The sequence below is a fragment of the Hyperolius riggenbachi genome, chromosome 7 (assembly GCF_040937935.1).
Source record: "Hyperolius riggenbachi isolate aHypRig1 chromosome 7, aHypRig1.pri, whole genome shotgun sequence".
Lineage (NCBI taxonomy): Eukaryota > Metazoa > Chordata > Amphibia > Anura > Hyperoliidae > Hyperolius > Hyperolius riggenbachi.
The window spans coordinates 91557715-91679610 of record NC_090652.1 but is presented as its reverse complement, the minus strand read 5'-3'; the positions used below and the strand labels follow the sequence as shown (position 1 = coordinate 91679610).

The following is a 121896-nucleotide window of genomic DNA, read 5'->3' as shown; positions in this document are numbered from 1 at the left end:
GCATGCCGGGGGAGCGATCGCGTCATTGATGAGGCGCGCTTCCCCCGGCAACTGGCTCCGCCCACCCGCCGTAACATCCCGCCGGCCATACGGAAGCGCCGGCGGGATGTTAACCCCGCGATCGCCGCATACAAAGTGTATAATACACTTTGTAATGCATACAAAGTGTATTATACAGGCTGCCTCCTGCCCTGGTGGTCCCAGTGTCCGAGGGACCACCAGGGCAGGCTGCAGCCACCCTAGTCTGCACCCAAACACACTGATCTGCCCCCCCCTGCCCACTGATCGCCCACAGCACCCCTCAGACCCCCCCCTGCCCACCCCCCAGACCCCTGTTTGCACCCAGTCACCCCCCTAATAACCCATCAATCACTCCCTGTCACTATCTGTCAACGCTATTTTTTTTTTATATCCCCCCCCTGCCCCCTGCCCCCTCCTGATCCCCCCCCCACCCCTCAGATTCTCCCCAGACCCCCCCCCCCCCAGACCCCCCCCCCCTGTGTACTGTATGCATCTATCTTCCCTGATAACCTGTCAATCACCCGTCAATCACCCATCAATCACCCATCAATCACCCATCAATCACCCCCTGTCACTGCCACCCAACAATCAGCCCCTAACCTGCCCCTTGCGGGCAATCTGATCACCCACCCACACCAATAGATCGCCCGCAGATCCGACATCAGATCACCTCCCAAATCCATTGTTTACATCTATTCTCTCCTCTAAACACCCACTAATTACCCATCAATCACCCATCAATCACCCCCTATCACCACCTGTCACTTTTACCTATCAGATCAGACCATAATCTGCCCCTTGCGGGCACCCAATCACCCGCCAACACGCTCAGATTGCCCTCTGACCCCCCCTTATCAATTCGCCAGTGCATTAATTACATCTGTTCTTCCCTGTAATAACCCACTGATCACCTGTCAATCACCTGCCAATCACCTATCACCCATCAATCACCCCCTGTCACTGCCACCCATCAATCAGCCCCTAACCTGCCCCTTGCGGGCAATCTGATCTCCCACCCACACCATTAGATCGCCCGCAAACCCGCCGTCAGATTACCTCCCAAATGTATTGTTTACATCTGTTATCTTCTCTAAACACCCACTAATTACCCATCAATCACCCATCAATCACCCCCTATCACCACCTGTCACTGTTACCTATCAGATCAGACCCTAAGCTGCCCCTTGCGGGCACCCAATCACCCGCCCACACGCTCAGATTGCCCTCAGACCCCCCCCCCCTTATCAATTCACCAGTGCATTAATTACATCTGTCCTTCCATGTAATAACCCACTGATCACCCATCAATCACCCCCTGTCACTGCCACCCAACAATCAGCCCCTAACCTGCCCCTTGCGGGCAAACTGATCACCCACCCACACCAATAGATCGCCCGCAGATCCGACATCAGATCACCACCCAAGCGCAGTGTTTCCATCTATTCTCTCCTCTAAACACTCACTAATTACCCATCAATCACCCATCAATCACCCCCTATCACCACCTGTCACTGTTACCCATCAGATCAGACCCTAATCTGCCCCTTGCGGGCACCCAATCACCCGCCTACACGCTCAGATTGCCCTCAGACCCCCCCTTATCAATTCGCCAGGGCATTATTTACATCTGTCCTTCCCTGTAATAACCCACTGATCACCTGTCAATCACCCATCAATCACCCCCTGTCACTGCCACCCATCAATCACCCCCTGTCACTGCCACACATCAATCAGCCCCTAACCTGCCCCTTGCGGGCAAACTGATCACCCACCCACACCAATAGATCGCCCGCAGATCCGACATCAGATCACCACCCAAGCGCAGTGTTTCCATCTATTCTCTCCTCTAAACACCCACTAATTACCCATCAATCACCCCCTATCACCACCTGTCACTGTTACCCATCAGATCAGACTCTAATCTGCCCCTTGCGGGCACCCAATCACCCGCCTACATGCTCATATTGCCCTCAGACCCCCCCTTATCAATTCGCCAGTGCAATATTTACATCTGTTCTCCCCTGTAATAACCCACTGATTACCTGTCAATCACCTGTCAATCACCTATCAATCACCCATCAATCACCCCCTGTCACTGCCACCCATCAATCACCCCCTGTCACTGCCACCCATCAATCACCCGCTGTCACTGCCACCCATCAATCAGCCCCTAACCTGCCCCTTGCGGGCAATCTGATCACCCACCCACACCAATAGATCGCCCGCAGATCCGACGTCCGATCACCTCCCAAGTGCAGTGTTCACATCTGTTCTCTACCCTAAACACCCACTAATTACCCATCAATCACCCCCTGTCACTGCTACCTATCAGATTAGACCCCTATCTGCCCCTAGGGCACTCAATCACCCGCCCACACCCTCAGAATGCCCTCAGACCCCAGCCCTGATCACCTCGCCAGTGCATTGCTTGCTTCTATTCCCCCCTCTAATCACACCTTGAGACACCCATCAATCACCTCCTGTCACCCCCTAGCACACCTACCCATCAGATCAGGCCCTAATTTGCCCCGTGTGGGCTCCTGATCACTCGGCCAAACCCTCAGATCCCCCTCAGACCCCCTTCCGATCACCTCCCCAGTGCATTGATTGCATCTATTTTCCCCTCTAACCACCCCCTGAGACACCCATCAATCACCTCCTGTCACCCCCCTAGCACTCCTATCCATCAGATCAGGCCCAATACAACCTGTCATCTAAAAGGCCACCCTGCTTATGACCGGTTCCACAAAATTCGCCCCCTCATAGACCACCTGTCATCAAAATTTGCAGATGCTTATACCCCTGAACAGTAATTTTGAGACATTTGGTTTCCAGACTACTCACGGTTTTGGGCCCGTAAAATGCCAGGGCGGTATAGGAACCCCACAAGTGACCCCATTTTAGAAAAAAAGACACCCCAAGGTATTCTGTTAGGTGTATGACGAGTTCATAGAAGATTTTATTTTTTGTCAAAAGTTAGCGGAAATTGATTTTTTTTGGTTTTTTTTCACAAAGTGTCATTTTTCACTAACTTGTGACAAAAAATAAAATCTTCTATGAACTCGCCATACACCTAACGGAATACCTTGGGGTGTCTTCTTTCTAAAATGGGGTCACTTGTGGGGTTCCTATACTGCCCTGGCATTTTAGGAGCCCTAAACCGCGAGGAGTAGTCTAGAAAACAAATGCCTCAAAATGACCCGTGAATAGGACGTTGGGCCCCTTAGCGCACCTAGGCTGCAAAAAAGTGTCACACATGTGGTACCGCCGTACTCAGGAAAAGTAGTATAATGTGTTTTGGGGTGTATTTTTACACATACCCATGCTGGGTGGGAGAAATTGCTATGTAAATGGTCAATTGTGTGTAAAACAAATCAAACAATTGTCATTTACAGAGATATTTCTCCCACTTAGCATGGGTATGTGTAAAAATACACCCCAAAACACATTATACTACTTCTCCTGAGTACGGCGGTACCACATGTGTGGCACTTTTTTACACCCTAAGTACGCTAAGGGGCCCAAAGTCCAATGAGTACCTTTAGGATTTCACAGGTCATTTGGGACATTTGGTTTCAAGACTACTCCTCACGGTTTAGGGCCCCTAAAATGCCAGGGCAGTATAGTAACCCCACAAATGACCCCATTCTAGAAAGAAGACACCCAAAGGTATTCCGTTAGGAGTATGGTGAGTTCATAGAAGATTTTATTTTTTGTCAAAAGTTAGCGGAAAATTGATTTTTATTGTTTTTTTCACAAAGTGTCATTTTCCACTAACTTGTGACAAAAAATAAAATCTTCTATGAACTCACCATACTCCTAACGGAATACCTTGGGGTGTCTTCTTTCTAAAATGGGGTCATTTGTGGGGTTCCTATACTGAACTGGCATTTTAGGGGCCCTAAACCGTGAGGAGTAGTCTGGAAATCAAATTTCGCAAAATGACCTGTGAAATCCTAAAGGTACTCATTGGACTTTGGGCCCTTTAGCGCAGTTAGGGTGCAAAAAAGTGCCACACATGTGGTATTGCCATACTCGGGAGAAGTAGTACAATGTGTTTTGGGGTGCATTTTTACACATACCCATGCTGGGTGGGAGAAATACCTCTGTAAATGACAATCTTTTGATTTTTTTACACACAATTGTCCATTTACAGAGTTATTTCTCCCACCCAGCATGGGTATGTGTAAAAATACACCCCAAAACACATTGTACTACTTCTCCCGAGTACGGCGATACCACATGTGTGGCACTTTTTTGCACCCTAACTGCGCTAAAGGGCCCAAAGTCCAATGAGTACCTTTAGGATTTCACAGGTCATTTTGCGGAATTTGATTTCCAGACTACTCCTCACGGTTTAGGGCCCCTAAAATGCCAGGGCAGTATAGGAACCCCACAAATGACCCCATTTTAGAAAGAAGACACCTCAAGGTATTCCGTTAGGAGTATGGTGAGTTCATAGAAGATTTTATTTTTTGTCACAAGTTAGTGGAAAATGACACTTTGTGAAAAAAACAATAAAAATCAATTTTCCGCTAACTTTTGACAAAAAATAAAATCTTCTATGAACTCACCATACCCCTAACGGAATACCTTGGGGTGTCTTCTTTCTAAAATGGGGTCATTTGTGGGGTTCCTATACTGCCCTGGCATTTTAGGGGCCCTAAACCGTGAGGAGTAGTCTGGAAATCAAATTCCGCAAAATGACTTGTGAAATCCTAAAGGTACTCATTGGACTTTGGGCCCTTTAGCGCAGTTAGGGTGCAAAAAAGTGCCACACATGTGGTATCGCCGTACTCGGGAGAAGTAGTACAATGTGTTTTGGGGTGTATTTTTACACATACCCATGCTGGGTGGGAGAAATAACTCTGTAAATGGACAATTGTGTGTAAAAAAAATGAAAAAATTGTCATTTACAGAGATATTTCTCCCACCCAGCATGGGTATGTGTAAAAATACACCCCAAAACACATTCTACTACTTCTCTTGAGTACGGCAATACCACATGTGTGGCACTTTTTTGCAGCCTAACTGCGCTAAGGGGCCCAAAGTCCAATGAGCACTTTTAGGCTTTACAGGGGTGCTTACAAATTAGCACCCCCCAAAATGCGAGGACAGTAAACACACCCCACAAATGACCCCATTTTGGAAAGTAGACACTTCAAGGTATTCAGAGAGGGGCATGGTGAGTCCGTGGCAGATTTCATTTTTTTTGTCGCAAGTTAGAAGAAATGGATTCTTTTTTTTTTTCTTTTTTTTTGTCACAAAGTGTCATTTTCCGCTTACTTGTGACAAAAAATAATATCTTCTATGAACTCACTATGCCTCTCAGTGAATACTTTGGGATGTCTTCTTTCCAAAATGGGGTCATTTGGGGGGTATTTATACTATCCTGGAATTCTAGCCCCTCATGAAACATGACAGGGGGTCAGAAAAGTCAGAGATGCTTGAAAATGGGAAAATTCACTTTTTGCACCATAGTTTGTAAACGCTATAACTTTTACCCAAACCAATAAATATACACTGAATGGGTTTTTTTTAATCAAAAACATGTTTGTCCACATTTTTCGCGCTGCATGTATACAGAAATTTTACTTTATTTGAAAATTGTCAGCACAGAAAGTTAAAAAAATCATTTTTTTGCCAAAATTCATGTCTTTTTTGATGAATATAATAAAAAGTAAAAATCGCAGGAGCAATCAAATAGCACCAAAAGAAAGCTTTATTAGTGACAAGAAAAGGAGCCAAAATTCATTTAGGTGGTAGGTTGTATGAGCGAGCAATAAACCGTGAAAGCTGCAGTGGTCTGAGTGGAAAAAAAGTGCCTGGTCCTTAAGGGTTAGAAAGACTGTAGTCCTCAAGTGGTTAATACTGTGAGAATTACTGCGGTTTAGATTTTTCCATTGAAGTCAATAGGGAAAATCTGATTGGTTGTTTGTGGCTCCGCCCACTTTTTTGGTTCCCCAAAATGTGACAGAATGTTTCAGCTTCACCCCATGATGAAGTGACCCAAGTTTGGTGAGTGTAACTTCGAAACTGTACGAGTGGCAAAAGTTCCAAATTTTCCAATGAAAGTCTATGGGAAAAAGGGGGTCTTCGGGGGGGTCCGCCACAGGGGCATGGAGAGTGGGATTGCTTAACAAAGCACAAGCAACCTATTCGGGTATGAGCCGAACAAGTGTGCAAAGTTTCAGAATTGTACGCCTAAAACTCTGGGAGGAGTAGCTGTAATGATCAGTGATGTATCTGATGATCAGTACTAGCTCTATCAGCAAAATAGTCAGTATTTTATTCAAAGTGTGATCACACGTGATTGAGTGCACAGTAATATTCAGGAACACAAGAGAGTGACAGCCCTTAGTGGCAGGGGCTATCACTAATAAGAGAGTTGTTGTACAGGCAGAGTCGGTAACAGATCGGTCATGCAGAGGTACAGAATCATTAGACAAAGTCGGAGTGAGTATTCAGGCAGAAGTCGGTAACAGATCAGATTGGCAGAGGTACAGAATCGTTAGGCAGAGAGTAGTCGGAGGTACAGGCAAAAGGTCAAACACAATAATAATCAATAACAGTAATAATATAATTCCCATAAGCTAGTGCAAATCCCCGGGGTCCTGCCGGTTCAAGCACACACGGATCTGACTAATGTCTGAGAGCTTTCACTGCGAAGTTTCAGCAACAACAGACAATGAGCCACTGACATCCCCAAGCTTAAATACAGGCAGGCAATTCCAAACAACCCGCCCAGAACAGCCTGACCAATCAGCAACGAGACCCAGCAGCCTGATGTCAACTGACCAGCAGATCAGCTGACCCGTCTCCTAAGCCCATAAAGGTCCTGCCGCTCCGTGCCCAATCTAAGCTGATGTGCTACTGAGAGACCTGTCCTGCCAGGGGCTGCGCGAGATGTCTGGGAGGACGCGGCAGCCGCCGCGGTGACGTCAGACGCGGAAGCGGCGGCCGCACCGCTCTCCGCCGCTGAGGTAATACTGCTATACCTGACAGTATCGTATAGAAAATTGCTAAATTTGTATTGGCCGTTGGTGGCTCCGCCCACTTTGGGGTGACCCCCCAAAATACATATTTTTATTTGAGGTGATACCAACAATATGTGGTCCGAGTTTGGGGAGTGTGTAGCTTCAAAACTATACGAGCGGCAGCAATTTAAATTTTTTCCCTGTCAAAGTCAATACGAAAAATGGGGTCTTCCGCGGTCTGCCGCAGGGGCGTGGAGGGTGGGGTCGCTTATTAAAGCACAAGCAACGGACTTCGCTATAAGACGAATAAGTGTGGAAAGTTTGGCGCTTGTACCCCTAAAACTGTAGGAGCGGTAGCGTATAGAAAATGAAGCGCCGATAATAATAATAACTAGATGGTGTCGTTTCTGAAGAAACTACAGGATGTTGGGTATGAAATGCAAGAGGTGTTGTGGTAAGTCGCCCCTGGTGCATAGAGAGTACACAAAGTCGGTGAAACCTGGTTTAAAACTGTGAAAATTGAAGCAGAACAAAATGCACCATTAAAAGCAATCAAAAAACCCGATTGGCGTTTTTTGGCCCCGCCCACTTTTAAAATTTGAGTCCCAGTCACCCAGTGACCGACTGTGCCAAGTTTGAAGTCGCTGCCATTAACAGTAAAAGAATGGCAGCAACGTATATATTGACGTTAATTAGCAATAGGTAACATTTGATTGGCTGTTTTAAGCTCCGCCGATTTTTCTAAATTTTAACATTAACCACCATGTCATGGTCTGTGCCAAGTTTTGGACCTCTGGCTGTGAGAGTGGCAGTATTTGAAAAGTTTTACATTGAAGTGCATAGGTGAAATTTGATTGGATGTTAGTGACTCCGCCCACTTTTCCTATTTTTTAACCGCAGTCACCCAGTGAGTAATTGAGCCAAGTTTGGGACACCTGGCATTTAAACTGTGATTATAGCAGCAGTTTATCATTTTTCATTAAGGTCAATGGCTGAAATCTGATTGGCTGTTGTTGCCCCGCCCCCCTTTTTTCCTAATTGTGAACCACAGTCACTCAGTCACTAACACTCCAAAGTTTGTGAATGCTGGCATTTAACGTGTAAAAATGGCAGCAGTTTTATTTTTTTTCTATTGAAAATCAATGAATGAAATTTGATTGGTTCTTGGTGGCTCCGCCCACATTTTCTAAACTTGAAGTGGAAATCCCCAGCGACCACATTTGCGATATTCGAGGTCCATGACATCAATAATGTGAGAATGGCAGCCTTTTTAATCTTTCCCATTCAAATCATTTAAAGAAATCTGATTGGTTGGTTTTGGCCCCGCCCACTTTTCTGAATTTTATTCCCAGTCCCTTGGTGACCAACTGTACCAAGTTTGGGGACCCTGCTATTAACCGTCTAAGAGCGGCAGCAGTTTTAAATGTTCCCATTTAAGAGTGGTAGTCTTTAAGGGGTTTAATAATTGTGTCAATGAAGTAATCACACAAAAAAACATTTAATACTATATTACAAAAACAATTAATGTGATTTTAGTTGCATTTGGTTCTTCAAAAAGTCCTTGTAAGATTTCATTCTGAACACAATTACAAATGTACACTAAATTCTCTAAAACCCTTTACAGTATTGGGGGTTGAATAATTTTGAAAACAACTGTACCTTTATGCAACCTACGTTTCCAGTCCGTGGAAACGTATCCCCAGCCCTGGCCTTGGGTGGGGGGGCTGCCATGCTGGAATGATGTAGCAGCCAGGATGGGGGTTTTGCAGCAGACGGCAGGGAGAGAGGGGTCGCCCCCCCTCACCTGGGTCCCCCCTTACCCGCTCCCCCTCTAGCTAGTTTCTGCTTACAATACTTTAAAAATCAATGTTATAACGCAAGCCGCGAGCGGGGAACTTACTTCCTTGCATTCCACCGCTCGCCGCGTCGCTTCCTGTAATGCCGCCCTCTGTACTTCATTGGGTGGCATACTGGAAGTGACGCGGCGAGCGGTGGAGCGCAAGGAAGCGAGTAAGTTCCCCGCTTGCTTTATAACATTGATCTTAAGTATTTTAAGCAGAAACTAGCTGGAGGGGGTGCGGGGAAGGGAGGACCCAGGTGAGGGGGGCGACCCTCTCTCCCCGCCGTCTGCTGCAAAATCCCCACCATCCCCTGCAACTCCTGTCTTGGCTGCTACCACACCCCAGTATGACGTTTCTGTGTCCAAAATGGCCTGTGTAGAGGGGGATCCGTTTTCCTATTGCACTTCACTACCCCTGCGTGTATCAGGATCCATATGCGGTCTGTGAAAATGCAGCAAATCCGGACCTTCCGTTCAGGTTTTGAAATCGGGTCCCCCTAAACGCATACGGATCCGGTTTTGTTTAGGTAAAGACGGCTGCTATTTTTAACATTGCTATCCGTGGCTCCGGTTTTCATCAGGTTTTAAAAACAGAGCCACGGATACGTTCTCGGACTTAGTGTGAACCTACTCTTAGTTTATATCTTTTTCAGGTCTCACTAGCAATAAAAGGCAGGGGACACACTTAACTGACTGTGCACGTTTCCTGCACAGAAAACTGATTTAAACTGAGAACTCATGTTGATCAATGGGCTAGGTCACACTTCATGCATTTTTCGTGCAGAAGATAATATGACATCCTGCATTGTAATTCTGCACATTTTGTCAGATTTTTCTATCAATTACATTAGCTACTGTGAAAAACACACGCAGAAAACTGAAAGACAAGTGTGTTCCCTGCCTAGAAACCCCTACACCCACTCTTCCTCCTCACCCAAAAAAGCTGATTCGCTGATTCAGTGCCATCAGTGAATGAGAGAGAGATTTTAAAACAACTTTTATAACATGAAAGGAAGAGATAATCAGGGAATGATTTACAGCAGTACAGTAGTAGACAAGTTATTCCCATCCCAGTCTAAAAAAAAACCATGTTTATTGATAATGTTTCATAGCAGCCCAGATTAGGAGGATAACGTCAAGCTCTATGGGCAGGACAGCTCCCGACTGGTTTGGCATTACTGTGTCTTCTAAACTAAGAAAAGATCTGGCACAGTCAGAGCTGTGTGAGAAGATTGCAGCCTCCACATTTAGACTCGTTTGTCCCAAAAAGTAGTTTATGAATGTGCTTCTGATGAGGTTCTTTAAAAGTGATTTGTTTATCATGAACTAATCAAGGAACTTGATCAAAACAAGCTCTGCCACAGAATCTTCACACAAGACTAGGAAAACATCCATGCCTGATTGTTAGTCTTTATAAATCACTTGCCCCTTCCATATAATCTCCATTACCCGCAATCAGGCATAAAAATCCTCATCTGTGGATTCTGGCCACTGTCCATCTGTGGACTTTTCTTTTAAAGTGAAACACAGATTAATACACCCTGTTTGTGTTTAGAGACGACAGCCTAATAACAGTCTAATTCCCCCTCAGCTGCAAGTAATCACAATTGTAATTTGATCTCTCAGCTGTGTCAGCAAATGAATCTCGGCTGTCCTCGGCAGACACAGCTAATATGTAAATACAGGATGTTAACCCTTTGTCTGCTTCCATGAAAGCAGGAAGTAGACACACTGAAGATATATTGCAGGAGTTCTGTGGGCTGTAAAAAAGAAATGTTTTTCTTTAAAGGTTATTATGCTGTTGCTTATCTCTTAGAGCTGAGAGGAAGTTCTGTGTTCAGGTCTGCTTTAACTAATCTGCTTTTTTTTCCCCATATATACAGTAGAGTCTTTATTTTTTCCACGAAAAAAAGAACATTTTTCCTTCAAGTTAAAATACATACATAATACTTTCACCTGGACTGTGGAGTCGGTACAAAAATCCTCAGTTTATGAAATCACTGACTTCGACTTCAGGTACCCAAAATTGTTCTGAAGGCCCGTTTCCACTACAGAGAATCTGCATGTGTTATCTGCATGCAGATTCACATAGCCAACGATAGTAAATGGGCCTGTTTCCACTTGTCAGGAAATCTGTGCGGTTTGCTGTGCAGAAAAAAATCTGCACAGTAGAACCATCAGAATTTGCTCACCGCACACATGCACGCAATTTGCCGGTAATGTATTTAATAGGAAATTCACATGCATTTTCGCCAAGCGAATGTTCATGTGAATTCGCATACGTTTCTGAGTAAAAATCAATGTAAAAGCATACTGGCACTGACATGGTTAAAATCGCATACTTACAAAAATAAAATTTGCGTATGAATTCGCATCCTTATGCGAATTCGTTAACACATCTTCCGCAATGGAATCGAAACTGCACTATTCCTCGACTCCAACCTAACAGCCCTGATTTTCCACACATACAAGATTTTCTTCTTACAATGATAACAAGCAACGAGGGTTATTTGTTTATAGTGTAATTTCACTCATGATACCTTGGCTGCAATTTTCGGTATCATACTACAGACAGGCCCACACTTATAAACAACTTGTGCTTTTTATACATGCAAGCAGAATTGTCTCCATGTACAAAATTTACATTACTGGCTTTTTTTTTGCTGCTTATTTTTGTTGTTACATGCAAGAATTGAACTTCATCCCAATCAGTAGCTGATACCCTCTTTCCCATGAGAAATCTTTTCCTTTTCTCAAACGATCATCAGGGGTGTCTGTATGGCTAATATTGTGGTGAAACTCCTCCCACAGTGTGATGTCAGGACCATGGTCCTGACAGTTTCCTGTCTGTGAACCTCATTGCATTGTGGGAATTAACAGCTGTTTACAGCTGTTTCCAACTGCCAAAAAAGCAAGCAGCATCTCCTTCCACTGACATCACCTGCCAGCAGTAAAAGTGTCACCATGTGATAAATGTCAGAATGTAAATCAGGGAGAGGAAAGATTTTACAATGGGCAAACCCTGACTAAATCATTTATACACAATTATTGTAAAAAAGAAGCACTTTTTTCACTGGAGTTCCTCTTTAAGGCAGGGTTTACACTTATTATTGTAGAAAACTGAACGCAGTTGTATGCAGGTTCTCAGAACAGCTAGTAAAAGCAGACGCGTATCTGGAAGGGTGCAGGCATGGCACGTGCCCCAGGTGACCTCTCTCTTCAAACAACAGGGGGGGGCAGTGCTGCTGACAGCATTCCTGAGTCTAAGGGAGTAACAATCATCCAGCAGCCTGGCCGTCTCAGCCTTTGTCATACAGTATATCTGCATTAGAAGCTTTTGAGAGGTGAGCTCCAAACTTTTCCCTCACTCCCTACCACAGATCATGTCTCAGTCCCCTGAGATAGCAGCAGGTGCTTTTGGTCTGGAGGTTACAGGATCTCCTATTCATTCTCCTCTCTGTCATTCACACATTCCTCAGCCTTATTTCAATGTTCTGTTTACTTACTTTTATTTATGACACTCTCTGCACTTTAACCATTATCCTGCTGGCATCTCTGTGGCCGGTTTTAACAACTTCTCTTTTGTACAGTGTACCTCAATAGTTAAAGTGCATTATATTTCTAGCTCAGTACTATCTACTGATATTTAATAGGTTGTCAGGCTTTTATTATGTTATAATCGTCACTGCAAATGTTTCATTGCATTCATTCATATGAGAGTGGTGGCTGCCATATTTATTTCCTTTTAAACAATACCAGTTGCCTGGAAGTCCTGCTGATCTCTCTGGTCACTAGGGTCTAAATCACACACCTGAAACAAACATGCAGTTAATCTTGTCAGATGTGTCAGACATTTGATCTTCATGCTTGTTCACGGTCTATGGCTTAGGCAGGGATCACACTTGTCTTTCAGTTTTGAGCTCGTGTTTTTCTGCGTACATTTTCTGCACACCAAGTTTCTACGCAGAAAAACATGTGCGTTTTTTTCACAACAGCTAATGTAATTGATACAGAAAACTGACAAAATGAGCAGAATTATCATGCAGAATGTCAGTTTTTTTTTCTTTGCAAGAAAAACACATTAAGTGTGAACTAGCCCTTTGATTAACAGGAGTTCTTTTGTGCAGAAAACGCGTATGAAAACAGTCAAGTATGATTCCTGCATTAAAGTATTAGAGGCAGAGGATCAGAAGGATAGCCTAATTCATAGTGACTGTTACATTCTGGTATTTGTGTGTGCGTTCTGAATGCATGAAGGGGTTACCCTGTCCAAAAGGTTAGACAGGATGCTGTTGATTGTAGGTGTGTGTGTGTATCTGTCTGTGTGTCTGTGTGTGTGTGCGGGGGGGGGGGGGGAGGGCAAATTTAGTATTTGCCATGGGCGCTGTCTTAGGATACTGAGTAAAAGTCAATGGTAAATTACATGCGATGTACAAACCTATGCTGCATTGATTTTCACTAGATGTGAATTCTAATAATGTGTAAACCCTCCCTAAAACAAATTGAAAACTACCCAAAAACAAAAACATTGTTTACACTACTGTATATGTCCAAATCCAGAGTTTATAGTGTAATTTCACTGAATGTAAATAATTTATCCACGTTTCGTCATGTTTAACACGGGACTCAACTTACATACACTCCCAGATCGTAGCCTGTTTGTAATTAGAGGACTGCCTGTATGCAGAAAGACCCCCAAAATCTCCACCCATTAAAATAGAAAGAAAAGATTATTGACCTACAGTATCTAGGTATCACTCTCTTTATCCAAGCCGATCGGCATCATCACTTAAACATAAAGTCTCACACCATAATCGGGTTGCATATTTACTATATTGCAGCAAAGTCCCCGGTATACAGCACCGGCGGGGATCGCCTGATGCCGGATACATGTGCTTGCTGGTTGCTTGAGCAACTGGCTGAAATAGTGCCAAACTCTCCCCTGAAAAACTTACCGAGGCTCCAGAGATCTCTGGCAGTTTCCCTCTATCTCACTGCAGGCTCGGAGCGGCTTTCCGGCTTCCCCAGTGCATGAAAGCTGGAGTGTCAGCTGACCCGCATCAGGTCATGTGACACTCCGGCTTCTGTACACAGATGCTGGAAACCGCTAGGAGCCCTCGAGGAGGTTCAGGGAAACTGCTAGCCATCGCTGGAAGGCTCGGTAAGTATTTAAAGTGTAACTGTCGGGCATAAAATTAAAAGTCAATTCTTAATTTTTATCTGGTAAACAAGTAATAAGGATGCTAACCAGGCAATCCAAAAGTTAAAAATCACTATTACTTTTCTTGTGTATAAATGATAATTCCCGGTTTACCTGACTCTAATTTGGTACATTGCCGCACAAAAGAAGTTGCAGGGCATGCTGGGTTGTCTTTTTTTTGCTTCTTTACTTTAACCTCAGACTTAACTAATGCAGCCTGATTGGCTGAAGCCTCTTTCCCTCCTGTTTTCCCCTCCCACGCCTGTTTCTCTCTGATTGGCCAATATTTATCTTGCTGAGACAATGCACTTTCTATTGCAGAGCTGGGTGGGAGTGTCTGAAGACTGGGAGGAGAGCGGGCAATGCGTACACAATCAGGCAGAGGAGAGTAAGGGAGGAAATGACATCAGGATTGGCTTTAAGCTAGACACAGTTAAAATGGAGAATCCTAAGAAAGATTTTCTCCTTTTTTACTATAGAAAAATCACCAAAATCAAAACATGGACAGTGCAATACATATGTTCTATAAGTAGAGCATGTATTTATCTACTTATATATGTGTTTTTTCTGAGATACTATGGCTGACAGCTCCTCTTTAAAAACCTGCCAGCACCCACAGAAAGCTCCTAAAAAAAAAAGAGGTCCCCCTCCCCATTATCCCTCATGCATGCCGTTTAGTTGAGACTTCCGGTTGCCTGAATTCTGGATAAAGGGGACTTTGCTGTATTATCAAATACAAGGAAATGACTGCTAGAATAAAATAAAAAAGATGTAAGAAAAAGAAAGACAAAGACAGAAGAAAAAGAGAGAAGAAGATAAAATCAAAGAAACAAGAAGAGCTCCTCGGTGAGAAGGAAACTGCTGATATTTTTAATTGTTTACTTTTGTGTTTTTTTTTTAATCATAGCCCCATCCATCTCCCACTTATGGCCGTTATCATTGAATTCTGTAATTCTTGGAGCCAATCACAGTGGCTGCAGAGAGTCGGTGACAGGTGCTTCGTTCGATACGGAGAAAAAATATGTTTACTTTGTTACGGGAGGTTATATTGTTCTTTCAGAAACAATAAAAGGCAGGAAGTGGAGTCAGCAGCGTTTATGTACAATTATGCCCAGACAAAAGGCCAGCCTGTGAAGAAAATGGCTGATGAGGAGGTGTTAGCCGCATGTTCCAGCTTCCCGTTCCGCAACTCTTGTTTCACTGACGGCGTCTGATTGTATTATCTGAATAGAAAGGCTCTTGATTACAGGCACAGATTGCAGTCATTGCCGCTCGTTCCCGGTAAGTGCTGTGACATTTTCGCTTTGGTGACATTGTGTGTCCCCAGCTACTGTAGTCTGTGCATCAGCCTCCAGGGGGCAGAGGGGGTGGAGAATAATAATGCTTCTTTTTTTTGTTTTAATTTTTGTTTCTTTCCTCTGCTGTTTCCCTGCATGTATTTGGTGCTTGCTTGAGAACAGCAGACAAAAGAATAGTACTTATGTGAGAAAAATAATCTTTTAATCTGGTAGATTGGGGCAAGGGACTCTGCCTATACACAGGAGATTACAGCTGAGAGTTTTCTGGGTGACAGTGATCTTTCTGTAGATAACTTTGACTTGCCTTATTCACGGGGGCGTAACGATAGCACCTGCAACCCTCGCCATCGCAGGGGGGGCCTGAGGGATAAGGGGCCCAGTGTGAGCAAATGCAGAGCGGCAGCAGAGGAGCGTAGAAATGACCTGCTCCCAGCGGCAGGGCAGGTCTTCCTCTCCAGTTCAGTGAGCCGCATGGTGATTGACTGCCAAGCATGTGGCTACACTGAGCTGAAGAGGAGAGAGAATGACTTGTCCAGCCACAGGTAGCAACTACATGGCAGAAAGCTGTGGTACCAAAGGTTTTAGGGAGGACTCTGGGAATGGTGAAATTATTAAATCAGGGTTGTGGAGTCAGAGTCAATGAGTTGGAGCAATTTTTGGGTACTTGGGGTAGGAGGTTTCATAAACTGAGGAGTTGGAGTGGGATGATTTGTACTGATTCCACAGCCCTGTTTTAAATACTGCGTAGTGCAGTGCAGTTGCAACAGTTAATTCAGATACTCAGGGGCAGGGCCTAAAACTGTGTAAAACTTTGATTGTCGGTGGGTGTACAGCTGACCATTCATGTAGTTCTCACTCTGAGCTGCAGCGGGACATCTCCTGCTAGTCCTCTCTTCTACCATCTCCTCAGAACAAAATGGGCTGTTAAAGCGGCTTTGAACCCACAATAAAATCATTCTTCAGTTACAACTGTTAGCGTTTTTATTTTTTCAACTTACCACAAGGTGGTGCTGGTTACTCACAAGTTAGTGTTGGTTTATTTTCCTCGGCTCTGAAGAAAATTGTAACAGAATGTAGTTAGATATTTTGATCAGTGAGAAATAAAAGGTGCAGGGCAAAGTTGTACAATGGATTTTATAAAGGTAAAAATACATTTTTACATGTAAACATTGCGCATTAACTGTGCATAACTGTGCTTATCTCTACACTGGCCAGGAAAAAAATGTCACCCAAAGCAATCGGATAAGATTGTAGTTGACATTGATCCCCAGGGTGTACATAGCTCAAAGAGAACCTGAGGTGTCAAAAAGCAAATACTTACCTAAGTAGATGTAAGACCAGAGGCTTCCCACGCTGTGCTTCAGTCCTCTGCCCAGGGCCCTACTGCACAACGTGACCACGCCCCTCTTCTTGCGGCCATGCCATGGAGCCGCTCATACACAAGCAGCTACGGCATATTGCTTCTGACCTCTCTCTCGTTTACTGTCTCTGTACTTCTACCCATCTGATCCCGTTGCTGACTTTGCCTGTATAACCACCTTCCTATTGCTTTCTGATTCTGTACTGTCACTACCTGTCTGTTGCCGACCTTGCCTGTCTGACCTCGCCTCCCCACCAGAGAGCCCTGATCTGTACTGATAGTACCCACCAGCTCCTCTGGTGAGGTATAGCTAATCTATCAAGTACTACTGTTGCACCAAGCACTATACTTGTATACCTTCTGTGTGTTGCTATACTTGTATTATTGGTGATTCTGCAGATCACTACATAATCAGGTATAGTGTCTGGATTATTAGTGATACTGCAGATCACTCAATAATCAGACATCTGTTTGCTGATACCAATCGCTACAGTACCGAACAGTAGGTGAAAAAAGTACTATGAAAAATGTTTCGAGTATTTTCTTGCTTTCTGGTGGCTTAAAAGGCATTTTATTGAAAAGTGTAAAATTATCACCTAGTAGAAAACTCAGGTGAAAAAGCGAATTGCATATGGCCCCTGGATTCTTTGACTATGGAATGATGCTGTCGTAATAGGTGCAGAATGTGTTTTGGCATTGTCGTATTAAAGAATCAAGACCTTCCCTGATGAAGACGTCATGTGGCTGGCAGCATATCTTGCTCTAACACTTGTAATTATTGTTCCCAGATGTGTAAAAACTCTGGAGAAAACGTTTATTGCATATGGACCATGGTGGTCCATATGCAATAAACTTTTTCTCCAGAGTTTTTTCCTAGGTGGTATTTTTAAACTTGTCAATAAAATACCTTTTAAGCCACCAGAAAACAAGAAAATACTCAAAATAATTTTGATTGTACTTTATCATTTACTTTTTGGTACTTTTTTTGTTGAAAAGTACTGGAAACTTCTTTTAAATAGAAGATGAAAATATATCTCCTAGGAGAAAACTCAGGAGAAAAAGTCAATTGCATATGGCCCCATGTGTGCCAGTGCACCCCTACACCATCACAAATGCTGGCTGAACTTTGTACTGGTAATGCAGCTAATCCTTATATTTAGCCTAAATGATATGAAAGTCTCCAAGAATTTGGTCAAATATTACCGTAATTTGTCTCTTCACCTCATTCCACTTTTAGGGTTCAAACCTACTAGAAGCTTTTTCTAAGTGCTAGTGATTTGAAAAAGTTCTTGCTAATGCAATGCTATGGGGGATTTTTATAAAATCACATCCCTCAAGTGGGATCACACCCATAGCATTACATTAGCCAGAGCTTTTCAAATCACAAAGTGCTCAGAACGCCGAGGACGGGTTTGTCAGCCGCACATAGGGTTGCATTGTCGCGTGCGCACAGACAGGACCTTTATGCAGGGAGGAGGCGCGTCAGCTGACGGAGACGCTCGCCGCTCCTCATTGGCTGAGAGGAGTAGGCGTGCCGGAGGGGTCTCCTCTGCTTCATAAGCCAAGCTGAATCACTCGCAACTTGTCTGCTGTTGCTAATACTTCGTGTTAATTACCCAAATAAAATGTTTGCATAAAAAAAAAGACAAAAAAAACCCAAAACATTAATAGTTACCTTAGGGACTGAACTTTTTTTTTTAAATATGTATGTCTAGAGGGTATATTACTGTTATTTTTTAAATCAGGGGCTTGTAAATATTGACGGACGCAAAACTGAAAAAATGTACCTTTATTTCCAAATAAAATATTGGCACCATACATTGCACTGGTGAAATATTGTAAATGTTGCAATAACCAGGACAAATTAGCAAATAAAATGTGTAGGTTTTAATTGGGAAATAATGATTTTTTTTCCCATTTTTTTCTTATTTTTCCCATTAAAATGCATTTAGAATAAAATTATTCTTAGCAAAATGTACCACCCAAAGAAAGCCTAATTGGTGGTTAAACAATACAAGGTATAGATCGTTTCGTTGTGATTAGTAGTAATAAAGTTAAAGGCGAATGAACGGAAGGAGCGCTGAAAGTTGAAAATTTTCTCTGTACAGAAGGGAAAAAAACCATCAGTAGTAAAGGGGTTAAACAGTTTCAATTGAGCTGATACTGTAAGTAAAATCTAGTGGCTACTTTGCCCTTTTCCCATCATTTCTTCTGCTTATTGGCTACTTCCCCTTCCTATATGTGTTTAAGTTTGTCTAGAATTACAGTATTTCCAATCAGTAGTGCCCAATATAGTTGGTATACCACCTTATATAAAAATTACTTTGTACATGTTATTTTTACTTTGTACATGTTATCTTTACATGTTATTTTAGTAGAAGAAATCAGAACTGGTGATTTATAAATAATTGTGTCTGTAAATTGAAGCAAAGCTGCAGGTATCAGAAGAATATGAAGTTTGGAAACTCACATCGTACTTTTAATGTTTTGCTATTTTAATCTAATTAAATGTAGTAATGTCCTACACATTATTAGACTATGATCCACCTATACTTTTCATTCTGGGACAGTCAAGAAATCCTTTACCATGGGGTTGTGCCAGAAAGGTGTATAGGGGGCGTACGTCGAAAAAGGGTGTCCAGAAATCCTGATAGTAAAATAACTGTATTAAATACCAATATTTTACTATAGTTAAACCTAAGCCTAGATTCACACTGAACCCTCCCCACTGCTGATGCCTAACCGTAACCCCAGTGCTGCCCAACTCCCCCCCCCCCCCCAAGCGCCTAACTTTAACCATTCTTACCTCACGCCTAACCCTATTTATTGTCCATACAGAGAAAGTATTGCCTGAATAGGGACTTAGTATATCTCGAATAAGCCAGCAATACTATGAGGTAATGAAATATAATGTAATCTTTATTGAAACATTCTCTACACAATTAAATCAATAAAAACTCCTCAGAAGCAGTTGGTCTAGCTGTGAGCCCCTTAGGCTGACTCTCCGTCTCCCGCCTGGTACTGGTCTTCCTCTTTCCGGTAATCAGTCCTCCTCTATACCTTGTCACATAAGTATTGCACTTTATTAGTTCGCCATATATTACTTAGAGCAGGGGTGCCCACACTTTTTCGGCTCGCGAGCTACTTTAAAAATTTGCCGAGGCCAGGATATCTACCAATGTCCCAAATGCTAAGCACCCCCCCGCAGGTTAGCCAGGTATATGTGCCTGCAGCATAGGTTACGTGCCCTCAGTATAGGTTTGCCAGGTATATGGGCCCCCAGTGTAGGCTAGCCAGGCATATGGGCCCCCAGTGTAGGTTAGCCAGGTATATGGGCCCTCAGTATAGGTTAGCCAGGCATATGGGCCCCCAGTGTAGGTTAGCCAGGCATATGGGCCCCCAGTGTAGGTTAGCCAGGCATATGGGCCCCCAGTGTAGGTTAGCCAGGCATATGGGCCCCCAGTGTAGGTTAGCCAGGCATATGGGCCCTCAGTGTAGGCATATGGGCCCCCAGTGTAGGTTAACCAGGCATATGGGCCCCCAGTGTAGGTTAGCCAGGCATATGGGCCCCCAGTGTAGGTTAGCCAGGCATATGGGCCCCCAGTGTAGGTTAGCCAGGCATATGGGCCCCCAGTGTATGTTAGCCAGGCATATGGGCCCCCAGTGTATGTTAGCCAGGCATATGGGCCCCCAGTGTATGTTAGCCAGGCATATGGGCCCCCAGTGTATGTTAGCCAGGCATATGGGCCCCCAGTGTATGTTAGCCAGGCATATGGGCCCCCAGTGTATGTTAGCCAGGCATATGGGCCCTCAGTGTAGGCATATGGGCCCCCAGTGTAGGTTAGCCAGGCATATGGGCCCCCAGTGTAGGTTAGCCAGGCATATGGGCCCCCAGTGTAGGTTAGCCAGGTATAGGGGCCCCCAGTGTAGGTTAGCCTGGCATATGGGCCCCCAGTGTAGGTTAGCCTGGCATATGGGCCCCCAGTGTAGGTTAGCCAGGTATAGGGGCCCCCAGTGTAGGTTAGCCAGGTATAGGGGCCCCCAGTGTAGGTTAGCCTGGCATATGGGCCCCCAGTGTAGGTTAGCCTGGCATATGGGCCCCCAGTGTAGGTTAGCCTGGCATATGGGCCCCCAGTGTAGGTTAGCCAGGTATAGGGGCCCCCAGTGTAGCTTAGCCAGGTATAGGGGCCCTCAGTGTAGCTTAGCCAGGTATATGTACCTGCAGCGTAGGTTAGCCAGGGTCCTCTGGACTCCTGGAACCTCCGGCAGGCAGGCCGCTGGCCAATAAGAATGTCGGGGAGAAGACGGCAAGACGCGGCGAGGAGAGAGGGAGGAGAGAGGCGGCGCAGCCGCTACATCATGGCTGGGGGCGGCGCCAGGCATGTTACCAGCACGTACGTTGCAGGCTGCCCGGCGCCGCCCCCAGCCATGACGTAGCGGCCGCGCCGCCTCTCTCCTCCCTCTCTGCTCGCCGCGTCTTCTCCCCTGCATTCTTATTGGCCGGCAGCTAAACATGCTGCTGGCCACAAAATTTAATGAGACGCGGCCAAGAGGCCGCGATCTACCGAGAAGGCGGTCGCGATCTACCGGTAGATCGCGATCGACCTATTGGGCAGCCCTGACTTAGAGGTTGTTTAGGGCACAGTTTCCCGCTTGGAGTCTATGGTCCACTGATATACAATGATTGTGTGATTGCATCTGTCACTTTTGAAGATTTAAATTGTTTATTGTTTACAGTATTTTTCACATTGTTTACTGTTATTTTGCATAATTTGTATCTGTTTATATTGTTGTATATTCACATAATTTTATCACATTGAGCATTTTCTCCAAGCACCATTATGGATGTTCTGATTACAATCAGAGCCAGGAGAGTTTTTAATTGTTTTTATTGTTTTAATTGTCTAGAGAATGTTTCAATAAAGATTACATTATATTTCATTACCCCATAGTGTTGTTGGCTTATTCGAGATATACTAAGTCCCTATTCAGGCAATACTTTCTTTGTATGGATACTAGTATTATCATTGCCCTAAGGAGATGTATTTTTGAGATTATCTTGCTCTGATTCTGTTGTGAAGATAACCCTATTTATTGGGCGCAGCGGGCGCCCAAATGTTCCCTGCATGCTGATTTTTACAACGGGCCCCTATTGTGGCGCCCAGTCTTCCGCCATTAGCGGGCGCCCACATTTCCCACTTCCACATAGAGGAACCATTGGACAATCATTCCCATGTATTATTTGAATAATCAAGAAAAGGAGAGAGGGCTACTACAACTCACCGGTATCACATTAGATGGTAGCAGGAAATCAAGTGCTGAATCGTAGATGGTAGTTGAAAAGAATGTTCTGCTATTTTAATGATGTTGCAAATCTTATTTATAATCATATTCTTATTGATAATTAGTCTTTACGTATTATAAAAAAAAGATACCCTCCCTCCAAAGTGATACCAGCTAAAGTGCTTGGAGATCTTATTATAGCGGCTTCAAATCTTTCTGCTGGTTGTGTAACAGATTGCTAATAGCACCAGCGTGCATTTACCAAAACTGTTCTCCTCAGTTTATTCCTTTAAAGTGGGGCTATAAACATATTGCGGTCTTCAGTTTGGAGTTACAGAACAGTCAGCAGCACCTATCATTCCAGAATAAAGAAGTGGTTACTTTGGGGTTTTTTCACCCTGTAAATAGTAGCAAAAAAGTTTCTGTACCGTGTTAGCCAAACAAATTATATAGGTAGAAAAAAAACAACGTTTTGTAAGAAATAATACCTTTTAATGGCTAACTAATAGAGTTAAATGATGCAAGCTTTCTGGGATCTAGTCCCCTTCTTCAGGCATATTTCCAGATGTAAGCTGAAGTAAAACACTGATGCAGATAAATGGTAAACACGAAGATGACAGTTGTGTTGGTTACTGTTTATCCGTTAGGTGTCAGGTGATCAGCAGGCTGGAGCCAGTGAGTTAGTGCAACCATACATGAAATCACCCTGTAAAGAGAGTCTTGGTGGCAGAGCAACGGAAGTGTCTCTGAACCCATATAAAAATGTTAGCATGATATTAATTTTCTTTATAAGTGCTCTGTCTACTATCCTCAGAGGTAACAAACCAAGGAGTAGAAAGAATCCAGGCACCAACTCCAGCAGAGGCAATCACCGTGACCTTCATATACATCCCAATACACTTGACATCAAATACAGTATGAATGGCCTGACAGCCTTTTCGCAAGTCAAAGACCTGCTTCTTCAGAGGCAAAATTCCATACGGGATTCTTTCTACTCCTTGGTCTGTTACTATTGTCTATGTGGTCTGGAGGCACGACCACTACACTGTAAATCCCCATTGCCACCGTGCAATCTAGTGCCGATCTCAATACATTTATCTATTGCCTCTATCCTCAGAGGTATGATTCTACCCCCTCCTTCAAATTCTCTAGGATTAGGCTGAATTTAAGCTCATAGTGTTGTGAGGTACCCAGTAATATTTATACTTTACTCACCCAGTGCAGTATATAATCCAGTATAGGGGCCTGAGCACACTGCTGCATTGCTGATCGGATTTCAGGGTATTAATATTTCATGAAATTCTCACATATGTATAGCACTTTTTTCCTGTTCGACTCGCGTTTGAGAGCTGTGGCCACAAAGTGGAGCTGAACTCTTGCACAGGACAGAAGGAAAAGAGAGAGAAATGCTCCCTGTATGTATTTAGATAGTTTAGCATGCCTAATTCCCCCCCCCCCAACTGTGACTAATCAACACTGTAATTTGATCTCTCAGCTATTTAAGCACAGCAATCTCGGCAGCCTCAGCAGAGCAGCTTATTTGTAAACACAGGATGTTAACACTATGTTTGCTTCCATGAAAGGAGGAAGTAGACACACTGCAGATTTATTGCAGGATTTCTATCAGCTGTAATAAAATGGTTTTTTTAAGTTTATTATGCTGTTTATCTTTTAAAGCAGAGAGGAAGATTTGAGTTCAGGTCCGCTTTAATGCACATTAAGTAGGACATCTTTGAGTGTTAGGAAGTCTCTCCCATAAACTAATTACTGGTTAGGTACCGGTTCCAGATAGGATTCAAATCCTGCTCTCCTACACAAACAATGGTGCCCTTAACCAGTACAATGTCCAACCTTACAGTGCTTAACAAAGACAGTCAGTGAGATATAAAACCAGTGAGATAGGATTACTTAGTTGGCAATCAAAATAGGGCCTTAACCACTTAACGACCAGCCAACGCCGATAGGCGGCGGCTGGTCGCAGTGGTATCTCCATGGAAACGTTCCATGTCAGTTCATGGAGGGAGTCTCCGTGAACAGCCTGCAAGCCTTCGATCGCGGCTCGCAGGCTAAATGTAAACACCCGGGGAAGAAATCCCCGGTGTTTACAGCATACGGCGCTGCTGTAACAGCAGCGCCGTAAAGGAGATCAGCGATCCCCGGCCTCTTATTGGCCGGGGATCGCTGGCATCTGATAGGCTGAAGCCTATCAGAGGCGTTACAGGACGGATCGCCGTCCTGTGCCGCCCCTAGTAAGGAGTAGAGGGAGGGGGGAATAGCGCTGCGGAGGGGGGCTTTGAGGAGCCCCCCCCGCTAACCACACAAAGCCTGTGGCGATCAGACCCCCCAGCAGGACATCCCCCTAGTGGGGAAAAAGAGGGGAAGTCTGATCGCCCTGCCTGCCACGCGATCTGTGCTGGGGGCTAAAGAGCCCACCCAGCACAGATCATACAATACTCCTGCGGTCCTTAAGTGGTGAACCCGAGGTGAGATATTTGTTTCCTTTTAACCAATACCAGTTGCCTGGCAGCCCTGCTGATCTATTTGACTGCAGCAGTGTCTGAAGTACACCAGAAACAAGCATGCAACTAATCTTGTCAGATCTGACAATGCCAGGAACACCTGCTATGCTGCATTCTTGTTCAGGCTCTATGGTTGAAAGTATTTGAGGCCAGGCAACTGGTATTGCTTAAAAAGGAAATAAATATGGCCGCATCCATAAAACTCTCACCTTGGGTTTTTTGTAGGCTAGGCCAGTTGCATAATGCACACATTATGAGTGTGAACTGCAATGGAGGCTGGACATAGACTTTAATACAAAGCCTGCATGCAGCGAGAGTTAGAATAACGCGATCATTTACAACGCGGTACTGTGACCAGACCCATAGAATTGTATGGGCAATGATTTGACATGAAGAAGTCTTCTGCAACACAACTGAGCACTGTGAACTAGCCCTAAAGCGGGATTCAACTCTGACATAACTATAATAACATCTCGAGCTCACTCCAACCTGAATTATCGCAAATTCTTTCTGTTTTAGGAAAGCAAATTTTTGTTTTTCTTAACATCTTAGTAAGGGGGCTTTTAGGACCATTGTAGTCCCTTACACACTCCAATGAGTTCTGGGTCACCATGAGCTTGCTGGTTAGTCTGTACCTCTCGGTTTACAAGCCCTACTCCATAGAGCCAAATTAATCCATGTCATGCACTGATGAGGATCAAACAATCCGAAACAGTCTGTATGCATGTTGGATTATTATGGCTCTGTACAATTTAACAAGCTGACACATCATTGCAATCCAGCGGTTCTGGAGGTGTGTTTAGCTTCTAAGGGTACAATGGTTAATTTGCATATATTCAGCAGTGGTGCTCTGGGAGACTTCTTGAGCTCACTCCAACCTGAATTATCGCAAATTCTTTCTGTTTTAGGAAAGCAAATTTTTGTTTTTCATAACTATAATAAAAAGGTGTTTTCCTACTTTTTATTACCTATACAGTTATCATATTTGGTGCACAAGTAATTGTCTGTTTACAAGTTACAAGTTCCCAAAATACAGTTTATCTGCTTTGAAAGCTGATGTTGTAATTTATTGCATAGCTGCTATATTTATATATACAGTATTTATGTTTAGCTACCAATTGATTTTCTGGTGGTTGGTATTATACCATTAGAGCAAAGAAGAAATGTGTTGTACCACTTTAAGCAAAAATGTATAATATGAGCCTAAATCCGCTTTAAACTGACACCCCCCTTTGTTTATGCTGTTATATAAATTACCACTATGTTTTCTTTGCTATTAAAGCCTACTGTGTATGTCTTGAAGGCTTTTACTGTCTACAAGAGCAATCAATGAACAAACAAACCCAAGAATGTTTCTGTAAAGATCATTTATTTAATCAATGCAGTATTTAGAGGTTAAAAAAACAACAACATCCAGAGAAGCAGAAACAAGCCTTTCCGATGCAGTTTATGTATTACAGCTGTACTGCAGACCTAGTATTAAGTCCTCACGTGGCTATAGTCTTTGAACTTCTAAATCTCCCAGACCAGGTTTGTCACCTGACCCTCTGTGCTGTCACCTGGGTGCCCCCGACATTCAGCAGGCTCAGCAGTCAACTACAGAAACAGGGAAGCAGTAAAAAAAAAGGCGCATATGGCTAGTGGACAAAAAGCTTGCCGCCATAGACTGCAATGCAAAATATCGGCTATTGGGCGCCCGACAGGAAATTTGGGCGCCTGAGAAACAGCGGTTGCAGGGATCGTGTTAACAAAAGTTTTCGTTTACAGAACAAGGTTTATTACAAATATCGTTTACAAGTTCGTTTTAACTTTGTGGTTTACTTATTTTGTTCATTTGGAAATTTCGCTTATAGTAGCTTTTACTTATTTTTCCGTTTTTAAATTTCGCTTTCAGGGCTGTAACAAGTAAATTTTCGTTTACACTTATTTTATCATTTAAAATTTGTTTTTATACGTATAATGCTTAAATATCGTTTTCAACCTTGTTCTATTAGAAATACATCGCTTTTGGTATTAACTTTGTTTCTTTACACTTGTAATGCGTAGATTATAGTTTTATTAACTTACTAATATATCGTTTTTAACATTACCGTTATTTTAAGATTTTTTAATGCGTTCGTGATTGTAAGGCTATCTATTCTATTATATAGATATACCTTTTTCTATTTATAATATTATTAATGTGTACGTGATTTTAAGGCTATTTATTCTATTACAAATATATAAATTATTCTATTCCTGTTCTTTATAGTGAAGTATTTTAAGGATTAAATATATTATTGTTTATATGTGTGTAAGGGTGTTTGTGCAGTGGGGATGGTTAGGGTTAGGCACCACCAGGGGGATGGTTAGGGTTAGGCACCACCAGGGGAGATTTAGGGTTAGGCACCCCCAGGGGGTGGAAAGGGTTAGGCACCTCCAGGGGGGTTTTAGAGTTAGCCACCACCAGGGGGGTCTTAGGGTTAGGCAGCACCAGGGGGTGGTTAGAATTAGGCACCACCAGGGGGGTCTTAGGGTTAGGCACCACCAGGAGGGTCTTAGGGTTAGGCACCACCAGGGAGGTGGTTAGGGTTAGGCACCACCAGGGGAGTCTTAGGATTAGGCACCACCAGGGGGGTCTTAGGGTTAGGCACCACCAGGGGGGGGGGGTCTAGGGGTTAGGGATAGGTACAGGGAGGGTTCTGTATGAGAGTAGGGTTAGGTATAGTTACAGTACAATATACACCACCAGGGGGGTGGTTAGGGTTAGGCACCACCAGGGGGATCTAGGGGTTAGGGATAGGTACAGGGAGGGTTCTGTGTGAGAGTAGGGTTAGGTATAGTTACAGCACAATATATGTAATATTATATACACATTATTAAATTATGTATATTTACACAAAGGCGGGGTCTAGGGGTTAGGGATAGGGAGAGATCTGTGTGAGCCTAGAGTTAGGTATAATTTCAGTAAAATACTTGTAAAATCTACCATTGTATTACTATGCTCAATACAAGTGTAAATATCGTTTTTTGTTGTAGACGCTATTTGAGGTTTCATTTCAGAATTCGTTTGTTGTTATAGACGGTATTTTGCCATTTAATTTCCATTTATTCAACCTATTTAGCACTACATTTTCCTTTACAAGCTATAAACGAAAAATATTGTTTTACATTACAACTTACACGCCAGAAACAGACATAATCAATAGAAGCAGCTGTCTAGCAGTCTGAATCCTGCACAGCTTAGCTCAGCAGGGTAAGTAAGGTCATCCATGGGAGCCTTTGCCTTAGGCTATGTTCAGATGAACGTTAGAAAGGAAAGGGAAATTGTAATTTAAAGTAGATCCGAGATAAGCTTTTACTCATTGCATAATTGTGTTTCTTCCATATACTTTAAAGGGCATTCCTCAAGCCAAATACTTTTTTTGCTTTGTTTTAATACTCTAATTCCCTATAAACTAAACAAGCCTCGCCCACAGGTTCTCCAGAGTGCCTTGGCACTCTGAGCCTTAGTGGCAAGGTCTTATGGAAGCTCAGTCTGGGCAGGAGAAGGAGGAAGTTACTAGCCAGAGATTTCAAAGGCAGAGGGAGGAGGAGAGGAGAGTGAAATTTTCACAGGCTGAGGACTGGAGATGCAGATCAGCTTGCCTGTGTGTAATGTGACAAACAGAACATGGCTGCTCTCATTGTATCACAGGAATAAATAATCATAAACTGTTGAAGCTGTTTGCAGCTAGATTTGCTATGTAAAACTATCTAAACTTTAGATAAGATATATAGACAAGTTACTTGTTATAGTTAGTTTTTATCTCGGATCCGCTTTGAAGGATAACCGCAGTTATGTAACACTCTCTGCCACTACCCCACCAAGACCCTGGATTCACCTTTGTTTTCCCATACCCTCAGGTACCGGGGGTTTCATACACTGAAAAGCTGACACTTTCGTTTATATCCATTCAACACTGCTGCTTAGTGGCTAGTAAAAAACTGTGATGCTAGTGATAGAGAAACATAAGCATATAGGCATTTCTATTTATTTCACACAAGACATATAATATTTACGTCACACTTTTCTCCCGGAAGACTCAAAGCGCTTCAGAGCTGCAGCCACTCTCAGGGTGCTCTACACAGGCAGTCAAGAGCATTTACCACAAAAAGATCAGAATGAGTAGCAATAGGTGACCGCAGCTAAGAGAGAACAGCATCCAAAGTTCAGAAATTCGGTAAATGAGTCAGCGCAGATCAAAGAAAGTACCGTATATTCCGGCGTATAAGACGACTGGGCGTATAAGACGACCCCCCAACTTTTCCAGTTAAAATATAGAGTTGGGGATATACTCGCTGTATAAGACTACCACTCTTCAAAACATGCCGCCTCCATCCTCCTGGCCCACCCCTGTATACATCCTCTGCACCTCACATCAAAATGAAAATAAGAACATAGTACTGGCATTACTGGTGGGTGCTGCAATTATCCAGGGGAGGGAAAAGAAATCGGGCTGTGCTTTTTAAGAACTGGCAAAGCTTGCTATGCCTATAGTACATTGTGCCAGGCAGAGCTCTACATTACATACCGGGTGCTGCAGTCAGGGGAAAGATCCATCTGGGTCGCACTGGGTGTCAGGCGCCGAGTGTACGTTCTTGTGCCAGGCAGAGCTTTAAATGACGTACCGGGTATGCAGCCATGGCGGAAAGGTCAGTTTGCAAAATCTGTTTCAATTCAAAGTTTACTGCAATCCCGGATAACATCTTGCCAACAGCCGCTCGTGTGGATAGCAGGGCAGCTTCCTGGTTCGGGGGTCACCTGACTGACGTATGCGCTCCACTACTCAGTGTGTTCCACCTCCGGCAATCTCTTTCAGCGTGAGCGCACACGTCACAGTCAGGTGACCCCCGAACCAGGAAGCTGCCCTGCTATCCACACGAGCGGCTGTTGGCAAGATGTTATCCGGGATTGCAGTAAACTTTGAATTGAAACAGATTTTACAAACAGACCTTTCCGCCCTGGCTGCATACCCGGTACGTCATTTAAAGCTCTGCCTGGCACAAGAACGTACACTCGGCGCCTGACACCCGGCGTATAAGACGACCCCCCACTTTTCAGAAGATTTTCAGGGGTTAAAAAGTCGTCTTATACGCCCGAATATACGGTAAACATTGTCACCATGCCAAACTATCACAGTTTTGAACACTTAGATGTGCATCCCGACATTAAACAAAGGAATAAGGCTTGCCAGCCTCATACAGCCCACGTTATAAGGTTGTAGGAAAGGCATGTTATCCCCAGGTGGTCAGGTTGATCCTCCAAGCTCAAGAATATGATGTCCTCCTCCATTCGAAATATGGTATGGAAGGTATATTATAAACGACAACAAGCAGCAATACTAAAGAATCTCTCTTTCTATTCAGTAAGCCTACAACTATTTCTGTAGGAGTTCTTGGGCAAGACTCCCTAACACTGCCACTGCCTACTAAGTGCGCTCTAGTGGCTGCCTTGCAAGTGCTTTGAGTCTGACAGGAGAAAGGCGCTATACAAATACTGGAATTATTACTATTCTAAAAAGTATCAAACCAAATAATACATAAATAGAGCACTTACATACGGGGCCCAGAACATAGGTACCCTGAAATCAAAATGCACGCGTGTGCTGGCCAACATCAAGGTTAAAAGTATAAAAGGTGTCGCCTGTCTCCTTCCCAGCCAAGAGCATTACTCAAAGACTCCTTACTACGTTACCTACTGGCTTGAACCAGGATTCAAACACTGCAGGGGCATAACAATAGACCCTGCAAGGGACGCAGCCGCAGGGGGGCCCAGAAGCTGCAGGGGGCCCCGTGCGGAGAGAAGTTTCTTTTCCCTGTCCTGAGAGACTGACAATTAAGGTCAGGGAGAGGAAACATTTTCTGCTCTCTGCACAATTGTTTTAATGACTGCATCTGCTTAGCCACTGATAAAGAATCATTCAAAGTTTTGCTGATAGTCCCTATTCAGTGTGCAGTAGGGTCTTGTGTACAACACCCAGCCCCCAACCTCTCTATTCCTCCCCAAATGCTGTGTACTGTAGTGATGCTGAAGAAGTCTGCAGAGCCAGTCCTGCTCCATCAGAGATGGACAGAGTGAGTGTAATAAGCAGAGGCTGGAAGCACACTCGTCTGTCAGTTTTCTGCACACCATCTGTTTCTGTATGTGTGAGAGCATGCATATTTTATCACAGAAGCTAATGTAATTGACAGAGACAATGCATGCAGTGCTTTACTGCTGTCTGTTTTTATCTGCATGGGGAAAACACATTGAAGTGTGCACTAGCCAAATGAATAACATTGGGTTTCAGTTTACCTGCGCAGAAAGTGAGGGGGAAGGGGGGGGGGGGCATCCAAAGTTTTGCAGGGGGGCCCAGTGATTTCTAGTTACGCTCCTGAAACACACGTCAAAGGCTCAAACCTTACATCACAGGCCACAGTCTTTCCAGTATGCTATCTAGCTGCTCCTCTCTGCTGCAAGTTAGGTCCAGTGTTACACCCAGCAGTGGACATGGTGGCAGCAGATATGTTAAAGAGGAACTCCAGTGAAAATAATGTAGTAAAAAAAGTGCTTCATTTTTTACCATAATTATGTATAAATGATTTAGTCAGTGTTTGCCCATTGTAAAATATTTCCTCTCCCCGATTTACATTCTGACATTTATTACATGGTGACATTTTTACTGTGGGCAGGTTATGTAGCTGCTCCTAGCTGTTTTGGCTGTTAGAGACAGCTGTAAACAGGTGTCTCTGTAAACAGCTAATTCCTGTCTGTGCACATTGTTACATTGTGGCAGTTTGCCCAGAGTACCGCGGTACTCAGAGCTTCTTGTGGGAGGGCTTTCAGCACAAAATCAGTCATACAGCGCCCCCTGATGGTCTGTTTGTGAAGAACATTATATTTCTCATGTAAAAGGGGGTATCAGCTACTGATTGGGATAAAGTTCAATTCTAGGTTGGAGTTTCTCTTTAAAGAGACTCTGTAACAAAAATTGCATCCTGTTTTTTATCATCCTACAAGTTCCAAAAGCTATTTTAATGTGTTCTGGCTTACTGCAGCACGTTCTACTATCACCATCTCTGTAATAAATCAACTTATCTCTCTCTTGTCAGACTTGTCAGCCTGTGTCTGGAAGGCTGCCAAGTTCTTCAGTGTTGTGGTTCTGTGATGCATTTCCCTCCTCCAGGCCCCTCTATGCACACTGCCTGTGTATTATTTAGATTAGGGCAGCTTTTCTCTTCTCTCTTATCTTTTACAAGCTGGATAAATCCTCCTCTGAGCTGGCTGGGCTTTCACATACTGAGGAATTACATACAGGCACAGCTGTCTGCACTCTGCAGGAAGAAACAGCCTGACACTTCAGTGGAAGATAGCTGCAGGGGGAAAGAAACACACAAATGATCTCTTGAGATTCAAAAGGAAGGGTGTATACAGCCTGCTTGTGTATGAATGTATTTTCTATGTGTGGACATACTGTACATCAACCTACTTCCTGTTTTGGTGGCCATTTTGTGTGTTTATAAACAAACTTTTTAAAACTGTTTTTAACCAATTTTAATGCGGCGAGGAGCGGCGAAATTGTGACAGAGGGTAATAGGAGATGTCCCCTAACGCACTGGTATGTTTACTTTTGTGCGATTTTAACAATACAGATTCTCTTTAACAAAACAGTTTGATTACATAGCCCCCGGTGCCTGCTGAGAAAGGGGTAAAGAGACAAAGGAGTTGCATTTGCCTGTGACCTAGGAAGAAAGTGGGTAAGGTGGGGGGGGGGATTTTGGGTACTGTGCTCTCTGTTTGTGCTTAGTATTTAAAGTTGTGTGGTAACTAGATTACTAGATGCTCTCCTGTGTCATTAACAAAAATCTGCTGGGATGAAGTGGTACAAAGCGACAGACCAGTCACTACGCCTCAATCGATTTCTAATCATTGAGTGATTGAATGATTGTTGGATATGGGCCTATTTAAGCTTATTTATGACTAACTGAATCTGTTCACAGTATTTCTTTAAAGCGGTATAAAACCCTGACATAATACTCAATAAAAACATGTTTTCCTACTTTTTATGTGCCATACGGTTATTCTATTTGCTTTTGTGCATAAGTATTAGTATTCATTTAGAAATGATACGTACACTTGTTTTGCTCTGAAAGCTGACTTTGCATTTTATGTATAACTGCTTTATTCATGTTCTAACAAGCAGAAATGCTTTCTAAATTGTGTGACTTTGTTCAGGGGACCCGGCAGTGTAGGAGAAGAGTTTATTTACATTCCTCACTTGATACAATTAACCACTTAGCAACTTCTGCCACGCTTTTCTACGTCCTTGTTTACAAACACCTTTAAACACATGTAAATATTTGGTTCTGTTTTCTATTTTTAGAAAACTGAGTACGTATAGCACCATCTTGTGGCCAAAAAGTAAAACTACTTTCAAATACACCATTATTCACTTACCATAGATAAATTAAATACATTTTCATTATTTTTGAAACTCCTTCACCCCTAACCCAAAATTAAATATTATCGCCATACTTTGTACTAGGGACACAATTTAAACATTGTAATAACCGGGACAAATGGGCAAATAAAATGTGTCTGTTTTATCTACAATAGCACATTTTATTTTTAAACTACAATGGCTGAAAGCTGAGAAGTTGTGATTTTTTCTCATTTTTTTCTTCTTCTTCCCTGTCAAATGCATATAAAATAAAATAATTCTTAGCATAAAGTACTGCCCAAAGAAAGCCTAGTTTTTCCCGCAAAAAAATAATGTATAGATCATTTCAGTGTGATAATTAGTGATAAAGTTATTACCGAATGAATGGGAAGAGCTTTTGAAGGGGAAAAAACCTGTGGTAGAGAAGTGGTTAAACACAAGATAACATTATCTACAACTTCGGATGCGTCCAGATTTCTCTGCACTTAACTTTAAGTCCTGTGTATAACCCTTTGAACGCTGTTCTAGTAAGAAAAAATTCTGGTTGTATATAATATGCTGTAAATAATCTATTAGAGCAAAGAAGAAATGCTGGGTTTCATTCCGCTTTAAAATAGCTGTGCATGTTGTTGTTGCGTCCTCTGCTTCTGGGTTATGACTCACATCTGCCACCACTGACCTTGCTAAGCGGTTGTTTCAGAGGCTTGGTTCTGGATCCTCTGGCTGTGACTATTAGTATGCTTCTTGACTGAGGTTTCATTTCTTCCCTCGGCTGGGTGGCTGGCCTGAACCCTCACAAGTTTAAAGAGGAACTTTAGCGAAAAGGGGAAAAAAATAGATCAATACATTGCAAAGTGAGAATTGAAAAAATAGAACAGAAATCAAGAAATTATTGCTATTTGCCATGTACAGTGCTGCCCATAATTATTCATACCCCTGGCAAATGTTGACTTAGTTACTTTTATTCAACCAGCAAGTAATTTTTAATGGGAAATGACATGTCTCCCAAAAGATAAGTGTCAGGCGTTTTTATACGATGCGGTCATATAAACTATAACCGGATGTATAAAATCAAACACTAAGGCCTCCTACAAAAATAATATTACTATATTAAACGCCCAACCTTAAGTCCTTATAGCAAGTTTCTCAAGCTACTGGTACAAAGAGTGAAAAGTCAGGACAACTGACTTATTTTTAAAATAATTTATTAAATACACAAGTTGTCATAATATTTATAAATCAAATAATAGGAATCAAACAATAACCACCAAATATTAATAACCACAAAGTACTTCTCTAGATAAGCTGATTATAAACTTCAGAGCAAAGCTGACCACAGATATTAACCAATAAAATCAATCACAATAGGCTGTGCAACCATAAGATGGCATACATTTTATCTTACTTGCAAGGCTTAGTGATAATGCACAATCTAACAAGGGAAAAATATGGAAGCAGATCTAGCTAATCTATAAATATCTTAATATGTAAACAAGAATAGTATCTATTTTACTTTGCTGTAAACTCTTATTTTATAAAATATCTAATTTTAAAGGAAAGGAAAAGATATGAAATTATGACCTGATCTGTAAATGAAACTTTTATATCAACTAATCTCTATCTCCCTATCAAGTTACAAGCTTGGAAAAAAAAGAATACATTAATAAAAAATGTAGAGAAAAATGAACCCAAATCAAACACAGATATTCCTAGTTGCAATTCCAGTAAGGTCACATGTTCAGGGTATTCTATACAAGGCAAAGAATCACTAAACATCCAAGCCCCTAACTTAATTGGCTTTGATATAATTAAAATGTATAATTACCAATAATATGACTTTTTAGGTGGGAGTTGCCTCAAGACTTGTAGGGCGTGAGAGTCTGGAATCCCTTCTTTCCATTCAGAGGATGAGAGTGTATTTTCCTTAGAGAGAGTGTCTTTAGAGAGTGTGTGTAGAGTGTCTCATGCACTCTTAATTTATACCCCTCTAACCAGGGGCGTAACTAGGCCCCACCGGGCCCCCCTGCAGATTTTCTGAGCGGGAAGTGACGTCAGCCGCTAGAGGGAGAAGTCTCCGATGGAACGCACGGAAGCAGGTATGTATCTGCCCGCCGCTCGCTGCCCACCACAGCCCCACAGACACTTACGAGCTGGAGGGGAGCGCAGAGGGGAGAGCCCCGAGGTGAGGGAGAGGGGGGAACTACCCCTCTCCCCGCCGACTGTGGGCAAGGCTTTCCCCTCATGCTGCCACCCCTCCAGCACCCACAAAACGGCCCCAAGCGGGCCCCAGGGGGGGGCCGGGCCCCCCCGCGGGCGCAGGGGCTGCAGGGCCTATTCCTACGCCCCTGCCTCTAACTAATAAAGATAGCCATACACTCGTTAGATTAGCAGCAGATAGATTTTCTGATCTATCTGATGTGTTTAGGAACATTTTTTACTAGGAACAGATTTCCAATAGATTTCAGTATGAAATCTATTGAAAATTGATCTGATGGCATTTTTTTGCCATCAGATTTCCATTAGGTCCAATGCAAAATGATAAGCCATCTGAAGAGATAAGCCTAATTTTTCCAACATGTCAGATCGATTAAAATCGATCGAAATCGGCCGCAAATCGATAGATTTTGATCGATCGGCTGAAAATCGGCTAAGTGTATGGGCCCCTTAACTTATAACTCAGCCCCCAGGTCAACTGGACCCAATCAAGAACTGAAAGGTGTGACTACAAGTTTAAAATTAACTAGCCCATTTGAATATCAATTTGAAGATCATTTTGATACCAACATTTTTTTTATTTCTGGATGTATAGTTTTTCACCAGGGGGCACTTTCATCTTACGTTCTGGGAGCATATAAAGACATTAAAACTTTGAACTCTTCCTAATCTAAAGAGCTTATTATTTGTTAGCATTTCATTAGATTGGAAGAATGGTCCATTTCTTCAGTAAATAAAAAAGGGCCTTTATCATATACAACCAGATGAAACTGGCCACTTCATAAGCCTTTACAAACTTAGCTGGAATTTCCCCAATGTTTGGTCAACTCATAAATTATGGTTCTTGGGTGTCTGGCCTAGGAGTTAAACATTAAAACTAAAACATCGCAGCTCTGTAGCAAATCTCAGAATGATCTGCTACATTTGGTATTGAGTAGATTTTCTTAATACTATGCATTTAACTAAATAAAATATGAAATAATGCTTATTACTATATATGGCATGCTATACATAATGACATACATATATAGAATCCCTAATAAGATTATATGAAATTCTATCTCAGTCCACCTTCTAACTCCAAGCTGTCTCTGGCCAGCTTGCTGCCCCTTGGACTGTAAACAAAGACTCTGGGATTTCAATATTGTCCAAGGCAGAGTAAACTTTTAAGATTTACCTAAAGTTTCAGATTATTACTCCAGTAAACATTCTTCAGACAGAGGAAAATCTTTCTGATTCAACAGTCTGTCACTAAACCATGTTCTCGGAATTTCACTACTCAGCTTTAAATTGGCTATACAACTTTAAATTTTATAAAATTATAATATAAAAGATCTATTTCTTGTAAGCCATATGATTAATCAAACATGCATGAATATATAATATAAATCAGGATACACTTGCTAATATCTATAATAAACCATACAATCATATAAGGTTATATTTTTTAAGGGACATTATGTTTTTAATCAACTTATAAATTTTTATTAATTCTTAATATCTGAAACCCTGACATAAGAGAATGTACAGGAGGCATTATTGTGGGGAAAAAAAACATTTCTCATGTTTTATTTACATTTGAGCACAATGTGTCCAGTCCATATTTATTCATACCCTTCACAAACTGTCACAGTCTGTGGGAAAATCCAAAGTTCTATACCATTCCAAGTAGTCCAAGCTGTTCTAAAGCATCCTAATTACCCTGACTAATTGAGAACAGCTGTTTTAATCAATTCAACAGATGAAAAGCAGCAGCTCTCTGCAGTTGGTTTGTGGACAGTCGTGACTAAGACAAAGGAGCTCAGTGAGGACATGCGGCTGCGCATTGTGGCTGCTCACAAGTCAGGAAAGGGCTACAAGGCCATTTCTAAATGTTTTCCAGTTTCAGTGGCCACAGTGCAAAATCTTATTAAAAAAATACAAAATGTTTTGCACTGTGAAAAAACTCAGAGGACGTGGTCGGAAGCCAAAAGTGACACCTGTGCTGGTCAGGAGGATAGTGAGAGAGGTGATAAAGAATACAAGGATCACCACCAAGGCCACCCTGGTGAATTTGGGCTCTGCTGGTGGCAATGTCTCAAGGCAGACAATCCAACAGACACTGCACACTGCTGGGTTCCACTGACGTAGAACAAGGAGGACACCACTTCTCCAGGTAAGGCACACAAAAGCTCGCTTGGCCTTTGTAAATGGACATCTGGACAAAGAAGAAGACTGCTGGTCTTCTGAGAAACAAAAATTTAATTGTTTGGTCACAATGATGTTTCCTTCATTTGGCGTAAAAAAGGAGAAGCCTTCAACCCAAAGAACACCATCCCCACTGTCAAACATGGTGGTAGGAACCTAATGCTTCAGGGTTGTTTTTTCAGCCAATGGACCAGGGAACCTAATCACAGTAGACAGCACCATGAAAACAGAGTTATACATGAGGATTCTCAACGACAACATCAGGTAGTCTGCAAAGAAACTAGGCCTTGGCCACCAAAGGACATTGGTGACTATGACCCAAAACACACAGCAAAAGTGGTGAAGAAATGGTTAGCAGACAACAACATTAAGTTTTGGAGTGGCCCAGCCAGAGTCCTCACTTGAATCCAATTGAGAATCGGTGGAGGGAGCTAAAGATCAGAGTGATGGCAAGAAGACCCTCCAACCTGAAAGATTTGAAGCTCATTGCTAAAGATGAATGGGAAAAAATATACGTGGAGATATGCAATTATAGGAAGCGTTTGATTGCTGTAATAGTTAATAAAGGCATTTCTATTGATTATTGAGAAGGGTATGAGTAATTTTGGACTGAACACTTTTTGCTCAAATGTAAATAAAAGCTGTTATAATTCCTCTTGTACATCGTCTTATTATCTTTTGGTAGACACCTGTGTCATTTCCTGTCAAAAAATTACTTGCTGGTTGAATAAAAGTAACTGAGTTAAAATTTACCAGGGGTATGGATAATTTTTTTATAGATATACATATGCAGAGAGGAAGACACTGGTTGCTTGGCAGTTGGAAATAGCTGTTATTTCCCACACTGACACAAGGTTTACAGATAGGAAACTGTCAGGTCCTGACATCACACAGTGGGAGGGGCTTCATCACAATATCAGCCATACAGACCCCCTTGATGATCTATTCGAGAAAAGGTAAAGATTTCTCATGGGAAAGGGGGTATCAGCTACTGATTGGGATGAAGTTCAGTCCTTGGTTACAGTTCCTCTTTAATGCTGCTTGATCCACCCAATCACCATTTATGATGGGAAAGGTGGACCTTTTTTGCCTCAGGGCGGCACATTGCCTGCCGGTGCCACACTAATACGGAGTGTAGGAGCCGCTTGTCATTACCATGGCTGACCCAAAAGCTCAAGAGTAGAAAGCTCATTGCTGAAGTTCTGAAGAGACATACCGTCAGGGGCCTGGTTTACAAAGCTGAAGGATTGCAATGTGTGATCCTTTGGCTTAGTATACATGTTGTGGCTCAGTTGCCAGGCTGGATGTGATGCCCAGGTTGCAGTCAGCTCAGATATGCAGAGACTCAACACTCCTACAGCTTCTGCACTTAAGAAGATGCAACAGGCTTCATTGGAAAGCACAGGGAAAAGTGAGCGTGCATGCATGTTTATCCATTCATCTCTGAGCATTGCATTGCGTGGTGAGAAGGTCACTTGCACTATTAAGTTTGCTGTGGCTCTGCAGTGAGATGCCTGGAGATCATTCTTTCAGAGAACTGTGCATGCAGTATGAGCAGTGCGTGAAAAGTAGGACTTACTTTTAAGTAAATGAACATTGTAGTCTCTGCTACATGCCTATGAACCACACTGCAGCTGGGTGGCCAGGAAGGGGGAGCCAGTGAGCGTGGGGGTGTCTGTCCTCTGTCCAGTAGTAGCCCACACAACCTAACACGATGGAAAGGTGTGTAGTACTTTGCAAAGGGGTCACAAATTCCTACCTCCCACCGCACCCTCCCCTTCCCTCTTTTTTGTCCAATTGCCCCCCCCCCCCCCCCCACACACACACACACACACACTTTAGATATACTTACACACAATGTGGCAGAGTTTCCCACAAAATACATATAATGTTGCAGCATTCCCCCACAAAATACACATAATGTGGCAGCGTTTCCTCACAAGATACACACAAGGTGGCAGCGTTCCTCACAAAATGCACATAATGCTGGCAGCTTTCCTCACAAAATACACACAATATAGCAGCGTTTCTTCACAAAATACACATAATGCATCAGGGTTTCCTCACAAAATATAAATAATGCTGCAGTGTTTCCTCACAAAATACACATAATTGACAGCATTTCCCCAAAAATACATATAAAAGCATGGTAGGCAATGTTTCCCCCATAAAATATAACAGGCAAAGTCCCCCATTAATGTTTTCTGCTCTCTCTCTCCCCCTCCCCCCCCCCCCCCAGTTAGTGCCCCCTAATTTCCTGGTGTCTGTAGTGGCACCTAAAGAGAGGTGGAGAGAAACCATAAGTATAAATACACTTATACTTCAAATATTCTTGTTACTATGACTTTTCAATACTCTCGAGAGACTGTTTTAGTTTTATTTATTTTTTTGGTGTTTGGTTTCTTATTTCAAAAATCTTTTTGTTAGTTTTTATAAGCAGTAAAAATGTACAGTAGTTTAGGCAAGATAACAGTACAGCCCGAGGCCTCATATAACAAACAAGAAACAGAAGCATTATCATTTTCAAATATACAGCATGTATTCAGCCTTTTTTTTTACTTCATTTCAGCTTTAAGAGAATAACCTCCCCAGCATTCATCAAAAGCAAAATACCAGGTTATGCTACTTTAAGGATTGCTTCTTTACGTGAACCTGTAGATACAGCCCATGTGTCATTCTGGTTTAACAAAATGCTCCTTCATAGTAGGTAAAGCATTTTATAACAAGGAAAGCCTATTATGCTGTAATGACAGTGAGTGAATTATACGAGGAAGTACAAAGGCTTATCCAGGAGGATGCTGGGTAAATGCACACTGATTAGGCCTTGCTGATGGCTCCTGAGATGGCCCTTGGGCACAGTCTGTTAGCAGCTTCCCCTCCTGCCTTGATAATATCCAGCCCTAAAGGCACATAACTAAAAATAACTCATCTACCTGCTGCTGGGACCCTCTCCTTGTGGTGCTTTGTCAGCAGCTACTTGTATGGACGTCTCAGCATTTATAACCTATGCTTGCAGTCTCTGTGTCTGCGTTCAACATGTTTCAGCCTTTTTCTGTGGCCCACTCACATTTCTGAAAATATCGGGGATAGTACATTTTAATAACTTGATGTAAAAATATGGTAAAGTATACAGTAACTTTCACTGAGAATAAAAAATCCTCCCCATGTGAATTGTATACATTGCAGCGATTTTAGTGCAAGGTCTTCCTATACTACTGTATAGTTGCTGGTAAAAGCCATTGCAGTAACTTGAAACAGACTAGATGCAAAGCAATAAGCCCTGCAACAGTCCTCACCCTGCACACTATTCACTAGTACAGGATAGACCAGGGACGGGCAAACTTTTTGACTCTAGGGCCAAAAAGCGAACTTAAAATTTGACTGAGGGGTCAGACCAGTGTAGGTAGCTGACACGCTCTCCCCCCTTCCCCCCCTCACGGAAGCCAAATGTGCCCCTGGTCTTAGTTTGACCCCCAGTTCAGGTAGTCAATGAGCTTCCCCCCACTGTAGGTGGGCAGGTGTGCCCCCAGTATTAGGCAGCCCCCACTCCAGTTTAGATGTACAGGTGTGCTCCAGTATTAGTTGACTCAGATATACACATACGTAGGCAGCAGTTTCCTCTAAAATACACATAATGTAGCAGTGTTTGCCCACAAAATATACATAACGTGGCAGTATTTTCCCACAAAATACACACAATGTGGCAGCGTATTCCCCAAAATATACATAATGTGGCAGCGTATTCTCCATGAAATACAAATAAGGTGGTAGCTTTCTCCCCACAAAATACAGATAATATTGCCGCATTTCCTCACAAAATACACAAAATGCAGGAATTGTTCCCCACAAAATACACACAAGGGGCTTGATTCACTAAAGCGTGCTAACACAGTTAGCACGCCTAAAGGCTTTGCATGTGCAAACTAGGGTGCTAAGTAGTTTGCACGGGCAAAGCGGTTACTGATCGCGCGCTATTTGGTGCGCGCGAAACATTGCACCGATACGCGCATTCCTCATATAACTTGTATTCTGAAGCAGCCATATTTCATTTATGCTCATTGTGCAGAGAGAGAGAAATGATCACCTTGATGCAAGTTGACTCAGGTTGCCTTTGAAGTGTTATGAGACGTAAGACATGCAGAAATCTGTGAGCTGCCCAGGGCAAGGGAGGAAAGAGTTTACAAAAAGACCAGAAAACCAGGACATTAGCAATTTGCAATGCTGAGGTGAAAGCAGCAATTTGTAGGGGATGTGCCCACAATTCTTACATTAGAACATTAGAAAGGTAACAGTTTAAAAACATTTCACTTTACAAAACTGAGTGGGCGATGTGGATTATAAACCGTTATACTGTCATTTCTCATTTGATGTCTGCTTATATAACAGCTCTTCTTTTAACCCTTTTTGATGAATCTTCCTCTTCCAGTTTATTAAATCATTTCATTTCAGAAAAGTCTAGCTTTGTGATATACTGATAAGTGTTCTGTCACAGAGTGTAAAGGCCCGTATGCATGTTGGCCAATGGAAAGTTGTACAGATACTTAGCCTGCAGGCTAACATGTTCTATTGCAGTGTGGGGAGTGGGGTGGAGCAAAGTAGGTGGCTGAGCACCCAGCGCCGAAACTAGGCGCCACCATAGCAGTAATGTTATACTGGGCGGGGGCGCATAAGGGTAATTCGGGGTTTCGGCGATCATCCTCAAATTACTCCTCCCTCCAAATTGTAAAAAGTGAATTCCCCATGATGTCGGTAGAGTCGAATATCTTTATTGAATCAAACACATGACAAGCTAAAATCTGTCACCACATGCTGACATGTTTCGGACGTTACACGCCCTTAATCATAGCATAGGTGCAAGTGAACAAGGGTGGCCCATATATAGAATGGAGCCACACCCAGTGACACATGCTCAAAAACCCCACCCACAAAGAGGTGTGTACATAAAAGACTGAGGAAATCCTCGATCAGTGTAATCAATACATACAAACATAGTACAAAAGTAGAAATGTAAATACATATGATTAAATACGGCACAATAATACGCAGCAGTAGATATAACAATCTTCATGAAATGTAAAAAGTTAAATATGTAATTATTTGAAACATAAAACAAAGCAGGGACAGTATACCCATATTAGGTGACTGAGTTAAGGTCCCATCTAGCGTTAAGTCCTCTTGGGGAGCGTGTACCTAATTGGAAAATCCAATACGCCTCCCGAGTAAGGAGCAGTTTGTAAACGTCCTCTCCTCTCGTAGGCCTCAGGACACGCTCAATGCCCTGGAATGAAAAAGAGGACATATCGCCCGAGTGGACCGATCTAAAGTGCTTGGCCACATTAGATACTTCCATAGTTAACCACCCCGCGCCCCTATAGTGCTCCCCTATGCGTTGTCTAAGGTGTCGGGTGGTACACCCCACATATTGCACATGACATGAGGAACATGAGATCAGGTAAACCACGGACTTGGTGTCACAATTAATATACTGTTTCATGGGAAAAGTTTTCCCATTAGAAAAAGAAATGACAGAACAAGTAGATTTGTGGACAACACAATAATTGCAAGTTGAAAAGTTGCATCTATATGAGCCAAGGGTGGTCAGCCAACAGGGCCGTTGAGTATTGGTAGAGAACAAACTGGGGGACAAAATGCTCCCCAGTGTAGGGGCCTTTCTGCTGACAAATCTAACTCCCTGTTTGAGAATTGCATTGAGAGTATCGTCGGCCTGTAACACAGGCAGACATCTCCTCACGATCTGTGTGATATGTCTATATTCCTAACTGTAAGTAGTCACAAAAACTGTGTCACTATTCGGCCGTGACGGCATTCCATGAGAGCCGGCGGTTAAGAGTTCCTCACGGGTCCTCATCAGAGCCCGCCTCCTCCCCCTCTCTATCATCCACCTTGGATACCCACGCTCCGCAAGACGAGAACCCACAATGCCCAGCTCCACCTCCAGGGCCAAGGATTTGCTACGACTCTGAGGGGAAATAGTATTTAACATGACACGCCCCACACTTGTTGAAAACGCATCTACCATGATCCCAGGTCTTGGCAAGACAGTGGGAAGGAGAGCGTCCAGGCAGGCCGCCTCATACATTCTGATTTTATTTAAGTGCATATATGTTGTGCAAATTTTCAAATAAAGATGTTACTCTACTATAGGAAAGCTTTGTCTCCTCTCTACCTTTCTGCAAGAGTTAAACATCAGATATGCAAGTGACATTGTAATTCCTGGCAGATCTCCTGCTTTCTTTTCAGCTGCTATGCCCCAATCTATCACCACCTTCTTCACCCTATGTGGTGCGTCCACGCTTGAACAGGAGGTGATGAAGCACCAATGGTTGCTTAGGACAACCACAGTCCTGAGCTTCTGACTGAGTAACAAGACAGTCAGTAAAGAGACAGACGGAATGCTTGCCAATCTAATCGCTGCCCCAGTGATAGCAAGCATCCACACTGACTTGGACAAGACAAACAAGTAAGAACGTAACTAATAGCAACCGCAGCCTATAGTTACATCACAGGAACAGGATAAGCAGGAACAGACAGACAGAAGGATTGTTTGCCTAGCAATAGCAAACATCCAGACTGATACAGACAAGACAAACAGGTAGGAGCGTAAATAATAGCAACCACTGCTATAGTCACATCCACAGGAACAAGCAAGCAGGATAACTACCAGTCACCAACGTGGTGAAGGCAGTCTCTTACTAGCTTGATGGTAAGACTTCACTGACCCCCGCGGGTGCAGTACTCGTCCAGGCAGGCAAGGTAATGCAAAGCATTACAAAATACAATATCACAGCATGGACCCAGCAACCACTCAGATAAGCTGTATGCTATGTCGGGCGAGGTCTGGAATGAGAGGCAGGCTTTTATATGATCAGCCAATGGGAACAGACATGCAAATTCCCACACAGCTGAATGGTAATCATGCAATCTTGTGTTACACTAATTGAAGGCTGTAAGCTGTGTATGAATGGAAGGGATCTTCATTACAAATGCATGCCAGATTATGCAACCACATGCATGTAAGAAATCAACAGCTGTTTGTCTGCAGTTTAACTGCAGTAAGCCATAGGTGGACTCATGACAACATCCTGGGCTACTCTGAACTGCAGTTTGATTGCAAATACCAAAGACTCTCATGGCAATTGCAAACAAAACCAAGCAACCAAATGCAGGTAGAGAAATCAAAACTGCTCAGCTGTAGCTCCGCTGCAACTGGCAGGAGGGATCCTTACAGACAGTTTCTGTCTGGGTCGGGACTGGGCAGGACTATAGAGTAACCCTCACTGATAAGGAATTACAGCCATAAAACACTTTCCTGGCAGAAACTGACTTATGAGAGCAGGAAAGAGATAAAAAGGTTCAATAGGTCATAGTTTTTACCTTTGGCATACTTCTATGTCATTAACCATTTATGTTGCACGGACGTGAGCCTCACGTCCGCAACGGCAGCTGCTACAGCCGCAGGGATGCGCTAGTCACATCAATGCAGTTTGAGATGCTTTGCGGGCAATCGTGCGGGCAAATGCCCGCGATCGCGATGTTGCTGGTATCAGGGGGAATTGGCTACGGGGGACAAAAAGTCCCCTGTGCCAATCCGTACATGTCCACCGAGAATAAACACTGTTTTTGTTCAAAAACAGTGTTTAATCTTAAATAGAGTTGCCACGCTTCCTTTCGCCGCTGCTTTCCGCCGCCGATTGTTAGATTTATGAATGGGAACAAAGTTCCCATTCATTAATCTCCCCGCAGGCCACCCGTGGAGGCAGGCTTCCATTGAAGCCTGCATCACTTCCCTAGTTACAAAGTAGCAACACATTGTTTCCTATGTAGCGTACTTATATGCTAATAGGATTTGTTCAGCAGGGACATGTTGTGGCCAAATAGTAAAATTACACCTACTGACTTAAGGGAATAAAAAAAAAATAATATGTATGTCAAGAGGGCATATTATTACAAATGTATGGGCTAAAAATTAGCGATAAATGTAAAATTGAAAAAAAAAATTACCTTTATTTCCAAATAATATATTGTCACCATACATTATACTAGGGATATAATTTTAATGGTGCAATAACCGGGACAAATGGGCAAATAAAATGTGTGGATTTTAACCACTTCACAACTGAGGGGTTTTACCCCTTGAGCACCAGAGCAATTTTCATCTTTCAGCACTCCTTCCATTCATTTGTCTATAACTTTATCATTATTTATCGCAATAAAATTAACTATATCTTGTTTTTTTTTACCACCAATTATACATGAAAAAAATGTCTTTAGGTAGGACACTATGCCAAGAATAATTTTATTCTAAATGTGTTTTAATGGGAAAATAGGAAAATATTTGGGAAAAAACACTATTTTTCAGTTTTCGGCCATTATAGTTTTAAAATACTGCATGCTACTGTAATTAAAATCCATGAAATTTATTTGCCCATTTGTCCCGGTTATTACACCGTTTAAATTATGTCCCTATCACAATGTTTGGCGCCAATAGTTTCTTTGGAAATAAGGTGCATTTTTTTCAGTTTTGCATCCATCCCTACAAGCCAACGTAACAGTGTTATACCCTCATGACATAAATATTTAAAGAGTTCAGTCCCTAAGGTAACTATTTATGTATTTTTTTTTTATTGTAATTTTTTTTATTACAAAAAAAAATAAATTGGGGAGTGTGGGAGGTAATGAGTTAATGTATAATGTAAAACTACCGTATGTATTTATATATGAAAAAAAAATTGAATGTAGTTTTACTATTTGGCCACAAGATGGCCACAGTAATTTTTTGTGAATGTGTCCTGTAAGCGTAGGAAGTACGCTTACAGGAAGTGTAATGGGGCTGGGAAACTTTTTTTTTCACAATGATCGAGCAGCTTCTCATGGAAGCATGCTTATCATTGCTGCGGGGAGTTAGATCAATGAACGGGAACAGTTCTCCCGTTCATTGATCTCCAGGCGAGCGGACTGCGGCATGCACGAGCGCGGGAGCACGCGTACCAGTGAGCGGGAGCCTGGTCAGCGGCGGTAGCGACGGGGGTGCGTATATCTACGCCCCTGGTGGGGAAATGAAGTTAAAATGGGCGTAGATATACGCTACCTTGGTGGTAGCATGTGGTAGTTTTCAACTATAATGTCCAAAAACTGAGAAATAATGTTTTGTTTTTTATTTATTCTTAATTATTCTCATTAAAATGCATTTAAAATAAAATAATTCTTAACATAAAGTAGCACCCAAAGAAAGCCTAATTGGTGGCAGAAAAAAACAAGGTATAGATCACTTCTTTTTGATAAGTAGTAATAAAGTTATTGGGGAATTAAAGGGAGGAGCGCTGAAATGGGACAATTCCTCTCATCCATAAGGTGAAAAATACCCGAGGGCTGAAATGGTTAACCACCCTGGCGTTCTATTAAGATCGCCAGGGAGGCTGCGGGAGGGTTTGTTTTTAATTAAAAAAACACTATTTCATGCAGCCAACTGAAAGTTGGCTGCATGGAAGCCCACTAGAGGGCGCTCCGGAGGCGATCTTCTGATCGCCTCCGGCGGCCAGAAATAACACGGAAGGCCGCAATGAGCGGCCTTCCGTGTTTCGCTTACCTCGTCGCCATGGCGACGAGCGGAGTGACGTCATGGACGTCAGCCGCCTCCGATCCAGCCCTTAGCGCTGGCCGGAAGTTTTTTTTCCGGCTACGCTGGGCTCAGGCGGCTGGGGGACCCTCTTTCGCCGCTGCATGCGGCGGATCGCCGCACTCTAGCGGCGATCAGGCAGCACACGCGGCTGGCAAAGTGCCGGCTGCGTGTGCTGCTTTTTATTTGAGCCAAATCGGCCCAGCAGGGCCTGAGCGGCAGGCTCCGGCGGTACTGGACGAGCTGAGCTCGTCCAGACCGCTCAGCTGGTTAAAGGACATCTGAGGTGAAAATAAACTGATGAGTAAAACAACCTATCTTCCTTCTCCTGAAAATAACTTTTTTGATATCCCACAGTTTTATTTTATATTTAAAATATTCATTGTCTCTGCTTAATGACACCTTCATTGAAGTATGCCAGAGCTCAAATCTATGAATTATTGACCTTTTTATCTCTTTCCTGCTCTCAGAAGCAATTTACTGACAGAAAAGTTTTATGGCTGTAATTTCTTATTAGTGAGGGTTATGCTATATATAGTGTGACCCAGTCCGACCTGGTCCCGACCCAGTAAGAAACTGTCACTTGCATACATGATGTTTAACTCTTTCAGGAAGAGAAAGAAAAAAAAGGAACACAGCCTAGTTATTTGTGTGCTTGGCACTGTACATTCACATGTCTATCTCATCAGGTCACATGTCACCTCGGTTGTCCTTTAACCACTTAACGACCGCCCCCAGCCGATGGGCGGCGGCAAAGACCGGGCCCAAACGACCGCAATACGCCCATCGGCGGGGGCGGCTGCGGGAGTGGCTGTGCGGCGATCGCGTCATTCGTGACGCGATCAGCCGCCGGGGACTGGCTCCGCCCACCGTTCGTTGTAACCCGCCGGCCGTTCGGAAGCGCCGGCGGGTTACTAGCACCCGGATCGCCGCATGTAACAAGTATAATAGGCTTTGTAATGTATACAAAGCCTATTATACTGGCTGCCTCCTGCCCTGGTGGTCCCAGTGTCCGAGGGACCACCAGGGCAGGCTGCAGCCACCCTAGTCTGCACCCAAGCACACTGATTTCCCCCTCCCCTGCCCCCTGATCGCCCACAGCACCCCTCAGACCCCCCCCTGCCCACCCCCCAGACCACTGTTTGCACCCAGTCACCCCCCTAATCACCCATCAATCACTCCCTGTCACTATCTGTCAACGCTATTTTATTTTTAAGTCCCTAATCTGCCCCCTACTCCCTCCTGATCACCCCCCCACCCCTCAGATTCTCCCCAGACCCCCCCCCAGACCCCCCCCCCCCCGTGTACTGTATGCATCTATCCCCCCTGATCACCTGTCAATCACCTGTCAATCACCCGTCAATCACCCGTCAATCACCCGTCCATCACCCGTCAATCACCCGTCAATCACCCCCTGTCACTGCCACCCATCAATCAGCCCCTAACCTGCCCCTTGCGGGCAATCTGATCACCCACCCACACCAATAGATCGCCCGCAGATCCAACATCAGATCACCTCCCAAATCCATTGTTTACATCTCTTATCTCCTCTAAACACCCACTAATTACCCATCAATCACCCCCTATCACCACCTGTCACTGTTACCCATCAGATTAGACCCTAATCTGCCCCTTGCGGGCACCCAATCACCCGCCCACACGCTCAGATTGCCCTCAGACCCCCCCTTATCAATTCGCCCGTGCAATATTTACATCTGTTATTCCCTGTAATAACCCACTGATCACCTGTCAATCACCCATCAATCACCCCCTGTCACTGCCACCCATCAATCACCCCCTGTCACTGCCACCCATCAAACAGCCCCTAACCTGCCCCTTGCGGGCAATCTGATCACCCACCCACACCAATAGATCGCCCGCAGATCCGACATCAGATCACCTCCCAAATCCATTGTTTACATCTCTTATCTCCTCTAAACACCCACTAATTACCCATCAATCACCCCCTATCACCACCTGTCACTGTTACCCATCAGATTAGACCCTAATCTGCCCCTTGCGGGCACCCAATCACCCGCCCACACGCTCAGATTGCCCTCAGACCCCCCCTTATCAATTCGCCCGTGCAATATTTACATCTGTTATTCCCTGTAATAACCCACTGATCACCTGTCAATCACCCATCAATCACCCCCTGTCACTGCCACCCATCAATCACCCCCTGTCACTGCCACCCATCAAACAGCCCCTAACCTGCCCCTTGCGGGCAATCTGATCACCCACCCACACCAATAGATCGCCCGCAGATCCGACATCAGATCACCTCCCAAATCCATTGTTTACATCTCTTATCTCCTCTAAACACCCACTAATTACCCATCAATCACCCCCTATCACCACCTGTCACTGTTACCCATCAGATTAGACCCTAATCTGCCCCTTGCGGGCACCCAATCACCCGCCCACACGCTCAGATTGCCCTCAGACCCCCCCTTATCAATTCGCCCGTGCAATATTTACATCTGTTATTCCCTGTAATAACCCACTGATCACCTGTCAATCACCCATCAATCACCCCCTGTCACTGCCACCCATCAATCACCCCCTGTCACTGCCACCCATCAAACAGCCCCTAACCTGCCCCTTGCGGGCAATCTGATCACCCACCCACACCAATAGATCGCCCGCAGATCCGACATCAGATCACCTCCCAAATCCATTGTTTACATCTCTTATCTCCTGTAAACACCCACTAATTACCCATCAATCACCCCCTATCACCACCTGTCACTGTTACCCATCAGATTAGACCCTAATCTGCCCCTTGCGGGCACCCAATCACCCGCCCACACGCTCAGATTGCCCTCAGACCCCCCCCTTATCAATTCGCCCGTGCAATATTTACATCTGTTATTCCCTGTAATAACCCACTGATCACCTGTCAATCACCCATCAATCACCCCCTGTCACTGCCACCCATCAATCACCCCCTGTCACTGCCACCCATCAAACAGCCCCTAACCTGCCCCTTGCGGGCAATCTGATCACCCACCCACACCAATAGATCGCCCGCAGATCTTCTCTCCTCTAAACACCCACTAATTACCCATCAATCACCCCCTATCACCACCTGTCACTGTTACCCATCAGATTAGACCCTAATCTGCCCCTTGCGGGCACCCAATCACCCGCCCACACCTCAGAACGCCCTCAGACCCCAGCCCTGATCACCTCGCCAGTGCATTGCTTGCATCTATTTCCCCCCTCTAATCACACCTTGAGACACCCATCAATCACCTCCTGTCACCCCCTAGCACACCTACCCATCAGATCAGGCCCTAATTTGCCCCGTGTGGGCTCCTGATCACTCGGCCAAACCCTCAGATCCCCCTCAGACCCCCTTCCGATCACGTCCCCAGTGCATTTATTGCATCTATTTTCCCCTCTAACCGCCCCCTGAGACACCCATCAATCACCTCCTGTCACCCCCTAGCACTCCTATCCATCAGATCAGGCCCAATACATCCTGTCATCTAAGAGGCCACCCTGCTTATGACCGCTTCCACAAAATTTGCCCCCTCATAGACCACCTGTCATCAAAATTTGCAGATGCTTATACCCCTGAACAGTCATTTTGAGAAATTTGGTTTCCAGACTACTCACAGTTTTGGGCCCGTAAAATGCCAGGGCAGTATAGGAACCCCACAAGTGACCCCATTTTAGAAAGAAGACACCCCAAGGTATTCTGTTAGGTGTATGATGAGTTCATAGAATATTTTATTTTTTGTCAAAAGTTAGAGGAAATTGGATTTTTATTGTTTTTTTCACAAAGTGTCATTTTTCACTAACTTGTGACAAAAAATAAAATCTTCTATGAACTCACCATACCCCTAACGGAATACCTTGGGGTGTCTTCTTTCTAAAATGGGGTCACTTGTGGGGTTCCTATACTGCCCTGGCATTTTAGGGGCCCTAAACCGTGAGGAGTAGTCTAGAATCCAAATGCCTCAAAATGACCTGTGAATAGGACGTTAGGCCCCTTAGCGCACCTAGGTTGCAAAAAAGTGTCACACATGTGGTATCGCCATACTCAGAAGAAGTAGTATAATGTGTTTTGCGGTGTATTTTTATACATACCCATGCTGGGTGGGAGAAATCTCTCTGTAAATGGACAATTGTGTGTAAAAAAAAATCAAAAAATTGTCATTTACAGAGATATTTCTCCCACCCAGCATCTGTATGTGTAAAAATACACCCCAAAACACATTATACTACTTCTCCTGAGTACGGCGGTACCACATGTGTGGCACTTTTTTGCACCCTAAGTGCGCTAAGGGGCCCAAAGTCCAATGAGTACCTTTAGGATTTCACAGGTCATTTTGCGACATTTGGTTTCAAGACTACTCCTCACGGTTTAGGGCCCCTAAAATGCCAGGGCAGTATAGGAACCCCACAAATGACCCCATTTTAGAAAGAAGACACCCCAAGGTATTCCGTTAGGAGTATGGTGAGTTCATAGAAGATTTTATTTTTTGTCACAAGTTAGCGGAAAATGACACTTTGTGAAAAAAAACAATTAACATCAATTTCCGCTAACTTGTGACAAAAAAAAAAATCTTCTATGAACTTACCATACTCCTAATGGAATACCTTGGGGTGTCTTCTTTCTAAAATGGGGTAATTTGTGGGGTTCCTATACTGTCCTGGCATTTTAGGGGCCCTAAACCGTGAGGAGTAGTCTTGAAACGAAATTTCTCAAAATGACCTGTGAAATCCTAAAGGTACTCATTGGACTTTGGGCCCCTTAGCGCAGTTAGGGTGCAAAAAAGTGCCACACATGTGGTATCGCCGTACTCAGGAGAAGTAGTATAATGTGTTTTGGGGTGTATTTTTCCACATACCCATGCTGAGTGGGAGAAATATCTCTATAAATAGACAATTGTGTGTAAAAAAAATAAAAAAATTGTCATTTACGGAGATATTTCTCTCACCCAGCATGGGTATGTGTAAAAATACACCCCAAAACACATTATACTACTTTTCCTGAGTACGGCAATACCACATGTGTGGCACTTTTTTGCAGCCTAACTGCGCTAAGGGGCCCAAAGTCCAATGAGCATCTTTAGGCTTTACAGGGGTGCTTACAATTAGGCACCCCCCAAAATGCCAGGACAGTGAACACACCCCACAAATGACCCCATTTTGGAAAGTAGACACTTCAAGGTATTCAGAGAGGAGCATAGTGAGTCCGTGGCAGATTTCATTTTTTTTTTTGTCGCAAGTTAGAAGAAATGGAAACTTTTTTTTTTTGTTGTTGTTGTCACAAAGTGTCATTTTCCGCTAACTTGTGACAAAAAATAAAATCTTCTATGAACTCACCATGCCTCTCACTGAATACTTTGGGATGTCTTCTTTCCAAAATGGGGTCATTTGGGGGGTATTTGTACTATCCTGGAATTTTAGCCCCTCATGAAACCTGACAGGTGCGCAGAAAAGTCAGAGATGCTTGAAAATGGGAAAATTCACTTTTGGCACCATAGTTTGTAAACGCTATAACTTTTACCCAATCCAATAAATATACACTGAATGGTTTTTTTTTATCAAAGACATGTAGCAGAATAACTTTCGCGCTCAAATGTATAGGAAATTTTACTTTATTTGAAAAATGTCAGCACAGAAAGTTAAAAAAGTCATTTTTTTGACAAAATTCATGTCTTTTTTGATGAATATAATAAAAAGTAAAACTCGCAGCAGCAATCAAATAGCATCAAAAGAAAGCTGTATTAGTGACAAGAAAAGGAGGTAAAATTCATTTAGGTGGTAGGTTGTATGACCGAGCATTAAACCGTGAAAGCTGCAGTGGTCTGAATGGAGAAAAAGGCTCTGGTCCTTAAGGGGCGAAAAGACTGTGGTCCTGAAGTGGTTAAGCAGCAGCAATGAAACTACAAATTCACAAAGTAGAATTTAACATAAAATAAAACTGTGGGATATCTAAAAAAACAAGGTCATTATCATCCTGATTCAAAACTTCTTGCTTTTAGGAGAAGGAGGATAGATGCAATGGTTTATCTCATCAGCTTATTTTCACTTCAGTTGTACATCTCATGCGCTTCACATACAAATCAAAAAATCTATTAACCCCTCGCACTCACGCATGCAAATGTTCAAACAAATGCACTTACAGATTCACTCATCCGGGCACCACTGTTATCCCTACAGCTAAGTTAAAAGCCAGGGTTTTAGTTCACAGAAGAATGCATTCTTATGCTAAGTCATCTATACTGTGCAGAAGTACCCAGGTAAACATAGGTGTCCTAACTCTGGCCCTGTAACATGCATAGTGCAGACATGCAAACACATTAATTGCATCAAACCTATCAATGGATTAGTAGCACACATCCTGACGTCCTCTCCTGGGACATATAGTGCATCTTACCAATCACACAAGGGAGCTAATGTAATGTATTCATGTGCACCAACATACCAATCACACCAGTTGTTTTTGAACTGAAATATCTCTTATACAGAAGCTGTAGTTCTGCAGATTGTAGTCCAGCAGCACTCCCAGGGCCACAGGTTGCTTATGTTCTCTGTAAATACTGGTTGTGTGTACTTACGCTGGGAAAGTTACAGCTGGTGCATTATAATCTATATGCGTGTCTCTGGAGCTGGTGTGTGTCTGCATATGAATGAAGGTTATTACACAGCCTCCTCTGGGATGAACACAATCTGCTGTTACAACTCATGTTTCTCTCCGGTAGCGGGAGTCACATGACTTCCACCCGGGCGATCTGGGGGATCCTGCAGGCCCTGTATAGCGCTGCAGATTGTCTCATAGCAGTAATTACTTCCACTGAGAGAAGCCAGTATGTGTATGGCGGAATAATGGAAGAGATGATTGTGCCTCCGGCTTGTGGCAGGAGAGATGTGCTCCGTAACCAACAATATGAGGGCAGGAGAGGACACCAACTGATCTGTGTTGTCTGCCGCTATCTACGACCTGCTGTTCTCATGCTTCATGGGGGAATGGAGAGCTTATCTCATAAAACTTTCAGGGATTTGATGTATTGTATTGGAAAGTAGCTGCCTGCCATCCTTAAAGGATAACTGAACCTTTGCAGAAAATCACATCATGGAAGCTGTAACTAGAATTACAGTAACACTGTCCATCACATTACCAATGAAACCTGCACACTTACAGTACATTGTTATTTTACTGTGTTTTTGGGGTGGTGAATTGTAATCCTTCACACACCCCACAGTGTTTTGCCAGCATTTTGTGTCTGCTAGACCTTCTAAAGGTGGCCAAACACTTAATTTTTTTCCACTCATCTAACCTGCTAAAAATTCATGCTGAAAACAATTCATGATTGACCAATTGGGAGCATTCCGCTAGCAGTAAAGCTACTCGCACTTGTTCGCGGTGCAGTTCCAGTCTCTTCTTTTCCTGCTGGCTGCTCCATTCTCTCTCTTCACTCCCGAGTCCCGGGGCACCTGTGTGACGTAACAAATGCTGGAGGCCAAATACTAGAGGCATCCACTGGTCACGTAAGGCAGGTACCATGGCGCCCCTGGTGTACACAATCGCCCCTGGACACAGGAGTGAAGAGACAAGAAGGAGCATTTGGCGGGGAGATAGAACATGGGAACCGCGCTGTGGACAGGTGAGAACAAGCTTCCCCTACACAGCATGGCCTGGGGGGTGGGGGAGCAGATAGAGAGGTGCACACAGATTTTCAGTAAATTTCATGCTAAAATCTATTGAAAATCTGTGTCTAGTGTGTGCAGGGATTTGATCACATAGATCCCTTTCTGATCAGATAATGATCTGAGAGTAATCTATCTGATGGCCACATCGACCAGCGTATGGCCACCTTAACCTCCTTGATGATCTGATTAGTACTGGATTTTTAGGGTCTAAAAGCGCAGTAGTCTTTTTCCTCTTTTAGACTCTAAAATTCAAAACTAATCACTCTAAAGAACCCTCCCCATTTTAGACAGCCAACCTGCTACTGGACCACGGTAATTGAAATCTACACCCTGCTTGGGACCTGTTATCCCTGCCAGGGCATGGATTTCGATTACCCAGCCTTATGGACCCGCTGCTACCGCCGATCATGTCGCTCTCTCGCCGCTGCAACCAACTCACTCTGCCGTCACTATGACAGTAGAGCTCCGTGAGCTGGCCAGGAGCTGATTTCATTGGCTCCTGACCCTGTGATCACTGTGAGCCACTGTGAAATCGGCTCCTGACTGGCTCACAAAGTGCAGCTGTCATAGCGACAACAGAGCGAGTGGGCTTCAGAGACAATAGAGTGGCACAAACTGCTAAAGCGACAGATCTGTGTGGCGTGATGTCTGTGAGCCCCGTTTTTAGTACTAGCAGACTCTGGCCCTTAAAGGAAACCAGAGACGATAAAATATTATTAAATTTATTTTTTATATAATTTATTATATAATATTATTATTATTAGAGGGAAACGTTACTTGGAACTGATCCTATTTTGTATATATGCTGTGTGACAGGCAAATATAGTTATTTATATAAAATCAAATACTGATTGTTCTGATTCATTTCAAGGTATACCTTCAATCTATAATTACTGTTATAGAGGGTTCAGACACTTACTATGCTAAATTTTATGGTGGCAACGTGTTAAAGTTTACCTGAAGTGAGAGTGACGTGGAGGCTGCCATATTTATTTCCTTTTAAACAATACCAGTTGCCTGGCTATCCTACTAAACCTCTGCCTCTAATACTTTTAGCCATAGACCCTGAACAAGCATGCAGCAGATCAGATCAGGTGTTTAATTAGCGTCAGATCTGACAAGATTATTTGTTGATGCTAGTTTCTGGTGTAATTTGAAGATGCTTGTTTCTGGTGTAATTCAGACACTACTGAAGCCAAATAGACCAGCAGGACTGTCAGGCAACTGGTATTGTTTAAAAGGAAATAAAAATGGCAGCCTCCATATATCCTCACCTCGGGTTCACTTTAAAGGCTGATCATGCAAAAAGGCAAGAACCATGCTTGACAGTTGGCTCGTTACTTATGTGGCCTGCTGTGTGCCACTCCTTGTGCGCTGCTCTGTCAGCCCCCCCCCCCCCAAAGCAGCAGAACACATCACTAGCCTGTAAGCTAGAGAAGCATCTATACAGTGCTAGCCCTGCACTGCACTGCCCTGCGTTCTGATGTGTGCATGCGTGTGTGTGTATGAGGCTTTTGCAGACAATGGCTCCTCCTCAGTCCCGATTGTTTATCATGTACATTAGGATGGAGGATAGATAAAGCACACTGACATTTGTGAAGGGGAGGCACACAATGTCAAGCAGGCAACCAGACACCCTTTAACCTCCTGATCTGCAAAGAGAAGTGACATTTACATTTTGTGCAGATCAATAGAGCAAGCTGGCTGGATATAATTAATCATTCATAGGAGTCTGTGTCACGTGTTGCCTGTGTGTGTCTCAGAAAATCCTGCTTATGGAACATCAGAGCAGATGAGGAAACGCCACAGCAACAGGCCTCGAGCATAAAAGGCCGTGACAAAGAAAGTCTGTGGCAACTGTTCAGAGGCTTCCTGCCAAAAAGTGACAGATTACATCTTATTGGCTGCTCTAGTTCTAGAAATAGTAAACATGCATAATGGTATGATCCCTGTTTTTTCTACCTGTGTCATCCCTTCCCCCTTCACCAGTCAGTTAAAGGGAATGGGGAGGGAGAGAACAATTATACATATCTGGGTGCTTCCTCCAGCCCCCTCCAGGCTGATCGCTCCCTCACTGCTGTCCTCCTCCGCCGCCTGGATCGCCTGGAATTTGACCCGAAAGTACTCTGGTCTGGGGCATTCTGCGCATGCTCAGCCGGCCACAGGCACGCGCATAGCGCTCCCAAACACTCCCAGCAATGGGAGCTTAACGGGGAACGCACACGGCCGGACTGCACATGTGCCAACTGGCCCAGACTGAAGGATTTTCAGGGCCGAATTCCAGACGATCGAGGCGGAGGATAAGGACAACAAGGGAGTGATCAGCCTGGAGGGGGCTGGGGGAGGCCCCAGATATCTCTAATTCTCTCCCTCCCCTTCTCAGGTACACTTTAAATTCAAAATGTCAGTGAATTCAGCTCTTTCCTATTCTCCTTTCCTTACCAACATGCCTGCAGTTTATTGCATGTTGTAACCGTGACTAGAGGTGTGGAAGGGGTGTGGCTCAGGCATGTCTTTAAAGGGGGACTTCAGCCTAAACAAACATGCTGTCATTAAGTTACATTAGTTATGTTAATTAGAATAGATAATATAATTTTTTAACCACCCGGTTTTAAAAGAACAGGCAAATGTTTGTGATTCATGGGGGCTGCCATCTTTGTCATGGGGGCAGCCATCTTTTTGGTTGAAAGGAGGTGACAAGGAAGGAGCATAAGACACAGTTCCAACTGTCCTGTGTGCTGATAACCCCTCCCAGCTGCATGCGCTAGGCTTCAAATGTCAAATTCAAAATGTAAAAAAAAAAAAAAAAATTGCACCAAAACAGCAGAACGAGAACAACATCATCATAAATCCCATCATGCTTTGCACAGCATCAGGGGAAAACTGCCCGGGCAGTTTTCTTCTGTGCAGCTAAAAATGAGGCTTGTATAAGAGAAACAAAGTTATGATGCTGTGAAACTGTGAAAGAAACACCAGGCCTTTTCAGTGCTGCTGAGTCGATTTTTAGTCTGGAGGTTCACTCTAAGGACACCTGAAGTGAGAGGGAAATGGAGGCTTCCATTTATTTTCTTTTAAACGACACCAGTTGCCTGGCAGTCCTGCTGATCTCTCTGGCTTCAGTAGTGTCTTAATCGCGCACCTGAAACAAGCATGCAGCTAATCCAGTCAAGCATCTGATCTGCATGCTTGTTTGGGGTCTATGGCTAAAAGGATCAGAGGCAGAGGATCAGCTGGACAGACAGGCAATTTGCATTGTTTAAAAGGAAATAAATATGGAAGTTTAAAAAGAAACAAATATGGAAAACAGATCTAAGAATGTACCGGTAGTTAAAGGCCGCTCAGTACGTTCCAGACCATGTGGAGGTGATTGACAGCAGCGCAGGCACAGTAGAGGACGACCTGGAGGTCGTCCTGCGCACCGTCTGGTAATGGGGGCCAGTGGAGCTGCGGCAAGGGACATAGTGGCTGCCAGGGGCTGGAGGAAGCCCCAGGTAAGTAATACTATGGGTAGCAGGTGACTCCTTTAAAAGTTTGCAAACCATGTGTGAGTGTGTGGCTGAGTAATTGTATGTATGTATGTTTTCTTTTTTATTATATAGAAACTTTATTATACAGCCACTGTGAATAGGCTGCAGGAGAACTCTGCCAAGGCAGCTCCACAGATAGTAAACACTGAGACTTAACCCTTTCAGTGCCTTCTAAAAAAAATGAAATCACCTAAAATATCAGGGTTTTTTTTTTAGGATTTCCATAAATTGTAATGAAGATTTTTTTTTTCCCATAAAGGTTATCAAGCTGTGACTCATGTTTTAGAGCAGAGAGGAAGTTCTGAGTTTAGTTCTACTTTAAAATAGGCCTGGGGTGATTGAATAAGGCTGATGTCTGCTAAAAAAAAAAAAAATTAAAGGTATTTTTTGCTGGCTCATTGATCATTGCTGAAGCAAATTATTAACAGGTTACTGAAAGGAAAGTAAGCTCAGAGGATTTGTGTAATTTTCACCTGAGGAGCTGGAGATGTGACATTACCCCAGTAAATAGCAGTAATAGCAGGCCATGTGTCACAGCGCCTCCACTTGCAGTTATAGCTACCTAATAAACCTAATGCTTGTGTGAAAACCGCAAATACATTTCTCTCTGCTCTATAAAACTTGAAGGACCCATAAACCCGTTTTGAATTTGGAAGCATAACAGTTATTGTAGCCTCTTTTCCTTCGCCGGGTTTGTAAAGTGTATTTCAGCGAAATGACTGCGCCGGAACCTTGTGTGTAACATTCCTGCTTTATACCGTTATGAGCAGCACATCCAGGGAACGGTAAAAACATTCCTAATTCTTTATTTCTCTCAGGTGGCTCTAATATCAGGCCTAGTTGTTTATTAAAGGAAATTTGTATTGCCTGTTGCTGTCTGACTTTCCCATTTAATAATTAGGCTTCCTGCTGTGTAGGGCCAGCTCCTACTCCTATAAACGTTTATATTGAAGCCCATCTAAAAAGCACCATCTAATAGCTTAGTAATCATGTCTCTCAAATGTTACCATCCTGCAGTTAAGGCAGTACTGAAGCATAGGCGGCCTTAGAGTACGCAGGCCTGGTGTGAGTGTCATATGCGAGGCCTAAAGCTGTAATTGTAGGCCATATACTGTACCACCACACTCACAGGCAGGGGTGATCTCTGAGCTTAATCACGAGTGATTACGCCTGATTCAAATGATGTGTAATGACAGCAGGTGTGCAGCAGGGATAGAAGGGGTATTTACCCATAATTCCGGCTTGAAGGAGGAAGTGATGGCAGCGAGGCTTGGAACACGAGCCGTCTAACAGCACGGACTCTCAGGACGCAGGGCGGACGGTGGAATTATGGGTAAATAACCCTTTCATTCCCCGCCGCACACCTGCTGTAATTACACCTCATTTGAATCACAAGTAATCACTCATGATTACTCGTGACTAAGCTCGGAGATCACCCCTGCTCACAGGCTTGTCTGCCTCTAATGCAGTACGCCTTCTCATCTGAAATTATTTTGTATTGCCAGGTATGCATAGAATACCCCCCCTTTCCACGAATGCTGGGACATGTAGTTCTCCAGCACTGCTGTACCTGAGCATCCAGAACTCTTATCTGACCAAACACAGAGCTCAGGATGGAGTGCAGCTGCTCCTCCACAAATAGAGTTTCCCTCCGTATCCGGAGCACAGGTTCACTGTCGCTGCCTGCTGTTGGTCAGAGGAAGGTCACTGACTGGGACTTGCTCCCTTTCCTTTCCCCCCGAAGTTTCTGTCCAGCTCAAGGCTCCAGTACTGTTCAAAGCCTGACATTAATGCCCCCCAGGGCCCCCTCTCAAGGGGCTGAATCTCGCTGCTCTTCCTTAGTTCCTATTCGGCTCTGGGTCAGCGGTATGCACAGGCGCTGACCCGGCGGTGGTTGCATGTCCTTGCACATGGCATCAATAGTGACGTCACACACAGAGCACTCCCTGCTACGGCCGCGCAATCAAGAATGCGCACCCCCGGGTTAGCACCTGAGCCTAAGCCGACCATTAACTCAGAGAGGGGGGCTTTTAGGTGACTGAGCGGCCAGCGAGGCACAGGCCCCCTTCAGACACAAGGCCTGGGGCGATTGCCCCACTTGCCCCCACCCCAAATGCCACCTCTGACTGAAGCCATCCTAAGTTAAAAAGTTACATACTCAGCTATGGAGAGAGAAGGCTCTGGATCCCATAGAGCCTTCCTTGTCCTCAGTTCATTGCAGACCCCCCCTCCACCGTGTTGAAGTTTTTCGACCAATTGGTTGAATATGACTTTGATAGTCCTCAGAAGTCCTCATGTCCCCAAGTGCTTCTGAAGCTGGGCGGCTCTGTGCTGTGTATGCTTGAGTGCACATTTGTAGTCCAGAACCGTCCATCTTCGGAAACACTCGTGGACACAAGTACTTCCAAAGCCTTCCGAGGACTCAGGAAGGCATGGAGTTTCAACAGGGGACAGCGGTGGACTGAGGGCACAGATAGAGGACCAAGAAGGCATTAAAGAATTCAGAGCACCCCCTGCAGCAGGAGCAACCCCCCCCCCCCCCCAAACACACACACGCAAACAGAACAGTAGACTAGTGGCCCAAAGAGAAGAGAGGTGAAATGCATGAAGTCATGCAGTGACTGCTGGGCACACTTCAGGTTTGGAAGTGACATCATTGTTCGGTCACGGCACACCGCTCTGCCAACTGACCATACCTACTGACCCCAGTACCTTAGGGTGAAATGTACTTCATTATGGGGGGAGAGGGTACCTGTGAGGGGTGCATTCCATGATTGCATGGGGGGGGGGGGGGGGGGAAGTGTTCTGACTGGGTGGGGGAAGGTTGCTCTGCCAGTGGGAGAGGGGGTTCCCTGAATTTGTGTATGTGTGGGGTGCTGCCTGTAGGAGGGGTGCCTTCATTTTTAATTTGTGTGTGTAGAGGTACTTTTGTGTATGTCAGGAGGAGGCTGCTCTACCTGTGGAGGGGGGGGGGGGATGACCACATTTTGTATGTGTGTGTTGGGGTATGGGGGAGTTTGCTCTGATTGTGTGGGGGTTCTGATTGGAGAGGTTCTGCCTGTGGGGTGAGAGGTGCTCTCATTTCCTGGTTGATAACTGAGGTGTACTGTGCTGATATGTATTTTGTATTTATATAGCATTGACATCTTCTGCAGGACTTCACTGAGTATGTAGTCTGGTTACCATCCCTTAGATGAGCTCACAGTCACATATCCAGTATAGTCCAATGTTAGAAGAGCCAATGAACCTATCTGTATGTTTTGGGGAACTGGGACCCAGTGCTACAAGGTGAGAGTGCCAGCAGTGGCTGGATAGTCTGACACAGGAGACTGGGTTCGAATCTCGGCTCTTCCTGATCAGTAAGCCTGCAGCTATTCACTGAGAGACCTTGGTCAAGGCTCGTGCCCTGGTGGCTGCAGCTCTGGTGCTTTAAGTCTGCCAGGAGAAAAGCACTCTATACATTTTCTGTATCTTGTCATCCAGTATGTCACCTTACCTATATCTCCTCCACCATGGCTTCTGGTCTTCTGGATTCTTTTGATCAAGTCTCTGCTAATATCAACTGGAGCCCAGCGCAAGGTGATAAATAATCAATATACTGTATTTTTTGGGCTATAAGACTCACTTTTTCTCCTCAAAAGTGGGGGAAAAAAGTCACTGCGTCTTATAGTCCAAATGAAGGGGGTTCCTGACTTGTGAATGCCTGTCAATATGAACCTCCAACCCACTGCAATGTCGGGGACTCCCTGTACTGTGCCCCATGCAGAGGAGGACACATGGGAACAAATGGAGGACACAAAGGGACATCGAGGAGGACACAAGGAGAACAGAGGCGGACACAGGAGGACACAAGGGGGGCAGAGGAGAACACAGGGAGATACAAGAGGTACAAGGAGGCATGAGGTACAAAAGGAGGCATAAGGATGCCCCTTCACCATGAATGCACCAGGTTTAGTATATATATTTTTTCCCTGGTTTTTGTCCTCTAAACCTAGGTGTGTCATATGGTCAGGCGCGTCTTATAGTCCAAAAAATACGATAATGTAGGCCTAGCATTACTCTGCCACTGTCTACTCAAGTTGAAACATTAGGTTTGAGATGAGGTGCTCTATAGCTCCCATATCTTTGGTGTGCATTGTATTGGGAATAGGTTGAAGACTGCTTGCTAAATATAGGGGCTGTACTCTTGGTTACATTACATTTTCGAGAGAAGTGCACTTAACGTGCCTCTATATTTATCTCTGTACAAAGCGTTTGTAGTGACAGCTCACAGGGAGGCATTAGAGAGAGCTCCTGTCATCTCACCTCTGCTGGAGGACTGACCCTCCTGTCCTCGCAGTGTGTAAGGTGATTCATCTCCCCATCACATCCAGTAATCCAGGCAAGATTTATGAGTATTTTCTCTCCATATATCTCTTAATAAAACAAAACTTAACGACATGTCATTGAACTGGCGTTTCAATTCGAATAACATTTTATTCTACTTTATAATGCACACCATTTATCCTTGAGGCAGGGGTCACACTTCTCTGCACAACGCTTGTGTTTTTTCCCATTGAAATCAATAGCTAGCCTACTGTATAAAAGTGCACCCCAAACACTCACAACGCTTAGCTGGGAATCATCTGCAATTCCTGCAGATGCAAGTGTGATCCCTTCCTCAGAATTAACTGTAAGGCTTTGTTCACATTATAAATCGCCAGTGCTATCGCAAGCGCTGACCGATTTCTAGAGCGCTTTTCAAAGCACTTTTCCCTGCACTTTGCACTTAGAAAAGTGCTTTTCTAAGCGTGTTTGCTGAGCGATTAGTTTATTCACTTCCTGACGTCGGTCAGGAAGTGAACTCTTTGACACGGAAAAAAATAAATACAATATAGTTATTCTTAAAAGCGCTCAGGGAATCGCAATTCAAAGCGCTTTTTCAAGCACTTTGCGATTTCCTTATATCTTCAATTGAGCAAAAATGCTCAGAAAATACATTTAGTGCATTTGCGATTTTAATAAAATCAAAACGCTCCCATGTGAACACTCTCATAGGAAATCATTGCACAAGCACTTTTAGGGAGATTTCTAAAATTGCCAGTGCTTAAAAAAAAAAATTTGAAACGCTCATAGTTTGAACCAGCCCTTACATACGATTTAACCACGTACTTGTATGTGGGCGGACATCTCGGCCTAGACTTAGCCACTGTAAATCAATCTGTTTGCTGTAAATATATCCGTCCTGCATAGTAGCTGTGTATGCGCACACTCCCGCCGCTTGTTCATGGCGGGATTTACATATTTGCGATTGGTGAAGGGGAACGTCTTCCCCGAGCCAGTCCAAGTGCTGGATAATGAATAAACATATCTTGAATCAAGAGGCATGTTGATACATAAAAGTTAAACTACCAAATGTAGTTGGAAAAAAGATTGTACACATCCTTAAGGCCGCGTTCACATTGCAAACGCGGACGGGCACGCACGTGGAACGCAACGCGTACGAACGCACACCATCCGCGTTTGTATGCGTTGCATGGCTGATCCCATCACTGAAAAGTGAATGGGACAGCCATGCGTTTTGGCAAAAAATGCGTGCAGCATGAATTCCCGGATTGCACAGGTCCGGAACGCATGCAGTGTGAACATCAGACAGTGCACTCTATGCACTGTCTAATGTCGTGCGTGTCGGCCACCTGCACGCGTTTCCAAAACGTGGCTGGAAACGCGTGCAGTGTGAACGGGGCCTAAAAGGGGTGCGTAAGGGGCTACAATGGTCCTAAAAGCCCTCTACTAAGGGGGCTTTTAGGACCATTGTAGCCCCTGACACACTTCAATGAGTTCTGGTTCACCATGAGCTTGCTGGTTAGTCTGTACCTCTGGGTGTTTCAAGCTCTACTCCATAGAGCCAAATTAATCCATGCCATGCACTGATGAGGATCAACCAATCCAAAACAGTCTGTATGCATGTTGGATTATGATGGCTCTGTACAAATTAACAAGATGACACATTGGGCTCTATTCTCAAAGACTTCCCGCATGCGGTAAAGTACATGCGGAAAGTTTGCACCCAAAATACCGTCAAGTTGGAATTCTCAAAATGTTCCGCATGTTTTTTCCGCATGTGGAAAAAGTGTGATAAAAGTGCGGGATTCATGCGGAAAACTTTCCGCAAAAGTCGGTATTTTCCGCAATAAAAGATCAATTCTCAAAATTGTTCAGGCGCATCATTTCGTCGTTAATTACCGATTTTTTATCACCTACAAGTAGTAGGTGATATATTCCGCATCCCATTGACCTTAATGAAGTGTAGAGGCTTAAGGGCTGTGCTTGCTGGACTTTAACTTTTTTTTTTTAAACACTTTTTCATGCGACCTTTTTATCGCATCATTCCCGCATGAATAATGGCTGTTTCCGCATCTTTTTTCCCGCATGCGGCAAACATGCGGAAAATGTTAGTGAATGCTGAAAAAATGCGGAGTTTACCGCTGGCGGGAATTTAGCGGTAAAATTTTGCGGTACTTTTGGCTCTTTGAGAATAGAGCCCATTGGGCTCTATTCTCAAAGAGGCCAAATCACCGCAAAATATTACCGCAAAACTACCGCCAGCAGTAATCTCCGCATTTTTTCTGCATTCACTAAAATTTTCCGCATGTTTTCCGCATGCGGTAAAAAGAGTGCGAAAACAGCAATTAAACGTGCGGTAAACATGCGGTAAACATGCGGTAAAAAGGTTGCATGAAAAATAGTTTAAAAAAAAAAATGTCAAAGTCCACCAAGCATAGCACTTAAGCCTCCAGACATCATTAAAATCAATGGGATGCGAAATATATCACCTACTACTTGTAGGTGGTAAAAAAAAAAATCGGTAATTAACGCTGAAATAATGCGCCTAAAATATTTTGTGAATATGGTTTTTTTTTGGGCGAAAATACCGACTTTTGCGGAACTTTTTCCGCACTACTACCGCACATTTACCGCATATTTACCGCATGCGGAAATAACATGCAGAACATTTTGTGAATCTCAACATGGCGATGTTTTGGTCGCAAATTTCCCACACTGACTTTACCGCATGCGGGAAGTCATTGAGAATAGAGCCCATTGCATTCCAGCGGATCTGGAGGTGTGTTTAGCTTCTAAGGGCAACAATGGTTAATTTGCATATTTCAGCAGTGTTGCACTGGGAAACATCTCGGAACTCACTCCAACCTGAATTACCGCAAATTCTTTCTGTTTTAAGAAAGCAAACGGTACTTATCCGTTAGCCGGGCGCATCCGGCAGGTGGCGCTAATTACTATTCCCCATCCAGGCCGACATGGATGGTAGGGAAAGATGCAACTCTGGTGGAGTTTTGTCGCCACCTGCCGGATGCGCCCGGCTAACGGATAAGTACCAAGCAAACTTTTGTTTTCCACATCATTAAAAGGAAATAAATATGGAAGCTTCCATACCCCTCTCACCTCAGGTTCCCTTTAACCTGAGGCGAGAAGCATATGGAGGCTGCCATATTTATTTCTCCTTAAAGGGAACCTAAACAGAGAAGCATATCGATTTTTTTCCTTTTAAAATAATACCAGTTGCCTGACTCTCCTGCTGATCCTGTGTCTCTAATGGTTTTAGCCACAGCCCCTCAACAAGCATGCAGATCAGGTGCTCTGACTGAATTCAGACTGGATTAGCTGCATACTTGTTTCAGGTGTGTGATTCGGCCACTATTGCAGCCAAAGAGATGAGCAGGACTGACAAGTGTAACGAATGCGGGAACGATCTCCACGGTCAGCGCACAACATGTACGCTGACACAGAGGAGATCTCACACAAACGCTCAGACAGTGGAGCCCAGTAATGGAATACACCTGGGGAGGAACAAATCCAGCCAGCAGGTGGAGCACAGCAAGACAAATCCCCTGAACCATCCACAGATGGCAGACGAAAATTGCACAAAGTGAATGCAGCGATTAGCAATGTAAATAACAGAACAGGAACAGATCTACCACAGATCAGATGAATGTCGGTCAAACTGGTAGACTTTGAGGAAACCGACATTCATTCACAGAGCATCTGCAGATGCCAGACAGAGATTGCCCAATGCGGAAGCAGCAATGAGCAATACAAAAAGTTCAGGATATATCAAGTCAGTATACTTTATTTCTTGTGAGAAATACACGTGTTTAGTGCACAGTAAAGTGGCGAACACCACCAAGGCGGTAGCCCCAGTGGGGGGAGCCCACTGGCGGCAGAGTATTCAAACAAACAGGAGTTGAACACACTAATACAATAATGGAAATAAAGAAGCACCAGTATGTGTATATATTGGCAATGAACCAATATATATCACAAAACCATCAAAAATAACAAATCTAGCTATGTGTGAACTCCCCGGTTTCCTCCCGGGTCCATCCACACACGGAACTGACTACGGTCTGAGAGCTATCACAAAGGATTAGCAATATACTTCTAAGAAATAACCTCACCAGTGGCAAGGGCCCACTGGTGAGTGAGAATAGTCAGTAACAAGCAAAAGGTCAATTAGAATATACACGATAATATACAAATAGAACTCTAGCTATGTGCAAATAGGCCGGGGTCCTGCCGGGTTCAATGCACTAGGATCTAACTAAAGTCTGACCCAGGACTTGCAGTCCAAAGACTAGCAAAATGTCAGGTGGGGCGGTAGACTCAGGAAGTGACTTTTATGGATTAACACACCAATCAGAGAGAAGCATTCAAAAGGACAAAGCAGCCATCTGCATTCACTTAGCCTGCATCTCATTAAGGCTAGTACACACTAGCAATTTTGATTGACCAATGATTGCTCAATTTTACCACCTCCATGTAGTATGACCATGTACCTATATAATCTGCATAGAATTGAAAATCTGTTTGGCCCTCATACTACATGGAGGTGGTAAAATTGAGCAATCATTGGTCAATCAAAATTGCTAGTGTGTACTAGCCTTAAGTTCATGCATCCCCATGCAAACAGCATAGCACTTGAATTCAGAATAGCAGACCACACCACAATGGAATGCGAATGATATGCAAATGGACAATTCATTCATTGTGAATGTTAGAAAATCTCTGCAAACAGCAGCCAGCATAGTCTGGCTGCAGTAGTGTCTAAAGACAAAACAGACCCCACAGAGGAGATCATTGCAACAAGCAACCGGTATTGTTTAACCTGCTGGGCGGTCTGGACGAGCTCAGCTCGTCCAGTACCGCCGGAGCCTGCCGCTCAGGCCCTGCTGGGCCGATTTGGCTCAAATAAAAAGCAGCACACGCAGCCGGCACTTTGCCAGCCGCGTGTGCTGCCTGATCGCCGCCGCTCTGCGGCGATCCGCCGCGAGCAGCGGCGAAAGAGGGCCCCCCTAGCCGCCTGAGCCCAGCGTAGCCGGAACAAAAAGTTCCGGCCAGCGCTAAGGGCTGGATCGGAGGCGGCTGACGTCAGGACGTCGGCTGACGTCGATGACGTCACTCCGCTCGTCGCTATGGCGACGATGTAAGCAAAACAAGGAAGGCCGCTCATTGCGGCCTTCCTTGTTTATTCTGGGCGCCGGAGGCGATCGGAAGATCGCCTCCGGAGCGCCCTCCAGTGGGCTTTCATGCAGCCAACTTTCAGTTGGCTGCATGAAATAGTTTTTTTTTTATTAAAAAAAAACCCTCCCGCAGCCTGCCTGGCGATCTTAATAGAACGCCAGGCAGGTTAAAAGGAAAAATCCATATCCCTTTCAGTTTAGGTTCCCTTTAAACAATACCAGTTGCCTGATAAATGCAATGGGGACAAAAATAAAATGAATGTACACGCATATTGCCCCCAAAAATAAGAGTAAGATTCTGGTATAATGCCTGCCACACTGTGATAATGCATGTGGACAGTAGAGATGATTAATTAGGGATGATCAGCAAATTTTTCTGAGCTTATGCACATTTTTATGCAAATATATGCAGCTTGAAAATGGACCAATCAATTTTTACCTGGGTTTAACCTCTTGACGACCAGCTAACGCCGATTGGCGTAAACTGGTCGTCTGCGGATTTCCATTTCCATGTCCGTTCACGGAGGGTGTCTCCGTGAACAGCCAGAGAGCCGCCAATCGCGGCTCGCCGGCAAAATGTAAACACGCGGGGAAGAAATCCCAGCTGTTTACATGATACGGCACTGCTACGCAGCAGTGCCGTAAGGCAGATCGGCGATCCCCGGCCTCTGATTGGCCGGGGATCGCCGGCATCTGATAGGCGGAAGCCTATCCTTCAATGCGCAGGAAGGAATTCTGTCCTGCGCAGCACAGGGAGGAAGAGGTAGGGAGGGAGAGGGAGGGAGCACTGAAAACGCTGCGGAGGGGGGCTTTGAAGAGCCCCCCCCCCGCAAAGCGCAGCAAGCCGGCGGCGTTCAGACCCCCCCAGCAGGACATCCCCCTAGTGGGGAAAAAAGGGGGTAAGTCTGATCGCCCTGGCATAATCCTGATCTGTGCTGCGGGCTGGAGAGCCCACGCAGCACAGATCAGGCAAACCACACCTGGTCGTCAAGTGGTTAAACTGATTGATTTAAACTGATTGGTCCATTTTCAAACTTCATATATTTGCATAAAAATGTGCATCAACTCAGAAAAAAATTGCATATCATTGATCATCCCTAATGCTGGGGATACACTGTACGTTTCTGTACCGTGTATCGACCAGCTGATCCGGTCAGCTGATAATATTCAGCTGGCCCAATCAAGACGCTCGACCCCTGCCCGCTCGATCCCGGCCGGCGGACAATGGCAGGGAATCGAGCAGTGATAAGGAAGCACCGGCGGGGACGAGCGGCAATCGAACCGCGCGCAAGCGCGGACGAGCGGGGATTGCTCAATCCGGCGCAATAAACGAGCCGTGTATGCATGGCATAATGGACAGACCGTGACCGATCCCAAACGGTGGCAAACTGCCGCCAGCCATGTGATTTGGAACCCTCACAACCCTGGGCTTTGCTGTGGTTGCAGAAGCTGCTCCTGCCCTAGAGATATACCTTCTCTACCAAGCCCTACCCCACCTCCTGATCTACTGTTAATCCTATTCTACTCTGGAGGGCCACATAAAGACAAGGAGGACCGCATCCGGCCGGTGGCTTTGAGTTTGACACCTGTGGTCTTTGAGTTTGACACTTTCTGTTGCTATGCGGGAAGGCGGAGGAATGGTGCATGAGGAGCATCACAGAGTGGGCGAGGAGTGGGAAAGTCAGTGCACTTGTTTGAGTCAGGGCTCGTTTTCACTATCGCGAATCTGCATGCGTCCAACGCATGCAGATTCGCACATGTAATGCAAGTGGATGGGCCTGTTTCCACTGTAGCGTTGTTGAGGTGCGTTTTTTTCAGCGGTAAAAAAACGCACAAAAGAGCCAACGAATTCGCCTGCGAGTGGAATGCATGCGAATCGCCGCTAATGTATTTAATAGTAAAAACGCATGCGTTTGTTACATGCGTTTTTACCCGCGATTTCGCGTGCGATTTCGCACCTTTTTCAATTTTATTTTGCCCTGGCAGTGTCATGGTTAATTTCGCATGGCACCCTGCCATGCGAAATCGCACGCGAAATCACGGGTAAAAACGCATGCGGAAACGCATCCGCATGCGTTTTTACAAGCGTCGGAATGCCGGCGAAATCGCGTCGCAACAGTGGAAACGAGCCCTCAATCTGCCGAGCAGATCCCTGGCTGACCTATCAAGAGTGAACGGGGCCGCCCGCCATACACATGCTAGATTCAGAGGCTGTTGTTATCAGCGGCCTTGGCTTAGTTGCCACATTTTAATAAAAATATAATAAGTGGACTGGCTTCTAATCCCAGCTTTCTGCTTCCTGAATGAGGCTGATTCGCACCTTAGGAAATATTTTGCTCCTACCTACTACATTTCTACATTCCTGTTATACAAAACCTCATGTCGCATATTCCTGCATGTGATTAAATGATTGATTAAATGATTATCTTACCTGACTGATTAATGACAGCACATAAACGGTGCTGCACTGCTACCGATAAATGCCATTTATATCTCCCTCTCAGTGCATTAATCATGAAAAGCTCATTATTCACTGACAGTAGTCAGTCCCTGAGTCTGAATGACAGTTAGTCACTCTCTAAGTGGAAACAGACTGCTGTCAAACAATGGTCTTGTTTACAGAAAGTTCAGACTTCTAACTGGTGAAAAAAAGTTGTTGCTTTTTGGCTGGATCATGATTGCCATCTAGTGGAATCTTGCAGAATTGCATTGTTAACAGTGAATACAGCTTGTTTTTTCAGCTCTTGCCTTTCTGTTCCTAGTTGTGGTAGTATTTAACAAGATGCAGGGACAACACCAGGAGCAAGTGATAAAATATTTTAGCACTTTGGACTGCATATGTGAAATGTTACAAAAATGTGTTTTTAGGGACAGAAACGAATAGGCAATGGTGAAGTGTTTAATGTATTCACGTAAGAGAGCTGCCTTCCACAGCGCTACAGCAATAATATTGTGAGCTTTGCTAATAACAGCAGCATCATTCTGGCATCAGCATATTATATTAGTAATGCACCTGGCTATTACGGTAAGTAGGGGTATAACTGGCAGTGAGTTGTAGGTTGCTACCAGCAGCTGATAGAGTACTGTTCTAAAGACAAGACAAGACAAATAACATTTATATTGCGCTTTTCTCCTTGCGGACTCAAAGCGCCAGAGCAGAGCAGCAGCCACTAGGGCGCGCTCTATTGGCAGTAGCAGTGTAAGGGAGACTTGCCAAAGGTCTCCTACTGAATTGGTGCTGGCTTACTGAACAGGCAGAGCCGAGATTCGAACCCTGGTCTCCTGTGTCAGAGGCAGAGCCCTTAACCATTACACCATCAGCCAACTGCCTAAAGTGAACCTGAGGTGAGAGGGATATGGAGGCTGACATGTTTATTTATTAAATAATGCACATTGCCTGGCTTTCCTCTTCCTCTAATGCTTTAAGCCATAGACCTCCAGCAAGCATGCTCATCAGATATCTATGATAAATGCATTTCTTTATGTTTTCCTTCTGTCCTGTGCAAGTCCACTTTAACCATTTATGTGGCAGCTGCTACAGCCGCAGGCACACGCTAGTCACGTCCCTGCGATTTGGAGGGGTTTGCACACAATCGTGCGGGAGATGCCCGCGATTGCAATGTTGCTGGTAGCAGGGGAGATTGGCTGCAGGAGACAAAAGTTCCATGTGCCAATCCATACATGTCCACGGAGAATAAATACCGCTGCTTTCCGCCGCCAATCGTTAGATTTATGAGTTCCTATTCATCAATCTCCCTGCAGGCCACCCGTGATCGCAGGCTTCTATTGAAGCCTGGTAACTTCCATAGTTAAAATGTAGCAACACACAGGGTATCATTCATAAAGCATTTCCGCATGCGGAAATGCTTAACACCGGTGACTTTCCCGACCACTCAGCATAAGCCCCATTCATAAAGGCTCTTTCCGCATGAAAAGGTGACAGAGCGATACATTTCCGCCTTGTGCGGAGTTTTTCTAGATTAATCTAGAAAAAGTAACAAACACATCCATTCATAAAGATTAGAGCAAGCGGTATCCGGAAGGAAAATACCGCTTGCTCGACAGTAGCGATAGGCGGGAGGAATACATATAAATGAATGGGAGGGACCTCCCAAGCAGCATCAGACAGAGCAGCGCAGGGAGGGAATCGGGCAGCTTTTAAGTTTCCGCATGCCTACCGCCACGCTACCGCCAGCTTCCTCCAGAAAACCTCCGCACTTCTTCTGCAACAGGCAGACTTCTTTATGAATGGCCACCCAGAAGTCTTAATTACCGGTTGCGGAGAAGAACGGTGTTTTCCCGCACTACCGACAGCCTGTTTATGAATGATACCCATTGGGTATCATTCATAAAGAGGCTGTCGGTAGTGCAGGAAAACACCGTTCTTCTCAGCAACCGGTAATTAAGACTTCTGGGTGGGCATTCATAAAGAAGTTGCCTGTTGCGGTAGAAGTGCGGAGGTTTTCTGGAGGAAGCTGGCGGTAGCGTGGCAGAAGACATGCGGAAACATAAAAGCTGCCCGATTCCCTCCGTGCGCTCCTCTGCCTGATGCTACTTGGGAGGTCCGTCCCATTCATTTACATGTAATCCGCCCGCCTATCGCTACTGTCGAGCAAGCGGTATTTTCCTTCCGGATACCGCTTGCTCTAATCTTTATGAATGGATGTGTTTGTAACTTTTTCTAGATTAATCTAGAAAAACTCCGGACAAGGCGGAAATGTATCGCTCTGTCAGCTTTTCATGCGGAAAGAGCCTTTATGAATGGGGATTATGCTGAGTGGTCGGTAAAGTCACCGGTATTAAGCATTTCCGAATGCGGAAATGCTTTATGAATGATACCCATTGTTTCCTATGTAGCCTAGTTGTACACTACATAGGATTTGCTCAGCAGGGACATCTTGTGACCAAATAGTAAAATTACACCTATCGACTTTAGGGATAAAAAAAAAAATAATATGTATGTCAAGAGGGCATATTATTATAAATGTATGGGCTAAAAATTAGCGATGGATGTAAAACCAAAAAAAAAAGTACCTTTTATTTCCAAATAAAATATTGTCACCATACATTATATTAGGGATATAATTTTAACGTTCAATAACCGGGTCAAATGGGCAAATAAAATGTGTATTTTAATTACGATAGCATGTGGTATTTCAAAACCATAATGGCCAAAAACTGCGAAATAATGATTTTTTTCCAATTTTTGGTACTTATTCCCATTAAAATGCATTTAGAATAAAATAATTCTTAACATAATGTACCACCCAAAGAAAACCTAATTGGTGGCGGAAAAAAACAAGGTATAGATCATGTCTTGTGATAAGTAGTGATAAAGTTATTGGGGGATGAAAGGGAGGAGCGATGAAATGAAAAAATTCCTCTCGTCCATAAGGGGAAAAATACCCGCAGGCTGAAATGGTTATAGAACTTTATGATAAAATGAAAGTGTCCCTTAGGTTGTTGGTTATCTTACTTCATTTTTACACACCTCGTAATCCTTGCTCACAATGTGCTTTGAAGCATTGTAAAAACCTCATCTTATTTTTCATGTTTCTTTGCTGTCAGTGTGAAACAGACTTGAGGTGCTCCATGCACTCGTTTAAAGAGACACTGAAGCGGAAAAAAAATTATGATATTATGATTTGTATGTGTAGTACAGCTAAGAAATAAAACATTAAGATCAGATACATCAGACTAATTGTTTTCAGTACAGGAAGAGAAACTCCAGTTGTTATCTCTATGCAAAAAAGCACTTACGGTAAGCTCTGCAAAGTCGTGGAGAGGGCTGTTATCTGACTTTTATTATCTCAAGTGTTATTGAACTATTTACTTTTTCTCTGCCAGAGGAGAGGTCATTAGTTCACAGATTGCTCTGAAAGAATCATTTTGAATGCTGAGTGTTGTGTAATCTGCACATATTAGAGAATGATGCAATGTTAGAAAACACACTATATACCTGAAAATAAAAATATGAGAATATTTTCTTTGCTGCTAAACTTCTAGTAATTATTCATAGTACACAACCAATTCATTATATCATATATTTTTTTTTTCGCTTCAGAGTCTCTTTAAGGGCTGTTTTTCACAGACGGCTGAGATGTGCTTGTCGTGCAGTTCAGCCTCCCAGCTGCCGGTCCTGAGCGCCTTTTGCTGCAGTTTCATGCAGCCAAATGGCAGTGTTTGGTAACACCTAGCGCAGGGACGTAGTAACAGCCATGGGGGCTGCTATGGTGCCCTGGAGCAGAGGGGGTCCAGGTGGTACTTGATGTATTCACTATTAACTTTCTTGTGTTCCTTCACCCTCTATCAGTGCCCATGGACTGTATGCAGTGAAGATTGCATGAGAATGTAAGTTGCCAATCAACTCATATTCATAGGGTAGGGGATGGTGGCATAGCTAAATAGTGCCTACATCTGAGGGCCCCATGAGAGTTTTGCTATAGGGCCCCGTAATCTCTAGCTACGCCACTGGCCTAGTGTGTCATCATTTGGCATGCGTTGTTGTTATTCAGATGCAAAAACCATTACTTAATAAACACAAATAAGTATCAGCGCAACCATAAATATATATTATACATTACTAGATTAGATTGTGAGCCACTCTAAGGGACAGTTAGTGACAAGACAATATACTCTGTACAGTGGTGCAGAAGGTGTCGACTCTATACAAATACTATTAATAATGTGAGGACAGTTGCAGCCATGCTCCAATGTGATTCCATGGGGGGAGGGCACCTTTCCAACACCTGTGCTAAGCATTAGCCCAGCCGGTGCATGAGAGCAGCTGACATACAGTATATTCACCGCCTTCAGCCTCCTGTAGCAAAGGGGCGTAAAGGTCAAACTCCCCTTTCACTGTCAACTGCCACAACCATATATATCAGTTTTTATCAACACTTTTTTATGTATTGCAGTGGGAGAGTATCTTTATATATCTGTTTGCAACAAGTAATGCATTTCCAAAACTGACTAGAATTAAAATTGTACTTTTTTGCTAGCGCATAACCCATACTCAGGTCTGTTTCTGTCCTATTTGGTTCCCCAGACAAGTTAACCTGGGTTGTCTCCAATGTCACCTCCCATCCCTGTCTCACAAAGTGGTACAAAACAAAAGGTGAAAGCAGTGACATTGGTTGGCAGGATTGATTTATTCTGTGTAAACCTCATTTTATTCAAGCTACTGTATGTTTTTGTTGTTAAATTTTAGCATCCTTGTCAGTGATGAAGAAATGAGGTGTGTGTTTGAATATTTGAATTTTCACTCTATTAAAGTGACACTGAAGCGGAAAAAAAAGTATGATATAATAAATTGTATGCGTAGTACGAATAAGGAATAGAACATTAGTAGCCAAGAAATTAGTTTTATATATTTATTTTCAGTTATATAGTGTTTTTTTTAATAGCATTGCATTATATTGTCATATTTCCAGTTTGCTCTGTCTTATAGTTTATAAATTAACTGTACTAATTAACAAGCTGACACATCATTGCATTCCAGCGGTTCTGGAGGTGTGTTTAGCTTCTAAGGGTACAATGGTTAATTTGCATGTATTCAGCAGTGGTGCTCTGGGAGACATCTCAAGCTCACTCCAACCTGAATTATCGCAAATTCTTTCTGTTTTAGGAAAGCAAACTTTTGTTTTTTTATCGTTTATAAAGAGTGTGGTTTGCAGAGCTAATGAGCCTTTGAACTTCTCCTCTCACTGAACCTTATTTGAAGCTGTCTGTCACTGTTTATTTGATGTATAGTGCTCCAGAAATAAAAAAACAATTTGGTCGTGGAGCCCAGAGAAGCTCTTTTGCATAGATAACAACTGAAGTTTCTTAATTCTTCCTGTACTGGAAACAATATATGACTTGTTCTTTGCTACTAATGTTCTATTTCTTAGCTGTACTACACATGCAATTCATTATTTTATAAGTTTATTTTCACTTCAGATTCCATTTAAGGGCCCTTTTACACTGTGGCGTTGGGGTAAGCAACTTTACCACAAGAGGGCGTGGCATGGAAGTAGTTAAATCGCTGCATACTCACCGAAAAGTCATCCATGCGTTACTGCATGATCCGTGACTACCACACAGATTATGCAGTAATGCAAGTCTATGGTAAGGCAATAAGTGTAAACGACGGAGCGGGGTGCAATGAGCGGAGGGACAGGAATCCCAGTGATGTACTTCCTGTCCAGCAGGGAGTAGGTCACGCAGCTGAGGGAGGGCCTATGCATAGTACCCTATCTTTCTGTCTGCTGCAGGGTAATATGAATGGGGCTTTGGTGCAGTGCGATTCTCCTGTTGCTACCTCTCCCACCACAAGAGAATAGCACCGCACAAGCGTGAAACCAGCCTGAATCATCCAATATCACGTCCTGCTTTTATCAGTAGCTAACAATCCAACTCAAATCAGCTGCCAACAACCATTTATGCATTGTGCTAGTGGTTTTGTAAAGCATCTCACAGTTCTGCAAATCCTTGCTCTGCTGGTTAGGCAGGCAGACTTACTTACCATTTGTACATTCACATGGTGACTAAAGCCTGGTATATACATCCAATTTTTATTGGCCAATGACTGCCCGATTTTACCATCTTCACGTAGTATGAAGGCCAACAGATTGTGAATACTATGAACAGTAGAGTTGGGCCGAACCTCCGATTTTCGGTTCGCGAACCGGGTTCGCGAACTTTCGCGAAAGGTTCGGTTCGCGTTAAAGTTCGCGAACCGCAATAGACTTCAATGGGGATGCGAACTTTGAAAAAAAAAATTAATTATGCTGGCCACAAAAGTGATGGAAAAGATGTTTCAAGGGGTCTAACACCTGGAGGGGGGGATGGCGGAGTGGGATACATGCCAAAAGTCCCCGGGAAAAATCTGGATTTGACGCAAAGCAGCGTTTTAAGGGCAGAAATCACATTGAATGTTAAATGACAGGCCTAAAGTGCTTTCAAACATCTTGCATGTGTATACATCAATCAGGTAGTGTAATTAAGGTACTGCTTCACACTGACGCACCAAACTCATCGTGTAACGCACCGCAAACAGCTGTTTGTGTAGTGACGGCCGTGCTGGACTGGTGCGCACCATGGCGAGAGTGCAGGTTTTGGTGGCTTTACAGCCCATATGGTCAGTCACCTGGCTGATGTAGCTGAATGACAGAACAGTGACTGTCCAGCTGATCAAATTTGGTCTGACCACAATGAGGCAACGACCTTATTATCGTGGGTGTGCCCCCCGAGACACTCATCTAGGCGCCGGTCATTGCTCCATTGTGATACGCAAGCCCCTTCACCACGGCAAGGTAATGATCACGAAGGGGAATGGGCGCATGTTCATGCCTTTTCTTTTGTTGTTGCAGCTGCCCGCAGTGCAGCCAGAAAAATTAGGCAGTCATGTACACGCACCCGAAAAATTATTACAGCGGCCGCTGCTAGCAGCGGCCTAAAAAATTCAGCAATCCGCCTGGAGTCCCGGACCCTGTTGGTGGTGGCGGAGAAGGTAGTGAAGCGGCCTGCAGGCAGACATGCTGTGTGGAGGGACTGGGAGCGACTTAGTCTTCTTGGGGCAGGCCAGGCAGCCAGTCACACGGCGTGCAGGCAGAGATGCTGTATGTGCGGGGACTGACTTAGTCTTGGGGCGGGCAGCAGCCCTCCGGGATCCATGCCTCATTCATTTTTATAAAGGTGAGGTACTTAACACTTTTGTGACTTAGGCGACTTCTCTTCTCTGTGACAATGCCTCCAGCTGCGCTGAAGGTCCTTTCTGAGAGGACGCTTGCGGCAGGGCAGGAGAGAAGTTGGATGGCAAATTGGGACAGCTCTGGCCACAGGTCAAGCCTGCGCACCCAGTAGTTCAAGGGTTCCTCATCGCTGTTCACAGCAGTGTCTACATCCACACTTAAGGCCAGGTAGTCGGCTACCTGCCGTTCCAGGCGTTGGTGGAGGGTGGATCCGGAAGGGCTACGGCGAGGCGTTGGACTAAAGAACGTCCGCATGTCCGACATCACCATGAGATCGCTGGAGCGTCCTGTCTTTGACTGCGTGGACACGGGAGGAGGATTAGTGGCAGTGGTACCTTGCGGGCGTTGTGCCGTCACATCACCCTTAAAGGCATTGTAAAGCATAGTTGACAGCTGGTTCTGCATGTGCTGCATCCTTTCCACCTTCCGGTGAGTTGGTAACAGGTCCGCCACTTTGTGCCTGTACCGAGGGTCTAGTAGTGTGGCCACCCAGTACAGCTCATTCCCCTTGAGGTTTTTTATACGGGGGTCCCTCAACAGGCAGGACAGCATAAAAGACGACATCTGCACAAAGTCGGATCCAGTACCCTCCATCTCCTCTTGCTCTTCCTCAGTGACGTCAGGTAAGTCAACCTCCTCCCCCCAGCCGCGAACAATACCACGGGAAGGTTGCGCAGCACAAGCCCCCTGCGACGCCTGCTGCGGTTGTTCTCCTGCCGCTGTCCCCTCCTCCTCCTCCTCCTCCCCCAAAGAAACACCTTGCTCATCATCCTCTGAGTCTGACTCATCTTCTGCACATGACCTCTCTTCTTCCTCCTCCTCCCCCCTCTGTGCTGCTGCAGGTGTTGAGGAAACAGCTGGGTCTGATGAAAATTGGTCCCATGCCTGTTCCTGCCGTAACGGTTCCTGGTCACGCTCATTCGCAGCTTCATCCGCCACTCTACGCACAGCACGCTCCAAGAAGTACGCGTAGGGAATTAAGTCGCTGATGGTGCCCTCACTGCGGCTCACCAGGTTGGTCACCTCCTCAAACGGCCGCATGAGCCTGCATGCATTTTTCATCATTGTCCAGTTGTCGGGCCAGAACATCCCCATCTTCCCAGACTGTTTCGTTCTACTCCAGTTGTAGAGGTACTGGGTGACGGCTTTCTTCTGTTCTAGCAGGCGGGAGAACATGAGGAGGGTCGAGTTCCAGCGAGTGGGGCTATCGCAAATGAGGCGTCTCACCGGCATGTTGTTTTTACGCTGAATTTCTGCAAATCGTGCCATGGCTGTGTAAGAGCGCCTCAAATGCCCACAGAACTTCCTGGCCTGCTTCAGGACATCCGCTAAGCCAGGGTACTTTGCCACAAATCTTTGAACCACCAGATTCATGACATGTGCCATGCAGGGTATGTGTGTCAGCTTCCCCATATGCAAAGCGGCAAGCAGATTGCTGCCGTTGTCGCACACCACGTTGCCTATCTCCAGGTGGTGCGGGGTCAGCCACTCATCCACCTGTTTCTTAAGAGCAGCCAGGAGAGCTGCTCCAGTGTGACTCTCCGCTTTGAGACAAGCCATGTCTAAGATGGCGTGACACCGTCGTACCTGGCATGCAGCATAGGCCCTGCGGAGCTGGGGCTGTGTAGCTGGAGAGGAGAACTGCCACTCAGCCAAGGAGGAGGAGGAGGACAGCGAAGAGCATGTAGCAGGAGGAGAGGAGGTGGCAGGAGGCCTGCCTGCAAGCCGTGGAGGTGTCACAATTTGGTCCGCCGCTTTCTGCTTGCCATCGTTCACCACCAGGTTCACCCAATGGGCTGTGTAGGTAATGTAGCGGCCCTGCCCGTGCTTGGCAGACCAGGCATCCGTGGTCAGGTGTACCCTTGACCCAACGCTCTTCGCAAGAGATGACACCACTTGCCTCTCAACTTCACGGTGCAGTTGGGGTATGGCCTTTCTGGAAAAATAAGTGCGGCCTGGCATCTTCCACTGCGGTGTTCCGATGGCCACAAATTTACGGAAGGCCTCAGAGTCCACCAGCCGGTATGGTAACAGCTGGCGAGCTAACAGTTCCGCCACGCCAGCTGTCAGACGCCGGGCAAGGGGGTGACTGGCCAAAAGTGGCTTCTTCCGCTCAAACATTTCCTTCACGGACACCTGACTGCTGCTGTGGGCAGAGGAGCAGGAACCGCTCAAGGGCAGAGGCGGAGTGGAGGAGGGTGCCTGTGAAGGTGCAAGGGAGAGAGCGGCATAAGCAGATGATGCACCTGAAGGAGGAAGAGGAGAAGGAGGGTGACTTTGCTTTTGTGTGCTGCTGCTGCTTTTGCTCAGGTGGCCATCCCATTGCTGTTTGTGCCTTTTCTCCAGGTGCCTTCGTAAGGCACTTGTCCCTACGTGAGTGTTGGCCTTTCCACGGCTCAATTTTTGTTGGCAGAGCGAACAGATGGCTTTGGTCCGATCTGAGGCACAAACATTAAAAAATTTCCACACCGCTGAGCCACCCTGGGATGTGGGCACTATGGGGACCTCAGCAGCTGATGCTGAAGGGCAAGTTGGCTGGCTGTACATAGGTGGCGAATCTGGCGATACATGGTGCCGGACTCTGCCACCAGCTGTTTCTGACGAAGAGCTGCCCCAGCTTCTTTCAGCAACTTCTATCCTCCTACTACTCTCTGACTCCCCCTCTGAACTGTCCCCCTCTTCATCTCCTCTATTGGGAACATACAGAGGATCCCTATCATCGTCATCATCGTAATCATCCTGCCCAGCTTCGCTTGCCTCAGAAAAATCCAAATGTGTAGGTCCTTCATCCTCCTTACACGTTACATCCATAGTGTTGTCGCGTAACGCAGACATATGAGCTGGTGAAAATTCATCTGGCTGTAACAATGGCTGTGCATCAGTGATTTCACCACCACTAAATAATTCTTGCGAAGTGTCAAATGCAGCGGAAGTGGTGCTAGTAGTAGCGCTGGTGGCTGAGCAAGATGAGGTGTTCTGTGTCGCTAAATACTCAACCACGTCCTGACAATCTTGGGAGGTGATGGGACGTGCCTTCTTCCGAGCACTGTACTGTGGGCCAGGTCCACACGAAATTACATTTACACGACCTCGCGCAGACCTGCCGGGTGGCCTTCCTCTGCCTCTGCCACTACCTCTTCCTCTTCCTCTACCTGTTTTGTCCATATCGGGTATGCACGGAGTGGTATATCACACTGCGTGCACTCACGTAGGTAGGTGGGTTCACTTAACTGCACAGGTATGCGCACTGATGCGGTGGGTTCACTGAACAGTACAGGTATACAGTGGCGGGTTCACTGAACACAACAGGTATGCAGTGGCGTGTTCACTAAACAGGTATACAGTGGCAGGTCCACTGAACAGAACAGGTATGCAGTGGCAGGTTCACTGAACACAACAGGTATGCAGTGGCGTGTTCCCTAAACAGGTATACAGTGGCAGGTCCACTGAACAGAACAGGTATACAGTGGCGGGTTCACAGAACAGGTATACAGTGGCGGGTCCACTGAACAGAACAGGTATACAGTGGCGGGTTCACAGAACAGGTATACAGTGGCGGGTCCACTGAACAGAACAGGTATACAGTGGCGGGTTCACAGAACAGGTATACAGTGGCAGGATCACTGAACAGGTATGCAGTGGCAGGATCACAGTACAGGTATGCAGTGGGCTGAGGGCTCACTGAACAGAACAGGTATGCTGTGGCAGGATCACTGAACAGCTATGCAGTGGCAGGATCACAGTACAGGTATGCAGTGGGCTGAGGGCTCACTGAACAGAACAGGTATGCTGTGGCAGGATCACTGAACAGCTATGCAGTGGCAGGATCACAGTACAGGTATGCAGTGGGCTGAGGGCTCACTGAACAGAACAGGTATGCTGTGGCAGGATCACTGAACAGCTATGCAGTGGCAGGATCACGGTACAGGTATGCAGTGGGCTGAGGGCTCACTGAACAGAACAGGTATGCTGTGGCAGGATCACTGAACAGGTATGCAGTGGCAGGATCACAGTACAGGTATGCAGTGGGCTGAGAGCTCACTGAACAGAACAGGTATGCTGTGGCAGGATCACTGAACAGGTATGCAGTGGCAGGATCACAGTACAGGTATGCAGTGGGCTGAGGGCTCACTGAACAGAACAGGTATGCTGTGGCAGGATCACTGAACAGCTATGCAGTGGCAGGATCACAGTACAGGTATGCAGTGGGCTGAGGGCTCACTGAACAGAACAGGTATGCTGTGGCAGGATCACTGAACAGCTATGCAGTGGCAGGATCACAGTACAGGTATGCAGTGGGCTGAGGGCTCACTGAACAGAACAGGTATGCTGTGGCAGGATCACTGAACAGCTATGCAGTGGCAGGATCACAGTACAGGTATGCAGTGGGCTGAGGGCTCACTGAACAGAACAGGTATGCTGTGGCAGGATCACTGAACAGGTATGCAGTGGCAGGATCACAGTACAGGTATGCAGTGGGCTGGGGGCTCACTGAACAGAACAGGTATGCTGTGGCAGGATCACTGAACAGCTATGCAGTGGCAGGATCACAGTACAGGTATGCAGTGGGCTGAGGGCTCACTGAACAGAACAGGTATGCTGTGGCAGGATCACTGAACAGCTATGCAGTGGCAGGATCACAGTACAGGTATGCAGTGGGCTGAGGGCTCACTGAACAGAACAGGTATGCTGTGGCAGGATCACTGAACAGCTATGCAGTGGCAGGATCACAGTACAGGTATGCAGTGGGCTGAGGGCTCACTGAACAGAACAGGTATGCTGTGGCAGGATCACTGAACAGCTATGCAGTGGCAGGATCACAGTACGGGTATGCAGTGGGCTGAGGGCTCACTGAACAGAACAGGTATGCTGTGGCAGGATCACTGAACAGGTATGCAGTGGCAGGATCACAGTACAGGTATGCAGTGGGCTGGGGGCTCACTGAACAGAACAGGTATGCTGTGGCAGGATCACTGAACAGCTATGCAGTGGCAGGATCACAGTACAGGTATGCAGTGGGCTGAGGGCTCACTGAACAGAACAGGTATGCTGTGGCAGGATCAGTGAACAGCTATGCAGTGGCAGGATCACAGTACAGGTATGCAGTGGGCTGAGGGCTCACTGAACAGAACAGGTATGCTGTGGCAGGATCACTGAACAGGTATGCAGTGGCAGTATCACAGTACAGGTATGCAGTGGGCTGAGGGCTCACTGAACAGAACAGGTATGCTGTGGCAGGATCACTGAACAGGTATGCAGTGGCAGGATCACAGTACAGGTATGCAGTGGGCTGAGGGCTCACTGAACAGAACAGGTATGCTGTGGCAGGATCACTGAACAGCTATGCAGTGGCAGGATCACAGTACAGGTATGCAGTGGGCTGAGGGCTCACTGAACAGAACAGGTATGCTGTGGCAGGATCACTGAACAGCTATGCAGTGGCAGGATCACAGTACAGGTATGCAGTGGGCTGAGGGCTCACTGAACAGAACAGGTATGCTGTGGCAGGATCACTGAACAGGTATGCAGTGGCAGGATCACAGTACAGGTATGCAGTGGGCTGAGAGCTCACTGAACAGAACAGGTATGCTGTGGCAGGATCACTGAACAGGTATGCAGTGGCAGGATCACAGTACAGGTATGCAGTGGGCTGAGGGCTCACTGAACAGAACAGGTATGCTGTGGCAGGATCACTGAACAGCTATGCAGTGGCAGGATCACAGTACAGGTATGCAGTGGGCTGAGGGCTCACTGAACAGAACAGGTATGCAGCCAGGAAGAAGTTAAGCCTAACTAATCTTTCCCTGAGAGACAGTCTGCAGCAGCTCGCCCTACTCTGACTAATGCAGGCACACGAGTGGCCGTAATGGCCGCCGCTGCCTGCCTTATATAAGGGGGGGTGGGGCTCCAGGGGCTAGTGTAGCCTAATTGGCTACACTGGGCCTGCTGACTGTGATGTAGAGGGTCAAAGTTGACCCTCAGGTGCATTATGGGGCGAACCGAACTTCTTCCGCAAAAGGTTCGCGTGCGGTACCCGCACGCGAACCACCTAAGTTCGCGCGAACCCCGTTCGCCGGCGAACCGTTCGGCCCAACTCTAATGAACAGACTAAGTAGGAAAGTTCTCATACTACATGGAGGTGGTAAAATTGGCCAATCAAATTTGTGTGTACCACGCTTTAGTGGCATCTGGCTTCCCAAGTGTTTGCATGGTAAGGCAGTTCAGCAGCAGAAGCTTCTGTAAGGGCTGGTTCACACTAGAGGCGCTTTTCTAAGGGCTTGTGATTTGAAAAACTTGTGCTAATGTAATGCTATGGGTATCATTCATAAAAGAGCTGTCGGTAAGGAGAATCAATGCGGGAAAACACCGCTGCCGGTATTTTAGACTTCTGGGTGGTCATTCATAAAAAAGTGTTCAGGTGCGATAGCACTGCGGAGATTTCCTGAACTAGGCTGGCGGTAGGCTTGCGGAGACACAGGAAGCTGCCGAGTTGATACATTTCTCCGTGTTCCGCTCTACTGCAGCTGCCTGGGAGGTCTGTGTCTCCATTAACTTTACATTGTTATCGCCACATCAGAGGGGGCGGTATTTCCCGTCCTCATACCGCTTGCGGTAATCTTTATGGATTACCATTTTGTTACATTTTTTACAAAAATCACCGCACAAGGCGGTGATTTATCGCTCTGCTCGGTAGTGTCAGCTTTTCATGCAGAAAGAGGCTTTATAAATGCCAAACTTGCTGAGTGTTCGGTAAAGTCAGCTGTTTTAAGCATTTCCGCATGCGGAAATGCTTTATGAATGATAGCCTATATGTGTGTGATACCACTTGAGGGATGTGATTTAAAAAAAAAAATCACCCATATTATTATTTTATATTTATATAGTGCCAGCATCTAGCTAGGCTTTTCAGCGCCCAGGGACAAAGGCAGTTTTAGCACCCCCCTCTGGACAAATTGGGCAGGGCCATGCATCAGAATATGGGTGTGGTCATGGGTCGAGCCAAATGTACAAATGCTGTTTAGATGGCCAGATGTGCCCCCATCCCCCGTTAAGATAGCCAAATGTGCCCCCCCTTTTAGATAGCCAGATGTGCCTTCCTTCCCTTAGATAGCCAGATATACCCCCTATAGTTAGCCAGGCGTGCCCCCCTTTTTCTGCTGCTGTTAACACTTCTGCACTCCTCTGCAGAGGGAGGGAGAGAAGCAGGGGCACCAGCCAGCAAGCCACCTGTCACTCACTTGGGGGTGCAGTGGCCATGCTTTGTGCCCCTTTACAGTGCTGCGCCCTGGGACATGTGCCCCCCCTTGCCCACCCATAGCTATGCCTCTGCCAGCATCTTCTGCAGTGCTGTACAGAGTGTATTACTTGTCACTTAACTGTCCCTCACAGGGGCTCATGATCTAATCCTTACCAGAGTCCTATGTCTATGTATGTATCATGTAGTGTATGTATCATAGTCTTGGGACAATTTTAGGGGGGAGCCATTTAATTTATCTGTATGTTTTTGGGATGTGGGAGGAAACAAGGTTGTCTGAAGGAAACCCGCACAGGGACAACATACAAACTCAATACTGATAGTGCCCTGGCTGGGATTCAAGCTGGGGACCCAGTGCTGCAAGGCGAGAGTGCTATCCACTACGCCACCGTGCTGCCCATAGCATTCCATTAGCAAAAGCTTTGAAAAGAGCTAATAGTGTGAACCAGCTATCAGAGGCCACATGCAGTGTTCATGGTCTGTGATGGCTCATAGCACTTCATCATGTACATCTGGATAACCACCAGACAGCTGCTTGTGTGAATGCTGTAACTGCAGGGTGGTGTTGTGTTGGGGGTTATTTGGCTTACACCACTAGTCAATCTGGTGGCTTTCATGTGCTCCACTGTCTCCCTTTACTATTATAGTCCTTGTTAAGTAATACATTTTTAAGCTCATCTAATTTTATTTACTTATATATAAAACTATTTTTTATGTATTTACTTATTTTCTTAAGTAGGACCGTATGAAATATTTTTTTGGGAGCTCTACATGCTGGCCTGACTGGTAGTATTTTGTCAGCTGGGAAGAGTCTTGATTTTGGGCACTAGTAAATAAATCTCTAAAATGACTAATAAGTAGACCTGTATTATATGTATCTTTACATTATCCTGTATTAAATGTATCTTTACTACACAGCAGCATAACAAGCTCTGTCTTGAAGTTACAAAGCTAGGCAATCACACCAGCAGGTGGCGCTCCACACAAATATCACATTTTTTATATGTATTTTTTTTGTTTTTAAAGAAATTGAAAAAAGTATTTTTAATACTGTGTCTAACAAATAGATAAATTAAACCGAAAATAAAACATGCTATTGTGCAACCCTAATGCAAATTTCTCAAAATTAATGAATAAAATGTTTTCTTATAGGCCTGGCTGACAGAAATTCATGAATATGCACAGAAAGATGTGGTCATCATGCTCCTCGGGAACAAGGTGAGGAAATAATTAGGGATCTGAAGGGTGAACTATAACAGCGTCTTTGGAAGTCCTTATTAAAGTTGTCTGAAACTCAGCAATTCTTCTTTTCTCTAAAAGATTATTTACAGCCTAAAGGTGGCCATACACTGGTCGATTTGCCATCAGATCCGACCAACAGACAGATCCCTCTCTGATCGAATCTGATCAGAGAGGGATCGTATGGCTACCTTTACTGCAAACAGATTGTGAATCGATTTCAGCCTGAAACCGATCACAATCTGTGGAGCTGCTGCTGCCGCCCGCCCGCATACATTACCTGCTCCGGCCGGCGCGAGTCTCCTGTCACCGCTGTCTTCTTCTTCTCCGCTCCGGCTACTGAACTTCCTGTCCAGGGGAAGTTTAAACAGTAGAGGGCGCTCTACTGTTTAAACTTCCTGCCGGGACAGGAAGTTCTGTGTAGCTCTGGAGCCCGAAGCGGAGAAGAAGACCAGGGGACTCGCGTCGGCTGGAGCAGGTAATGTATTACCGCTGTATTGCATCGGTCGTCTGGCATTCGAACGCCGCTAACGACGCACTCACGACCCGCCGGCGACCTAGAAAAATCTTCCACATGGATGGGTCGACGGGAATCGACGGGAACAATCGATTTAGGACGGAAGTCGATCGTTCTGTCAGTGGTGTGCGCGGCGATTTCACAGCCGTTTCGATCACTGTGATCGAAACAGCTGTATATCGGCAGGAAAATCGTTAGGTGTATGGGCCCCTTTAAACCAACTAACAGCAAAACATTTTTTTTTAGCTGAACAGTATTCAAACAGTTAACACAGCACTTCATTCTGCAGTGGAGGTTTGCGATCCAAACTTTTAGCTTGTAATCCCAGGTGATAACATTGTATCAACAGAAGAATGTAAACAATGGATAATTAGTTCAGCCAGCAATGGCTGAAACTGAACTACACAGAGCTGACAAGCAGACACAGATGATAAATGTATCATTAGATAGCTGCTGTATTTATATTAAAATCTATGAATAAAATGTAATGGCAGCTTTCAGAGCAGATAAACTGCACTGTGGGCCCTTGTAATTTGTAAACAGGCAATATTACTTGTGCACAAAAGCAAATATGGTAACTGAATGGGTATTAAAAAGTAGGAAAACACATTTGTATTGAATGTTATGTCAGAGTTTTATTCCACTCTAAGGCCCCATTCACACTTGCGTTTTGGCAAGTAAATGGACCGGATCCTAATCGGATCCTGACCTGATCCTGATCAGAACCGTACGGTTCCGATACGGATCCGATACGGATCCGGTCCGTTTGTGTCAGGCATGCATCAGGCTGCCATCCGGATCCTTGGGCAAAAAGTAGTTAAATTTAAATAAAAAAATGTTGGGGTCAGCAGAAGGTGCACCTGGTGCACCTGTAGAATCAGGTTCCTCCGCTGTAGGCCTCACCTCCACCTCCGACATTCTGCCAGACAGCTCCAGCACGTCTGTCACTGCTGCTCCACTCCAGACATGCTTGGCCCATGTGTCCCCATCCGAAATGGCCGCTTGGATACGCATAGGAAGTGGGGTAGAACGTCAGTTGTTTGTAGGCAGTGTGTTCTGTGCCTTCTGTTCCCAATTGGTTTCTGTGTTCCAGATGGTGCTGTCAGGCTCAGGTCCGGCTCCGGTCCGGGTGCGTGGGCCGGAGATCCGGACCCAAAAAATAGCGCATGTTGAAAAGTGTCCGGAGTCCGGATCCGGTCCGGCTCCGTACTGTACGGAACGGACACGTGTGAACGTCCGCATAGACTTTGCATTGCTATGTGGAACGTACGTTCCGTTTGTACAGTATGCGGTCCGGATCAAATCCGGAAAATCCGGATAGCGAACGCTAATGTGAACTGGGCCTAAGCCAGGACTTTGGTTCTATAAAGCATAGCTGTTTTTCTTGTTGTTTGTTTGCTTTTTGTTTTTGTTTGGAATGCACTCCAAACTATGATACTTAATACTACATTTTTGCTTACTCCTGATAACCTGATATATCTAAACATTATTGGTACTGTCCCCTGAAGCTAATATTATTGTTAATACCTTTTTGTGGAACAATAAACTTGGTATGATGAGTTGAAAAAAAAGCCAGGTGTATACTGTATCTAGAAAAAAAATAAGTTTCTAAAATAATTTTAATTTGTCATAACAATGAACTCCCTCATTCAGTTTCTTGAACAGTAGCTTTATCACTGGGTGGAGATGATAACTAACAATGTAGAGATAAAGCATACAGTATATAAGCAACAGAAAAAAATGATTTAACCACCTGAGCGGTCTGGACGAGCTGAGCTCGTCCAACACCGCCGGAGGTCGCCGCTCAGGCCCTGCTGGGCCGATTTTAATCAAATAAAAAGCAGCACACGCAGCCGGCACTTTGCCAGCCGCGTGTGCTGCCTGATCGCCGCCGCTCTGCGGCGATTCGCCGCGAGCAGCGGCGAAAGAGGAACCCCCTAGCCGCCTGAGCCCTGCGCAGCCGGAACAAAAAGTTCCGGCCAGCGCTAAGGGCTGGATCGGAGGCGGCTGACGTCAGGACGTCGGCTGACATCGATGACGTCACTCCGCTCGTCGCTATGGCGACGATATAAGCAAAACAAGGAAGGCCGCTCATTGCGGCCTTCCTTGTTTATTCTGGGCGCCGGAGGCGATCGGAAGATCGCCTCCGGAGCGCCCTCTAGTGGGCTTTCATGCAGCCAACTTTCAGTTGGCTGCATGAAATAGTTTTTTTTTTATTTAAAAAAAACCCTCCCGCAGCCACCCTGGCGATTTAATCAGAACGCCAGGGTGGTTAAAGACAAACTACCAACACCACATACACTGCATCTGAAATAAATGCTGTGTAGCAAAAAAACAGTGTTCAAATAATATTTTTTGTTTTGAAGCAAAAAAACTATTTATTTTCACTTTCTCTGGACCATGGTCACATGGTTATGCCTATATAAAACTGCTGACTCGGGTGCATGCATGGAGAGAACATATCCTGGGCATGCAGTACAAACAGCACAATCGTGGCCACAGTCAAGGGAAATGTTTAGCTTCAAAACAACTGTTGCATTTCTGTCTATTTTTTACTACAGGGAATTCTGGGGAATTTATTTTATGAGTGTGATGACTGCAGATCTACTTTAACTAGTGATAACTAGTAAGAGGACCTTTGGCTGCAGCTAGTTGTCCTTTCTAGACCTCTTTAAAAAGAGAGTCAACAAGATTGCCACTGACTGATCTCACTCGTCCAAACCCATTTTCCAACTTCCTCCTTTCCTTTAGAATCTTACACCTCTTCCCTTACATTATCCACTAACTCATTACTTAAATAGAAACAGTAACCAAGACTTGAACTTCATCCCAATCAGTAGCTGATACCCCCTTTGCCATGGGAAATCTTTTCCTTTCCACAAACGGATCATCAGGGGGCTCTGTATGGCTGATATTGTAGTGAAACCCCTCCCACAGTGTGATGTCAAGACCATGGTTTTGACATTAAGGTGGGCATACATCTAGCGATGATGGGCAGATTCAACCAAAAGACATATTTCTCTCTGATCTAATCTGATCAGAGACAGGTCTGTCAGCAGCCCTTACACAGCATGCTGTATCCACCGCCTCGTCGCTGTCCTACCTAGTGTAAATGTGCCCCCCTGCACATGCATTTACACTGTACCTGTCCGATGTCGCCCAACGCAGTGCCCATGCAACTTCCTCTTCCTCTATTCGCGCCTGAAATGCAACGCAAAGGTAATTGAAAAGCCCTGATTCTCGAGCTACCCATTGACCTTCAATAAATTTGTGATGGTGCACAAGTGCACAAGTGAGAGGTTTATAAAGGCTGACACATTTATTTATTTTTTTCAACCATGCCAATAGCCTGGCAGTCCTGATCCTGTGTCTCCAAGGATATGTTCACAGGGGCTGCTGCGTTCCCTTTGACAGCAGGAATGCAACGCAATAAATCAGAAGAGCTGCGCTGTGCGTTATGCTTGCATACCCGACGCATACAGTCAGTGAAAAGTATGATTTCACTTTTACAGTTACCACTCCTGTTTAATGGTATTGCACTGCATACAAGTGTGTTACATTTCTGTAGCCGTTATACCGCAACACTCCGGATGCACCGCACTGTGACACTCCCGTTGCACCGCACTTGGAAATGGAAAGAAGACTATTATTGTACACGGGGAGACTGTTGTACGTGGAAGGAGAGTTGCTGTACATGGAAGGGGTGCTGAATATGAATGGGGGGAGGGGGACAGCACAAGAAAGGTGGCTTACGAGAGACAAAAAGTATGAACCCAGGTGTGCTACACCTTGCAGTCATATTACAGTTGCATCAAGCTAATAAAGAGTTACTTCCTTCCCACTACATCCTGTAATAGTTTTGCCAATCTGGTGCTGTAAAAGACTTTAGCTGGTGTTAAATATTCATCATTTACTTGAAAGCTGGCAATGCATAAAACATGTGTTCACACTCCTCACTGGAGCCCCAACGTAATCCCAACTTGTAAAATGAATTTCTGCTCCACAGAACAATGATTTCCTTCGCAGTGCTTAAAGAGAATCTGTATTGTTAAAATCACACAAAAGTAAACATACCAGTGCGTTAGGGGACATCTCCTATTACTCTCTGTCACAATTTCGCCGCTCCACGCCGCATTAAAAGTGGTTAAAAACAGTTTTAAAAAGTTTGTTTATAAACAAACAAAATGGCCACCAAAACAGGAAGTAGGTTGATGTACAGTATGTCCACACATAGAAAATACATCCATACACAAGCAGGCTGTATACAGCCTTCCTTTTGAATCTCAAGAGATCATTTGTGTGTTTCTTTCCCCCTGCATCTCTCATGCACAGAAGTTTCAGGCTGCTCTTTTCTTCCTGCAAACAGCTTTGCCCTTGTCTGTAATTATTCAGTATGTGAAAGCCCAGCCAGCTCACAGGACGATTTATCCAGCTTGTAAAAGATAAGAGAGAAGAGAGAAGCTGCTCTAATCTAAATAACACACAGGCAGTGTGCATAGAGGGGCCTGGAAGGGGGAGTTCATAACAGAACCACAACACTGAAGAACTTGGCAGCCTTCCAGACACAGGCTGACAAGTCTGACAAGAGAGAGATAAGTTGATTTATTACAGAGACTGTGATAGTACAAAGTGCTGCAGTAAGCCAGAACACATTAGAATAGCTTTTGGAACTTGTAGGATGATAAAAAACAGGATGCAATTTTTGTTACGGAGTCTCTTTAATGCATTGGACTGTGCAAGTCCTGGCCACAGAATTCCTCCTGGCGCCCTAAGCCGATCAGTCCTGCCACAACCCCACTCCAACCGCAATCTGTTCTTGTCTCGCCCTCAGGTGGACTCCACGCATGAACGGGTTGTCAAGATAGAAGACGGAGAGCGGCTGGCAAAGGTGAGTTTGGCATATTCAGCCTTTTCTTAGAAGGATGAGCTTTGACTCACCTGGGATAAACTACTTCATCTTATGGGAAGGATTTGGGAAGTCTCACATCACATTACCTTCAAGTTGACTACAGATTGCCCTTTTGGTTAATGTTTTGGGGGAGTATAGTACTACATAGTGTAATGTGAATACTGATACATTTAAAGCAGAACTGTAGTCTGGCATAGCACTATTAACACAATTAAAAATCTGTCTCCCAGCACCTTATCCACTGTATAGTTATCCAACCTGCTTTGGCCCTAAGTAATCTCATCTGTGTGGAAATAATGGATCAAAGTGCACCAGTGCTGGGGGCTGCCATCCTAGATAATAATGTAATATCCAGATCAGTCTTTAAGCACAACACTGAAATTCTCAGACTGCCTATGCAGCTTGCACACACACAATCTCTAAAGTTTTATCGCTTGCATTCAGAGATAAAAGAACAATGGCAAACTGAAGAGTGCTTCTGCTCAGCACAGCTCTATGATTGATAAGGCTGCCGGAGAAGATAAGATACTTTTAATTAAACACTGAAAAAAAATGAGAAAATCTTACATTTACTAAGAAATGTGACCTTACATAGGCATGGATTTTTACCAATATGAGGTACATTCCTTTCATTTTAGCATTGTTGAATCCATTGGTGAAAAAGGATTGCATGACGGCCCATCCTACACTTGTGTAAATTGGTCTGCAATCTCCATCTAATTACCTTCTGGAAAACCAATCAAATTGGTCGAACATCTTGAAGGTTGCCTACAGATGCCATCATGCAACAAAACCTTAAGGTGCATATACCTACTGTCACCCGTAGAGATCAGTATTCGATCCCTTGGGCAATAGTTGAGGGCCAGGTGCTGCACAGACAAGTACTGTACAGGTGTTAGTGATGTCTCTGTTCTATGGAGGGAGGAGGAGGGACGACAGCACAGCGTACAATGGATCGGTTTTTGGTTTGCGGTTTGAGGAGGGGAACGGTGCATTTAGGTGTCAGTTGGGCCTCACAGCTGCTAAAGATCATCTGAGCTACCATATCTTCAATCCTGAGTTTTATTTCACCCTTTGTTTTCTGAATCACTGCATACTCTAAGGCACTGCAGGTCAGATTGTAGAAACACTAGCATACGTTCAAAGGTCTTAAAGGACATCCGAAGTGAAAATAAACTGATGAGAAAAGCAATTGTATCTATCCTCTTTCTCATAAAAATGGCTTTTTTAGTTATCCCATAGTTTTATTTTATATTTAAATGTAGTTCTTAAGTTTTTACTGTTTAATTGTTTCCGCTCAATGACACCTTCACTGAAGTATGCTAGAGCTCAAATCTATGAATTATTGACCCTTTTTATCTCTTTCCTGATTTCAGAAGCCATTTACTGACAGGAACGTGTTTTGTGGCTGTAATTACTTATCAGTGAGGGTTATGTTATAGTCTTACCTAGTCCGACCTGGTCCCAACCCAGACAGAAACTGTCACTTGCATACCTGCTGTTTAACTCTTTCAGGCAGAGAAATAAAAAAGGAACATAGCCTAGTTATTTGTGTGCTTGGCACTACACATCCACATGTCTATCTCATCAAGTCACCTGGGGTGTCCTTTAAGCCGTGTTTTGGAAAGCTGGACCTGTAATTTATCATACCTGTTGTGAGCTCAAAATGAGTATAGAATCAAGGCTTCACAAACCTTGCTTGTCTTTTGCCATTTTTAAAGAGACTCTGAAGCGAACAAAAATTGCTATTTTTATCTCGTAGTTCGCAACAGTAGTCTCAGTAGAGGTAAACCGCCGCATCCCGAGCCAAAACTCACGACTTTCTTGGATTTTGCTGCCCAGGGAAGACAGAGCTTTGAGCTGTAGCTCTGCCGGAACTGACATCATTCTCCACCTCTCCCCGCCCCTCTCTGTGAGGGAAGAGTGAGAGGGGCGGGGAGAGGCGGAGATCCACGGCATTTGACATCAGTAGAGGCAGAGCTACAGCAGAAAGCTCTGCCTCTTTCAGGAAGTGCCGGCCGGATTGCCCCCCGGGGATTTGGGGGGGTCTAATGACCTCGTTTTGGCTCGGGGATGCGGCGGTTTACATCTACTGAGAGTACTGAAGTGAACTACCAGGTAAAAATAGCAATTTTTGTTCGCTTCAGTCTCTCTTTGAATCTGTGTTCCATTTTCTGTGGGAGGTGAAATCGTCTTCCATTTATAAAATTTGATCTTTGAAAGTCTGCCAGCGTTTTCATGAAACGAATGAGAAAATAGCTGATTATGTGTTAAATTATTTCTGCACCGAATGTGTGGAAACCTCACGTCTGAGCTGAGATTCTGAACTGGAAGTGGGAATGGATTCAGGATGTGGGTTGTCTGTTCTTTATCTGTTTCACTTTCTGCATTGGTGACCAAACTTCTAAAGGTGGCCATACACTTATAGATTTACAACAGATTCGACCATCAGATAGATTTCTGTCAGATGCCTGTCAAGTCGAATCTGACAGGAATCTATCTGATGTGTGCCACACACTAGGAACAGATTTCCAATAGATTTCAAAATGAAATCTATTGGAAATCTATTGAAAATCGATCTAAATGCATTATTGGACCATTAGATCCAATGCAACTCAATGGGCCATCGATCTGCTGCCAGCAGCAGATCGACCCAGATTTTCCATCCTGTCAGATAGATTAAATCGATCGAAAACGATCGAAATCGGTCACCAATCGATCGAATGGAGAATTTGATAGAATTGATTTCTGATCAATCGATCAATTCTATAGAATCGATCGATCAACCGATGGCTAAAATCGACCATTGTATGGGCCCCTTAAGACAGGAAGTGAATATTAACTGCTCCAGAAGAATACTGAAAGTAAAAAAGGAGGGGGTGGGGATGGGGAATGTATTTTTAGGACCACTTATTGATGCTCTCTTGTAAATACTGCAGCTGCAGGAACCTTGGGTGTCTCTCTTCAGGGGTTTCAAATGTGGCATTTGTATGCAACACTGTGAGGGCACAGAGGCAGATAATGACATACAATGGATGGTCTTTTGTATGTTGATAACAGTATTTTTATTTCTGTCTGTGTTTCCATTGAAGATACCTCACATCAGTTCCTGTCACTGGAGAAAGACATGAGGGGGAGAGCTTCTGGTCAGGAAGCCAGACAGCAATAAAAATCTGACAAAGCTTATCACCATTTCCTAAAACACTGATAAGAGATGCAGGAGAGTGATACTGAAAGATAACATAGAAGGACGATAAACAACTGTTGTGGCAGTGGGAAGTTTACAGTCACATTTATGGACAGGGATCAGCTCACCTTGGCCCATATCCTATTGACTTTTTTTCCTGAGTTTTTTCCAGGGAGATAATTTCAAACTTTACGAATAAAATACCTAAAGAGTATCTGAGATGGGGAGGGAGAAAATAATTATACATACCTTTCTTCAGCCCCCTCCAGGCTTATCGCTTCCTCGCTGTCCTTCTGCGTTGCCTGGATTGCTTGCGCAGTAGTACTCCGGCGAGGTAATGATCAGCCTGGAGGTGGCGGGAGGAAGCCCCAGGTATGTATACTGTAATTTTTTTCTTCCTCGCGATCTTATTTTTTTTAAAGAGATTTTTTATTGAAAAATTTTCATAATTATACACAGCATACAATTTTCCCTTTCCTCCCAACCCCCCATCCCCTATATAACATAAGAATTACAATATTCATATACCTTTAAAGAGAACCCGAGGTGGGAATTACTTTTACTATTGGGGCACAGAGGCTGGTTGTGCGCACTAAGACCAGCCTCTGTTGCCCCATCGTGTGCCTCCATGTCCCCCCTGCTCGCCGCTATACCCCCCGCATTGCTGGCGACACGCAGCGTGTCGCCAGCTCAATGTTTACCTTGCGCTGTCTGTCAGCGCCGCTCCCCCGCCTCCTCCGCATCGGCGCCACCCGCCGCGTCACTTCCCTCCTATCAGCGGGAGGGAAGGGACACGGGCGGGTGCGCCGATGCGGAGGAGGCAGGGGAGCAGCGCTGACTGACAGCGCAAGGTAAACATTGAGCTGGCGACACGCTGCGTGTCGCCAGCAATGCGGGGGGTATAGCGGCGAGCAGGGGGGACATGGAGACACACGATGGGGCAACAGAGGCTGGTCTTAGTGCGCACAACCAGCCTCTGTGCCCCAATAGTAAAAGTAATTCCCACCTCGGGTTCTCTTTAAGGTATGTCCCCTTTTTGCTACATCCACCTCATTACATAATAGACAACTTATATGTGGAATGCTATACATCTTAGAAAAGTCCAGTTATATTTAACTTATTATAACACATGTCCCTGTGGGATGTTAGAAGGTAACGTAATTACTATAAATATGTATCTGATACACTGGTTGTAATATCAAGATTGGGAATTACTGTGGTGCTATCATCTACCCATCTGCCCCATACTTTTTCAAATTTCTCTGGATGACCTCTCGCCTGATACGTAAGACTATATAGAGGCAAATTTTGATTAATAAGTGTTTTCATATCTGCAATTGTAGGAGGTTGAGACAATTTCCACTTTAATAACAAATTTTTCCGTGCATAGAAGAATACCAGTCTAAGAAATAATTTATGGTATTTATTGCAAGTGGTATTGTCTATAATTCCCAAAAGGGACCCCTTATAAGAAAGAGTAATAGGTCTGTCCATCATGTTTTCCAAAAGCCTTATGACGGACGTCCAATAGCGTTGAAGTTCCACGCACTCCCAAACACAATGCATGAAATCTGCTTTTGGCGACCCACATTTAAAACAATTAGAACCAATGCCCTTCCCCATTTTGGCCAGCTTATCCGGAGTGTAATAGACCTGGTAGAGCCATTTTGTCTGTATTAGCTTGTCCGCTGAACTAATCACTGAAGTCATATAAGAAGATTCAAATTCATCCCATTCTATTGCAGAAATTTCACATTGATTCGTTTGCCATTTTGTTTTAATTTTCTCATATCTATAATATCCCTTCTTATCGGAGATCAGTGAGTAGAGGCGAGAAATCAGTTTAGTTTTGTCTTGACTTAACAATATATTTTCTAGCTCTGAGAAGGCCAACAAGACTCCCGATAGGCCTATTTGGGCTTTAATTGCATCTCTGATTTGAAAGTACCGGAATAGGGAGTAGCGTGGAAGTCCAAATTCATCTTTAAGGATATTGAACGTTTTAAATTTGCCATCGCAAAATAATTGGTTTATATATTTTATTCCAAACCTTACCCAGAATTGAGAGTCTTCCATCTTAAGAAGTTCTGGAAATTTTGGATTTACCCATAAAGGAGTATTTGGAGAAATAGAGCCCGGTGGCCCAGGGACCAGCTTGGAGGCAGCTGCAAAGACTTTAATTGAGTTATAAATGAGGGAGGTTCCCTCTTTTCGAGGAGGGATACCCCTATATATAGAACTAGCCAAGGCTTCGTATGAGGAAGCGATATCAGCCTCCAGAGTCAGTGAGGCATCAAATCTATCCCGATTCATCCAGCCATGAGTATGCGTCAGTTGTGCCGCTAAATAATAGATATAAAAATTAGGAACCCCTAGCCCCCCATATTTCGTCGGTAGTTTTAAAGTATCCAATGCCAAACGATGTGTAGAATTACCCCAGATAAAATTGGCAACCATAGAGTCTATTACTTTAAAAGTACGTTTAGGTATCTGTACTGGAGCCATTTGAAAGATATATAAAAATTTGGGAGCTATAACCATTTTAATGGCAGTAGCTTTACCAGGTATATTCAGGGGTAATCTACTCCATAATTTAAACCTATCACTAAGGCCATCAATTAGAGGAGTTAAATTGACCTGAATATACTCCTTAATATTTCTGGTAATGGTAACTCCTAGATATTTAAAAGAGTCAGTCACAACTAATTTAGAGGATGGATGAATATGTTTGACAGCTTCAGAGTCAAGAGGAAACAGAATGGACTTAGACCAATTTACCTGAAGCCCAGAAACCTCCTGAAAGGAGTCATAAATTTGAAATACCTTAACTAAAGAGGGGCCTGGATTTGCTAAATACAAAAGCACGTCATCCGCGTATAGTGATATACGTTCCTCTAACTTATGGACTTTGAGTCCCTGTATATCTGGAGATGTCCTAATTAGCTCCGCTAATGGTTCCATTGCTAATGCGAATAGTAAAGGAGATAAGGGACATCCTTGTCTGGTGCCCCTGTAGATATAAATCGGATCTGATATATATGAATTTACCCTAATTCTTGCACGTGGTTTGGCATATAGAATATTAAACCATTTCCTAAATATTTCTCCAAAACCCATTTTCTTTAACACTGCCCCCATATAAATCCACTCTATTGAATCAAAGGCTTTGTGCGTATCAAGCGATAGTATAACCCTGGAGCCTGCATTTTCATGAGGAAACTGTATATTTGAATACAGCCTTCGAATATTCAGTTTGGTGGATCTACCAGGCATGAAGCCTGTTTGGTCTTCATGAACAAGGGTGATAATAAATTGATTCAGTCTATTAGCCAAAACTTTAGCCAATATTTTGGCGTCTGTATTAATTAAAGAGATAGGTCGATAAGACTCACATAAATCCAGATTTTTATTAGGTTTAGGAAGGAGTACTATATATGCTTCGTATAATGTATCTGGAAGAATGCCTTTTGTCAAAGATTCTGCAAACATTTGCGAAAGTCTAGGGGTTTTAATGGCGGAACTTTTTAAATACCATTCTATTGGCAGACCGTCAGGTCCGGGGTTTTTTCCTTTTCTAAAAGAAGCAAGGGCTTTAACGATTTCAGCTTCTGTAATAGGGGCATCTAAAACAGCTTTAGCCTCGTCACTTAATTGCGGGAGATCAATAGAATCAAGAAATTTCACCAAGCTGGTGCTATCTGATTTAGCCTTACTAGTATATAGTTCCGTGTAGAAATCAAAAAACTCCTTGGCAATATCTGCCGAGGTAGTACTATATGTCCCAGAGCCATTCAGAATCCTAGGAATAGCCGTAGGTTCTCTACATGACCTCAGCAGGTATGCCAAAATTGTGCCACTCTTATTTCCAAATTCAAAGTTTTTTTGTCGGAAAATTATCTCTTTACGCTTAGCTCTAGTATATAACGCCAGTTCATGAATTCTTCTTGCTGCGGCCCAATTATTATATGAGCAGGTATCATTGCTCAGCATTAATGACCTGTACGTTTCCTTAACTTTATTTTCTGTGTACTCATGCATAGCTTTATCATTTGCTCTGATAGTTGATAAGGACGCCCTAAATGCCCCACGCAGCACCGCCTTACTTGCATCCCAACAAACATTTCCTTCTGCAGTCCCCTGATTTTCTATCCAAAATTGCTTAGCTGCCTCCAAACATGAAATACTAACCGTTTGGTCCTCGAGCCACCACGGCCCCATTCTCCACATATTACCTTGTTGTTTCTGCATATACTGCACATCACATACTAAGGGGGAATGGTCAGATATACCATGTGGAAGATACTTAATGGTTTCAATAAACTGCAAAATATCTTGTGTACCCAAGCACATATCTATACGTGACATAGAATGATGGTGATCTGAATAACATGAGAAGTCCATTTGATCTGGATTTCTCCATCTCCATATGTCTGTCAGGCCTAGCCTACTCATCCATGTGAGCAAATAGGGGTAAGATCTTTGACTTTTATTTTGTAATTTATCCTTCTGCGGATCTAACACCGCATTAAAGTCGCCACTAATAATTATTGGGTGTTGCAGACAACTGCTTAGTTTGGCGGTCAACGCGTCCAGGACCGTACCAGTAAAAGGTGGGGGAGCATATAGTGACAAGATAGTAAGGGGTTTCCCTTCTATGTTGATTGTAACAATCACAAATCGCCCTGCAGTATCTACCTTTACGCCCATTACAGCTCCGGTGAAGGACTTGGATATTAACACTGCTGTTCCCCTTGAATAGGAGGAGAAGTGAGAAACGTGATAGGTTGCTATCCACGGTTTCTTAAGAGTTAAAACTTTACTATCCATTAAATGAGTCTCCTGTAAGCATATTATGTGTGGTGTCAGTTTTTTTAAATGGTCAAACACCAGCCTTCGTTTTATGTGGTTATTCAGACCTCGAACATTCCACGTGACAATTCTTAAGTCAGCCATTATCCTTTGTATAGAACCAAAAGACAGCTATCCATTCTTTTCTTGCTTCTGAGGGGATATACATACACTTAGGAATAAAAAGATTAAAGACATACTTATCTATTAACCCATGTGTGCCCATACAACTCCCTAACCCACCCCACTCCCTGCTGACAACCACAGGAAGTTTCATACCCAAACTTACTGTTTGTGGGGGAAAAGACAAACTTAGGCCGCTACTTCCGGCCCGGCTATAAACATTACACCCGTTGCCCCATTTAGCTCCACTCTGCAACCCCTTATTATTTTCCCTGCTTTTCCTATTGTTGTACCATTTTAGCCTATTTTCCCATATATACTTAACTTTAGAGCTTAAAGTCCCCCTTTTTATAATTCACACATGTTAAATAATAGAGCAGATTGTGTTCTCTATAGGATTACTTATTCAAAGGCATTTTTCATACTACATACAATGTGTTAACATAGGGATATATATATTTTGTGCATTCCTCATAACTACCACCAGAGAGCACCAAACCCCTTCTTATTCTTCTTACCATTAACTTTTAGTGGTAAAGAAAGTGTCCTTAAATACTATAGCCTGATCTCATCCTATCCTACCCCCCAAGGATATTCCAACATATCTATTCATTAATTTTTAGAGCAAAAGTACTCTAATGCAAATATATAATAGTTTTAACATTTTGGGAATATATTCATATATTTGGAGTAAGACTCTATAAACATAATAACCGAACTTGCTTATCTGAGGACACTGTCTCTTCATAGGACATATGACACAGAGCGTATAGGATTCACAAATATAGAGAAATATAACAAGCTAAATTCTTATAAGGGCCCAACATAGGCACTGATTACATCCAGTACAAAAACTTCATTTCTTTTTCTTAGGTGGAATATTAGGAATAGGCAAGCCTTGGCTTTCCATCCATGTCACGGCTTCCTCAGGTGACGTAAAAAAGATAGTTTTATCCTGGTATTGAATGCGAAGTTTCGCTGGAAACATCATACTGTACTCTATTTGTTGAATCTTGAGACCTGCTTTAACAGCATAGTATGATGCACGTTGTCTTTGAACCTCTGCTGAAAAGTCTTGGTATAATGATACTTTGGACCCATTATATTCCAAACTCGATGTTAGTCTGGCCTTGCGCATAATCTCCACTCTGTCACGGTAGTTTAATAATTTCGCCACCATAGGCCTTGGTAAATTGCCAGGTTTTGGCGGACCTCCTGGCACCCTATGTGCCCGTTCAATAGAGAAGGCTGCAGATAGATGTAACTCAGGGATGGATTTCTTAAGCCATTCCTCAAGAAAAGTTTCAGGATGGATGCCTTCGACCTTTTCAGGGAGGCCGATAATACGTATATTGGACCTCTGTTCTCTAACTCGTCCAGTTTCAAGGCCTGAGAGTGGGCAGCTTTAGTATTTTCTGCTTGACTGCTCCTTATGGGCCGCAAATCGTCCTCAATACAGCTAATGCGCGTTTCCATTTCTACTGCCCTTTCACGCATTTTCCTTAAGTCATCCTTCACTAGTGTAAGATCAGACTGAATGTATTCAAACTTTGTGTTAATGTTAAGATGCAGGGCTCTAATCGCCTCTAACAGCTCTGCTCGAGTGGGTTCTCCGTCTCCCTCTTCATCCCCTGTATTCTCCTCCCCTGAGGCCTGTGAGTTGGATCGGGGCCTCTTTTCCTTCCTCCCCCCGGAGCTATCACGCGGCTGTTTGGGCTCTCCGTCCCTACTTACTGCTTCCGCGGAGACTTGAGTTTCTTGCGCCGTCTCCATGTGCTCTGACAGTGGGGAGACATCTGCCGGCGCTGCTGAGGGATCCGGAGAGCGGGCGGCGCCATCTTGGGTCGCATCATGCGCGTACTTGGCGAGTTTCGCCGCCGCATCAGTGCCCTTCCCTTTCGCCGACATTTGGGATCCAGGCAGGAGCTTCTCCTAAGTGTGGCTAGGCGAGGTCGCAGTGCTGGAGTCGCTGGGGAACTAGGATTCTGCAGGATTCTATGCCCGGTCAGAGGAGCTGTGGAAAACACGTCCTCACGCTCCCATAGCTGGCCACGCCCCCTCCCTCGCGATCTTAGGTTCACTTTAAAGCTCGCAGTATGTAAGAAAATACTTAAAGGATACCAGAGCTGAAAAGATTAGGAGAAATGGGGGAAGCAGGCATGTGCAGGGAGCTGTTCTGATGCCCCCCCCCCCCCATTCTCCTCCTGTCCCTCCGGGTCGCCTTAGTTGGGCATCAGTGCACAGGCACTGCCCCGGCTGCACTTATCCTACAGTCCTTGACCGCAGACCGCTCCCGGCCATGGTCGAGCGCTGTAGGACACGTGCAGTCGGGCCAGCACCTGCGAACTGATGCCAGACTCTGGCGACGGGGGGAGAGGGGTTTCGGGGACAGAAGGAGAATGGGGGGAGCAGTGATCATCAGGACAGCTCCCCGCACATGCCTGCTCCCCCCATTTCTCCTAATCTTTTCAGCTCTGGTATCCTTAACAAATAAGTTTAAGTTATGACCTACTTTTTAGTACTTTTTCAATAACTAAGTGCTGAAAAGTTATTTATTTAGATAAGAAGAAACATTATCTCCCGAGACAAAATGCAGGAGAAAAAGATAATTGGATTAGGGGCCCTTGTAGCTGGAGCATTATTACCGGAATATCTGTATAAGAACAAAGTAAAGCTACATACACTGTTTGTATATAGGTGCTGTCTCCACCGAGGCTATAACTCTGACTGATGCCCCCCAGAGCTAATAGTGCTTCCTTGGGCCCCTGTAGAGTACTTGTGGGAGTGAAATGCACTCACCACTCTGCTTTGCAGCCAACACACACCCTTCAGAGCTGCAACAAGTACGCTGCAGGAGGACCAGGGGAGCACTATTAACGGGGGAGGCGGGGGGGGGGGTCCTTAGGGAAATGCCTAACGCTGCATCACCCTTTAGAGTTAGATCTGTCTGTCTGGTATAATTGATAATTAAATAAATCGAAAGTATGGTTGGGTAGATCTGCTGGGGAAAATCAAGTAGTGTATGTGCACCTAAATGTCACTTGAAAGTAATGCAGGGTACACACCTTTGATTACTGCGTGTTGAACAGAGGAACACGTTCTGCTACTGTGGAGGGGGGAGGAGGGATGATGTGTGAAGCACGATGGAGCAGCACAGAGCAGGAGGGGTAAGGAGGGGGAACAATGGAGTTGGCTCGGGAGACATGATACCCATGGGTTGCTGCTTCCTATAATCTATCTGTGATGTGTGAATATTTGTTATCCTACTTCAGTGCAGACATTAATAGTAATTATTCATATGCAGACATGGCTGTCACTGTCCATTCATAGCGTTTTCTGGCCTGTTGTGCAAAGCTGCTTGCTTCCAGCTCTAAATTCAGCCAGCAAGAAGCCTCAGTGGTCCCTCAGTGGACTGAGCACATAAACCCTTTCCTGATCTGCGCAGGGATCATGCAGAAGAATTGCAGACCGTGTGTGAGAAAACACGGAAAAGCCGCCGTGAGTACTCAGAGTAAGGCAGCTGATTCTGCGTTCAACATGGCAGCTTGCCTGACAGAGCGCGGAGAAACCGCCGCATGCCCAGTGAACAAGGCGGCGGATTCCGCGTCCGACGCGGCGGTTTGCACGCACGGGCCTACCACTAGCAGTATGGCTGAACGCGGGGAAACCGCCGCATGCTCTGACAGCGGTGCGGCTGGCCCTGCGTTCAAACCAGCAGATGCATTACAACACATGTCTGGTGTGGCTGGGACTGATAGTCCACACAGGTTCAGAAGGACGCGCGCGCGCGCTGAGAGGCAGAGCCTTTATGACAGTCAGAAGGGTGTCAGCTGATCTAGCCGATCAGCTGACAATTCTATCAGGTTTCATTGGTCCAGCACTTAGGGGAGGCGCTGGAGAGCGCTTGTGTATATATACTGGGTGCTGGTCATTTCTCTGGTGTCTGGCGTTGCGATCACTACGTGGTAGCACTCAGACCTTGTCAGTATCTGTGATATTATCTGTGTTATTATCTAGGCCAGTTCCTGGGTGTTGATGATCAAGGACCTCACACCTCAGTCTAGGGAAAACTGTATATTATCTATGTTATTATTTAGACCAGTTCCTGGGTGTTGATGACCAGGGACCTCACACCTCAGACTAGGAATTAGCTTTACCATCTAGTTATACTCAGACCAGTTCCAGGGTGTAGATGATCAAGGAGCTCACACCCAAGACTAGGCATTGTTGATTATTTGTTATGACCTTCTGCTTTCCTGACTACTCTTCTGATCTCTGATTAGGTACTTCGCTATATCTGATACTCTGTTGCCAAACTCTGCTTGTCTTAGGATTCCGCATCTGTCTCCTGTCTCTGTCCCTGATCTGTCTGTCTGTTGCCGACCCGGCTTGCCCGACCTCGTGAGCTATCTCCTCAGTCAAGAGATAGCTTGACAGACCTGTGGGTGACATCCTTCCTTGGTGTCACTCACACTCTGTCCTTCCTACTCCTAGCCTGACCCCTCCCTCGGGAGAGTCTCAGGCTTGCGGAAGGAACGTGTTACTGTGCAGTACTCCTTACTGCTGTGCACCTGCTCCTCAGGTGCAGTCCTCAAAGTATTACTGTTGCACCAAACACTCTTATTACCCAGGTGTCCAGAGGTTAGAGATATATCTGATTATCGGTGATACTGCAGATCATCAATAATCGGGTATATATCTGTATTCTCGGTGATACTGCAGATCACCGGTAATCAGACCCTCTTTGTGTTACACCGATCGTTACAGAACGCCAGACCAAAAATGCAAATGGACGCACACACCGACCGTCTGGGCGCACTTACCACTTCGGTGGATACCATCAACCAAGTGCTGGGTAATCACTGGGCGTTAATTGACGCTTTGTCCGGGTTTTTACAAACCCTCCAGACGGCTGTGGATGACGTGCGATCTCCTCCTAGCACAGACATACGTATGCCTGTACCTGAAAAATTTTCTGGTCACAGATCTGATTTCCGAAATTTTAGGAGTAGAGTGTTATCATACTTTGAGTTGAGACCTAGATCTTCAGGAACTATGGCCCAAAGGGTCACATTTATTGAGACTTTGTTATCAGGCGATTCTCAGACCTGGGCGTACAGTCTACCCACTGGAGACTTAGCCCTAACCTCTGTAGATGATTTTTTTAAAGCCATGGCAATAATTTACGACAATCCAGACATTGCCTCGACTTCTGAGCGGAAGCTCAAGTTGTTACGTCAAGGCAAGAGTCCGGTCGAGGAGTATGCTGCTGAATTCAGAAGGTGGTCAGTATCAGCCAGGTGGGGCACCTTTGCCCTGTTAGATTGTTTCTTATCAGGGTTGTCAGATGAGGTCTCTGATCTTATGTTAAGTCAGCCTGAACCTAAGACCATTGATGAGGCCATTTCATCGGCCATCAGGATCGACCGTAGGCTACGCTATCAGAGACAGACCCGGGGTAGAAACCATGTAAGGATGGTGTCCTACGCTGCACCTCCTGTGACTCCACCTCCTCCCGTTTCACCTCCACCCGAGCCAATGCAGATTGGCCGGTCAAAGTTGTCTCAAGTGGAGCGGAGACGCAGGATTTCAGAGCAGTTATGTCTTTATTGTGCAGAAGGGGGGTCATAGAGTACAGAATTGCCCTAAGAAATCGGGAAACGCTACTGCCTAGGAGTAGTTGGGGGTAATACCCTAGGCGTAAAACTTTTACCCCTAGATGATAAAAGGTTGCTTCTTCCTTGTACGATAGAAGCAGTAAAGTGTTGTACCGTGTTAGCCATGAGTAAAAGCAAGAAGTTTTGAATCAGGATGATACCATTTATTGGCTAACTTAGAGATGGATAAACAGTGAGCTTTCGACTTATAAAAAGCCTTCGTCGGACTGGTTCCTGACCAAAACTGAAAAACACAGCTTATATACACTGACATACAGAGGAGAAACATTCTATAGCAAACATAAATGTAATTAGATGCCTTAACTGTTACTGAGGAGGCTTTCCCAGGCATCCTATCTAAACTGATAAGATCAATAGAATCCTCAACATGACATAAAGCAGACTCTGGTGATGGGGAGACATCGTAAATTCCGAATTCAAATGGTGACTGGCCTGGTTACATGCACCATTAATTCTAAGCTTAAGAGAATTGTGGCATTTAAAGCCAGCACCTGAAAGCAAATAAAATGAATAGTGACAGTGAATTCCATCTTACACAGCATATGGCACAAAAATGAATGAAAAGATAGAAAAATTTAAATTAAAAGAATTGTGGCATTTAAAACCCATCGTACCAGCACAAGAAGTTAGAGTCCTTGTTTAAACCATCTTCTACAGTTTTGAACCAATGTATAAACTTAGTTTCTTGTGTTAGTCTCATGTTTCCCGATTTGAAGCCACCCATTAATACAGTGACGCGATATATATAAATATACTGATCTCCCAATACCAACACACTTTTGTTTACCTGGACACAGTTTAAGCGATTTTCGCGTCACTGTATTAATGGGTGGCTTCAAATCGGGAAACATGAGACTAACACAAGAAACTAAGTTTATACATTGGTTCAAAACTGTAGAAGATGGTTTAAACAAGGACTCTAACTCCTTGTGCTAGTACGATGGGTTTTAAATGCCACAATTCTTTTAATTTAAATTTTTCTATCTTTTCATTCATTTTTATGCCATATGCTGTGTAAGATGGAATTCACTGTCACTATTCATTTTATTTGCTTTCAGGTGCTGGCTTTAAATGCCACAATTCTCTTAAGCTTAGAATTAATGGTGCATGTAACCAGGCCAGTCACCATTTGAATTCGGAATTTACGATGTCTCCCCATCACCAGAGTCTGCTTTATGTCATGTTGAGGATTCTATTGATCTTATCAGTTTAGATAGGATGCCTGGGAAAGCCTCCTCAGTAACAGTTAAGGCATCTAATTACATTTATGTTTGCTAAAGAATGTTTCTCCTCTGTATGTCAGTGTATATAAGCTGTGTTTTTCAGTTTTGGTCAGGAACCAGTCCGACGAAGGCTTTTTATAAGTCGAAAGCTCACTGTTTATCCATCTCTAAGTTAGCCAATAAATGGTATCATCCTGATTCAAAACTTCTTCCTTGTACGATTACATGGGAAGATAAATCTGAAGTCACTGAGGCCTTCGTTGATTCGGGCTCAGCGGCTAATTTTATGGATTACGAATTTGCTAAGAAATTGGGTATTCCGCTCACCCCGGTAACACTACCTATCCAAGTTACAGCAGTGGATGATTCCCCCCTGCAACGTAACCGTCCTCTGTCTCAGACACCAGAGGTGGGAGTCACTATAGGGGTGCTGCATAGGGAGAAGTTGAATTTTTTTGTGTTACACATGACAACCTCCACTATCATCCTTGGCATGCCTTGGTTACACCTTCACTCCCCTCAGATTAATTGGGCCACTGGTCAGCTAACAAGCTGGTCAGCCCATTGCTTTCATCATTGTTTAGTGAGGGTGACCTTGGGTCAGACCAGGATTCATGTGGAGGGAGTACCGGAACAATATTCTGAATTTTCAGATGTGTTTTGTCCCAAAGCTGCAGATAAACTACCTCCACATCGCCCTTTCCATTGCCCCATCGATCCCCGATCTGGTTGTATGCCCCCTAGAGGTCATCTCTACAATTTGTCTGGGCCGGAAAAAGTGGCCATGCGAGAGTACATCCGTGAAAACTTAGCTAAGGGTTTCATTCGCCCTTCCCGGTCGCCTGCCGGAGCAGGTTTCTTTTTTGTAAAGAAAAAAGACGGAGGCCTTCGGCCATGCATTGATTACCGGGGCCTGAATAAAATTACAGTAAAAAATCGCTATCCATTGCCTTTGATAGACGATTTATTCACTCAGGTCACCAATGCTAAGATTTTCTCGAAATTGGATTTGCGGGGTGCATACAACCTGGTGCGGATCAGAGAGGGCGATGAGTGGAAGACGTCCTTTAACACACCCGATGGGCATTACGAGTACCTGGTGATGCCCTTCGGGTTGTGTAACGCCCCGGCCGTCTTTCAGGAACTCATTAATGAAGTATTCAGGGAGGTGTTGGGTAAATTTGTCCTGGTATATCTGGATGATATACTAATCTTCTCAGATAACCTCTCTGAGCACAGGGCTCATGTCAAATTTGTGCTGCACAAGTTAAGACAGAACATGCTTTATGCTAAATTGGAGAAATGCATTTTTGAGGTAACATCTGTCACTTTTCTGGGGTACATAATTTCCACCTCGGGCCTTTCTATGGATCCTGCCAAATTCTCTGCTGTCCTGGAATGGCCTCAGCCAGTGGGACTAAAATCTCTCCAGAGATTTTTAGGATTCATTAATTACTATAGAAGGTTCATAAAGGGGTACTCCACAGTCATAGCACCCCTCACCAGTCTCACAAAGAAAGGGGCAGATACCAACCACTGGTCCCCCGAAGCTCTGGCTGCTTTCTCCACTTTGAAAGAATTGTTTTGCTCTGTACCCATTTTGAGACACATCGACACCTCCTATCCCTTTATTGTGGAGGTGGACGCCTCGGAGGTCAGGGTAGGGGCTGTGCTGTCTCAGCGTTCTGGGTTGCAGGGAAGATTACACCCGTGTGCCTATTTCTCTTGTAGGTTTTCACCAGCAGAGAAAAACTACGATATAGGCAACAGGGAGCTCCTAGCCATTAAATTGGCCTTCGAAGAATGGCGTCATTGGCTAGAAGGAGCAGAACATACGATTACCATTTACACTGATCACAAAAAATTGGAATACATTGAGGGGGCTAAGAGATTGAGTCCCTATCAGGCTCGGTGGTCACTGTTTTTCTCGAGATTCAGATTTGTAATTACACTCCGGGTGGTAAAAACATTAAAGCGGATGTTTTGTCCAGATGCTTTGAGCCAGAGACAGCACAGCCCTCAGACCCAGAGACTATGATCCCACAGAGAGTAGTTTTGGCAGCCACAGAGACCTGGAAAAACTGGATGGAGACTTTAAGTCCCTTCCAGCAGGATGTCCCTGAAGGAAAGCCTGAAGGGGTGATGTTTGTACCACTGCCATTTCGTCTCCAGATATTGCAGATGTTCCACTCCCACAAAAATGCTGGACATCCTGGGGCCACCAGAACACAGGATCTTGTTGCTAGGTGTGCTTGGTGGCCTTCGTTGGCAACTGACTGCAAGGAGTATGTTAGAGAGTGTGCAGTATGTGCAAAAAGCAAACCCTCCCGTCTGGCACCTGTGGGAACGTTGCAGCCTTTGCCCACCCCGAGTACACCATGGACCCATTTGTCCATGGATTTTGTGGGTGAGCTTCTGAGGTCTGAGGGCATGTCGGTCATTTGGGTGGTAGTCGACCGTTTCAGTAAAATGGCCCATTTTGTGCCCCTGAAAGGACTCCCCTCGGCCCAGGAGTTGGCCGATCTTTTCATCATCCACATTTTCCGGCTACATGGCATTCCGGAAAACATTGTGTCAGATCGGGGAGTCCAATTTGTTTCTAAATTTTGGAGGGCATTTTGTCATCAAATGGGCATGGAACGGTCATTTTCGTCGGGCTACCACCCACAGACCAATGGTCAGACTGAGAGAATTAATGAGTCATTGGAACAGTTTCTAAGGTGTTATGTTGCGGATGCGCAAAATGATTGGGTCAAGTTCTTGCCGTTTGCAGAATTTGCGCACAATAATTTGAAAAGCTCTTCCTCTGGATTTTCTCCGTTTCAGGTGGTAACTGGAAAGTTGCCTAATTTCTCCCCACTGCCAGTAGCTTCCACTCCGTTTCCAGCTTTGGAGGTTTGGCAAAAGTCATTTAAGAACATTTGGGGGATCGTGAAAAATAATTTGGAGAAGGCTTTTCAAAGTCAGAAAGGTCAAGCTGACAAGAAACGCTCCTTAGAGTGGAAGTTCCGGCCAGGAGACTTGGTCTGGCTGTCCACGCGTCATTTGACCCTGAAACAGCCCTCGCCCAAGTTAGGACCCAGATTTGTGGGCCCTTTTCCAGTGACCAGGAAGATCAACAATGTTACTTATGCCATTAATCTCCCTGCCAGCATGCGTGGTGTAAGATCCTTTCATGTGTCCCTGCTTAAGCCAGCAGTTCATGTAGGTTCCACTCCTCCTCCTCCTGTGATGGTAGATGACCAACCTGAGTACGAAGTAGAAAGGATTTTAGACTCACGTGTTGTACAGAACTCAGTGCAGTATCTAGTTCACTGGAAAGGGTAAGGTATTGAGGATAGAACATGGGTACCTGAGTGTCGCATGCTTGCGGATAAATTAAGGAGGGAGTTCCACGCTTTATATCCTGAGAAACCGGGTAGGAGCTGTCCGGAGTCCACTCCTCAGGGGGGGGGGGGTACTGTGAGAAAACGCGGAAAAGCAGCCGCGAGTACTCAGAGTAAGGCGGCTGATTCCGCGTTCAACATGGCAGCTTGCGCGCATGGGCCTGCATCCACTAGCCTGACGGAGCGCGGAGAAACCGCCGCATGCCCAGTGAACAAGGCGGCAGATTCCGCGTCCGACGCGGCGGTTTGCACGCACGGGCCTACCACTAGCAGTATGGCTGAACGCGGGGAAACTGCCGTATGCTCTGACAGCGGTGCGGCTGGCCCCGTGTTCAAACCAGCAGATGCATTACAACACGTCTGGTGTGGCTGGGACTGATAGTCCACACAGGTTCAGAAGGACGCACGCGCGCGCTGAGAGGCAGAGCCTTTATGACAGTCAGAAGGGTGTCAGCTGATCTAGCCGATCAGCTGACAATTCTATCAGGTTTCATTGGTCCAGCACTTAGGGGAGGCGCTGGAGAGCGCTTGTGTATATATACTGGGTGCTGGTCATTTCTCTGGTGTCTGGCGTTGCGATCACTACGTGGTAGCACTCAGACCTTGTCAGTATCTGTGATATTATCTGTGATATTATCTGTGTTATTATCTAAACCAGTTCCTGGGTGTTGATGATCAAGGACCTCACACCTCAGTCTAGGGAAAACTGTATATTATCTATGTTATTATTTAGACCAGTTCCAGGGCGTTGATGACCAGGGACCTCACACCTCAGACTAGGAATTAGCTTTACCATCTAGTTATACTCAGACCAGTTCCAGGGTGTTGATGATCAAGGAGCTCACACCCAAGACTAGGCATTGTTGATTATTTGTTATGACCTTCTGCTTTCCTGACTACTCTTCTGATCTCTGATTAGGTACTTCGCTATATCTGATACTCTGTTGCCAAACTATGTTTGTCTTAGGATTCCGCATCTGTCTCCTGTCTCTGTCCCTGATCTGTCTGTCTGTTGCTGACCCGGCTTGCCCGACCTCGGGAGCTATCTCCTCAGTCAAGAGATAGCTCACAGACCTGTGGGTGACATCCTTCCTTGGTGTCACTCACACTCTGTCCTTCCTACTCCTAGCCTGACCCCTCCCTCAGGAGAGTCTCAGGCTTGCGGAAGGAACGTGTTACTGTGCAGTACTCCTTACTGCTGTGCACCTGCTCCTCAGGTGCAGTCCTCAAAGTATTACTGTTGCACCAAACACTCTTATTACCCAGGTGTCCAGAGGTTAGAGATATATCTGATTATCAGTGATACTGCAGATCATCAATAATCGGGTATATATCTGTATTCTCGGTGATACTGCAGATCACCGGTAATCAGACCCTCTCTGTGTTACACCGATCGTTACACCGTGTCAACATTTTCTTCTGGCCATAGTATTTTCATGAAATCTGATAAGTCTTCTCTGTGACTTCTGTACAGTCCAGTGCTCACATATATTGTTGTATCCCACAGGAATATGGAGTGCCCTTCATGGAGACCAGTGCCAAAAGTGGATTAAACGTGGACTTGGCGTTCATGGCCATTGCAAAGTAAGCTGATCTTTATTGCTTTAGAACCGATGCAGAAAGACAGTAAATGACAATATTTTCCACTCACTGTCTTCCTGTTACACTATATTAACATTTTTTAAACTTTTTGGATCCCAGTTCTAATTAAACAACCCAGCAACTCAGACCCAACACAAAATCTGCTTCCTCACAGATAGTATTTCTCACCATCATTTTCTCTTTGTATTAGGGGTTCCCAATAATTGATCTATGGATAGTGGCTGGATAGTGTACTGGTTAGGGGCTCCTGTCTCTGACACTGGCGAACTGCGTTCAAATTGCGGCTTTTCCTATTTCAGTAAGCAAGCACCTATTCAGTACGGAGTTCTTGGGCGAGACACCCTTACACTGCTTCTGCCTACTGAGTGTGCTCTAGTGGCCAGTAAGCATGTGATTGTTCCACTCCCTACCCAGGCAAATTAGTAAAAGGAGCAGTTTTTTAAAGCTGGTCATACATGCATCAAGTTTTACTGGCAAGTTCTGTCACCGTGTTTGAGGGAATCTGCCAGTTATCTGTAATGTAATTAGCCGCTTCGGTTGTAATTTTGATCAATTTGCAACAAAAATCAATTGAAATTACGATTGGACGATAAATGGCGGTTGATGGGAGGAGCAGCGTAGACCGACGGTCCACAGTGTTGCATTGGTATCGAACAGTGTAACACTACTGTTGGATAGTTTTTCAATAGATTTAATGACATCACACTATGGAAGACTTAAAGTATTAGAGGGAGAGAATCAGCAGCAGGACAGCCAGATAATGTACAATGTTTAAATACACAGTTCTTATACCTATTCCGCAGAGACGTCTTAAAACATAACTTTTGATAAATTGTTTTAAAATCATTGAGCCTGCAAAATGAAATGAACTGTTCCAATAATGCAGGGGTCAGGAACCTTTTTGGCTGAGAGAGCCATAAACGCCACCTATTTTAAAATGTATTTCTGTGGAGCCATACAACATGTTTCAAACTGGGTCAGTGCGCATGTTGCCACGATGATGTGTATACAGTTGAGCTTCCGGGCAGCGGAAGTATCAGCTACGTCTTCAGCTTCTCTTGGGTTTCAGAAACATCAGCAATTTCCCCAAGAGCCAGACAGGAGAAATACCAAGTGACAGGCAGCCTATTGGGCCAATCAAAGTGCGGGGATCTCGTCCTACAAAGTTACTGACAAGGTCCAGGGTGGGACAATTGGAGCAGCTGTTAGTTTTGGGTGTGCCTACTTTGAAAATATTACTTGTGCTGCCACACTAAGCTGCGCTGACTGAGCAGTGTATCTTAGTGAAACAATCCTTACTGATTTGTATGTAAACCAGATGTAGCCATCAAAAGAGCCACATCTGGCTCCCGAGCCATAGGTTCCCTACCCTTGCCATAACGTAACTGGGAGAGGGGAAATAAATTCACAGAGCCCTGTGAGTGAGGCTATATAAATCCTTACACCGTAGGTAACCCCTTTCCCAGACTGTATCTTATCTAACCACACAACACCCCACCATACATCCCAACATGTTTCACCCCGTAAAAATAGTGGCTTCATCAGGAGTACTATAACAAAGTCCTATAGTGCTCAAAAGTTCTATACAGACATTATAAATACATTAGACATGGAAAACAAAAAACAGCAAGTCTGACATAGCCTCTAGGCTATTGTGACATGTTAGATAATGTACATTTTTTAAAAGGAAATAAATATATCAGTCTCCGTATCCCTCTCAGGTCAGTTTTCTTTTAAAGCACCAGAGCAGTAAGTGAAGAAAATCTCCCCAGTGGAGATGCAGAAGGCAAGTACATCCTGAAACAATTTATAGCCTTACCCCTACTCTATAACCATCAAAGATGGTTTAGCAGCAATTTCAAAATATGTAAATGTAGGTGTCCTACTTAACATCTGACTCAAACGTTCTTTTTGCCTTATCTTCCAACAGAGAGTTAAAGCACAGGTCCATGAAGCTTCCAAACGAGCCCAAATTTAAGCTTCATGACTACGTCAAGAAGGAGGTCAAAGGCTCTGGATGCTGCAAATCCTGATTCCAGGTTCAGCCTTTTCTTGGGAAAAGACCTATCATGATGACACCTGTACAAAGACTGATGAGAGCATTCAGCCGCTCCACAAGGGGTCGCTCAAGAGTCCACTCAGCACAGCCTCCCCCCCTTACCCAGTGGAAGAGCTTTCTGTCTGTGCATGTCTGTGTTCGTTATCTGTGAGGGTAGCAATCTGATGTGTTCAACAAAAGGACATCTAAATCGCGACAGCCAGACTGATACTGCACAGTTGGCCAATTAACTGTACATTTCTGATACAAAGGAGGAAGTTCAGGCATTATCGCACGGCAACATGCATTTATTATAAAAGGAACCATATCCACATGTGAGCATGCTAAGTTCTGTATAAAGTTTCTTAACAGCTGCACATTATGTGCAGAGCCATAGTTGTACATATCGGACTGTTCTGAGGACTCAGAGTGTGTCTGCAAGCACGAGAAACTCAGTGAATGTATTACCCTTGGGGAGACTGCCTCACACAATGCACTAATGTGATAATTCAGGGACCACAGATACTCTTACTTGTAAGGGTTTTTCTCCAGGAAGTCATCTTAAAGCACATCATCTACAATCAGCCACTAAAGGTTTGGGTGTCCTTTTGTCCACACATGCAGCTGTTGTACAATTGATGTGGCAATCTGCAGCTTCGACATTTGATGAGCAGCTTTTGAGCTTTGGGCATTTTGTATTTTGCTTTTTTTTTCAATTCGAGAAGCTGTGTTATGCCTTATAGTACATTGTAAATTGTGCCAGCTGAGTCTGAGGAGGATTTGTGTGTGTGTGTGTTTTGTTTGTACCAGTTGTATTAGTGGCAGAGGAAGCCATTTTGTAAGGCACTATCCGGTTATGAGTTATAAGTAAGCCCTGTCAAGATTTCTCTTGGAATCCAGCTTGAGTTGGGCAAACAATAACATGAGAACGGGCTGTTGGCCCACATTTACCATATTCAAAACTTTCATTTGATAACTGTAATTTCATGTGTGAGATTTTTAAGACAACAAAAAAGAAAGCCATTTGTTAAATATGGCCTTGAGTGCTGCCTCATACAGTAGTCACCTTCTATAGGAGACATGGGGCTGAGTCCAATTCACTTTTTTTCCTACGAGATAACTTTTCATCTTCTGTTTAAAATAACTTTTCAGCACTCTGCAAATAAAAACATACTACTAAAAGGTAGTTGAGAAAGTACGGTCACAATTATTCTGATTATTTTTTTGCTTGCATTTTAGTGATAAGGTGTGAACATGTCACCTAGGAAAAAAACTTAAGAGAAAAAAGTGAATTGAATCGGGCCCATAGGCCTATATACAATTAACTTTTTCTCTTAGGTGATATTTAAAAAAAAAAAACAAAAACAAAAGTTTGCTTTCCTAAAACAGAAAGAATGTGCGATAATTCAGGTTGGAGTGAGCTTGAGATGTCTCCCAGAGCAACACTGCTGAATATATGCAAATTAACCATTGTACCCTTAGAAGCTAAACACACCTCCAGAACCGCTGGATATTTTTACAACTTGTTAAAATGCTTTTTAAACAACCAGCAAGCAAGAATATGCTCAAAATAATTATTATGATACTTTTTCACCTACTTTTTTGTATCTTTTCAAGTGCTGAACAATTATTTTAAAGAGAAGATGAACAATTATCTCCTAGGAGAAAACATTAATTGTATATGGGTCATAGGCCCTTATTCAAATAACTTTTTCTCCTGAGTTTTCTCCTAGCGGATCATTTTTCATCTTCTCTATACCTTTTCAGAACTTTGCAAATGAAAACGTAGGTGAAAAGGTACCTATCAAAATTAATTTGTGTATTTTCTCTATTGCTGGTGGATTAAAAGGCATTTTATTGAAAAGGGGGTTGATTCAGAGAGCCTTCTTATTTTTCACCTCAACTATAAAAAAAGCTACTGCAGGTCATAGATTCAAATAAGGAAAGATAAACCATAAGTTAAGTTAGTTAAAGAAAACCAGAGCTGGTATAAATAAAAGGTTTTGTACATACCTGGGGCTTCCTCCAGCCCCATACACAGGGACTGTTCCCACGCCGCCGTCTTCCCGCAGCTCCAATACCGGGTCCCTGCACTTCGGTCAGTCAGGCCAGTCTATGTAGGAGAAGTGCGCCCTCTACGTATCTGGAGAGATACGCAAACAGCACGTCAGACTGGCTCCGACTGACGGAAGTGCTGAGACCCGGTATCAGAGCTGTGGGAGCGATCCATGTGTATGGGGCTGGATGAAGCCCCAGGTATGTATAAAACATTTTATTTATACCATCTCTGGTACACTTTAAGGCAGCCTTTCTCAGCCGTGTCACACTGGAGGAACTCTGCAAATACTTTTTGGATTTCGAGGAATCCCAGCAAGTCATTTTTGAATCTCAAGAAACCTCTGGCATGGCCTTCAAAAGCTGGTATGGCTGTTTGTCACTACCCTCTATTACAGTGCCATGATTACCATGTCTCCTTATTCTAGTGTTTTTTATTATGTGCTCATTGTTATTCTGACACCCAATTAATGCTTCTTTTTACAGTATCCCCTATTATAATGTTCCCTCTATCATACCCCCCCCCCCCCCCCCAACCCCCATGATGGTGAAAAATGCCAAGGAACCCCTGCAGAGTACTCAAGGAACCCTGGGTGGGAAAACCTGCTTTAAGGTGAGATACATCATGAGTTAAAAAACAAGAGATAAATCAGGAGTTAAGTCATTTAAGGAGAGGTAATTTGTGAGTTAACAAGGAACGTGACATAATTCAACAGAAAAGCTTCCTCCATCAGCCCCAAGGTGTGAAAATATCACCTAGGAAAAAACTCACAAGAAAAAAAAAACAATTGAATAGTGGCCATTCATCTTTTTGTGAGTGATGGCTTCCTTTTTCAATGAATAATAATGAGGTGGTGTCCGTGTGAAAGTTCTCACACTTGCCCAAGGGTAGAAAGACAAGGCTCAATTCCTACAAAAAGTTGTTTGGGATGGTGTGGTAGAGGTTCAAGCCTACCTGCTTTACGCTACAATTACAGTGACAACCTGCGGTGCGCTGGACACTGATGCAATGTGATGCAATTATATTGTAATGGCACGTTCACATTGACACGTTAATAGTATGGTTCGAATCCCAGCCAGGGCACTATCTGCACGGAGTTTGTATGTTCTCCCTGTGTCTGTGTGGGTTTCCTTCGGACACTCCAATTTCCTCCCACATCCCAAAAACATACAGATAAGTTAATTCCCTCTAAATTGGCTCTAGACTAAGATACATACATAGACATATGACTATGGTAGGGATTAGATTGTGAGCTCCACTGAGGGACAGTTAAGTGACAAGACAATGTACTCTGTACAGCGCTGCGAAGGATGTCGGTACCATATAAATACTAAATAATAATTATATTGGAGTAACAAGATGCATGCAGTGCAGTACTGTCTGTTAACAGTTGCAGTGTACATACATTGTATGTGCTGTATGCATCACTCCGCACGCATAATGTGCAATGTGACTTTCCACCTTTTCCAGTTTTTACAGGCAACGCACCGCAACGTGTCATTGTAAACGCAGCTTTAAAGGGAAACCGAGGTGAGAGACATATGAAGGCTGCCATATTTATTTTCTTTTAAAAAATACCAGTTGCCTGGGAGTCATGCTGATCCTTTGCCTTTAAAGAGAATCTGTATTGTTAAAATCACACAAAAGTAAACATACCAGTGCGTTAGGGGACATCTCCTATTACTCTCTGTCACAATTTCGCCGCTCCCCGCCGCATTAAAAGTGGTTAAAAACAGTTTTAAAAAGTTTGTTTATAAACAAACAAAATGGCCACCAAAACAGGAAGTAGGTTGATGTACAGTATGTCCACACATAGAAAATACATCCATACACAAGCAGGCTGTATACAGCCTTCCTTTTGAATCTTAAGAGATCATTTGTGTGTTTCTTTCCCCCTGCATCTCTCATGCACAGAAGTTTCAGGCTGCTCTTTTCTTCCTGCAAACAGCTTTGCCCTTGTCTGTAATTATTCAGTATGTGAAAGCCCAGCCAGCTCAGAGGACGATTTATCCAGCTTGTAAAAGATAAGAGAGAAGAGAGAAGCTGCTCTAATCTAAATAACACACAGGCAGTGTGCATAGAGGGGCCTGGAAGGGGGAGTTCATAACAGAACCACAACACCGAAGAACTTGGCAGCCTTCCAGACACAGGCTGGCAAGTCTGACAAGAGAGAGATAAGTTGATTTATTACAGAGACTGTGATAGTACAAAGTGCTGCAGTAAGCCAGAACACATTAGAATAGCTTTTGGAACTTGTAGGATGATAAAAAACAGGATGCAATTTTTGTTACGGAGTCTCTTTAATACTTTCAGCCATAGACCCTGAACAAGCATGCAGCAGATCAGGTGTTTTTGTCAAAAATCTGACGATTAGCCACATGCTTGTTTCAGGTGTGAGTCAGAAACTTTTGATGCATGAAAGATCAGCAGGACGCCAGGCAACTGGTATTGTTTAAAAAGGAAATAAATATGGCATCTCTCAACTTGGGTTCCTTTTAAGGTTTGCTTTTTGGGGATGACTTACTCACTTTCTAGCCTTACAGATATGGACAGACAGGAGAGGAAAATAAATACAACTATTTTTGTTGTGTGAGAAACTAAAGATCTGTATCAGGACTATACTAAAACCCACGACCTATAAACCTTGTCGTATGTGTGTATGACAATTATTGACCACAAAATGAGAACAATCAGAATGCTTGCTCTAATTTTGCAACAATTGTGTTCCACTGTTTTTTTGATAAATTTGCTCTGCTGTTTCCAAAATCTGTTATCTCACCAGCAGTGCTGGTAACCTAATGCTAGGTACACACTATGAGATTTTCTGCCAGAATTACTGTCAGATCGATTATTCCAACGTGTTCGATCTGATTTACGATCGATTTCCAATCCTTTTCCGATCGATTTCCTATTGCAATGAACGGAAAACGGTCGGAAAATAATCGTGTATCGATTGGAAATCAGATCGGACATGTTGGAAATAATCGAGCTGACAGTAAACCTGCCAGGAAATCTCATAGTGTGTACCCAGCATAACATATATACAAGCAAGTTTTTTTTAGTATCCCAGCTATTTAGATGATAATTACTGTACATGGAAGGGAAAGGCTACCTGCAAAACATGCACTGTTGTTTGGTTGTGAACAGGGTTTTGGGAAACAAAGTGTTAGCATTTGTCATGCCAAATTCAAATCCAATTTTGCCTGTTTAAAATGTAGAGCAGAACTACTATCAGCATAGTTTATGTCTAAATATTAATGCCCTGCACTCCCTGTAGCATAAAACATAGAACATTGCAAAGTAATTTTTTGATGGTAAGGATTTCCCGTGATTGCACAGGAAGCTGCCAACCCAGGTGCATACTGAGAGAAAACTTCAGCTTTATACTGGAATGTTTCCCAGCATGCATCTGAGCTGGCAGTTCATGACCTCTCTCCCATATTTGCATTGCCACAAAACAGAAATTAGTTTGAGATGGTCAATAAATGCTACTTATTCTGACTTGTATCCAAATTTGACGCAGCCTGGAAAGGGCTAAGTGTATCCGAGGCAACATGGGACATGATGAGATAAACATGTGTATGTACAGTACAAAACACATTATTAACCAGGCTGTTTTTCTTGTTTTATTTTACTGCCTGAAAGTAGTTAGTATTTTCAGGCATGCAAGTGACAGCTTTTGTCTCTGTGGTATCATGTCTGGAATATAGTAAACATCACTGATAAGCACATTACAGCCATAAAAGTTTTCCTGGCAGAATACAACTTCTGAGAGCAGGGGGAGAAAGAAAAAGGTCAATAGTTCATGTTCATGTTCATTTAGGGACACTTAATAGACAACAAAACATTCATTATACTTTGTAAATGTTTAAATACAAAAAAACACATAAAATATCTAAAAAAAAAAAAAAAAAAGTCATCTTTAGAAGAAGGAGGATGAATACAATTGTTTTTATCATCAATTAGTTTTCACCTCGGGTTCACTTTAAATCCACCTTCTGCTGAATTTAACCTTCCTGGCGGTAAGCCCGAGCTGAGCTCGGGCTATGCCGCGCAGGAAGATATCTCAGCCCCTGGTGGGGCGATTTTCTTCATTTAAAATGCTGTACGCGCAGCTAGCACTTTGCTAGCCGCGCGTACAGCTTGATCGCCGCCGCTCTGCGGCGATCGCCCGCACGCAGCGGCGCAACAGGCCCCCCCCCCGCCAGAGCCCTGCGCTGCCCGGACCAATGAGTTCCGGGCAGCGCTATGGGCTGGATCGGAGGCGTCTGACGTCAGGACGTCGGCTGACGTCCATGACGTCATTCCGATCGTCGCCATGGCGACAGGAGAAGCCAAACAGGGGAACGCGTTATATACGCGTTCCCCTGTTTGCTATTGATGCCGGCGACGATCGCACTAGAGGGACACATGCGCCCTCTAGTAGTGTTTCATGTAGCTACCACTCTGGTAGCTTTACATGAAACAAAAAAAAAAAATTAAAAAAAAAAGGATTTTTGCCTTTTTGGCAAAAACAACTAACCGCCAGGAGGGTTAATAAGGCAAATTTCAAGTTGTATAGAGTTATTCATTACTTATAATACTTGCATCTCAGTAACCATCTCTACTAAACAGTCTCAGATTATTTTACTCTACAAAAAAAAGATGCACAAGACTGTACAAAGCAAAACTGTATCAGACCCTTAGCAGCAATATTATTTCTGCATCAGTTTAGTGCTGAATTGCATTGTCCGCAGCCTCTTCAGAGCTATCAGGCCTCCCCTGGCAGATTGGGATTCTTCCACAGAACCTGATTACCGGTACATGACAAAAGTTGGACATCCCAGGCATTGCAAGAGGACAAAGCAGGGTTTTGCATATGTGGACTCTCGTCTCTATCCAGTTTCATCTTCTGTAGTGCTAGCAACTTAATTCAATAGTTTAATGTTCATTGTACAATTTTGTAAGGTGTTTAAAAAAAAAAATAAAGGTACGCTTGAAATGCAAAAATGCATAATAACCTGTTAATCGTTTTAGTTTGAAGGAGACGTGAATAAATACATCAGCCTAGCATATAGCAAAGCTGCAGAAGCAGCAACCTTAACCACTTCGCCGCCAGGGTACAGTATATCTACGCTCCTTTGGACTTCACTTCCCCGCCCGGAGCGTAGATATACGCACCCCCCGCCGCTGTCCGCGCTCCCGCTCGCACTCCCGCGATCGTGCACGCCGCTGCCCGCTCGCCCGGAGATCAATGAACGGGAAAATCCATTCCCGTTCGTTGATCTCTGCCCCCGCAATGATCGGCATGCTTCTACGAGAAGCAGCGCGATCATTGTGAAAAAACTCTGTTTCCCAGCCTCCCTTCCTGCAAGCGTCCTTCCGACGCTTGCAGGACGCCTAAAAAAAAATGTGGCCATCTTGTGGCCAAAAAGTAATACTACACCCAAACATTTTTTTCACATACAAATAAATTATTTTTACTATTAATTTTAACTAATTAACTCCCACACTCCCCAATTGTTACCAATATTTTTTTTTTTAAATATTAAAATAAATAAAAAAAATTACAATAAAAAAAAAAACTTAAATAGTTACCTTAGGGATTGAAATCTTTAAATATTTATATCAAGAGAGTATAACACTGTTACTTTATAAATTATGGGCTTGTAATTAGGGATAGATGCAAAACTGAAAAAAATGCACCTTTATTTGCAAAAAAAATATTGGCGCCAAACATTGTGATAGGGACATAATTTAAACGGTGTAATAACTGGGACAAATGGGCATATAAGTTACATGGATTTTAATTATAGTAGCATGCATTATTTAAAAACTATAATGGCGGAAAACTGAAAAATAATGTTTTTTCTTCCAAATGTTTTCCTATTTTCCCATTAAAACACATTTAGAATAAAATAATTCTTGGCATAATGTCCCACCTAAAGAAAGCCTAATTGGTGGTGAAAAAAACAAGATATAGTTCATTTCATTGTGATAAGTAATGATAAAGTTATAGGCGAATGAATGTAAGGAGCGCTGAAAGGAGAAAATTGCTCAGATGCTGAAGGGGTAAAACCCCTCAGTTGTGAAGTGGTTAAAGTATCCCTGAACTGGGGACAAAAAAAATGACTGAAGCCCAACCATGGTGGGCTAGATTACATTTTTAGAAGTTTCCTGGCTCTGCTTGTTGTCCTTGTGCTTCATTCAATAGATTCCCCCTGGTTCAGGAATACTTTCATTCACACTATGGCCATTCAATTAACTTTTTCTCTCGAGGAGATATTTTTTCACCTCCTCTACAAAATAATTTTATATCACTTTGTAATTAAAAAGTACTAAAAATTGTGGTAAAAAAAAGTACTATCAAATGTATTTTCTTGCCTGGTGGCTTTAAAGGACTTCCGAGGCCAAAAAGATGAAAATTAC

General features: G+C 44.3%; 1 protein-coding gene across 1 annotated transcript; it reads left to right on the top strand.

Annotated features, from left to right (window-relative positions):
- Positions 1–15290: 15290 nt before the first annotated feature.
- Positions 15291–113764, top strand: LOC137524454 (ras-related protein Rab-26-like). The gene is made up of 5 exons (XM_068244329.1): positions 15291–15319; positions 85835–85900; positions 91270–91326; positions 111300–111376; positions 113325–113764. Exons 2-5 carry the CDS (start codon positions 85883–85885, stop codon positions 113425–113427), a joined length of 255 nt encoding a protein of 84 aa, XP_068100430.1. The 5' UTR covers positions 15291–15319; positions 85835–85882; the 3' UTR covers positions 113428–113764.
- Positions 113765–121896: the final 8132 nt, after the last annotated feature.

What these genes read in the sequence shown, in the direction of transcription:
- LOC137524454 (XM_068244329.1), top strand. An exon ending in ACGGAGAGCGGCTGGCAAAG is followed by an intron (nt 91,327 to 111,299) that starts GTGAGTTTGGCA and finishes TGTATCCCACAG; the next exon opens with GAATATGGAGTGCCCTTCAT. An exon ending in GCGTTCATGGCCATTGCAAA is followed by an intron (nt 111,377 to 113,324) that starts GTAAGCTGATCT and finishes ATCTTCCAACAG; the next exon opens with AGAGTTAAAGCACAGGTCCA.